Source organism: Castor canadensis, chromosome 15, assembly GCF_047511655.1.
Source record: "Castor canadensis chromosome 15, mCasCan1.hap1v2, whole genome shotgun sequence".
In the NCBI taxonomy this organism is placed as follows: Eukaryota; Metazoa; Chordata; class Mammalia; order Rodentia; family Castoridae; genus Castor; species Castor canadensis.
In genome coordinates, this window is record NC_133400.1 from 48,536,105 (window position 1) to 48,677,610 (window position 141,506).

A 141,506-nucleotide genomic window follows, 5' to 3' on the forward strand; every position below is an offset into this window, starting at 1 on the left:
AGATAGGTGTAAATAACTTAAACAAATACTAGCAAACCAAATGTAGCAGCTTATCAATATGATCATTCACCATGATCACATGGCGTTGATACCTAGGTAGGATTCAAGAATTGTTGAATATATACAAATTAACAAATGTGATATACCATATTAACATAATAAAAGGCAAAAATATGACCACCTCAATAGATGCAGAAAAAAATTTGACAAAATTCAACATCCTTTTATATTAATAAAAAACTATTTAAAATTAGGCATACAAGAAATGTTCCTTATTCCAATAAAAGTCACATATGACAAACCCACAGTTAACATCATACTTACACTAGTCACCTTTCCATCACTGTGACAAAATATCTGAGAAAATCAATTTAAAGAAGAAAAGAGGGCTGGGAATGTGGTACACATCCTAGAGTACCACACCAGCTTGGCAAGTGTGAGGCCCTAGGTTCAAACCAGAGAATTGCTGAAGAAGGAGAAGGAGAAGAAGGAGAAGAGGAGGTCCCAAAGACCCCACTTCTGTACACTGTTACATTGTGAACAAAGTCTTTAACAAATGAAATTTTGGGTGATATTTAAGTACCAAACCATAATAGTAATCAGTGATGAAAAACTGACTTTCCTGAGACCAAAAGCAAGGCAAGAATGATCATTCTCATCACTTCTATTTAACATGGTAGTAGAAATCCTAGCCAAAGCAATGTGAAAAGTAAAATAAATAAAGGCCATCCAAATTGGAAAATGAGGACTGTAAATTGACCTGTTTTCAGTACAATTTATATATGTCAGATATATCAAGAAACCCAAGAGTCCACCAAAAATTGTTAGGACAAATAAGCAACTCAATAAAATTGCAGGCTATAAATCAATAGGTAAAACTCCATGAATATTTGCAATGAACAATCCAAAAAGGGTGATCAAGAAAATGTCACCTAAAATTGCCACAAAAATAAAACAAAAATTTTATTGTGCATAACAATATGTACTGAAAGCCGTTGAATGATAGGGGATAGAAGGGAAAGGGTAAGGGAAAGCACTAGAGGGTTTGAACTGATAAAAGTACAGTATATTCACAGCTGGGGTACAATGGCTCACACCTATAATCCTAGCTACTCAGGAGGTAAAGATCAGGAGGATTGCAGTTTGAAGCCAGCCCAGGCAAATGGTTCTAGAAACTCTATCTTGAGAAATACCCCACCAAACAAAGGCTGGCACAGTGGCTCCAGTGGTAGAGCTCCTGCCTAGAAAGCATGATGCCCTGAGTTAAAAAAAACAGTACTTCCCTCCCCCCCACCAAAAGAAGAAGAATAGGACTGTAAAATTGGTACTTATAAGAGGGGAGAAGGTGAATGGAAGAGATGAAGGTGAGGGAATATGATTGATAGGTTTCATATATTTATATAAAATAGAGCAATGAAACATTTTGCAATTGTTTTAAGTGGGTGAGAGGGAGTTGAGTTGGGGAGATGGTGTCCGCATGACCTAACCCATGTTCAATGTAAGACTATTCAGAATTATCACAATGAATCCCTCTTGTACAATGAATATATGCTAATTAAGATGAAAAAAGACCAATGTTAACTGAAACATTAAAAAAAATGTAGTCATAAATTTAACCAAGGCAATATAATATCTGTATACTGACAACTGTAAAACATTAGTGAAAGTTATCAAGGAAGATGAAAATAAATGGAAATATAATCCATGTTCATAGATTGGAATTAATATTGTTAAAATGCCCATAATACTCCAAGTGATCTTCAGATTCAGTGTAATCCCAAACAATTCTCCAATGGCATTTTTCACAGAAATGGAGAAATAATTCTAAAATTCATATGGAATGACAAAAGACTCTGAATAGCCAAGGTAGTCATGAGAAAGAGGAAAGAAGCTGGAGGCATTACACTAATTGACCTTGAAATCTACCAAAAAGCTATAGTCTTCAAAAGAAACAAAAAGACAAATCAACCCAAGAAATACATTGAACCTAACTTGTTTTTTTTTGTCAGCACTGGTTTTGAACTCAGCACTTCATGGTTGCTAGGCAGTCATCCTTATTGTTTGAGCGACTCCACCAGCCCTTTTTTTGTGATTTTTTTTTAATTCAACATAGGGTCTTGGGAACCATTTGTCCAGGGCTGGCTTTGAACAAGGATCCTCCTGATCTCTGCCTCCTGAGTAGCTAGGTTTACAGGTGTGAGCCACCAGCATCCAGCCCTACTTGATTTTTAACAAAGATTCCAAGAGCTCACACTGGAGAAAAGATATTCTCTTCAAACAGTGATATTGGGAGAACAGGACTTCAACATGCCTAACAATGACCTTGAAACGTTATTGTACACTATATATTAATATCAACTAAAATTAATTCAATACTTAAATATATTCTCTGAAGGTATAAAACTACCATAGAGAGCATAGGGGATAGCTCTATGACATTGTTCTGAATAATTATTTTTTTAATTTCATCCGATAGTTAACACAATAACTAAAGCAAATGTATAAATGAGATCACATCAAACTAAAAAGTGAATGTACAAAAGGCAATCAATGGCATATGAGACAACCTGTAGAACTAGAGAAAATATTTACAAATCATACATTTGCTAATGAGTTTAAACCAGCATATATAAGGTACACTAATAACTCAAGAACAAGAAAACAAATAACCCGATGGAAAAAGAAAGGGTAAAGTACTAGAATAGATATGTTTCACAAGAAGACACAAATGGCCAACAAGTGTATAATAAAATGCTCAATGTTACTAATCACCAGGGAAATGTAAGTCAAAACCACAGTAAGTTAACCACCGAATACCTGCAAAAAATGGCTTTTAGGAATGAGAAAAACATTAGCAAGTGTTGGGTAGAATATGGAGGTACAGGAAACATTGTATGCTGTGAGTGAAACTAATCTAACACACCATCATGGAAAACAGTAGGAATGGTTCTTAAATTTTAAAAATAGAACTCCTATATTTTCTGGCTACCTACTTCCAAGTATATATTAAAAGGATTTTCAATCAGTATTCTCAAGAGATATCCACACTCCTATGTTCAATTCTGCCTTATTCACAATAGGTGAGGTATGGAAGCAACCTAAGCGTGTATCAGTAGACATACAGACGAAGGACATCTCATTATTTGGAACAACATAGATTAACCTGAAGGACATTATGCTAAGTGAAATAGCCAGGTATAGAAAGAGAAATATTGAATGCTCACTTAGAGAAAAAATCTTAAAAGGTGGAATTCATATAAACAGAGAATAGAGTACCAGAGAATGGGGATTTGCCAAAGGGTATAAATTGGCTGGACACAGTGTTTTACATTTAATCCCAGCTACTCAGGAGGCAGAAATCAGGAGGACCATGGTTTGAGGACAGCCTGGGGGAAAAGTAAGACCCTCATCTCAGCAAATAAGCCAGGTATAAAGGCACACATCTGTAATCCCAGCTTCATGGGAGGCATATATAGGAGAATCATGGTTCAAGGCCAGCCCAGTCAAAAAGTGAGAGACTTTATCTGAAAAATAATAAAGAGCTTGGGTGTGACTCAAATGGTAGAGCACCTTCCTAGCAAGCATGAGGCCCTGAGTTCAAACCTTAGTATGACCAAAAAAGGTAAAATTTCAGGAAGAATATATTTTCAATATCAATTGCATAGCACAGTAATTATATTTTGTAATAAGGTGTATTTCAAAATTGTTATGAGAAAAAAATTCACATGTTCTCTTGATAAAAAATAAAAAAATGTGTATTCTGAGACACCTGCACACCCGTGTTCACTGCAGCACTATTCACAAGCCACGCTGTGGAAACAGACATGATGCCCAGCAACCAACGAATGGATCAAGAAAATGTAGTGTTTACACACAATGGAGCATTATTCATCCATGAAGGAGAGTGTAATCTTGTCATTTGCAAGAAAATGGATCAAAGTGGAGATCATTATGTTGAGCAAATTAAGCCAAACTCAGAAAGACAAGGATCATGTTTTCTCTTATATGTGGAATCTAAGAGGGAAAAAGACATGAATGTAGATGGGGGACCATTGAGGAAGAGGGAAGGGATGGAGGGAGGGATAAAAGAGGGAAATGGGGTGAAAATGGTCAAAGTACACTGTATGATTGTATGGAACTATCACATTGAAAATTATTACATTGCACAATTAATATTCACTAGCTTGAAAAAGTATATGAAGTTATGAATATGCTAATTAGCTTTAATTATTTAATTACTGTATTATGAATATATCAAAACATTACATTTTGTTCCTTAAATATAATCAACTATTATTTGTCACTTAAAAATGTAAAAACCCTAAATTTTCTGGGCTCTGTGGCTCATGCTTATAATTCCAACTACTCAGAAGTCAGAATGGTAGGATCATGGTTCAAGACCAGTCTGGGCCAAAAGGTAGTGAGACCCCGTCTCAACTAATAAGGCCAATGTGGTGTATGCTTCTGTAATCCCAGCTACATGGGAGGCATAGGTAGTAGGATTGCAGGCTGAGACTGGCCTTGTGGAAAAAATACAAAAATCCTATCCAAAACATAACTAAAGCAAAAAAGGGTTGGATGTATGGCTCAAGTGGTAGTGTGAGTTAAGTGACCAATCAGGTGTGAATCCCTGAGTTAAAAAAAAAAAAAAAAAACCACCTAAAGTCCTTAATCAGATTGCAAGAAACACAAAGGGAATGTTCTGGCTTATTAAAAGTGTATCTGCCCAGTGGCTTACAAATGTAATCCTAGCTTCTCAGGAGGAAGAGATCAGGAGCATTGCAGTTTGAAGCTAGCCCAGGCAAATAGTTCTTGAGACCCTATCTCTAAGAAACCCATCACAAAAAAGGCTGGTGGAGCAGCCCAGTACCAGGGAAAAAATTGTCCTGAATATGAATTTATCACTTTTTGAAGGGGCTGGTGGTGGTACTGGGATTTGAACTCAGGGCCTCACACTTGCTAGGCAGGCACCCTACTGTAAAGGGAGCAAAGACAGAGATGACTCTGTCATCTTTTGGATGAGAGAGGCACTTTAAAAGCAGACATCTAAAGAGGTGCAGGAAACAACAGATTTCTCACCAAAATAACAAGATGCAGAGGCACAATGTGGGTAGTGGGCCCCAAGGCTAGGACAAGTTGGACAAATTTCCAAGGGAGGATATGGGAATCTTGCAAACTATTTGCCCCAGCTGACTTCAAAACCAATCCTCCTGGACGGCGGCTAGAGGGAGGAAGCAGAAAGCATGCCTCCTAAAGTAAAATGGTGGAGCGATGCTGGAGATACACCTTACAGGAAAAACCACCCAGAACAGGCAAAACTTTGACCCCTACACACCTCCAGCCTGCGCAGAGCATCTCCACTTCACATTAAATGGAGAAACCAGGAGGGCTCCTGCGCAGCCACCAGATGCCAGTGCCCAGATGGCTTGGGAAGACATGGACAACAAGGCAAGCTAAGTGGTATGTGGTACTCCCACAGACAATCCTGGACCAGATCAGCATAGCCCCCTGGACAGACCAACCCCCACCCAGGGAAAAAAGAAAAAAAACTGAATAATAAGCAATAACAACAAAAAAGACACATAGCAAAGAGGGCGGGGCGCCCTGAGCGCCGAAGAAGCGGGGGAGGGGAAATCCCTCACAAGCCAGCTGGAGAAGGCAGGAGTGGTGGTGGCACCCGCCCAGCAACCAGGAGCAGGAAAGCTTGTAAAAGCTACAGTGGGAGGAAAACTCCACAGGAGAGGGGAGGACCCACTTCCCACATGAACTGTAAATAAACACGCAGGCCTGAGAAAGTGGGTGCAGTGTCACCTCCCCCAGTGTGCATGGAAAGGGGAAAGCTTGTAGCAATGGCGGTCGCACCCAGGAGAAATCTAAGTAAACAAAGCCTGAGGGACTAGGTGAGTGTTAAGCTCACTCCTGAGATCTGCATAAATAAAGCCTCCAGCAACAGCAGGCTGACAGCAGCGGACAGGTGAGTCACAGCTGCAGAGAGCCATTCACAGAACAGTCTCAAGACTCCTTTTTTTCTCTCATCCTTTGATAAGAAAATAACTACACCTGCATGCTGAAAAACTTACTGAAACTGTATTGCATTTGAACTTGGGACACTTTGTGTGGGTTTTTTTTGTTTTGTGCTGTTTTGTTCTCTTTTTAGTTTTTTTCCCCTTTGATGAGATGACAATAGAACTACTTCTGAGACACCTTCTCCAGGATTGGAGGCTGAGGGACAAACACCAAAATTATTAAGACTGAAACATTATTGCATTTGAACTTGGAGATTTTTTATATATATATATATTTTTTCATTTATTTATTTTTTATTTTTATTATTATTTTTTATTTTCAACCATCTCTCTGTCTCTCTAATGCCTGTTCAGCTTACTGTTGATTATTACACTTTCTCTCCCTGTTTATATCTTTGAAACTTTTTTGTTGTTTGTTTGTTTTGTTTTTTCTACTTGTTTATTTGTTTTTCCCTTTTTCTTTAACTTCTTTGCTTTCCATCTCCTCTCACCCTTCCATTCTAAATATCACCATTGTTATTATTACAAGCTAGAAAATAATTAATTGCACACAGTACAGGGACAATAACAACACCAAGGGCAACGACGGGAAGACAGATAAAACAGGGAAACCAGTTACCCCATAGCAAAAAATTAGTACAGGAACAAGAGGGGAATGAAGAAAACAGATACTCAGATCCAGACTCCAACAAAATGAAGATAAACTATGCCAAAGAACCCAATGATGCCCACAAGAAAAATCTAAAAGAAGAAATACTACAGGTAATCAATGAGAAATTTATAGAGATGATACTGGATATAGTCAACCAAAAGGTACAGGAGACACTCAAGAAATTCCAAGACAATAAAAATAGAGAATTTGAAAAAGCACAAGAAGAAATAAAAGAAACCATAGAAGCACTGTATAAACACCAAAGTGAAACAAAGAACACGATTAATGAAGAGATAAATGAACTCAGGACAAAAATTGACAACATTAAAGAGGAAAGGACTCAGGATATGGAAAACCTCAGAAAAAAGAATGAAGCAGAATTGCAAAACAAAATGAAAAGCCAATCCAGCAGAATAGAACAAACAGAAGACAGAATCTCAGAAATCAAAGGTGAAATGGTAATTAAAGGAAAACCGAAGGACTATTAGTTAAACAACTCAAGACCTGTGAAAAGAAAATGCAAGAACTCACCGACTCCATCAAAAGACCAAACCTGAGAATCATGGGCATTGAAGAAGGAGAAGAGGTGCAAGCAAAGGGGATGCACAATATATTCAACAAAATAATAACAGAAAATCTAGAGAAATATATTCCCATACAGATGTAAGAGGCCTCCAGAATACCAAACAGACCAGATCAAAATAGATCTACCCCACGGCATATTAAAACAACAAATACAGAGACCCAAGAAAGAATACTGAATGCTGTAAGAGAGAAAAAACAAATAACATACAAAGATAAACCCATCAAAATCACAGCAGACTTCTCAACAGAAACATTAAAATTAAGAAGAGCTTGGGGTGAGATCTTCAGGGCACTGAATGAAAATAACTTCAACCCCAGGATACTCTACCCAGCAGGACTATCATACAAAATAGGTGGAGCAATAAAACTCTTCCATGATAAGCAGAAACTAAAATAATATGTGCCCACAAAGACACCACTACAAAAGATTCTTCAAGGGATTCTGCACACAGAAAGTGAAACACAACTTAACCATGAAAGGGCAGGCAGCACCCAACTACAGGAAAAGAAAAAGCAAGACAGTAGAGAGTAACCTCAACTTAGGTACACACAATCAAACCTTCAAACGACTAAGGCAACTAAATGACAGGAATCACCACATACCTATCAGTACTAATACTTAATGTGAATGGACTTAATTCACCCATCAAAAGGCACCGTTTGACAAAATGGATAAAAAAGGAAGATCCAACAATTTGTTGCTTACGGGAGACCCATTTCACTGACAGAAATAAGCATAGGCTTAGGATGAAAGGCTGGAAGAAGATTTACCAAGCCAATGGTCCCCCAAAACAGGCAGGAGTAGCAATACTTATCTCTGACAAAGTAGACTTCAAACCTACATTGATCAAATGAGATAAAGAAGGACATTCCATATTAATAAAAAGGGAAATAGACCAAAAGGAAATAACAATTATTAACCTGTATGCACCCAATGTCAATGCACCCAATTTCATCAAACATACCCTGAAAGACCTAAAAGCACTTATTAACTCCAACACAGTGGTTGTGGGAGACTTTAACACCCCATTATCATCAATAGATAGGTCATCCAAACAAAAAATCAATGAAGAAATCAAAGACCTAAAATATAAAATAGATCAAGTGGACCTACTTGATGTCTACAGAACATTCCATCCAACCTCTACACAATATACATTCTTCTCTGCAGCCCATGGAACCTTCTCCAAAATAGATCATATCCTGCAAACAAAGCAAGCCTCAGCAAATATAAGAAAATAGAAACTATACCATGCATTCTATCTGATCACAATGCAATAAAACTAGAACTCAACAACAAAAGTAAAGACAAAAAACATGCAAACATTGAAAACTGAATAACTCATTACTTAATGAACAATGGGTCATTGATGAAATTAAAGAGGACATTTAAAAGTTCCTGGAAGTCAATGAAAATGAAAACACAACCTACCGGAACCTATGGGACACAGCAAAGGCAGTCCTGAGAGGAAAGTTTATAGCCATGAGTGCATATATTAAAAAGACTGAAAGATCCCAAATCAATGACCTAATGATACATCTCAAACTCTAGAAAAACAAGAACAAGTGAATCCCAAAACAAGTAGAAGGAGAGAAATAATAAAAAAAAGAGCTGAAATCAATGAAATAGAAACCAAAAAAACCAATCAAAGAGTTAGTGAAACAAAAAGTTGGTTCTTTGAAAAAATAAGCAAGATCAACAGACCCCTGGCAAACCTGACTAAAATGAGGAGAGAAAAAACCCAAATCAGTAGAATCAGGAATGCAAAAGGGGAGATAACAACAAACACCATGGAAGTCCAGGAAATCCTCAGACACTACTTCGAGAACCTATATTCAAATAAATTTGAAAATCTTAAAGAAATGGACAGATTCCTAGATACATATGATCATCCAAAACTGAACCAAAAGGACATTAATCACCTGAATAGATCTATAACACAAAATGAAATTGAAGCAGCAATCAAGACTCTCCCCAAAAAGAAAAGTCCAGGACCTGATGGATTCTCTGCTGAATTCTATCAGACCTTTGAAGAAGAACTGATACCAACCCTCCTTAAACTGTTCCACGAAATAGAAAGGGAAGGAAAACTGCCTAACACATTTTATAAAGCCCATATTACATTTATCCCCAAACCAGGCAAAGACACCTTCAAAAATGAGAACTATAGGCCAATCTCCTTAATGAACATTGGTGCAAAAATCCTCAATAAAATAATGGTAAACCGAATTGAACAACACATAAAAAGATCATTCACCACAACCAAGTAGGCTTCATCCCAGGAATGCAGGGGTGGTTCAACAAATGAAAATCAATAAACATAATAAAACACATTAACAGAAGCAAAGACAAAAACCACTTGATCATCTCAATAGATGCAGAAAAAGCCTTTGTTAAGATCCAACACCATTTCATGATAAAAGCTCTAAGAAAACTAGGAATAGAAGGAAAGTACCTCAACATTATAAAGGCTATACATGACAAATCTACAGCCAGATTTACTTAACGGAGAAAAACTGAAACCATTTCCTTTAAAATCAGGAACTAGACAAGGATGCCCGCTATCTCCACTCCTATTCAACATAGTACTGGAATTCCTAGCCAGAGCAATTAGGCAAGAAGAAGGTTTAAAAGGAATACAAGTAGGTAAAGAAACTGTCAAAATATCCTTATTTGCAGATGACATGATCCTATACCTCAAAGACCCAAATAGTCTACTCAAAAGCTCTTAGATACCATCAATAGCTACAGCAAGGTTGCAGGATATAAAATCAATGTAGAAAAATCAATAGCATTTCTATACACTAATAATGAACAAACTGAGAAAGAATATATGAAAGCAATTCCATTTACAATAGCCTCAAAAAAAATCAAATACCTAGGTGTAAACCTAACAAAGGATGTGAACGACATCCTTTGTTCTACGAGGAAAACTATAAACTTCTGAAGAAAGAGATTGAGGAAGACTATAGAAAGTGGAGAGATCTCCCATTGTCATGGATTGGTAGAATCAACATAGTAAAAATGTTGATACTCCCTAAAGTAATCTACATGTTTAATGCAATTCCTATCAAAATTCCAATGACATTCATTAAAGAGATTGAAAAATCTACCGTTAAATTCATATGGAAACACAGGAGGCCACGAATAGCCAAGGCAATACTCAGTCAAAAGAACAATGCTGGAGGTATCACGATACCTGACTTCAAACTATATTACAAAGCAATAACAATAAAAACAGCATGGTACTGGCACAAAACAGACATGAAGCCCAGTGGAACAGAATAGAGGACCCAGATATGAAGCCACACAACTATAACCAACTTGTCTTTAACAAAGGCGCTAAAATATACAATGGAGAAAAGATAGCCTCTTCAACAAAAACTGCTGGGAAAACTGGTCACAGTCTGCAAAAATCTGAAACTAGATCCGTGTATATCACCCTATAACAATAATGACTCAAAATGGATCAAAGATCTTAATATCCGACCCCAAACTCTAAAGTTGATACAGGAAAGAGTAGGAAATACTCTGGAATTAGTTGGTATAGTAAGAACTTTCTCAATGAAAACCCAGCAGCACAGCAACTAAGAGATAGCGTAGATAAATGGGACTTCATAAAACTAAAAAGCTTCTGCTCATCAAAAGAAATGGTCTCTAAACTGAAGAGAACACCCACAGAGTGGGAGAAAATATTCGCCAGCTACACATCAGACAAAGGACTGATATCCAGAATATATAGGGAACTTAAAAAACTAAATTCTCCCAAAATTAATGAACCAATAAAGAAATGGGCAAGTTAACTAAACAGAAATTTCTCAAAAGAAGAAATTCAAATGGCCAAAAAACACATGAAAAAATGCTCACCATCTCTAGCAATAAAGGTAATGCAAATCAAAACCACACTAAGATTCCTCCTCACCCCTTTTAGAATAGCCATCATTAGCAACACCACGAACAACAGATGTTAGTGAGGGTGCAGGGAAAAAGGAACCCTCTTACACTGTTGGTGGGAATGTAAACTAGTACAACCACTCTGTAAAAAAATTTGGAGGCTTATTAAAAAGCTAAACATTGATCTACTATAAGATCCAGCAATACCACTCCTGGTGATATACCTAAAAGACTGTGACACAGGTTACTCCAGAGGCACTTGTACACCCATGTTTATTGCAGCACTATTCACAATAGCCAAGTATGGAAACAGCCAAGATGCCCCACCACTGACAAATGGATTAAGAAAATGTGGTATCTACACACAATGGAATTTTATGCAGCCATGAAGAAGAGCAAAATGTTATCATTCGCTGGTAAATGGATGGGATTGGAGAACATCACTCTGAGTGAGGTTAGCCTGGCCCAAAAGACCAAAAATCGTATGTTCTCACTCATATGCAGACATTAGATCAAGGGCAAACACAACAAGGGGATTGGACTTTGAGCACATGATAAAAGCAAGAGCTCACAAGGCAGGTATGAAAATAGGTAAGACACCTAAAAAACTAGATAGCATCTGTTGCCCTCAACACAGAGAAACTAAAGCAGATACTTTAAAGCACTGAGGCCAATAGGAGAAGGGGACCAGGAACTAGAGAAAAGGTTATATCAAGAAGAATTAACCTAGAAGGTAATACACATGCACAGGAAATTAATGTGAGTCAACTCCCTGTATAGCTATCCTTATCTCAACTAGCAAAAACCCTTGGTCCCTCCTATTATTGCTTATACTCTCTCTACAACAAACTTAGAGATAGTGGCAAAATAGTTTCTGCCAGGTATCGAGGGGCGGGGGGGGGGGGGAGAAACGGCCCAAACATTTTATGCACATATGAATAAAAAATAAATAAATTTAAAAAAATAAGAACCCCCCCCCAATACTCCTGATCTGCCTAACTGAGTAGCTAGGATTACAGGTGTGAGTCAATGGCACTTGCCCAGTTTCTTTTTAAGTAATGTAAAAATTAAGGGGAAGTTGGGTGCCAGTGGCTCACGCCTATAATCCTAGCCCTATATATCCAGACAATGTGGTAAAGCCTTCAATTATGGTAGTACATTTAGAAGACACAAAAAAATTCATACTGGAGAGAAGCCCTATGAATGTAAACAGTGTGGTAAAGTCTTCTCTATCAATTATGTCTGAAAGCATGAAAGAGTTCATACTAAAGAGAAGCCCTGTTAATGAATAAAATAAAGCCTTCCATTATTATAGTACCCTTTGTAAACCTAAAAGAATGTGCATTACAGAAGAACTCTTTAAATGTGAAAAATGAAAAATGTAAATTTTTCAATGTTCCCCTTTATTTTTAAAGGTATAAAAGGACTGCAGAATTTTGTTGTTGTTGTCATGCAAATGATCAAACTCAGTGCCTTGGATATACTACAAGATTTCTACATCAGAGATATTTTCTCAGCCCATAAAAATGCTTCAAATGTAAAAAATTGTGTTAATATCAGTTAATTGCCCCAATTTCCTTCAAAGATATAAGAACATTCTCTTTGCAAATAAGACCTGAATGTGTGATAGGCACTTCCCATCTTAAACATGAAAATACTCATAGTAGAGAGAAGCCATGAAATGTAAGGAATGTGGGAAAACATTCCATTTTCTAAGTTGTTTTAGAGGTCATAAAAAGATTCACACTGCTGAAAAACATAAGTGCAGAAAAAACATGGTGGAGGCTTTGCATGTTCCAGTTCCCTTCCATCCCATGAAAGAACTTATTGTGGAGAACATGTCAGGAATGTGGGAGAGCATTTGATGTTTTCAAGTTTCCTCCAGAGACATGAAAAGAAAAGCCCTCTGACTTTAAGAAATGTGGTAAAGCTTTCAACTTGGCCAGTAATTTTTGAAAATCATAGACTCATCCTAGATTTATTAATGTAAAAAATGTGGTAAGACCTTCAGTTTTTCCAGTTCTATTCTTCACAAACTTTTTTATGAGTGTACAGAAAGTGGTTATGCCCTCATTTTTCTCATATTGATTGAAAGATACATGATAATGCATACTGGATATTTACATGTGTCTTACATTGACCTTAAGATGTGAAAACAGCATTATTTTGCTTAGTTAAATTTGCCATCATTGGGGCCATGCGGCAGCTCGCACCTGTAATTCTAGCTAGTCAGGAGGCAGAGATCATGAGGATTACAGTTCGAAGCCAGACCCAGGCAAGTAGTTTGTGAGACGCTATCAAAAATACCCAACACAGAAAAGGGTTGGCAGAGAGTGGCTGTAGTGGTAGAATGCCGGCCTAGCAAGTGTAAGGCCCTGAGTTCAAATCCAAGTATCACCAAAAAAAAAATTCTCATGGAGTACAAATCTAAAACATATTAACAAATCCAATTTTCTAGCATGTTATTGAGGTTATTTTCATATATGTTAAATATTTGTGGACACTGGTATGTCATATAGCATAGCATTGTCTTACTACATTGTTAGGGTGTGGATCTAAAATGTACACCAAAGACTATGTGTTAAAGTTTTGGTTGCCAGCTGATGGGGTTTTGGAAATTATTGCATCATGAGGGCTGTGACCTTAAAAATGGATTAATCTCTTTATGGTTAATACTGTGAGTATCTTGAGGTGAAACATAGGAGGTAGGATCTATTAAAAGAGGGAGGTCCTTGGAGGCATTCCCAAGGATTATATCTTGTCTCTAGCTCCTGCCTTCCTGTCTCTGCTTCTTGGCTGCCATGAGGTGAGCAGCTTTCCGTCACTACACCCTTCTGCCATGTTGTACTGCCTCATGACAGTCCTAAAAACATAAAACCAAATGATTATGGACTTGAAAGTATACAGCATGTATTTTGTCACATGCAAAGCTGACAAACAGAAAATTGGTACCCTGAAATAGGGTTGTTGCTGTGCCTATACTTGACCATGTGATTCAGAAGTCTTTGGAACTGATTTACCAGAGGAATTTAGAAAAGTTGGAGATGTATGTTAGAGAAGCCATATAATATTGTAAATGAAGTTTAATGGCTGATTCTGGTGTGAGCTCAGAAGACCAGAATGTTGATAGGAATGCCCAGAGTAAAGACTACTCATGAAGTTGCAGGTGGGAATGAGGACTCTTGTGAATTGGACTAGAAGCTGTTCCTATTAAATTCTGTCAAAGAATTTGTGTAGTTTTTGTGCCTGCACTGAATCTTTTTGGGAGGTTGGGTTTAAAGGTGATGTACTAATTAATCTGGAAGAGAATATTTCTGACTTCATAGTATTGAAGATGTGGTATGGATATTTTCAGCTGCTTTCAGACAAATTTACTGTGAGAATCAGAGGGAAGAGAGTTGAAAAAAACTATGTTTGGCCAGAGAAGATTTCAAAGGAGGTCCTAGGAGTCCAGGGACTGTGTGGTAGGGCTGGAGTCCTGAAGGGGCAATGCATGAAGCTGTGTGAATGAAGTCAAAATGACAACAAATTTTGTTGAGGAAAGTTGTAGGCAATGAGCAGAACCAGTCCAAGAGGGTTGCCTTGTGGCTTGAAGCCAAGAGGTGGGGCTGACCCAGCTCTTTGGGGGCTTATATTATGTTGATACAGGCTCTAGACAGGGAGTTAGGAAACCTGATGGCTAACAGTGCTCATTCTTGAGGCTTCCTGCTTTCTCATTTTGAGGGTCTACTTTTGCTTTGCTTTCACTTTGCTGAGCATTAATAAACCTGCTCCTGCTTAAGTTTCTGTGTTTGTCCTTAAATTTTTTCTGTGATGAGAATAGCAACTTTCTGGCTCCTGATTACCAGTGGCTTGGATGGATCCAGTGACAACCAGTTCAGCAGACACAAGGAGACCACTACTTAGGAGCAGTAGACTTTGTTCTACTGATTATGGTAAAGCTAATATGGAGGGGGAAGGGGGTCCTGCTTTTCAGTTTTACTCTAACTGTGGTCTGTTTTGCAAAATTTGCACCACAGTGAAGATTTACTCTTACTCTCTTCCGTGTCTAGAAAGGCCAAATGATTACCCATTGGTTTACCTTTTGTGCCCTAAATTAACTGCAGGGTTAATGTGAAGACTTCGGGCTCTTTGTGCATTTTCTTTCCTTTCTGCTTTCTTGCTTTTACTAAGATAGTTTTTCTGTCAAGGTTATTTGAAAGTGTAGTTATCTAGTGTATTCCCTAGTGGAATGAACATTCTGGAACTCTTAGATTCATGTAAGACCAAAGGGAGGAAAAATGTGTCAAGGCACCCTTTTGAAAATCCAGTATTCTACATAATATGTGTAGCTATGTGTGAACAGGTGACAAGGTAAAAAAGGAACCAGTAAGTAGGATATGTAAAAAAGGTTATAGAGAAAAGGCACTTTTTGGGGCTAAAGGCATGACTCAAGCAGCAAAGTGCCTGCAGAGCAAGTGTGAAGCCATGAGGCCAAACCCCCCTACCACACACAAAAAAGGCAATTTTGCACACAAAAATGATTTTGTATATAATTATGGTTTTGTTCTAAAAACAAAATATTGTTTCAAAATGAAAATGGACAAATCGGAAACCAGATGGTTAAAAATGTGTTGTAGAAGGATTGTGTAAGGGTTTTTGCTATGATAAATTGATGGAAATGGTAGGCCTAAGAACATTATAAAAGGACATTCTCTAGATGAAAAGGTTTTCCCTAGTTAAAGTAAGGGTTATCTTAGAATAAATGATTGTTCCAAAATGGAGATAGGCAAATAAGGGCAAAACCAAAGGGTAAAAGCATGTCACAGAAGGAATGTGACAGGATTTGTGATGAGATATAATTGATAAAGATCTCAATGCTGTCTTAATAAATTTGTAAAAGGCTCTAAAAATTCCTCTTAAGCCTTAATAAAACTGAACACAAAAAAGCGTGTCATTGATTCCTCTGTAGGTGACTCGCTCTCCTTTATAAAAATGTATCATTACTATTCTTAATAACCATTGCTTTTACATTCACTATGTTTCACATCTTGGTTGAAAAATCTCACATGGGAACACAAGGATGGAGGACTCCGACCGAAATTCCCAGTAACAGTGCCTTCACATACTCCAAATGCAGGACATGGACCTACTGAATTTAATATTTGCCCTGCTGCCTTTGTCTTAGTTTGTTTTAGTCACTTCTTCTGTGTCCCTATTCCTCACTTTTGGAATGTGAATTTTTACCATATGCCTGGCCCCATATTGTATGTTGTAAGTATATAATTTGCCTTTTGAATTTTATGGGGACTCAAACTTAGAGGTTGCCTTGAGTCTCAGAGAAGCCTTTGGACTTGGATTTTTGAGCAGTGTTGTATTGATTTATGACTCTGGGGGATCTTGCAGATGACTGGATACATTTTGCATTGTTAGATGGATATGAGCCTTGGGAGATCAGGGGCAGATTGTTATGTTTTGGATCTCAAATAATAAAGAAAAAGGGAGACTTGGCATTAGTCTCTGAAGAAATTCAAGAGTGCCAAAATAGAAAGGGAAGGAAAATAGGAGTTGTTTGAAAGAAATGGAAATCATTTTCATTATTTAATGGTCTGGGGATGAAGAGGACAGACAACATCCAAACAGAGTGATGAGACCATGATTCCATAACTTACAGCAATCTCAACCTGGGTGAGTTACTTTGTAAAATGGCTGTGATATTCTGCGTGCCCCACAGGACAACTGTGACAATCATGTCAATGTACATGCAGTTCTTAGAACAGTGCTTGGGATATAGTAAGTGCTCTATAGTTCTGTTGAAAGCATCAGTATAGTATGTATTATATTAACTATTAGTATATTATTAAGCCACTATTAAAATGGCCCCCAAAGAGAAAATAAAACAGCAACACCATTTGTACTTGGATATAATCTGATAGGACACCTGGAAAACCCAACAAATACAATCATTCAGCATGGTAGAAGGCTGTTGAATATAAACATTAATGATTGACCATTGTGAAATACTATGTCACAGGCATCAAGATGGGCTATTATGGAAACCGTACAATGGTGAAAAGACAGCCTCTCAACAAATATTGCTGGGAAACCTGGGTCTCTGCAAGTAGAAAGCACACATGGTACATGTCTTTCACCCTGTACAAATATCAACTCAAAGTAGATCATGAACCTTAATATAAGACCTGTAACTTTAAACCAAGTGCAGGAAAAGAAAATTTGGTACATGTACACAATGGAGTTTTATTCAGTCATAAAGAAGGATGAAATTATGTGGTTTGATGGTATATGAATGGAATTGGAGGATCTCATGTTAAGTGAAATAAGCCAAGTCCAAAAAGACAAAGGCCGCATGTTTTCATTCATATGTGGAAGATAGATCCAAAAGATAAATGTGTACCCAAAAACAAACATGATCATACAGACATTTATGTGTAGAACATGTTTGTAACAGTGGAACTTCTCTATGGGACTCAGAGGAGTAGGGAAAGGAAAAGAGAATGATGGTCAACAATATTGAAATGCATTGCATCTCTGCAGGTAGAGGAAATAACAATATGTACTGAATGCTGTTGAATGATGGAAGGTAGGAGGGGAAGAGGTAAGGGAGAGTAATGGAAGGGTAGAACTGACTATAGTTAAGAATAGTCACAGCTGGGATACATCGAGAAACCACTTTAAATATTGACTGTGGAATTAAAAATGAAAGACAAAACTGTAAAATAGGTACACTGCAGGGGGTTACTTGGAAAGATGAGGGTGAATGAATAAGATAAGGGGAGGGAATATGGTTGAGGGACTTCATGTACATATATGAAATAGAATGATGAATCTTGCAATTCAGTGGGGCAGAGAAGGGGTTGGGGGAGATGGTGGAGGTAATGTCATCAATGTACAATGTAAGGCCATTGGGAATTGGCACAATGAGTCCCTCCTATACAATAATACATGCTAATAAAAATGGAGAAAAAAATATGAAAAAGAAAGTCTCTGTTCAGCATCTTCAGGAAGTACCAATGGATCCATTCTGACTAAAGTAGAGGAATTGTGTTTTGGTGCAAGGGGAATTAAGACTGGTGTGTTAGGTGTGAATAAACTGCTGCTTCTCTACAATGAAATCTAAGCTGAATTCAGTAATCAATAATGGGAAATTCCCCCATTCACTCAAAAAATAATATTTTTATTAGGTTCTATCTATCTAGCCCATGCCTACATGGGCTTTAGGACATCTCGGATGTCTCTGTCCATTTTATATAAGACAGTGGGACTTCCTAGCTAAGGTCTGGGTGATACCATGTAAAGCTTAAGGAAGGGACCAAGGATCCTCCATTGAGGGTGGAGTGAACTGCAGGTTAACCAATTCCCCACACCCCTGCCAGCTCCACAGTGGTCTGATCTAGGTGAGCTTTAGGGTTCCAGGCAGAACTTTTGAATGTTTGCCTGGCCTTGGCAACAACCAAAGGAGCCTTGGAGACATGGATGCACCCATGGCTGTATGTCAGCGGTACTTGGGTCTGGTCCTAAAGGAGTTTTGCAGGGTTGTGACAACAGACCCTGAAGAACTGAGATCAAACTCCCTTGATTTTCTATGGGAACTGTCAATATGTGTAACTATTACTGGACTTTTTTCTATTCTATTGCTTTTGTGGAGAAGTTTTCAATTTGTTAGAAGCTAACTTTATGTGAGAAGAGAAAAAAATGCTGGCTCTAAAGCTTTCTAGACTAATTGAAGAAAAATGTATGCTACTTGAAAAATTTAGTCTTGTTCAAAAACAGCATGATGACTTAGTATCATCTTTAAAGAATGGAATGAAATTTTATAGGAATTAATAGTAGAGGATCATTCCCAGTGAGACACAGGGAAGAGCCTTTCCAAAGCAGAAGAAAAGATGATGCATGCAGCTGAAAAGCTGGACCTATAAAAAGGTAGCCAGAGAGCTCCAAGAAAAATTGGAGAGAACCAATCATTATTATCAAGGGCAGATTATTTCCTATGAGAAAAAAAAGCTCATTTTAATTGGTTGGTGGACCAGGCTGCTGAAAAACAAGTATTTTAAGAAAGCTAATGCCAGCAATAGACAAAAATTAATTAAAATGGAGTTGGAATTTGAACTTGTAGAAAAATACCCTTACACATTTGTTATTTTAAATGCAGCATATGACAAAGAACATTTTCCTGAAGGCAAAGGCTTTGCCTGGTTTGGTTCTATTGGATGTGCTTTGTTCCCAGTGAATCCAAGGAGCCAGTGCATAAGAAGAGGGTCTCTTCCTCTGCCGCCTCCAGGAAACACGTCTGGAACTTCTCCAGATTATTCTCCATCAAGGGATTCCTTGATCCACACATCCTCCATTTCCAATAAGCAATGTCTATTCACTGAGGGATTTCCCTGATCATCATCCCCTAAGTTCTGGATGTCCTCCTGAGTTTCCTTCAGGGTTGATATCACCTCCATACGATCCTGCTACTGAAGCTTTAGAATCACAAGAGGAAACACGACAATATTTTGATCTCTTTTCAAAGTATTGTTGACTTCTCTCTCATTTGCAGTTTAAATTACTGCTGTTACTTAGTCATTAGTCTTTACCTTAAATTGATACTTAATAAAATTACAATTCTCAGGATAGTACTTATAAGTAGATGATTTAAACATGAATCTTATTTTATTTCCATTCTATTTTATTTAGACAGTATATTATGTTTTCATTTTATTCTAAAGAAATAAGAGAGAACAGCTTTCATAACCTGGAGAAAGTTATAAACATCCAGTAATGTGCATTTTTAGGTGAGTTATTTTACTCTGTAGACTTTTAAGATTTCTACTTGTTAATGTGAAATAGGCATTTTGTAACTAAGCTCATAGGAATTAGGATTCCTCCAGGAAATAACATTCTGGGTGTGAATATGGACACTCCACGAGCTCTGAGGCAAGAGAAAGATATTTCATCATTTCTAAAACCCATCACACTGCTATGGGCAAGATAGAGACTGACTTTCTTTCTCTAAGTTTTTTTTCCCAAAAGCTGTGAATAAATTCATTTTCCATTTATTTATGTGCTATGTTATTTTTCTCTTAATGGGAGTAAACCAGAGCCAGTCCTTGTGGCCAGAGGTTCCAGCAAGGATTTTATTTGAAAATATGAAAAGTATTTGTTCAGTGAATGAAATGTCTACTATTATCATTTTATTAATGATCATTACACTGTTCTCATTTCTCATGGTAGTGGGTTTGAATTCAGGACCTATACCTTGAGCCACTCCTCTAGCCCTTTTTTTGAAGGATTTTTTTTTTAAGATCAGCTTCTTTGAACTATTTCCTTGGGCTGGCTTCAAACTGTGATCCTCCTGATCTCTGCCTCCTGACTAACTAGAATTACAGGCATAAGCCACTGACACCCAACTATCATTTATCATTCTAATGATCATTTTAAAATATCATTAGTATAATATATTTTATTTATCAATTTTAAATGAAAAGAGAACTTTGAAAGTCATATTTTAAATATCTTATCATCTAAATATTTTGTTGGAAATCTGTTTTTGTTTACTGTGGTGGTTTTATTGGCAGTTCTGGGGTTTGAACTCAGGGCCTTGCATTTGCCAGGCAGGTGCTCCACTGTTGAGGGATTCTTGAACAGAGAGATGGGACACCAAGGCAGTTCTGCAGGAAGCAATGTTTTATTGTGCCAGCACAGACTCAGCAGACTCTGTCCAAAGTCTGAGTCCTGAGAACAAAGGGGACTTGCTTTATATACCCTTGCAAGCAGATTACAGAAGTATCTGGTTACATACTATTTCATTGGTTACTTTATCCTCAGTGCTACATGACGCGTCTTATGTCCAGCTTCCTCAAGTTTCAGTTTCCTGACATACAGCCCCCTTCTCCCTTCTACATTTTTCCCCCTTTTGATGCTTGGACCCACCTAGGGTCAAAGAGCATCATCTTGATTTAAGGGTTTGTACTTCCATAGCATCATTACATAAGCAGCTGTTTTTATTTCTATAGTGGTTTTCATAATAGTGCTGATAGACCATAATGCCAGGGGGACAAGACAGGTAATATTAAATATGCCCCCAAGACAAGAACCATTGCCTCTATCAGGGTCTTGAATCTGCCCAAGAGAGAACCACCCTCCCAACAAGTCATTAGGATTCCACCCTTTCCAAGTCTGGATGGGGACATAGGCAATATTCCTCATTCTGTCTGTGATTTCTTCTATGACCTTTCTTTCATCATCAATCTGCAAGCAGCAGTTGCTTAGGTTAAGTTTTCCACAAACTCCTCCCTTGGAAGCAAGCAGATAGTCCAGAACTAAGCAGTTTTGATAGCAATGCACATTTTAGTGTTTTGTTTTGCCAGCAGATTGAGGGCTCTTGCAGTTTCATTAGTTATAATTTCAACAACAGCCTGTAGCTTGATAATATGGTTTATCATATAGATGGGATTACGGTACCCATAGGACCCATCCTCTGCCCAGGTGGCAGGGCCGTAATAGTGAATTATCTGTTCAGGGGGCCATTTATCATCTTTCCAGTTGCCAATTGCTAGGGCTTGCTGCTCTGTTTAGGCCCCTTATTCTTCATATACTGGGACTTCCAATTGCTACCGTCTGGCTAATGGAAGGAGGAAAAAGAAGGGGTGAATTGTCCCTAGCACACAAGGTCCTGACCAAAATCGGGGTAGTTTAGTGTAGGTGGCCCTTTCACATATCAAATATAGTCCACTTAGGGCCCACCATTCAATGTCTGTGCTGACATCATTCCAGACATGTTGGAAGCGAAAGAAGTTGGACAAGGGGTGAGGATCCCCACCATTAGGTTTTCTGGGCAGTTGCATTATAGAATCCTGGCCCAGACATGTCAGACTTCCAATAGAGGTGTTAAATCATTCTCCCCATTGGGCAAGATAGTTCCTTCCAATAAGTGAAGTTTCTAGAAGCCAAACCCCAGTAACCAGATGGGGGAATCCTGCCCCATTGTAGGGCTCATGTGGAAGGGCCAGTAACAGATTTCTTGTTGAGGCGGAGATGGGAAGTGGGATGCCTTCTGTTTCCTCATAAAAGGAATGAAAACCGTGGTGAGATGAGGCTTTAAGTGGGACCATGACTCTCTTCAAGTACAATATGGTTCCTGGGTCCGTGCCCCACCCATTTATATACATGCCAACCTTGTGGCCAATTTTCCATCTCAATTCTTCAGGGTTAAGAATGGTAAAGTTAATGGGGTTACAGGCTCCTAATTTATACTTGAATGTGGCAACTCCTTTTTCTAGGAGTGCTGCCTTTTCCTTACGCTGCCAGGTGGCCCATGACACACAGCTCCAGGAGGGACAATAAGCCCAATGGTTACCACAATGGGGTGAAGTCTGTTCACACATGTACTTATCATTGAGCCTGTATTCCTGTTCCCATGGCAGACCCCCACACTTGATGACCAGTGAAGGGTTATTTATGGCCACACATGCATCATAATTTACTGACACTGGCAGGTGAAGGTTAGTAATCCAGGTCAGGGTAATTAAAGGCAGCTCTCTTGGGAGTGTCAGATCTCTAACCACTCTTCACTGGTGTAGTACTCGGGTTGAAACAAATGTATTGATCCCCCTGTTGGCATATAGAATAGGTGATCTTATTATGTGCGCAGGTTCCCAAGGCCTTTTCTTGGCAAGAGAAATGAGTGTGGTACAGCAAGTTCCAACTAACTCCCTGACCCGACCGAGTTTTGCATATACACAGGTGACAGCATGAGGGCTCTGAAACCACAAAGGGATACCAGATCAGTAACACCAGATAGTAGCTGTATATTCTATCTCAATAGAAACAGTTCACTTATCCCGCCAAGTGGTCGGTTCCTCAGGTTTCTGCCATGCATAGATTAGTCAGCTTCCAGAGTGACTAAAGCAAGGCTGTCGTCTCACTGCCCAGAGATAGCCAGAGATTTTAGAGGGTCCTGCTGAGGAAGGGCGCAGGCATTTTGGAGGGTGATCTTGCACAGTGAAGCCGGATCAGGGATGCACTCCCACTTGAAGTGGCTCTCACTAGAAGCTGGCTTCCCTCAGCTGTGGCGGATCCAGGGAGCAATCTCTGCTACCTTAACTGCGGTGAGGATAGAAAAAAATAACAACAAAAGGGCCCTTCCAATGGGGGTTTTAATGGCTGGTTGGACATCCAGATGGCATCCCTCTGGTTTGTAAGGGTGCATGGGTGTTGTTAGGCTAACAGGAAGTCTCTGATTTTCGAGAGAGTTGCCCCAAGGGCCTGCATCTGTTGTCTCAAGATGAGGTCACTTATTTGAGGTTCCCTTATATACCCTTGATTAAGGTGGGGTGGACATTCAAAAAGGACTTCAAAGGGTGAAAGTCCTGACAGCTTCGTGGGGCTAGACCTAATCCTTAATAATGCTGTGCATAGTAACTGATCCCATTGCAGATGGGTCTTCTGACATAGTTTTCCCAACTGCAATGTTAGGGTTCTGTTCATACGTTCCACTTTTCTTGAACTTTGGCGGCAGTAAGCCGTATGCAATTTTCAGGTGATTCCTAAGCCCTTAGCCACCAGCTGTACCTACTTGGCCATGGAGGTTGGCCCATTATCTGACCAATAGACACAGGTATTCCAAACCAAGGAACGATCTCCTTTAGCAGATGTCTGGCCATCTCCTGGGCTTTTTCAGTCCATATGGAAAAGACTTCCACACATTCTGAGAAGGTGCAGATGAACACTAATAGATACTTGCATCTTTGGACTTGTGGCATTTCAATGAAGTCCACAATCAGGTTTTCAAGAGGAGTTCCACCAATGCTTTGCACCTGGGACAGTGCTCTCTGTCCTTGCCAAGGATTGTTTTTGGCACATAAACTACATCTTTTGCATACTGTCTGACTTATGTTGGAGAGCTTGGTGATATAAAAGTGCTGGGCCAGGATGGTTTTGAGGGTCATCTGCCCTGAATGGGTTCTTTCATGGAACTGCTTGACAAATGTGGGAGCCAGCAACTCAGGGATGGCAATGTGACCATTGGCAAATTTCAACCATCCACCCAGTAGAAAACTTCCCTTCTCAGTCTTGAACCAAGCCTGTACTTGTGGAGTGTATCATGGGTCCCATTCAGCTAAGGGACATGGGAACCAGGCAGCAGTCAGGGCAGTTGGGGCTGGTCCCCTCATGAGGGTTGCTTGGTTGGCCTGTCAGCTCTCTGGTTTCTCTGAGCAATTTTTTTTGTCCCTGAGCCTTTTTGTTGTCCCCAGCAGTATATAACTGCCACCTGTTTAGGGGCCCATACTGCATCTAGCAGTTTGAGAATTTCCTGCCCATGCTTGATACTTTTTCCTCCCAAGTTAATGAGGGCCCTGTCCTTATTTAGGGCCCCATGGAATGGTTGTGAAGACATATTTAGTGTCATATGGATGTTTACCCACACTCCTGAACCTAGCTGGAGTGCCCAGGTAAAGGTGATGTGTTCGGCCTTTTGTGCAAAAATTCTAGCTGGCAGCAGGCAGGCTTCAATGACTGAGTCCAGAGTTACCACTGCATACCCAGCAGAGTGTGTTGTCCTGGACAAAACTGCTGCCATCTGGGAAGTATTCAACATCTAGATGGCTGATAGGCTGATGGGTTAGATCTGGCCAGATTGAGAAAACCTTATCCATAACCTCTAGGCAGTCATGCTCTGGGAGTCCTGAATCAACAAGCAGTAGGGTGGCTGGGTTTAGAGTTTTAACAATCTCCAGCCAGATTCATAGGTTTTCACATAGCATACTCTGGTATTTGACCATCTGAGAGTTAGTCAGCCAGTAATTTCCCTGGTATTCCATAAAAGTCAGGACAGAGTGGGGAATCCAGACAGTGAGTTCTTGCCCTAGGGTAAACTTGTCTACTTCTGCCATGGGGCAATCAGGGAGATAAAGGAACTCGTGCTTTACTTCATGGCTCCCAAGATTGCATTGTCTAGATATTAAGAAGGGGTGGTGGGCCAGTTCCCCATAGCCCCCATAGTAGTTGCATGTTTCTTTGACTGCTGGGTCACAACTGAATGTTCCACTCACGTATTGACCATGAGATCAGCAGGGTGGCCCCCTATCTTCATTCAGACCATAGTCTCCTGGGAGCCCAGCAGAATGGAGCCTGGTCTGTCTTATTCCTCCTCATAGCCTTCTAGGGCTGTCAGTCCAACGATGTTTTCTTCCCAGGGGCTGACCTCTCTGCAGGCAGGCTGAAATCATCCCTTGACACCTTGGCCTCTGCAGTGACTCCCCTTGCCTCTATTTAGACCAACCTGCTGGGATCCACCTGACTGCTCAACAAGGGCTTTAGCAAGGAGGTCCACTTTCCTTTTCATCTTCTTGTTGGCCTCCTGTTTGCCTCCTGGTCTCAACTGACAAAATCCTTTGTGGCTACCTCCAGAAGCTGGCTAGCATTCATTCCAGTGAATGCCTCCAGTTTCTGCAATTTTCACCTTATGTCCCCTTGGGCCTGGTCAATGAAGGTGGCATTAGTCGTCCACTGGTTTTCAGCAGCTTCCAGTTCAAAAGGGGTATGCAAGCAGAAGGCGTAACACAAACACTCATAAAACTGGCTGGGACTCTTGTCCGGTCCTTGGAGAACTTCTGACATTTTGCTCATGTTCATGGCCTTTCTCCCTTCTTCTTTCATGCCTCCCAATAGTGCCTCCTGATATTGTTGAAGCTGCTGGTAGTCTCAGTATTCGTTAGGGTCCCAGTGGGATTCCTTCTTGGGCAACTGGCCCTGAGCATAGGCTTGGGCATTTGAAGTGCCTGCAGGAGAATGATCTTTCAATCACTTTAGAGACACCAACATTATACAGTGTCATTCTTCAGTATTAAATAGAGTCAGAAAAAGGTGTCGACATTCTGTACAGGTGGGTTTATGAGTCTGGATGATAGACTGCATCAAATGAATTGGAGCCTGAGATTTTTTCCATGAAGGAGAGTGTATGATGTTTCCAGTTTAGGAAGTCTGTGTTGGTAAAGGGCTGGTAGGTGAATGTTCTCTTCTTTGTATTTGACCATGCTGGTAACAATAAACTGGGCCTCAGGCTTCTCTCAGGAGCATCTGTAGAGCTGTGGGAATCTAAGGAAAAAAGGGGTCCTTACTGGGACTGGTTGTATACCCCTGATTGAATGGGGCATACAGGGTGAGAACTGGTGGACTTGGGGGGGACTTAGGATCCATAGGACCTGGGGAAGACAAGAAAGTCAAGGCCTCTGAGGCTTCTGGGCCAGATTTTACAGATGTGTTCATCCCTTGGGCTTACCCATCCGATGCTGAAGGTGAAGGTATGGAACTGAATGTCAGTGGCAGGGTTGGATAAAGAGGCACATAGGGTGGTGGCGTTTCCTTGGGCTTCTTGGCCAGTACAAGAAGTACTGGAAGTTGCGACTACCCTAGCTACTATGATCCTACAGGTTCTCTTCCAGACAGGGTCTTAGCTATACGTGCTGACTGAGAACCACATCCTGCCAGAAATCAATGTAGGGAAACTGACCTGGGAGTCCAGGATTCCCTACAATTACCCTATAAACTTCATTGACTACATCTTTTCTAGTGATCCTTTTGGGGACTACCCTACACCAAAAGTGGGCCAGTCTGATTCACAAAGGGTCCTAGGCTTGCTAAAACTTAACTTGACTCCTTAGTCCCCATTAAAGTTTTTTTTTTGTTTTTCTTTCTTTTTTTTTTTTCCTTTTTAAAGTTTTTAAGCATACACTCCAAGGGGATCATTTTACTCCGATTTTCACCCATTTCCTTCCATTACCAGATGTCAAGACAGAAATGGAGTGGTAGGGGGTTTTGGGAGTAGAGGTAAGGGGTCATTTTCTCCAATGCACAGGGAAGAACAATACATATCCCTTATTGGTGACCTGAATGTGGTTGCCTGGCCAGGAGCTGCACCTACACAGGGTCCTTACTTGCTTCATCTGTCTCCAGCCACTCCTCTTGCAGGCATTTAGGTGTCTCTTAGCTGTAGTAAGTCTGTATAATCCCCAGACCAGAGGCCCTGTTTGGGCTCACCCTGGACCATATAAGTCTGCCATGGATCTGTGGATTGAGACTCACTTTTGCTCCATAGCCAGGCTACATCTCATTCACACACATTCAAATGCAGGTATCCAATGTTTCTGCCCTGCTCACAGTGTCTAGGAGTCACTGTTTCATTTTTGCTCAAAGCTATTCGGGTGACTTTGGGAGGTGACCAGGCTCCCCTTCTGCCACTTAGGGACAGGCCTAATATTTGAACCGGGGTTCTTACCAGTCTGATGGGCAGTGCTCACCTCGCTGGTTCACAATGAAACATCTGGGTTTCATTGTGCATCTGAGGTCCTCACCCTGACTCTCTGGGAGGACAAGTCTATCCCCTGGATCAAACTGTCCATTGGCTCTTTTTAGGATCACTTCTGCCAGCGGTCCAGGGGACAAACCCCAGTGACAGGGAGGTGAATAAAACCCCACCATCTCCAAATCCCAGACAAGAGCCCCCAGAAATGTCGGATTCTCAATCAGAGACAGGATACTGAGGCAGTTTCCGCAGGAAGTAATGTTTTATTGTGCTGGCACAGACTCAGTGAACTCGTGTCCAAAGGCTGAGTCCCAAGAACAAAGGGGACTTGCTTTATATACCTTTGCAAGCAGGTTACAGAAGTATTTTGTTACATGCTATTTCATTGGTTACTTTATCCTCAGTGCTACATGACACTTGTTATATCGTTTCCTTAAGTTTCAGTTTCTTGCCATGCTGCCCCCTCCTCCCTACTACACTACCACTTGAGCCACATTTCCAACCCTTTTTGCTTTAGGTATTTTCTAACAAAGTCTTGCCTTTATGGCCAGGCCAGCCCCATGATCCTCCTATTTATGCTTGCCTGGGATGACTGGTACACTTCATCATGCCCAGCTTTTTTTTTTATTGTTTGAAAGGGGGTCTCAGGAACTTTTTGTCTGGACTGGCCTAGAACCATGATCCTCCTGATCTGCCTCCTGGGTGGACAGGATTACAGGTGTGAGCCACCATGTAATCCTATCTACTAATATCCTATCTACATTTAATAATCCTGTCTACATGTAATCACATTACATGTGAGCTCAAATTTCTTTAATATTAAAACAGATTGAAAGGTCTTGATGACAATATATCTTCTCAAATTTCTTCCTTATTTTAGTTATTTCTAAATTTAGAGAAATAAAAGATTGGCAGAGGACATTTTCATCCTTTACCTCATTTCTATCATACTCCACTTCCGATTGACATAGATCATCTTAAAGCCTGCTCCTATTTTTTGTGTTCTAAAAAGCCCACAACATATTAGGACCTTATTTGAAAAATAAATAAGCAAAAAATAACCAGGGGCATGACTGAAGTGGTAGAGCACCTGCCTAGGTCCCTGAGTTCAAATCCCAGTACTTCAAAAAAAAAAAAAAAAGAGAAATTTGGTCCTAGAAGTAAAGCAATGCTATCTTTTTATCATTTTTTTATTGTTTTTATAAGCATATATTAATAGTATAAAGAGGTTTCACCATGATATTTCCATATGTGCATGTACACTCCTAGATCAAATTCACCCCCTCTGTTATTCTTTCTTTTTTATTTTATTTTTGAATTAGCATACATTAGTGATAAAAGGGGATTTTATTGTGATAATTCCATATATGGATACAGTATACTTTGAACAAATTCACTTCTTCCTTCCTTTATATTTTCATTCCTTCTCTCCTTCCCTTTTTATCAAACAGTGTTTGGTGGGTTTCATTATGCTGTCTTCATGTTTACATATGTAATGTATTTTAAACCTCTTCACCCCTCAGTATCCTTTCCTTAACCCCACCCCACTCCCACTGATCCTCCTTAGACTATCTCTTACATACATTAATGTCTCACTATCATCATTATTATAATCATCATCATTTTAAGTCTAGGTTCTACAATACATAAGAATATGTAATATTTGACTTTTTGAGCTCATTTTATCTCAGCATTATGATCCACCCATTTTCCTATAAATGACATAATTTCATTTTTTATGACTGAGTAATAATCCATAGTATATATATCATATTTTCTTTATCCATTTATCAGTTGTTGGACTCCTCAGCTATTTCCACATTTTGCCTATTGTGAGGAGAGCTGCAATAAACATGAGTATGCAGGTATCTCTCATGTATATTGATTTAAATGGGGGTGATCATAAGGCAAGTCTTTTTTTGTGGAACTGGGGTTTTAACTCAGGGCTTTGGACTTGGTAAGTAGAGAGGCCCTCTACCAATTGAGCATGCCTTCAGCCCAAGGGAGGTCTAGGTTTAGTTTTTAAGGAAATCCATACTGATTTATAAAGTGGGTGTATAAGTTTACATTCCTACCAACAGTGTAGAAGAGTTCTTTTTCCCACCTATTCAACATTTGCTGCTGTTTGTTTTCTTGGTGATAGCTGTTCTGACTAGGGTGAGATGGAATCTCAATGTCATTTTGATTTGCATTTCCTTTATGTGCAGGATGTTGATTATTGCTTCATGTATTTTTGGCCATTTGTATTTCTTCGAGAAGTGGTCAATTCAATATTGTGCTGGGGTCTATCTATGCTTTTATTTGCAATAGTTTTGTTTTATAAAGTTGGGCTGCTGACTTTCAGGGCACATATGGTTATAATTTTTATAACTTCTTATTGGATTTTTCCCTTAATCAGTGTGAATTTATCTTGTCTCTTATGACAAATTTTGGTTTGAAGTCTACTTTACCAGAGGTGAATTTAACTACTCTTGCTTGCTTTTGGGCACCTTTTGCTTTGAATATCTTTTTCCATTCTTTTGCTTTAAGCCTGTATTTGTCTTTGCCAGTGAGGTATATTTCTTATAGGCAACAAATGCTTGTGTCTTAGTTTTTAATCAAATCCACCAATCTGTGTCTTATGATTATGGAATTGGTACCATTAACATTCAGAGGTATTACCGAAACATATATAGTGATTCCTGTCATTTTGTTATTTGTGTACTGTTTAGTTCTTCCCTTTTCCTCATTTGCTTATGTACTCATCTAGTGAGATTTATTCTTTCTCTGTCTTCATGATTGCATGTATCTTCTACTTCTCTATATAGAATTACTCTGTCTTCTGCAGTGCTGATTTAGTGGTTGTGAATTGCTTTAGTTTTTGTTTTTCATTAGAGGACTTTATTTCTCCTTTAATTATGAAGGACATCTTTGCTAAGTTGACAGTCATTGTCTTTTAGGACTTGAAAAAAATCATTCTATGCTTTTCTTGATTTTAATGTTTCTGTTTAGAAATCTGTTATTCTGATTGATTTACTTTTATATGTGACATGGTACATCTCTCTTGCAGATTTCAATTTTCTTTCTCTGTTCTGTATAACTAATGTTTCAAGTGATATGCTTTTGAAATGATTCCTTCCAAGTCTTGTTTGTTTGATGTTCTAAAACCCTCCTCTACCTGGATGACCATCTTTCTCTTAAGACTGGGAAGTTCTCTGCTATTATTTTATTAAATGTGGTTTTGGTATCTTTAACTTGTACCTCTTCTCTTTCTACTATACTCATGATTTGTATGCTAATGATGTCCTTTTCAGACTTTTTACTTTCTTTTTCTTTATTTGAATGTCCAAATACATCTAGTTAGTATTCAAGCCCTAAAATTATGTCTTCTTCATCCAGTCTATTAGCAAGGCTTTCAACTGGGTTGTTTTTCATTTATTTATTTATTTTGGTGGGACTGGGGTTTGAACTCAGGGCTTTGCACTTGCAAATCAGGCTCTCTATTGCATGAACCACACCTTCAGTCCTCAACTGATATGGAAGATCAATGGAACAGAATGGAAGATCAATGGAACAGAATAGAAGACCCAGATATGAATCCAATCCACGCACCTATGCCCACCTGATATTCAACAAAGTCTCCCAGAGCATACAATGGAGAAAAGACAGCTTCTTTAACAAATGTTGCTTGGAAAACTGAATGTCTGCATGCATAAAACTGAAACTAGATCCATGTCTTTCACCCTGTACAAAAATCATTTCAAAATCGATCAAAGATGTTAATATAAGGTCTCAAACTTTGAACCTACTGCAAGAACTAGTAGGGAATATACTGGAACATATAGTCCTAGGCAATAACTTCCTAAATAGAGGTCCAATGGCTCAGCAATTACGAGAAAGCATTGACAAATGGGACTGCATAGAACTAAAAAGCTTCTGCACAGCCAAGGGAAAGGTCACCAAACTGAAGAGAGAGCCCACAGAATGGGAGAAAATGTTTGCCATATAGTCATTGAACAAAGGATTAATAACCAGAATTTACAGGGAGTTAAAAAACTAAACTCCCAAAGAATCAATGACCCTATGAAGAAATAGGCAAAGAAACTTAACAGAGTTTTTTTTCAAAGGAAGAAAACAAATGGCCAAAAGCATTAAGGAATGCTCAACATCCTGGGCCATATAGGAATTGCAAATCAGAACCTGACTAAGATTCTACCTCACTCCTGTTAGAATGGCTATCATCACGAACATAAACAACATTAAATGTCGGTGAAGATGCAGGGAAAAAGAAACCCTCATATCCTTTTGGTGAGAAAACTAGTACAACCTCTATGAAAAGCATTATGGAGGCTCCTCAAAAAACTAAAAGTAGGTCTGCCATATGATCCAGCCATACCACTCCTAGGCATGTACCCAAATGTATATAAGTTATAATAAAGACACTTGCACACCCATGCTTATTGCTGCATTATTCACAATAGCAAGGTATGGAAACAGCCAAGATGCTCTACAGGTGCTGAATGGATTAAGAAAGTGGTATTTATATAAAATGGAATTTTACTCAGCCATAATAAAGAATAAAATTTTATTGTTCTCAGGTCAATGAATGAAACTGGAGAACATCATGTTAAGTCAAGTAAGCTATATTCAGAAAGACAAAGTTGTCATGTTTTCTCTTTCATGTGAAAGATCCAATACAAATACAAGCATTATATGTACATGTAAATACATACAGAACATATTTCCAAAGGTGAGACTGTTAAAGGAGATGAAAGGTAAGGAAAAGAAGGGAAGAATTATGGAAAGTGAATAATAATGAAACATATCTGTGTGGGAAAAGGACATAAGGAAACACACTGAAAACTTAAACAACACAGGTTAGGTGGAGAATGGTGAGGAAGAGCAGTTGAGGGGGGCTAGAATGACTTAAGTACAATATATTTATAGGTAAAATGTCAATGTAAAATCCTCACTGAACAACTAACAGTCACCTAAACAACTAAGTACAGGAACATAAAGGAAGTCATGTTAGGGGATGGCACTAGTGGGAGGGGGCGGGTATGTGAAGAAAGTAAAGAGCATGAATATGGCTGATATACTTTCTGTACAAATATGGATATGGAGCACTGAAGCCCACTGAAGACAGTATAAGAAGGGAAATGGGGTAGGAAGGATAATAATGGAGGGGATAATTCAATTTGTGGTATAATATGTATTTATGGAAATGTCACAACAAAATTCCCTGTATCACTATAATAAACTAACAAAAGTGTTCTTCTTTAATAAGTGAAGGACAGGAAGGTAAAATAGATTCTCCCCAGAGGTAGGTACCAGTAGAAGGGGGAGTGCATAAGGAAAGAGGAAGGAGGGTGAATGTGGTGGATGTATTTTGTATTCACTTATGACCAAAGAGCAATGAAACCTGTTGAACTTGTTCTAAGAATGGGGGTGGAGGAATAAGGGAGAAAGAAAATGGTGTGAATCTAATTAAGATATAGTGTAAGCACTTATGAAAATGTCACAATGTACCCTCTATACAACTATGATATGCTAATAGTAATAAAAATGGCTATTATAAGAATAAAATAAGTGCTCTTGATGTTATAAGGAACTGAAAATTCTGGTTTGGTGTTAGTGGTGATACAAAGTGTTGTAGGTGCTATAAAATCAGTATGGCCCTCCTTCCAAAAACAAAACAGGCCCACTACATGTTCCAGCAATTTTATCAGCATATATTTACAAAAGAATATTATGGCTGTGCACTGGTGACTCACGCCTGCAATCTATGTCTCAGGAGGCGCAGATCAGGAGCATTGTGGTTCAAAGCCAGCCCCAAGCCAATATTTCAGCAGACCCTATCTTGAAAAACCCCATCGCAAAAAGGGCTGGCAGAGTGGCTCAAGTGGTAAGAGCACATTCCTAGCATGTGTGGGTCCATGAGTTCAAACTCCAGTGTCACCCACGAATAAAAAAAAAAATAGGACTCAGACATCTCTACACCCATGTTCACAGCAGCCTTATTCACAGTAACCAAAAGGTTAATGCAGTTCCATACTCACTGATGGATGGAAAGATTAATACAATGTACAATATATCCATCAATATAATATTATTTGTCTGAAGATGGAAAAAATTCTGACATGCTGCAACATTATGTGGATATTATGCTAAGAAAAGCTGGCCAGGAATAAAAAGACAAATACTGGATGACTTTAATAATATAAGAAACTTAGTATAGTTCACGGCAAAAGAAAGTGAAATGGTGGTTGTCCAAAGGGTGAGTTAACCTGGGAATGAGAAGTCATTGTTTAATGGATTCAGTATCTTAGTTTAGGAAGTGGAATGTATTTTGAAGATGGAGGGTGGTGATGGCTTTTCAAGGACTTCAATGCCCCAGAACTGTATCTTTGAAAATAATTGAGATGTTCAATTTTGTTACATGTATATTAACATAACAAAAATTAAAATAAAAAAATGGACTCACATATAAAGCACCAATTGTGCAAATTTTATTTGAGGGGGGAGAACCCATTTATAAAAGCTACAAGAAACATCCAAAGCTAATTTAAAAAGAAATATCCAAAATGTATGTACTGAAAATTTAAAAGACTCCAAGTGATAAAAGCTAGATTTAGATTTTGGGTGATTGTTGCAGCATCTTTTTTTTTTTTTTTTTGTGGATCTAGGGCTTGAACTCAAGGATTTGAACTTGCAAAGCAGGCATTCAACCATTTGATGAATGAAAATAACTATTATGTTGATAGACCAAATTGAGTTAACTGTATGTTTTGACATTAAGGTGAAATAGACTAACAGAACTTTCTTAGTGGTGTGTATTCTATTTACCAAACATTCAAAATGATATCATTATCAGTGTTTAGAAACTGATGCAAACATCATAAAGATAGAGAAAGCATCATGTTACAGGAAATCAAAACTGAGCAAAGCCAGCACTAGAAGTTAAGTTCAAGGGTCAAAATGGATAGAGAAGTCTTAACAAAATAACCTTAGTATAAATGTAAGTTTTTACTTAAAATGAACAGATTGTGCTCACATATAATTTATCTTTGAGATGCAAATAAAGTTGGAGATGAAGCAAGTGAACATTCTCCATGTGAAAACAAACTCCTCTAAACAGATGTCTATATATCTGTCTTTATTATCTGTATCATCAAGCTGTCATCCCATAGGACATATGAGAAAGAATTGTGTTTGCAGTGAATGACAGTATCTGATAAAAGATGGAATTGGAATATATAGTAAAAGATTGTCACATAAGTGGTTTCCAGGGACTTATATATCTCAGGAAAAAAACTTTTTTTGCTTCAAATCTCCCAGATGATTGAAGAGAATATTTTCAAGTTTTGTGATTAGAATTATTGTATGAGACTAAAAAAGTTATGGCCATTAGCATGGAGAGTGGAGGTCTTTTCTTTTTTAAAAAATAATATATTAGGGATATTATTAGAGGACAAGATGGCTGAATTGAAGTGCCTGGTATGTCAATGACACAGGAAAAAATAAAGGTAACAACAAAAAAAAATTCTTTTCCAGGAACGTGATTGAGGGAGATGTTGGGAAATTAACAAGGAAGTGACAGGGACCCTTCTAAATTGATTGAGATTCAGAATGCCACCTAGAGAAAAGAACAAGGCTTTTAGTTTGCAATTTCAACCCAGGCTTTCCATTCAGGGAGAATTCAGCATGGTCAGGAAAAGGTAAGCAGGAGAGAGCTAGCAAACTAACCTATTTCTAAACCACAGCCCTATCTGCAGGAGAATTCCACAGCTCTTACGAACGTTTAAATTTTAACACTGCTCTGCTCCAAGAGAGAATCCACTTTGGACATTTTCCATCTGCCAGAACAGAACTTAAGCTCCTATGACAGCCATTGCTAGCTGCCATCTTGGTGTAGGGGCTAACAATACCCACTCTTATGCCTCCAATATCCTTGTCTCACTGGATGGAAGACAGGTCTCTGAGTGTCCTGCACCTTCAGGAAACATAAGCTGCCATATCCCCAAGCACCAGTCCCTCCCATGCTTGTCTCTAGGAACTAGGGAAGTTCTTCCCAGCCCACAACCTTGTAACTGTAGCTTACGGTACAGAGCTCCGGATTCACCCACACCTGTCCAATGGGAGCTGTGACACCTCCCGGTCCAAGTTCTACAGCTCCAGGAATGTGACTAACAATGGTCCCAACCCTCATCCAGTGGGAACTAAGTAAGGTCTCCTTCCATGCCCTCTGCCTTGGAACTGTAGCTGCTGTTGCAGAAATCTTTGCCATCAGCCCAGCTTGTCCCTGAGTACCAGGAGAAGATCCCATCCACGTCCTGCAACTTCAGGGTATCGTACAAGACTTGTCCACATCAGGGCTTGCTCCAGATCGCATAGGGCTATTCCCATGTATGTCATTCAGCTCCAAGACCACAGATTACAAAGTTATAAATGTGCAGCAACATCTGTGTTCAACCAGTGCTACTGAGGATAGGCCTCCCCTGACATCCTACACCTTAAGGAGTGTGAATAGCAATACAAGTCCAACAATTACCTGCAAGTGTCCCAAAACACCTAGGTCTGTACAACTTGTGGACTCAGATCAGAGTTGCTTGTGCCCAAACTACTGGTTTCCCTTATTCTTATTCACTGGAACCTGGAGAAGTTATCTTCTGGGTCACAAAGCACCACAAAAGTGCCTAAAAGCACTAAAAGCCCCAGCACCAACCTCTTTCACTCCACGAGACCTAGGGAATGTTCCCTTTGTGTTCCAGAACCTAAAGTCCACACTTATGAATGACTTAGATCCCAGCATCACCTGTGCTCATCCTGCAGAATCTAGGGAAGGTCCCATTCCATTCTGTAGCTCCAGAACTGTGACTGCTGGTGCTACAGGGTGAAGCATCTCACTTATCCTGAGTCCTGGGAAAGATGTTCACATCCTGTGTCTTGGAAACCATGCCTTCTGATTTCCCCTCTATATGCCGTTAGGGGCCAGTAAATAGTCCTTTCCACATCCTGCATCATCAGGACTATGGCAGCTGTTGACAAGAGGCTTAGTATCATTAGGGCTCAACTCTATGGAGCTTAAGGACACACACTTGATGCCTACCTCCACTGAAAAGTTGTGTGACTACTTTTATGAACTGCAGTAGTCTACACTATAAAGACATCCATAAACAATGTTGACATTAGAGCTGAAGAAATTATACTTTCCAGCACTCCTATAACCAAAACCAAAGCACCTATCCAACTAACAACCTAAATCCCATCTGAACAAAGAAAACATCATTTCCTGCAAAAGCTTCTTAATATTGCAAGAGTCGAACATTACACCAAATGTGTGGACACAGACATAAGGGTACAAGAATCATGAAAGCAAACATGTCTCCTCGACAGAACAACAAAAATTCTCTAGAAATAGATACTAATGTAAAAGAAACCTATGAAATGTCAATTGGATGTAATATGAAGATGTGTTTGTCCCAAAATGCATTGCACATGTCTTGGGCACAGTAGAATAGTGAAGGGAATTTGCTTCAAAGTTAACTTTGACTCTGAATTTCTTCTGTCACGGCAGAAAGATTACTTGAAAAAGTAAAACAAACCAGTAAAAATGTTCATGATATGGTATGACCAAAGTTAATAATATAGCAAGACAAATTTAGACTGAATAAATGCAAATCATTACAAATTTCATTGTCCTCAGATTATTTTACGCAAGTAGGTGAGAATAAAAACTCTACTTTCAAATGAAGAAAATTTGTGACATGCTTCTAAATTGCTGTTTAACCTCTGTACAGCTAGGGAAGTTCTGATAATTGTGTTGTGGAAGGTTTTTAAGTTGCTATCTGAGGGTAAATGAAATTGCTCTTTATCTGAGCAGCATCAGGGGCTCTTGATTAATATCAAGTGCGATCAACAGAGAGTCATTAGACTTCACCTCATGTGGGTTATATAATTTGGCATTGTGCCTGTTGTCTGCTTTGACTGTGCACAGTCCCAAATTTCAAAGTTGTACCTCCAATGTTCCTGTGTTTTGTACAGAAGCACCCCTCTTACTTCTTTTGCTGTGCACATTCTGTTATGAATACTTACTTTTATCAGGCATTAAGCACTTTTTACAAATTAATGTTTTGGATAAAAAAATAAGTTTTTTTAAATGAATTATGTCTACACTACATATAATAAAATTTATTAAGAAACTCTTTTAATTTCCCCTAATCACATGTACATCTTACAATTGGATGTGATGTGAAAAATAGTATTGATATTATTAATTCAATCTGTTTAATCTTTAATACTCATGTTACTTTATGTGTTGTAGTTAGAAATAATGTTCACAACACATTTTCTTAGAAATGTTTGCTAAGTTTTCTTCAGCATTTCCCTCAAGACCATCTTCTGGTACTGACATGAGCTTTAGGTTTAAGTAGAGGAAAAATTGGGGCAGGAGCAAGAGGAATGCATAATTAAGTAGTACTGGTCAAACAAGTGGTCGAGTTGATTATCATTTCAGGATGGTTAGGTAGGGCCTTGGCACAATAAAGTTATTGTCTAGAGTTGTGTGTAGGGGGGTGTTACTTTCAACTCTTGTCACAGGATGATTATTGATCAGTAGAGTTTGTTGCCAGAACACAAGGTGAGTGTGGGGAAAGACTCAGAAGGAAAAGGTTAAAGAGACAAAAATGGAACCAGAGAGGGACAAAATGGAGGTAGACCAGTGGCTGATACTCTCCTTAACCCTTTGACAAATATTTTCAAACATTGTTGACATAAAATGAGAACTGTGCTTTAAAGGGAATAAGAGATAGGGATGTGGCTCATGTGGTAGAGTGCCTGACTAGGAACTAGGTTCTAATTACCCTGTCTTCCACCAGGGAATAGGGTACATGAACTTTAATAACCACAGAAGATCATAAATTAGTAATTTTACCAAATACATCTGTATTATTTCTTTCCATCCACTAATATTGAGTTTTTCTTGTTCTTGTTTTTCTATGACCTTGAGGTACACCATTTGGTTATTTACTTGAGATTTCTCTGATTTTTTAATGTAAGTACTCAGAGCTATAAACTTCCCTCTTAGAAGTTTATATAACTGCCTCAGTTATATACCATAGGTTCTGGTTTGTTTTTTTAAATTTTCATTTAATTCTGGGAATTTTTACATTTCATCACTGATTTTTTAAGCCACCCAGCCAGCCCCATTTAAGTATTTCTTTATTTAGTCATTGGAGGGTTATGAACTTTTGGAGGTATATATTGCATTATTTTTCATATTTCTTGCGTTTTTGCATTGTGATTTGCACATCAGTGGGTATGGATATCTTGCTTTATTTATTTATTTATCTTTGTTGGAGTCTTACTAGTGGTGAATCCTTCCTTGGGGCTACAATACCAACTATACTCAAAAGAGAGAAAGTAGGCAGGACAAACAACCACATCAATTCAAAAGCACATCAGATATTTAAATATAGTATAAAACAACTGTAAACATTAAGTACTCCCCCAATAAGTTTAGAAAGGAAAGGAACTAGAATACTTATAGGATATACTAGGAATTTAACAATTATTACACCTAGAGGCATTAATAATTATCTACTAAGAGATGGAGGAATGGGAAAAGGAAGCAGGGAAGAGGAGTCAGATAGGAAAGAGAGGAAGAGAATATGAGGCAGAGGTCTAGGAAAAACTAGAATGATGGCCAGGGAGAACAGGGTAAAGTGTGTACAGCAAAAGAGAAAAAAGGAAAATAAAACAAATAAAACAATCAAACTACAACTGCCAGTATATTTATATATGCATATATGTATATGTATATATATACTTACATATACTGGCAGTTGTAGTTGGATTGTATATATCCAACTACATTGGATATATGTACATTGATATACATTGTACATATGTACATTGATATATTGTATATATCCTTTGCTGACCGAAGGAGGAAAGATTTCTATCCAGGTCCCTCTGTGGGAGGCAGCCTTTTGTTTGTTTATTTTTCCTCTCTGAATTTGTAAGAAGTTAGAGTTGTGGAGTTTGTTAGGGGTTGAGCCCTGATCCGCCTTTCCTATTGAGTTGGATTCAGGACCGTGTTTACTTACAAGCAGGCTTGCAAATCAGGGACTGCCCTCTTTCATTTCCTGGTCAATGAGCAGAGAACCCAGGTTAGATGTTTCTGCTTGTATTGGTTTATAGTGGGAGATAAATTCCTGAACAGTTGCTACAGTCTTACAGTCTTTCTGTTCCTCTGGAAATATGCAAAGTAGTCAAGTTCGTGCAGTGTGAAAGGCATGGGACTCTAATTGATCCAGATTGCCTTATCTTCACAATTCTCTGTCTTAGCACAGAAAACTTCCTCTTACCCCAGAGTTCAGTTTGTCTTGTAGTTCCAGCTCTGATGTCACTGCAGGAATCCTCACTTAAAGCTCCATGACTGTTGTTTTGGAGATTTTAGTCTTTAGCTTTGCAGCTAAGTTCCTGTTGACACCACTACCTCTCCCCCAAGTAGATTTTGTTGGTGAAACAGAATCCAAGCCATTCACAGACAGTGGAAGGGGGAGTCTTCAGGATTCAAATATATATCTCTATATATCTATACAGATATATAGAGAGGTTGGACTCCTTCCTTTGTGTCCAATGCTGCATGATACGTACATCTCCTGTCTTAGATTTTTATGTTTTAGAGTGCTGTCTCGTGCACACCTGTGGCTCTTCCAGTGACTTGCCTTTTGGGCCAGTCTTTTGCTTGTATCCCTGCTGATGGGGATTCTCCCTTAAAATGCAATCGTCCATTTTACCTCATTGGATGTGTGTGTATGTGTGTGTGAAATCACTTTCTGTGCGTGAAATCACTTTCTGTGCTGCCTATGGGAGTAGCTTTGTTTCACCCTGAGGTTGATTCCTTCTACTATGTCTTGCACATTTTATAGAACATGAGGAGTATCAAGACACTGAGTGATCATCCCTCATATCTGTCTTCCTAAATGAGCTGATAAAATTCCCTCTGATCAAGGAACTAGGTGGTGTATCTGGGATTTTCCTAATGAGGTCATTGCATGATTTGAGAAATTCTCCCTTACATCTCCAAAAGACTGCTGTTACCAAGTACCAATCCAGTACCTTTACATGCTGGAGGGAATGAATACCTCTTGTCTTTGGCATCTTTATGATCAGGCATGAATTGAGTTACTATCTTAAAAACAGTAGGGTTGAAATAAACAGGAGATGGAAACAAAAGAGCAAATGACAAATTTAGAATTTAATGAAGGAGTGACAAGAGGAAAAAGGCTAAGTATTAGCAAAGAGAGGTTCTGACCAATGTTCAGAAATAATGAAAAAAATGTCCCAATACCAACAATGAATTCAAATATACCAAAGGATAGTCAACTAAAATGAAGGGAGTCTGGGCCCCAAGAAGAGTCCCAGTATCCACCAGAGGAGTTATCAAGGTTGTGGGGCCCCAAGGGCCCATGATGGTACTCTGTACTATCTGAGCAACTCCTCCATGAAAGTGGATTGACTCCATGTTGGGCCCAAAAATGGTAACATAAATTAATAAATCCCTTTTATAGGAAATAAAAAAATTGCTCATTCTGAGCCAAATATGAGTGACCACAGCCTGGGAACCCACATTTAAGCTCTCCTGAATGATGTGTTCTGCTGTTAAAAAGGTTACATTGTGAGGGGAGCAATGACAGAAGTGATTCCATTTTGGATGAGGGAGACATTTTAGAAGAAAACATCTGAAGGGACATGAGAAACAACAGGTTTCTCAAAGAAGTAACAGGCCTCTAACCAAGATAACAGAATGCAGCTCTAAGATGTGGGTGGTGGGCACCAAGACCAGGACAAGCTGACCAGACCGTCTCAAAATGTTCTGTTCACCTGGAAGTGAGGCAGGGAGGGGAGGAGAGGGTGGCATTCCCACACTATTCACAATAGCCAAGAAATGGAAACAATCTAAGTATCCATCAATTCATTATGATGAACACATAAAGAATATGTGGTACATATACACAATGAGATACTATTCAGCCTCTTAAAAATGAAATGACGTGAATGGAACTGGAGATCATTATGTTAAATGAAGTAGGCACAGAGAGACAGATACCATAGGCTCTCATACGTGAAATCTGAAAATGTCAGTCACATGGAAGTTGAGAGTAGAATGGTGGTCCGGAGGCAGGGGAAATGGGAGGACAGGAAAAGTTGATCAATGCATACTAAAGTCTAATTAGATACATGTAAGAATTTCTAGTGTGTCATTTGTGCTAGCTTAGTAGTGTGGACTATATGGAACAATGTACATTTTTAAAAGCTAAAAGAAACGACTGTGGAAGTTTTCACCATAAGGAAATGATAAACGTTTGAGGAGATAAGTATGTTTAACATGATTTAAACATTACACAATGTATACATGTATTAAAATCATGTTATTCCATTAACATGTACAGTTTGTATGTTTCTATATACAATTAAAATAAATTTAAGCTAAAACACACAAAAATTCAGTAACATTTTGGAGTAAATGATTCAATTGAACAGTTCATCAAAAATAATGATTAGAATGTAGAAAACCTCTGCTAAAATGGAAAAACATGAGAGAATTGATAATAATGCTAACCTAAAATGGGAATATTCAAATGACAAGTGAAATTTAAAACATACAAATATCTTTTTTTATTTATTATACTCAACAATTTTAATTACAACAAAGTCATCCATCAAGAATGCCAACTTGGATTTTATTGGTCAATTGTTTTGATTGCCTCTATGTGTAAACCTCACAACAACTATTCAGGGTAGGCTCTTTGTTTTTATTCTACAGTGGAGAACAAAGAAACAACTTTTAATGTTTCATTATTCTTTCTACATACCTGCATATAAGGTACTTCCATCATATTTACCCCTCTATCACTCTTTCCTTTCACTCTCCCTGCTTTTGATTTTCCCTAAAGGTTCCCCTTTTATGTTCATGTCATTAAAAAAAACTTAGCATACATTGATAGTATGAGGGGATTTCATTGTGTTTATTCCATGCATGTTACAGGGTTCCCATGATATTCCTTACTCCCTTCTCTCTATGCCCCTTTTTCAAGCAGGGTTTGGTGGATTTCACTATGCTATCTTTATGTGTGTGTGTGTGTGTGTGTAATATATATATACATATATATATATATATAATATTTCAATCCTCCTCCCTTTAGTATCCTTTCTATTCCTGCTGATCCCTCCCCATACAGTACCCCTTTTACATTCATTTTCCATCATCATCATCATAATCATCATTTTAGGTCTAGATTCCAGAAATGAGCAAAACATGGTATTTTGTTTTTTGAGCTTGGCTTATTTCACTTGACATGTTGATCTCTATTTCCATTCATTTTTCTAAAAATGACATAATTTAATTTTTATGGCTGAATAGTACTCCATGGTATATATTTGCCATGTTTTCTTTGTCCATTCATTGGTTTTTGATTCCGCAGCTTGGCTGTAGGAATAGAGCTGAAACATTGGTATGCAGGTATTTCTTGTATATTGATTTATACTTCTTTGGATATATGCCCAAGAGTAGTATGGCAGGGTCATAAGGTAGGTCTATTTCTTATTCCTAATTAAGACCACCGGGTATGTGATCCTCTTTCTTAATCAGTACTGTCAGATTAGTAAACTGGAAATTATTCCTATAAATCATGGGTCTTCCCCAAGTCACGGACACTGCCTATGTGGATTCACCTTGGTTTATGTTTAATGTGTGATTTTTTTCATCCTCTTATACACAGTTCCTTCATTTGGCCCGAGTCTGTCCCTCCCACACATAGAGTTCTGTCTATAAGTACTTTCTCCTCACTCTCCAATTTAGTATAATATGTCATCAGCTCATATCAGATTGACATTTTTGTTCAACCCAGGGAGTTTTCTTAAGACTTTCATTTGTTTGACCTTTGGTGATGCTCAGGAAAGATCAAGAAAACCCTGAGAACTCAACACTATGTGACACTCTAGCTCTGCACCAACAGGGAATAAAGGTATATACTAAGTTGTAACTTCTAGATGAGTGTTAACAGTTTTGTTCAACACACAGCAGAACTTTTTCGTCTTTCCAAACTTAAACTTTACACACATTAGAAATAAACTTCACATTCCTCGATGTTCCCAGCACTTGGCAATCACCATTCTAATTTTTGTCTCCATGAATGTGGCTGCTCTAAATACCTCATATGAGTGAACTTATAAAGCGTTTGCCCTGATTGGATGGCTTCATTTAGTTTAATGTCTTCAACATTTATTCATGTTGTAGCTATGTCAGCACTTATTTCTTTTTTATAATTGGTTTCCAGATACAAGGGAAAACATGTAATATTTGCCTTTTTGTGTCTGGCTTATTTCAGTTAACAGATGACCTCTTCATCAATCCATTTTCCTACAAATGTCATGATTTCTTTCTTCTTTATGGCAAAACAACTAAGTATATATACCAGATTTTCTTCATTCGTCTATTGATGGGAACCTAGGCTGATTCCATATCTTTGCTATTGTGAATATTGCTACAATAAATATGGGTATGCAGGTACTTTGTTGGGATGTTGATACCCAAGAGTGGTATTGCTGGATCATAGGTATTTCTATTTTTAGTTTTTCAAGGAACCATCATATGTTTTCCATGGTTGATGTACTAATTTACACTGTCACCAACAGTGAAAAAGAGTTATTTTCTGTTTGCATTCTCACCAGCACTTTTTTTTTTTTTGGATGGAATATAGGAGTAGTTTTTGATTTGCATTTCCCTGATGGCTAAAGGTGTTGAGCATTTTATCATGTATTTACTGGATATTTGTATTTCCTCTTTTTTTTTAAATTTTAATTTTTTTTATTATTCATATGTGCATATAATGCTTGGGTCATTTCCCCCCCCTGCCCCCACCCCCTCCCTTACCACCCACTTCACCCCCTCCCTCTCTCTCCCACCCCCTCGGTACCTGGAAGAAACTATTTTGCCCTTATCTCTAATTTTGTTGAAGAGGCAGTATAAGCAATAATAGGAAGGAACAAGGATTTTGCTAGTTGAGATAAGGATAGCTATACAGGGAGTTGACTCACATTAATTTCCTGTGCATGTGTGTTACTTTCTAGGTTAATTCTTCTTGATATAACCTTTTCTCTAGTTCCTGGTCCCCTTCTACTATTGGCCTCAGTTGCTTTTAAGGTATCTGCTTTAGTTACTCTGTGTTGAGGGCAACAAATGCTAGCTAATTTTTTAGGTGTCTTACCTATCTTCACCCCTCCCTTTTGTGCTCTCACTTTTATGATGTGCTCAAAGTCCAATCCCCTTGTTGTGTTTGCCCTTGATCTAATGTCCGCATATGAGGGAGAACATACGATTTTTGGTCTTTTGGGCCAGGCTAACCTCACTCAGAATGATGTTCTCCAATTCCATCCATTTACCAGTGAATGATAACATTTCGTTCTTCTTCATGGCTGCATAAAATTCCATTGTGTATAAATACCACATTTTCTTAATCCATTTGTCAGTGGTGGGGCATCTTGGCTGTTTCCATAACTTAGCTATTGTGAATAGTGCAACAACAAACATGGGTGCAGGTGCCTCTGGAGTAAACTGTGTCACAGTCTTTTGGTATATCCCCAAGAGTGGTATTGCTGGATCAAATGGTAGATCAATGTCTAGGTTTTTAAGTAGCCTCCAAATTTTTTTCCAGAGTGGTTGTACTACTTTACATTCCCACCAACAGTGTAAAAAGGTTCCTTTTTCCCCAATCCTCGCCAACACCTGTTGGTGGTGGTGTTGCTAATGATGGCTATTTTAACAGGGTTGACGTGGAATCTTAGTGTGGTTTTAATTTGCATTTCCTTTATTGCTAGAGATGGTGAGCATTTTTTCATGTGTTTTCTGGCCATTTGAATTTCTTCTTTTGAGAAAGTTCTGTTTAGTTCACTTGCCCATTTCTTTATTGGTTCATTAGTTTTGGGAGAATTTAGTTTTTTAAGTTCCCTATATATTCTGGTTATCAGTCTTTTGTCTGATGTGTAGCTGGCAAATATTTTCTCCCACTCTGTGGGTGTTTTCTTCAGTTTGGAGACCATTTCTTTTGATAAGCAGAAGCTTTTTAGTTTTATGAAGTCCCATTTATCTATGCTAGCTCTTAGTTGCTGTGCTGCTGGGGTTTCGTTGAGAAAGTTCTTACCTATACCTTCTAACTCCAGAGTATTTCTTACTCTTTCCCATATCAACTTCAGAGTTTGTGGTCTGATATTAAGATCCTTGATCCATTTTGAGTTAATATTGGTATAGGGTGATATACATGGATCTAGTTTCAGTTTTTTGCAGACTGCTAACCAGTTTTCCCAGCAGTTTTTGTTGAAGAGGCTGCTTTTTCTCCATTGTATATTTTTAGTGCCTTTGTCAAAGACAAGTCGGTTATAGTTGTGTTGCTTCATATCTGGGTCTTCTATTCTGTTCCACTGGTCTTCATGTCTGTTTTTGTGCCAGTACCATGCTGTTTTTATTGTTATTGCTTTGTAATATAGTTTGAAGTCAGGTATTGTGATACCTCCAGCATTGTTCTTTTGACTGAGTATTGCCTTGGCTATTCATGTACTCTTGTGTTTCCATATAAATTTCACAGTAGATTTTTCAATCTCTTTAATGAATGTCATTGGAATTTTGATGGGAATTTCATTAAAGATGTAGATTACTTTAGGGAGTATCAACATTTTTACTATGTTGATTCTACCAATCCATGAGCATGGGAAATCTCTCTACTTTTTGTAATCTTCCTCAATCTCTTTCTTCAGAAGTTTATAGTTTTCCTTGTAGAGGTCGTTCACATCTTTTCTTAGGTTTACACCTAGGTATTTGATTTTTTTGAGGCTATTGTAAATGGAATTGCTTTCATATATTCTTTTTCAGTTTGTTCATTATTAGTGTATGGAAATGCTAAAGATTTTTCTATGTTGATTTTATATCCTGCTACCTTGCTATAGCTATTGATGATGTCTAGAAGCTTCTGAGTAGAGTTTTTTGGGTCTTTATGGTATAGGATCATGTCATCTGCAAATAGGGATATTTTGACAGTTTCTTTACCTATTTGTATTCCTTTTATTCCTTCTTCTTGCCTAATTGCTCTGGCTAGGAATTCCAGTACTATGTTGAATAGGAGTGGAGATAGCGGGCATCCTTGTCTGGTTCCTGATTTTAGAGGAAATGGTTTTAGTTTTTCTCCATTAAATATGCTGGCTGTAGGTTTGTCATATATAGCTTTTATAATGTTGAGGTACTTTCCTTCTATTCCTAGTTTTCTTAGAGCTTTTATCATGAAATGGTGTTGGATCTTACCAAAGGCTTTTTCTGCATCTATTGAGATGATCAAGTGGTTTTTGTCTTTGCTTCTGTTAATGTGATTTATTATGTTTATTGGTTTTCATATGTTGAACCTCCCCTGCATTCCTGGGATGAAGCCTACTTGGTCATGGTGAATAATCTTCTTGATGTGTTGTTGAATTCGGTTTTTCATTATTTTGTTGAGGATTTTTGCATCAATGTTAATTAAGGAGATTGGCCTATAGTTCTCCTTTTAGGAGGTGACTTTGCCTGGTTTTGGGATAAGTGTAATATTGGCTTTATAAAATGTGTTAGGCAGTTTTCCTTCCCTTTCTATTTCGTGGAACAGTTTAAGGAGGGTTGGTATCAGTTCTTCTTTAAAGGTCTGATAGAATTCAGCAGAGAATCCATCAGGTCCTGGACTTTTCTTTTTGGGGAGAGTCTTGATTGCTGCTTCAATTTCATTTTGTGTTATAGATCTATTCAGGTGATTAATGTCCTTTTGGTTCAGTTTTGGATGATCATATGTATCTAGGAATTTGTCCATTTCTTTAAGATTTTAAATTTATTTGATTATAGGTTCTAAAAGTAGTCTCTGATGATTTCCTGGACTTCCATGGTATTTGTTGTTATCTCCCCTTTTGCATTCCTGATTCTACTGATTTGGGTTTTTTCTCTCCTCATTTTAGTCAGGTTTGCCAGGGGTCTGTTGATCTTGTTTATTTTTTCAAAGAACCAACTTTTTGTTTCATTAATTCTTTGTATGGTTTTTTTGGTTTCTATTTTGTTGATTTTTATTATTTTTCTCCTTTTATTTGTTTTGGGATTTGCTTGTTCTTGTTTTTCTAGGAGTTTGAGATGTATCATTAGGTCATTGATTTGGGATCTTTCAGTCTTTTTAATATATGCACTCATGGCTATAAACTTTCCTCCCAGGACTGCCTTTGCTGTGTCCCATAGGTTCCAGTAGGTTGTGTTTCATTTTCATTGACTTCCAGGAACTTTTAAATTTCCTCTTTGGTTTCATCAATGACCCATTGTTCATTAAGTAATAAGTTATTCATTTTCCAGCTGTTTGTATGTTTTTTGTCTTTACTTTTGTTATTGAGTTCTAGTCTTACTGCATTGTGATCAGATAGGAAGCATGGTATAATTTCTATTTTCTTCTATTTGCTGAGGCTTGTTTTGTGCCCTAGGATATGATCCATTTTGGAGAAGGTTCCATGGGCTGCTGAGAAGAATGTATATTGTGTAGAGGTTGGATGAAATGTTCTGTAGACATCTACTAGGTCCACTTGATCTATTTTATATTTTAGGTCTTGGATTTCTTTATTGATTTTTTGTTTAGATGACCTATCTATTGATGATAATGGGGTGTTAAAGTCTCCCACAACTACTGTGTTGGAGTTAATATATGCTTTTAGGTCTTTCAGGGTATGTGTGATGAAATTGATTGCATTGACATTGGGTGCATATAGGTTGATAATTATTATTTCCTTTTGGTCTATTTCCCCTTTTATATTAGTATGGAATGTCCTTTATCTCATTTGATCAATGTAGGTTTGAAGTCTACTTTGTCAGAGATAAGTATTGCTACTTCTGCCTGTTTTGGGGGGCCATTGGCTTGGTAAATCTTCTTCCAGCCTTTCATCCTAAGCCTATGCTTATTTCTGTCAGTAAGATGGGTCTCCTGTGAGCAACAAATTGTTGGATCTTCCTTTTTAATCCATTTTGTCAAATGGTGCCTTTTGATGGGGGAATTAAGTCCATTAATATTAAGTGTTAGTACTGATAGGTATGTGGTGATTCCTGTCATTTAGTTGTCTTAGTTGTTTGAAGGTTTGATTGTGTGTACCTAAGTTGAGGTTACTCTCTACTGTCTTGCTTTTTCTTTTCCTGTAGTTTGGTGCTGCCTGTCCTTTCATGGTTACGTTGGGTTTCACTTTCTGTGTGCAGAATCCCTTGAAGAATCTTTTGTAGTGGTGGCTTTGTGGTCACATATTGTTTTAGTTTCTGCTTATCATGAAAGACCTTTATTGCTTCATCTATTTTGAATGATAGTTTTGCTGGGTAGAGTATCCTGGGGTTGAAGTTATTTTCATTCAGTGCTTGAAATATCTCACCCCACGCTCTTCTAATGTTTCTGTTGAGAAGTCTGCTGTGATTTTGATGTACCTTTGTATGTTATTGTTTTTTCTCTCTTACAGCCTTCAATATTCTTTTCTAGTTTCTGAACTTGTTCTAATGATGATATGTCATGGGGTTGTTCTATTTTGATCTGGTCTGTTTGGTGTCCTGGAGGCCTCTTGCATCTGTATGGGAATATCTTTCTGTAGATTTGGGAAATTTTCTGTTATTATTTTGTTGAATATATTATGCATTCCCTTTGCTTGCACCTCTTCTCCTTCTTCAATGCCCATGATTCTCACATTTGGTCTTTTGATGGAGTCGGTGAGTTCTTGCATTTTCTTTTCATAGGTCTTGCATTGTTTAATTAATAGTTCTTCAGTTTTTTCTTTAATTACCATTTCATCTTCGAGTTCTGAGATTCTGTCTTCTGTTTGTTCTATTCTGCTGGATTGGTCTTCCATTTTGTTTTGCAGTTCTGTTTCATTCTTTTTTCTGAGGTTTTCCATATCCTGGGTCGTTTCCTCTTTCATGTTGTCTATTTTTGTCCTGAGTTCATTTATCTCTTTATTAATTTTGTTCTTTGTTTCACTTTGGTGTTTATACAGTGCTTCTATGGTTTCCTTTATTTCTTCTTTTGCTTTTTCAAATTCTCTATTTTTGTTGTCTTGGAATTTCTTGAGTGTCTCCTGTACATTTTGGTTGACCATATCCAGTATCATCTCTATAAAATTCTTTGGGTTCTTTGGTATAGTTTATCTTCATTTTGTTGGAGTCCAGGTCTGAATATCTGTTTTCTTCATTTCCCTCTATTTCCTGTACTAATTTTTTGCTGTGGGGAAACTGGTTTCCCTGTTTTTTCTGTCTTCCTGTCATTGCCCTTGGTGTTGTTATTGTCCCTGTACTGTGTGCAATTAAGTATTGTTTGGCTTGTAATAATAGCACTAGTGATATTTAGAATGGAAGGGTGAGAGGGGATGGAAAGCAATGAAGTTAAAGGAAAAGGGAAAAACAAATAGCCAAGTAGAAAAAAAAACAAAACAAAGAAACAAACAAAAAAGTGTCAAAGATATAAACAGGGAGAGACAGTGTACTAATCATCCATAAGCTGAAAAGGCATTAGAGAGACAGAGAGAGGACTGAAAATAAAAAATAAAAGGAATAAAGATAAGAATAAAAATTAAAATAAGTAAATGAAAGAAAAAAGTATATACAAAATAGAAAAAAATAATAAATTAAGAAAGAAAACCTCCAAGTTCAAATGCAATGAAGTTTCAGTCTTAATAATTTTGGTGTTCGTCCCTCAGCCTCCAATCCTGGAGATGGTGCCTCAGATGTTGTTTTGTAGTTGTCTCATCAAAGGGGTAACATAAAATAGATTCAAATGCAATACAGTTTCAGCAAGTTTTTCAGCATGCAGGTGTAGTTCAGTTGTTTTCTCAACAAAGGTAGGGAGAGAGAAAAAAAAGTGTCTGGAAACAGGTCTGTGAATGGCTATCTGCCGCTGTGGCTTGCCTGCCCACTGCTGTCAGCCTGCTGTTGCTGGTGGCATTATTTATGCAGATCTCTGGGGTGAGCTTAGCACTCACCTGGCCCAGCTGGTGAGTTTTGTTTATTCAGAGTTCTCCTGTGCACAAGCCACTGCTACAGGCTTTCTCCTTTCCAAGCACACTGGGGGAGGTGACACTGCACCTGCTTTCTCAGGCCTGCGTGTTTATTTACAGTTCACGTGGGAAGTGGGTCTTCCCCCCTCTTCTGTGGAGTTTTCCTCCCTCTGCCACTCTCACAAGCTTTCCCGCTCTTGATTGCTGGGTGAGCGCCGCCACTCCTGCCCTCTCTGGCCAGGCCCAGCTTGTTTATTTACAGTTCTGGGAGGGAATCCCTTCCCCACCTCTTCCACGCTCAGGGCACCCCACCCTCTTTGCTACATGTCTTTATTGTTCTTATTGCTTATTACTCAGTTTCTCTTTTTTCCCCAGGTGGGGTCGGTCTGTCCAGGGGGCTATGCTGATCTGGCCCAGGGTTTTCTGTGGGAGTACCACATATCGCTTAGCTTACCTTGTCCGCGTTTTCCCAAGCTGTCTGGGCGTGGGTGACTGGCGGCCCATGGGCCCTCCTGGTTTCTCCGTTTAATGTGAAGTGGAGATTTTCTGTGCAGGCTGGAGGTGTGGAGGGGTCAAAGTTTTGCCTCTTCTTGGTGGCCTTGCCTGCAAGGTGTGTCTCCAGTGTCTCTCCAAGATTTCACTTTAGGAGGCATGCTTTCTGCTTCCTTCCTCTAGCTGCCATCTTGGAATCCTGTATTTCTTCTTTTGAGAAGTGTCTGTTTGGGTCTTTTGCCCATTGACTGATTGGAGTGTTTATGTGTGTGTTAACTTTGTGTGTGTGTGTATTGCTGCAGTTTGAATTCAAAGCTTTGTGTTTTGCTAGGCAGGGGCTCCAGCCCCTTTGTGCTTTGCTTATTTTTGAGGTAGAGTTGTGGCTTTTGTCTGGGCCATCTTGGACCATGATCTTCCTGTTTTATGCCTCCTGTCATACCTGCATTGATAGGTGTGTGCTACCATGCCAAGATTTTTCTGTTGAGATGTTGTCTCATGAACTTTTTTGCCTGGGCTTGCCTGCAATTTAGATTCTCCCAATCTCAGCCTCTCATATTGCTGGGCTGATAGGTATTTGCTATTGTATCTGGCTGTGTGTTTAAAAATAACTTTCAGGGGCTGGCAGAGTGGCTGAGGTACATGTGCTTCGCAAGCATGAGGCCCTGAGTTCAAACCCAAGTACCACAAAAAATTAATAACTTATAAACTCATATATGTGTATATATTCATTTATTTATTTTTAGTTTTGTTGGTGGTACTGGGGTTTGAACTCAGGGCTTCACACTTGCAAAGCACATGCTCTACCACTTGAGCCACACCTCTAGTACAAAAACTAACTTTTAAAGTTATTTGTATATTCTAGATATTAATCATCTGGTGAAGGTTTTCTCCCATTCTCAAGGTAGTCTCCTCATGCTTTTGATTTCTTTGTTGGAGAAAGTTTTAAATTTGATGTAATCCATTTGCCAATTCTTTTTATTTCTTGAGTCATTGGAGTCCTACTGAGGAAATCATGTCCTGTGCCAATATGTTGAAGTGTTAACCCTATATTTTATCCTAGTGGTTTCAAAGTTTCAGAACTTGCAATAAGACTTTGATTCTTTGTTTTTTCTTTTGCAGGATGAGAGATTGGGATCTAGTTTTATTCTTCTACATGTGGAAATCCAGTTTTCCCAGCACCATTTGTTGAAAAGGCTGTCTTTTTTGCAAGATTTGCTTTTGGCCTCTTTGTTGAGAATTAGATGGCTGTAAATGCATGGATTTAATTTTGGGTCCTCTATTCTATTCCATTGGTCTATGGGTCTGTTTTTGTGCCAATACTATGATATTTTTGTCATTGTAATCTACAGTATATTTTGAAATAAGGTTTTCTGATGCCTCCAGTTTTGTTCTTTTTGCTTAGGATTGCTTTGCGTATTAAGAATCCTTTGTGCTTCCTCAGGAAATCAAAAAGCTTAACAACAAATATATAAGTAGTTCAAATTTTTAAATGGGCAAATGATCTGAACAGATGCTTTTCAAAAGTAGAAATACAAATACCCAAGGAATGTATGAAGCTGGGTACAGAGGCTCAGGCCTGTAATTCTAGCTACTTGGGAGGCTGAGATCAGGCAGATCACAGTTTTAAGCCAGCCAGGGCAAATAGACCTCATCCTAAAATAACAAGAGCAAAATGGACTAGAGGCAATAGAGCTCTTTCTTTGCAAGCATGAATCCCTGAGTTCATACCCTAGTCCTCCACAAAAAATGTATGAAAAGAATAATATCATGAGCTCTCAGTGAAATGAAAATCAAAACTATTTCATTCTTACCCAGTTAGAATGGCTAATAAAAAAAGAAACAAATACTAGCAAGGATGAGAAGAGAAAGTTATTCCATGCACTATTAATTATAATGTAAATTAGTGTAGCCATTATGGAGAACAGTGTGGACATTCCTCAAAAATGTAAAACTAACTTTACTATGATTCAGCTATCAACTTCTGGGTATATACCCATCTAGAGAAAGAATATCAGCATATTGACATCTGCACACCCATATTTGCTGTGGTACTACTTGTAATAGCTCAGGTATGGAATCAGCCTAGGTAGCTATTGTTTGATGAACAGATGAAGAAAATATGAAATACTGGCTGGACATGGTGGTGTATACTAGCTACTTGAGAGGCAAAAAGCTGGAGGATCATGTTTAAAGGCCAGCCTTGGCAAAAGTTAGCAAGACCCCTATCTCAATAAACTAGCCTGGTATGGTGGTTCATGCCTGAAATACCAGCTACATGGGAGGTGTAGGTAAGAGAATTGTAGTCCAAGGGTAGCCCAGGAAAATGTAGGCCCTGTATTAAAAATAACTAATGCAAAAAATAAATAAATAAAGGGGGCCTTTAAGTGTGGCTCAAGTGGTAGACTGCATGCCTAGCAAGTGTGAGGCCCTGAGTTCAAACCCTAGTACTGCAAAATAAAAAAGAAAGAAAATGTGGAATATATACACAATACAATATTATTTAACCATTAAAAAGTGAGATCCTGTCATGTGCAGAAAAATGGAACTGGGGGACATGATGTTAAATGAAATAAGGCAGACATAGAAAGATAAGGACGATATATTCTCTCATATGAGGAAGCTACAGAAAGTCAATCTCAATGCAGAAAAGTGATAAACAGAGGTTGGGAACAATGTGGGGAGAGAAGGTTGATAAAGGGAGGTTGAATTCGATTAGTGTACACTATATGCCTGAGTGGAAATTACAGTGAATCTCATTAATATATACAATATGTACTAATCAAAAATAAAATAATTATAAATAAAACCAATGAATCTTATATGTGTACATAAAATATTGAACTTTACTCCTACACATGTGTAACTGCCATTCTGAGGTGCTTTGTCATATTAAATAAATGAAAAGAACTTAATAAAAAATTTCTAGGACTGGTGTAGTAGGTCAAGTGGTAGAGCACCTGCTTAGCAAGTGTAAGGCCCTGAGTTCAAACACCAGTACAGAAAAAAAAATTTTTCTACCAAAATGTTGGGAGAATTCAGATGGAATGTTGGCAATGAAAAAAAAAAGCCTACTTATTGTACAAATCTGTAACATAACCCTATGGAAGAGAGTAGGCATGAAAACTTCTAACCTAAGTAACTATGGAAAGCAGTATTTTTTAAGGAATTTTTTTATTGTTGTGCTGGGGGTACATTGTGGCATTCACAAAAGTTCTTACAATATATCAAATATATCATATTTGAATTCACCTCCTCCATCAGTCTTCTTTATCCCCACCTGCCCCATCCCAATCCTGGAGTAGTTTCAACAGGTCTCATTTTTCCATTTACATACATGTGTACACAGTACCTGTCTGCTGAAAGGGCCTAGAATGTCAATGAACACCCCTAGCTCTCAGAAATTTTTCAATAAAGAAACCAGCACTTCTTTGTAAAATGTTTACTTTTGAGGTTAGATAGAAAATATAAGATGATCCTAGAAAGCCCAGTGGCAATAAAAAACATTTAAAAATGCTTAAATAAATAAACAAAGACTGGAGAAGTCAAAAGGAAACAAATTTCAAAGAGCTAAGGGACAATTTTCTCTATATAAGAATTCCCAAAAATAAATGTATATGGATAATGCAAAACATAAAGTAACCACTAGAACCCTGCAGTAGTAACTACTGCTGTCAAGTTTCACTGATAAGTTTAAAAATTGTTGGAAAAACGTGTAGGAGACATGGTATGCATAGCCTCAAGGTATCTTTTTAAAAATATTCATGAGTGTTTTTATTCTTAATTTATTCAAAGATCTATGCCTACTTAAAGCAAGTATTTTAAACACTGTATTTGAAGATTTATAATGTATACAAAGTAAAATTTGTAACAGTAGCCCAAAGGATAGAAGGAGGTAAATGGAGCTATTTTGTAAAGATTTTTATAGCTAACATGTATTAAAATAGTACGACAGTAAGTAGACTGTGATATATTGAAAATGCATACAATAATCCCTGGAGCAATCATGAAGAAAAATTCAGAATCCAAAAATTAGCTTGTAACAGGCATTACTATTAGTTTGACTAAAAAGAATTTGTGAACATGTGGAATGCATTACACTTTTTTCCAAATTTCTCCAATCGTAAGAAATGAAAAATACATTGTTGGGCCTTGGTTTCTAAGCTCAGCCCTCAGCCATTTTCTCCAAATTATTTCAAATCTTTCAAGACATTTAAGAAGCATTATCTCAAAAGTTATTTCTTAATGGTGAAGCGTGGTGGAAGGACATGAACCTCAAAGGAAGCCTGCTTCTACTGGAGAAGTGACACTCTCCAGAACCTCTAAAGCCTGGGGAAGCTGCCTAATTGTGTGTTTAGATCTATTGCCCATTTAAAATCAGATATTTTTCCTTTTATGCTATTGAGTTTAGTTCTTTATACTGTGCTATCAGGGTCTTATTCAGAATATCTTTACCCATTCCAGTGTCCTCAACTGCTTATCCTGTATCTTCTCCTAGTAAATTCAGTTTCAGGTCTTCCATTTAAGTATTCAGTCTATTCTGAGTATATTTTCAATTTTCTGTATGTGGTCATTCAATTTTCCCAGCACCATCGTTCTTTCCCCATGGGTTTATCTGGGAGGATTCTGTTCTGTTCCCCTGGCCCACATGTCTATTTTTATGGCAATTCCATGCTGCTGTTTTGGTTACTAAAGTTTTGTAGTATATTTTGAAGCAGGATAGTATAATTTCTCCTTTGGTGCCTTTGCTTAGATTACTTTGGAATTTCAGATTTTTAAGATTTTAGGATTTTTTTTCTAAATAGTGTGAAGAATATCATTTGTATTGTGATAGGGACATAGATGGCTTGGGTAGTGTGGCATTTTGACAATACTGTTTCTTCCAATCCATGAACATATTATGTCTTTTTTTGTGTTTCGTGTCCTCTTCAATTTTTTTCTTCAGTGTTTTTACAGTTTTCATTGTAGTGATAATTCAGCTACTCTGTCAAATTTATTTCTAAGTATTTTTGTAGCTCTAACAAATAGGATTGTTTTCTTTATTTTTTTCTCAGGTAATTTGCTAGTGTTTTTTTTTTTTTTTGGTGGTGGTGGTACTGGGTTTGAAGTCGGGGATTCATACTTGTCAGGCAGGTGCTCTACCATTTGAGTCACACCACCAGTCCTTTTTGTATTGGGTATTTTTGAGATAGAGTCTTGCGAACTATTTACCAGGGCTGGCTTCAAACCATGATCCTCCTAATCTTTGCTTCCCAAGTAGCTAGATATAGGTGTAAGCCACTAGTGCTCAGCATGAATGGACTTTTTTATTCAGTATATATGAAATGAAATTACATTAAGCCTGAAGAAAGGAGGAAATTTACCACTTGAGGTCAGCTTTCTCTGAAACAAGTATAGATATTTTGTCTTTTTTTTATAAAATAAAATATGCATAACCACTTACATATTTGATCTCCTAGATATGGCCCACACCACCTTGGTGGAATGGTCCATCCTGAGTGGGTACAAAGCTAAGAAGACAAATCATACTAGACTTCAGGAGAAGTTTTGTCGATGTGAAAAAGAAGCTGACTCTGATTTTAAATAAATCTAAGAATTAATGTGAGGGAGAAAATGAACAGGAAGACTTCACTATAATACAGTCTGAGGACTATAAAGCTATTACCACTTTAGACTTTACTGTATTCATGGTAAGTATCTGCAAATAGTTCAGTGAAGCCAAACAAAAGTTAGACAGAGATAGACACATTCAGTCAATCCAGCACTCAACTACAAATAGGCAATTTGCCTATGGGAGTTTGTGCAAAGGAAAACAAAACAAAAAACTTTTTTAAGGTACACTGGTCCAGTATCTCAGGAAGAGGCATTGAGCATGGTTTTCTGTGTTGTCCAGATTGCCTGGACCTTTAGGCTATCTAGACACTCTGTTCACAAGCCATGAGCAGATTCCAAACAGACATGCAGCTCCAGGCCCACATGCGAACAGTACAAGTCTGTGCTAACTTCAGTTACAGGTTACTAGAGACTTGCTCCTTGCTGTGAGTAGAATACTCACTGTATTGGGTGGACATGCAGCATTATCAGCACCACATCTGGTTCATGTGATGAACCTGTGGTTACAGAGCTGGCCAGGAAGTGCAATGTGTAGAGGGAATGTTGGGCAGACAAAAACAACAGCCAACCCAAATAATAATTGAGTATCTTATGATGGGTGTTGTGCATAGCATGTCTATTTCTTACCCAAATTCGTGTGAAAGTCCTAACTCCCAATGAGACAATATTTGGAAACAGAGACTTTAAGGAGGTTTTGAAGGGTAAAATGAGGTAATAGGGCAGGACCACAGTCCTTTATAAGATGATGAGATATCAGAACTTTCTCTCTCTCTCTCCCCAGGGAGCACAGTGGATAAGCCATATGAAGATACAGTAAAAAAGAAGCTGTCAGCAATGTAGGAAGAAACACCTTGCCAGAAATCAGTACAGGTTTGATCCAGAAATTTGGGGGCAAAAAATTCTCTTGTTTACATCATCCACAGAGTGGTATTTTGTTATGGAAAGCTGAGCTTCCACAATTGAGAAGTAAATTACTTAATTCTAGTGTAAGGCAGTGACATTAGATAGAAATTAGGTACTCAACTCCCATCAAATCCAGTCAAGCAATACCAGGGAGAAGTATCAATGAATGGTTCAATCTCAAAAATACTCACTTTCAACAGTTTAAAGGACAGAAAGACCTGATACCATACTATTTCCTAAGGCGAATGTTCTGTTGATATGTCAGCTTAGCAATATATAAAAACATTTCCTAAACACAATGGAATTAAAAAAAATTTTTTTCTAGTGATTGTAGTTATTCAGGATGCAAAGTAGCCATACTAGAAGGAATTTCTCATAAGAAGTAATTCTACATTGTAGTTGCAGTTATGCAATATTTCTGCAGAAAAAAAACTGTTAACAAATTACACCTGAGAAACTCAGTTAAGGTTCCAACTGCTTTAAGAAACAGAAAGCCAAAACTTCCTTGCCTTAAAAAAATAAAAATGGATGATCTACTTATGGCAGATACATCCTGTTGAGACTTCTAGCGAGTTGCACCCTCATGCAGTCCTCTGCCTTGGGAAATGGTGGGTCTGTAACTTAGCTCTAACCAAGAGACTATGACAAGAGTGAAGTGAAGGGATGTCAGCCTGCAATTACATTGTATTTAAGACTGTCACAGCAGACTGTACGAAAATCTCCCCTGCTAGCCTTCAAGAACCAAGCTGCCTATATGCCCTGTAAATGGAGAAGGCAAAGGGACAGGAAACTGGAGGGTCTCCAGTTGACAGCCAATAAAAAATTACGTCCTCACTCACAGGTATGAAGGAAACACTTTGGAAATGAGTTTGGAAGCTGGTATTCCTAAATTGAGCCTCCAGATGAGAATGCAACATAGTTGACACCTTAATTACAGCCTTCTGATGTATTGAACAGAGGAGTCAACTAAGCCATATCAAGTTCTGACACAGTAGTGATCCCTATGTTACTTGGTTTGTGGCTACACATAATCAAACTCTAGTAGAGATAGAAAAAAAGAAACGGAAAATTTCCTCAATGGAACCAATTCTGCCTAAACCCAAATGAGCTCAGAAGCAGTGTTCCCCAGATTGATCTCCAGATGAGAAAGCAGCCTTGCTTCATCTTCATTGAAGCCTTCGGAGATCCTGAGTAGGGAACCCATTGTGTTAGTCGGCTTCCATTGCTGTGAGAAAATACCTGAGAAAGCCTGGCGCCAGTAGCTCATATCTGTAATCCTACCTACTCAGGAGGCAGAGATCAGAAGGATCATGGTTGAAGCCAGTCCAGGCAAATAGTTCTCAAGACCCTATCTCGAAAATAGTCAACACAAAACAGGGCTGGCGGAGTGGCTTATGTTAGAGCTCCTGCCTAGCAAGCATGAAATCCTGAGTTCAAACCTCAGTACCACCATTTAAAAATAAAAAATACCCAAGAAAAAAAAGTTAAAGGAGGAAATGTATATTTTGGCTGTGGTTTCAGTCCATGGTCAGCTGCCTCCCTTTTTCCTGGACATGCTGTGAGGCAAGTACATCATGGCAGAAGAGCTGCTCACTTTATGGGAGCCAGAAGCAAAGAGAGTAAAAGTGAAATAGTCTGGGGACAAGACATACACATCAAAAGCATGTCCCCAGTGACCTGCTTCCTCCAATTATGCCCCATTTCCTAGTCATCCAACTATGGCTCATTAATGGGTTGGTTAATCCATAAAGGTAGCACCCTCATGATACAGTCACCTCTCAACACCACCTCCAGCTGGGGACCAAGCCTTGTAACACGAGTTTTTGGGGGACACTTTTTTGGATTCAAACCATGACAACACCAAAGACTCCTGATCCACAGAAATGGTGAGATAGAAAATGTGCATTGTTTTGGTGGATATTTGTTATGCAATAGAAACCTAATGCTCTATATAAATGTCCCTAAAGAGAACAACTTCTGAGCTGGCTGTTCCCATCACAGTCGTTCAAGAGCATTCTGGTCTTCACACCTGAGGGCTGCAATCTGTAACCGGGGCGCAGGTACACAATGACCAATGTCTTGCTGTACAATATCATTTTCCATGGCTCTCTTTTCCTTTGAGGGGTGTTTTCCAGACATGTTACAGAATCCAGCTAGTTCATCACTGAACAGAACTCTGCTTAAAAAGATCACTAAAGGAAATGTTAGTTGTGACTAATTAAAAGAGCTCAAACTAAAGGCTGAGTGTATAGCTCAGTTACCGTAAAGTGTTTGCCTAGCACGCACAAGGGCCTGAGTTTGATTGTCAGCACCTGGGGAAAAATAAATAAAAACAGGGCTCAAGAGCCCAAGCCAGATAAATCTAGTAACTCTTACCAAGATATGGCTAACATGACGAAAGAAAGACTTTGCCAGGAAGCTGAAGATGGCTCTTGTGCAGCCAAACAAGTCTCTTGTCACCTCCTCATTTATGAGTGTGAAGTGCCACACAATACTCAAAGTGGTTTAGTCATCCAATTTGCTCCTCACTGTGACTCTCTGAGGGAGGTCCTCTTATTACTCCCTGTTTGAGTATGAAGCAACAGAAGTTCAGAGTCTAGAGCCTAAAGGTATATACATAATTGCTGAGGCCAGGATTCAGTATTTCTCCTATTAATGGCAATGTACACACTGTTCACAATCACTGCAGACACAGATTCCCGAGTACACAGCACTTAGTACACACACATGCCTGTGCTGCTGAGGAATATGAGCATTTAAACATGACAAATACCAAAACAGGGAAAATTTTCCTTCCAGGGACTGTTACACTAAACGCTATTGAGTGTTATTGTTCATGCTGGTTAAATTTGGACTTAAGATGTTAACATTGTATACACAATTTCTACACTTCTATGTGCATGTTTCTAAGCAGAACCCACTAGATGGCCTTGTGTAAGACGCAAACTTTAGAAAAAGTTATCATTTCTACTTAAAAGATAGACTGTGAGTAAGAGTCATATACATTATATTCAGTAGGAAAGTAGGGTGAGAAGTGGGCTGAACAATAGTTTAGAATTAACATATGGACAAGCTATAGAGCTCGGAGTAGCATTTAATGTGGAATATCTGAATATAAGTCACAATATGAAAAGTATACATGTTACCTATTCAGTCTCCCTGGGTTCCATTCAGGAAAATTTGTTAAGAAAATTCATATGCACAAAGCCTGCATAACTGAGGGGTGGCTGCTCTGTGCATGCTAGGGGCTGTTATTCTGCATTCCTGGCCTCTACCCACTGCCAGCCAGAAGTACCTACAAACAGCTGTTATGCCAACCAAAGGTATGTCCAGACATAGCCAAATGACCCTTGATAGGCAATATCACCACTCACATTTTACTTGTACATAATCAAATACTTTAAAACTATCCTGATAGTATATTTAATCTAATCGAAAATTTACAACTACTTACATAAATTGATTGCTCTCCTTTTTTATTTTGTCAGTACTGGGGTTTGATCTTAGGGCCTCCTGCTTGCTAGACTGGAGCTGTACCATCCTTCTCCCTTATTACAGATTGTGATATATGAAAATCTAGGCAGTTTTGTTGAAAGCATTATCACACTGAAGTATTAATATTTACTTTATTGTCAGTGTTGAGATGTCCCTGACTAAAAAGGCATTCCCAATTTGTTGCACCGTTTATTCCTTTGATTTCTGTGATTTTTCTCATGAACTGACCTGGAGATAAAGTATAATGGCTCAGGTTTCTCTCCTGTGTGAATTTTCTGACAAACAAGGACAGGGAACTTCTCCCAGGAAGTTGATATAGTGAATTAAAAGCAGTGGGTTGTGTTGTAATGGAAACAGACCACATGAACAATGGCTCAATACAGCATTTATTTCTCACATAAAGTATAAGTGGAGAGTTAGTGGGTAGAAATGAGATGATCTCTGATCTCTTAAATCACAATGACCTTCACTGACATATAGCTTCCAAGGCCATCCTACACTACATTTTTCTAGTATTTCAGTCTCATAGGATCTGTGAAATTAGGGAGAACCACATGAATACTTTTGGTATTTGGCTTGGAAGTAATGTTTATCACTTGAGCCTACACTGTGCTTGACAAAGCTTAATTACATGGTTTTGCCCACAATAAGGAAAGGCTGAGAAATGTGAGCTAAATGTGTGTCCTAAAGAAAACAGAATGGCTTTTGGAGACCATATGGCCAGTCTCTCCATGCAGAATCTCTCTCATGTGAATTTTCTGATGTCTGCTAAGGTGTGATTTTTGGCAAAAGGCTTTCCCACACTCCTGACATTCATAGGGTTTTTCCCTGGTATGAGTTCTGTGATGTTTAGTGAGGGCTGATTTCAAGCAAAATGTTTTTCCACAGTCATTACACTCATGTGGTTTGTCACCAGTGTGAGTTCTCTGGTGTACAGTGAGATCTGACTTATGGCAGAACATTCTCTTGCATTCTTTACACTCATATGGTTTGTCATCAGTGTGAGTTCTCTGATGTGAGGTGAGGTTTGATTTTACACAAAAAGTTTGTCCACATTCACTGCATTCATAGGGTTTCTCCCCAGTGTGAATTCTTGCATGTTTAGTGAGTTCTAATTTCTGGTAGAAGGCTTTTCCACATTCAGTACACTTATAGGATTTTTCCCCTGTGTGAGTGCTTTGGTGCCTCCTGAGGTTTGTCTTCTGGCAAAAGGATTTTCCACATTCACTGCATTCATTGGGTTTTTCCCCTGTGTGAGTTCTGTGATGTATAGTGAGATCTGACTTCATGCAAAATGTTTTTCCACATTCATTACATTCATAGGGCTTTTCTTTGGTGTGAATTCTCTGATGTGCAGTAAGGCCTGACTTCTGACAGAAGGTTTTCTTACATTCATTACATTCATAGGGTTTCTCTCCCTTGTGAGTACTGTGATGTGTAGTAAGGGTTGACCTTTGACAGAAGCTTTTTCCACATTCATAACATTCATAGGATTTCTCCCCTGTGTGGATTCTTTGATGCATCATAAGGCCTGACTTTTGAGAGAATGATTTCTCACATTTATTACATACATAGGGCTTTTCCCCTCTTTGTGTTCTCTGGTGGACCATAAGGACTGATTTCATAAAGAAGGATTTCTTGCATTCACTACAGTTATAGGGTTTAACTCCTGTGTGTATTTTTTGATGTTTAGTGAGGTTAGCTATTTTAGAGAAACTTTTCCCACATACATTACATTCAAAAGTTTTGCTCCCAACCTGAGTTTTCTCTTGGGCAATAAGACCTGACTCACAGGCTCTCTCATGTTCATTGTACCTACAGATTTCCACCTCATTAACCCTCTTATGTGACAATAACATTACCTCTGTGTTGAAGGCTTTCTTTTGTCTACTATACTCAAAATGCTGCTGCCCACTGTGAATCTTGTGATTTCACCTGAGATGCTCACAGTATCTAAGGGCTTTCCCCACTACATTACAGTCTTCAGGTTTCTCTCCAGCACACATTTCTTCAGGCACATTAGGGAAAAGCATGTCTTGATATACATTAAACTCTTTAGGTCTCATTCTCAAATAGTTCCTATTATTTGTAATTAGACTTGAAAACTGTGAGCTCAAATTAAATGTTTTCCCTAATTTGACACTTTCCTCAGCTGATGAGCTGGTGTTGATAGAAACTTGCCACAAGTGTCTACTGTGACTTTCTTGGCTCTTCTTAACTAGTTCATAGACTATCTGGAAATCTGAAACAAGAAAAAAAAATAACCTTATCCATGAACCACACATAAGCATTTTTCATAGAATGTTCAAGCAAAGGTAAAGAAGTTTTTTCCTACCATACTGGCATAAGGTACCTTTTTGTGGGTATGCTTTTTCTTCCTTTTAATATAGTAAATTATTTTAATAGACTTCTAATGTTAAGTTGTGTTTTTAATTTTTTTTCTTTTTAAATTGTGAAGAGTATTTAGTAATTCTATGTACTTACTGCCTAGTTGTAGTTTTTAACTAAAGGCTTATTATCGCCACTTATTGTCATAACTTTCTTTTCTATTTTATTGTTATAACAATGGAAGAAAGCTCATGCTGGTATTTTTTTTTTTCAATGTTATCCTACAAAGATGGGAAGGTTCTTCTGGATCAGTTATTTGCAGGTACAGTGAGGCCATTTGTCTGGAAGGAACATGGCTAGGGACAGTCTTGCTCCTATGTTTGTTTAGTTTTTACATTTCCTTAGGAAATAGCTAGAGGCTTTGGAACATTTTGCCATTAAAAAGAAAAACCTCTTTTTCTCTGTACTGAATAAGGATAGCTTCCCGCAAATTTCTAATCTAACCCAATTTAGAAGAAGCTGTAGACCACTACCCTGGGCAAACTCCCCCAACTGATCTAAAGATTTTGATTCTATATTCCAGACTGTGCCACAACCTCTGAAAAGTATTTTTCTGGCTCCTTGTGAGACCAACAGTCTAACATTCTATTCCCCAATTCCTGATACATACAGCCCTACTTGATAATTCATTGCTTTGGAAGGCTTTTCTCTTGTGTGTTGAACTTTCATTTGTCTCCCAGTTTCATAGAAAATGGCATCTGCTGTACTTTCCTCAATCTCTTAGTTGATTTAGAAAGATTTCCACAAACAAAAAGGAAACTCCACTCCCACAAATTCCACTCCCAAGAAAAATCTGAGGTCTTTAACAAATAACCCTGGTTCACTTTTTTGTGGGACCAAAAATCTCCTGGTTCTCTTCCCAGCCTGAAACTGTCCTTTCCACACTCCTCAGCTTTATGATTTCTGATGTTGTAATATACAAGGTTCACTCCTAGACTTCTTTTCTCATTTTCTTATCAACTATGTACATGATCTCTTTTATAAATATGACCTTAAATAACACCTTTAAGCTACTGATTTCTAAATTTGAATCTCTAATAATGACATTCTTTTTGTTTTGTTTTTTGATGCTCAGGACTGAATCCAGAGCCTCCTGCCTCCCAGGCAAGCACTCTACCACTAAGCTATATTCCCAGTCCCATCTACTCTTAAATCCAGATAGTATATACACCTATGGATTATATGTCAAAATTGGACCAATTCTTCCTAAATTACATCTATGTTTTTCCTCTCTTTCTCACTCTGGTTAAATATTCCTTGTAGTTCTAATACAACTACTTGTTGTAACTACTTGGTTAATTTTGAGTATCGACTTGATTTGACTTAGAAACATCTAGGACATCAGTAAAGCACAGTCCTGTGTGTGTCTGTGAGGGTGTTTCCAAAGAAAATTAACCAAGGGGAGGAAACTGTCACTGAATATGGTTAGCACCATGCCATAGGCTGGGGGCCTGTATGAAATAAAAGGGGAAAAAGGAAAAAGCCAGCTAATATACATTCCTTGTTTATTTATTTATTTATGGTACTAGGGTTTGAACTCAAAAGGAAAAAGCCAGCTTATATAGGCATTCTTTCTTTAATTATTGGTGATACCAGGATTTGAACTCAGGGCTTACTCCTTGAGCCACTCCACCAGGCTTTTTTTGTGATGGGGTTTTTTTTTTGAAATAGGGTTTCGAGAACTATTTGCCCAGGTTGGCTTTGAACCATGATCCTCCTGATCTCTGCCTTCTGAGTAACTAGAATTACAAGCATCCTGGTTAATACAGGCATTTTTTTCCTCTCTGTTCCCTGGCTGTTACAAGGTGAGCTGTTCTGCTCCACCATGCCCTCCTTGCCATGATGAACTGAAACTTCTGAATATACCCAAATAAATCTTTATTACCTAAAGTTATTTTACTCAGGTACCTTGTCACAGTCATGGAAAATCTGTGTAACACACTACTTAACATACATTATTGTTTCTCTTTCATCAGAATGATCATTGGTGCTATTATTTTCATCATTGCTATTATAAATACAATTAAAAAATTGCCAGAAGTTAAAACTTGCATGATAAAAGATGTGCTGAAAGAATAAATTAAGGTATATAAATGTCTGAAAAAACAACCAGCATATGAAAGTGTAGGAAAACAGGGCAAATGAAAAAGGGAACAGCAAAGAAAAAAGTCTAAATGGAAGCTAAGGATTCAATTTGGGATAAATGTAAGAAAATATTCAGCAAAGTAAAAGATGGTGATCTGCAAGTGAGAGCCTCCTTAGAGACTATAAAAATGCACTTTTTTTTTTGTGGGACTGCAATTTGAACTCAAGGTTTCATGCTTGCAAAGTAGATGCTCTATGGCTTGAACCACACCTTCAGTCCACTTTGACTGGTTATTTTGGAGATGGGGTCTTGTGAACTACTTGCTCAGGGTGGCCCTGAACTGTGATCCTCCTGATCTCAGCCTCCAAAGTAGTTAGGATTGCAGACATGAGCCACTGGTGCCCAGCTTAATGTGCATGTTTGGTGTACCAGACTAGACAGGTCATTGTTGCAATGTCTGCTGGGTTTCCCTCTCTGGCCTCCCTGCCCACTATGCACAGACTGACCTGGGAAGTTCTGGTTTGGGGATTTTTTGACCATCCATGGCTCTGCTCCTTGCTCCAACTTGAAAATCACCTCAGGTTTGGTAATGAGATGCCCTGTTAATGAGAAATACTATAGGATTTTGACAAACTGGTAACTTTGAAGAAGGACAACAGCTCAGTTTGAGGAGCTATACAATGAAGGGTCAATTTGAACCTTTTGTTAGAAAGGTGGGATACTTATATTCATGTTCCAGAATCTCATACCTATATAGCATTAAACATTACAAATGGTTCCTTTATTTACCACCAAAGGAAGTATTGCTCCTGGCAGTTATTTTAGGAGTTTTACTCACCCAAGGACACCAAGCTGCTGTAGGTCTCCGGCGTCACATCCCTGTATAGGATCCTTTGAGAACTGTCCAGGTCCTGCCACTCCTCCCAGGTGAAGTCCACAGATACATCCTCAAATGATACCAATTCCTGTAATGGCACATTTCTCTTCAACCCAAGTCATCAGATTTGATCACAAGAACAGGAATTGGGATATTCATTACACACTCTCTCTCTCTCTCTTTTAGCTTGTTCTAATGGAAGAAAGGAAAATCATAGGAGAACAATCCTGCCACTATAATGATTAAAATACTAAAAATACTCTTATAAAGTTTGCCTTATAAATCTAAAACTGAGTCAGATAAGATGATGGAATTCTCCCTAAGAGTATTTGGTCAAAAGTAATGTGCTGTTAAACTTACTTAGAACACTGTTAAATTTATTGATAAGTCTTTGTTTTAAGTATCCCTTTTGATGTTTGCTTTTCCTTTAAATAAGCTAAGATGTTGGGATGGGGTGTGGCCTAGGGCCATTAGACTCCCAAATTGACTACTATTAATCTCTTTTTTGATGCCCTGAGTACCTTCAGTGAAGGGCTATAAGCCAAGAAGTTCAGCAAACACCAAACAAGATAAATGCCAAAAATCTACATCTAGGAATATTATTTTTAAACTACAGAAATAAAAAATTCTGACTAAGTATATACAGAAGGAAAACAAACTACCTACAAAGGAACAAAGATAAACATTACATCCAACATCTCCACAGAAATCATGTAAACAAGGAGAGTTGAACAAAATATTTACAGTCTTTAGAAAAAAGCCCCATGATTCTTCAGAAGTAAAGGGGAAATAAAGACTTTCTAAGACAAATATAAATTGAGAGAATTTGCTGTCAGTAGACTTATAAGAAATGTTAAAATAAATTATTTAATGAGAAGAAAAAGATATGTCAGAAACCTGGATCTACATAAAGAAAGGTAAAAAAATTTTTAATTTTTCTTTTTTAATTCTTTATTTTTGAGGAATTAGAATTATTTAGTTATTATAAAGTAAAGACATTGCCTGTGAAGAGAAGTAGTGTAGCATTATTTGAAGGTAGATTTGAATTGGTTGTAAGTGTATATTGCAAACTCCAGGGCAAATAGTTTAAAAACTATAACTATAAAAAAAGAAGTACATGTGAAGAAAAAAATGAAATATAAAACGTTCAATTAACACTGCAAAAGGCAGAAAAAGAGTGAAGAAAAAAGAACAAAGAGCAAGAACAAATGAATAGAAAGGAGTAAGAAATGTAACAGACATTAATCCAACAATATGAATAATTACTTTCAAAGTCAAAGGTTTAAAATTCACAAGTAAGGGCTGGTGGAGTGGCTCAAGTGGTAGAGCGCCTGCCTAGCAAGTGTGAGGCCCTGAGTTCAAACCCTAGTACCACCAAAAAAAAAGTGGTATTGTATTTAAAATTCACAAGTAAAACACAGAAACTCTTGGAATGGAACAAAACACATGACCCTACTATATGGCATGTACAAGAAATCCACTTTAAATACAATGACACATATGGTTTAAAAGTAAACAGTCAGAGAAATATATACAATGCTAACAGTAAAAGAAAGCACGCATTGCTCCACTTCTGTATTGAATGTTTAATAACTTTACACTGCCTCAGCACCCACTTATAAATGTGGCTTTAATTTTCTCATGCCAGATGCAGGGCTGTTATCCCTTGCTACAGCTTTCAATGTTACTGTCACCTGAATGTAGTCGGTGGCCAGAGATAACAACTTAGAGACATCTCTCGTGGCTAATAGAATGGTCAGCCTCCTTCCCTGCTATTTCCTTTAAAGGCCTCCATTCAGGAGACTCCAAGATAGTGGACTGCTGCCAGACCCCTGATCACCGAGCTCCCACAAACCTGAACCATAACCTTAGGTTCATGGCAGCAAGGCTAGTTGGTCTGGTTAGTTTGCTAAATAAGAGGGTGCCAATAATATACACAGATCATATCTACAAGGGCCAACCTCTAATTAAGCCATTTAAAGTACAAATACACTCCTGGTGTATGGGAGCCACCAGGAACATGCTGTGCTGCTTGTTTGTTTATTCCTGAACCACAGTGGCCTCTAGTCCACAAAAACCACCTGAAGGGCCCCAAGTCTTCCAAGAGCCAGGGGAGTCCCAGTCTATGGAGAAAGAGAACAATTTCTAACCACTGACAGCCCAACCACCAACCTAAGGATCCCTCTGAAACCAGAGGGAGATGCCCATAAACTATTCAGGTGAGCAAGCCGCTTTCACCCTGAAGGCACATACAGCCCAGTTGGCTTGTAAGTTTCTAACTGCATCCTGCCAGCTTATTAAGCTTTGGCCTAATAAACTGCATGAAATCTCCTGCCCTCCCTGGTGAGAGAGGGGCGCTGTAGCTCACAGTGTCTCTATATAAAGAAAGAAAGTATGGGTACCGGGTAGCCAAGCATGAATTCAGCCTGTGGGAAATAATATTTCATTCTACTATCTCTGAGAAGCCCCATAGTGAGCTGAATCTGGCTGCCTTCGCAGAGAAAAGCTTTTGACCAAACAGCCTGAGCTAAAGCTCCCAGACTTACCAGGCAGGGGAAGGTGCTGCCCCTCTCCAAGGATCCTCCTAGCCAAGCAAGCTGAACTAACAGTCCCCCACTCCCACCTCACCAAAGAGGAGCTCATCAAATGTGCCCAGTGGGAGGGCCACTGCTGCTTGCCACATAGTCCAGCATATCCAACCTAAAGTGGGTAAGAACTGAAAGTCTCTGTCTAGATGGACTCCGCTTTGCATGGCCTTGGAGGGGTGACAATCAGAGGGGGCATATGAGAACCGCAGACTAACTCCCTAATACCCTCTGTCTGTAGATAATACTGCCAAGGGGGTTTTGAGGGGTGTTTTGTTTTGTTTTGTTTTGGAAGCACTAGGGTTGGAACTCAGGGCCTCAGGCTTGCTAGGCAGGCACTCTACCACTTGATCCACTCCACCAGCCTCTGCCAAGGGTTTATATATTATGTAAATAACTGTTTGGCACTGAATCTGTGAATTTGTTACTGCTAAGTTATACCTCCAGGTCAGTGAACAGAAATGTTACAACAACCTAGCTAACAATTCAGCTAGCAAAAGCACAGAAGTTAAGTCAAGGTAAAGATAATAGGTGATTAAAGTTCCCATCCAACTAATCAATAATACATGATCAAATCTCAAAATAGAAACATGGGGAATAAAAGAAGGCAGGGAAATATGACTCCTCAAAAGGTTAACAGTCACACAATAGAGGATTTGGTAGACAGTGAAGGGAATGAATCTGCAGTTGCAGACATCAGAAAAATAACAAGAATGTCTAAGGAGCTTAAAGACGACCTACAAAAACAACTCAATGAATCCCAAAAGAAAAAGGGCCAAAAAAAACTCGAGAAGACACAGGAACAACTAAGTGAACTCAAAGAGGATTTCAACAAACATTGAAACGAAATCAAGGAACTTATTTTTTAAAAAAGAGAGAGATAAATAAAATAAAGAAGGTAGTACAAGATGTGAAAGAGGAGCTCAACAATGGTATGGAAAGTCTCAAAAAAAAAAAAAAGAATCAAATAGAAACCCTGGAAATAAAAGGGAGTTTAAGACGGTGGTTAGAGTAAGGAATCAGAATTCCTGAGCTCTGTGACCTTGAGATGTGGGAGCTGCACTTGAGTAATTCTGATTGCTTCTAGCCAAAATAAGAACCACCAACACATTAGGTACACATAAAATTTCAAGGACTGACCCTTAAAACAGTTTTTAGTTGCACCTACAGGCAGGGAAAATCTGGGTGCAGCACAGCCATCAGGGCGTATCTGCCCTGGGGAAAAAAGCCCCTTTGTGGTCTCTCTCTCTTTTTTTGTCTCAATAAGCAGCAGACAGAGTATCAATAAGAATTGAACTCTGTGATATCCTGGACCACTAACCTGTGGAAAGCCTCCCCACTCTCCACTGTGGTGAGAAATGTGGCACACCATTTCTCCCCACCAGCTGGTTCCAAAGATGCTTGCATAAACCTTCAGAACAAACAGGAGAGCAACATGCACCACACATGACTTCCCTACCCACCACCTGGGAACATATTCCAGTGCAGCGCCTGGGCAGATTGAATTCCCACCCCCAACAAAACTGAAGAGCATACAGTGAATTGCAATCTAACACCTACAGCAGAGGTGGGGTGGAACGCTGAGCCTGCTGGGAGAACAGAGTTGGGGCAAGGATCCAAACTCTCAGTGAACAGAGGCAGAAAAATTAACAAAGGCTGAGAGCAGAGATTGGGCAACAAGCCAACCTCCCAGAGGAGCCAAACCAGCACCAAGCAGAGTGAGGTGAGAGCAGTACTCAAACCTAAATTGTCCCATCTTGCTGGGGAAGGAGTCAGACAGTGTTGTAGCTGTAAGGCAATGCAGCTGCCACCTGGTGAAAACAACAACAGCTCTGAACACTTTGCATGAACCGGCAGTGAGTTATTTCAGGCCTTAATTGCAACCTGCCCTGTGGACAGAAGGTACCAAATACTACTCAAAAACCAGTCACCTGGTGAGACCACATCAGAGCTCCCACTTGTAACAGATAGCTCACAAAACCAAAGAAATCAGAAAAAAAGAAAAGAAAAAACCCACCAGCCATCTCCACCCCAAGCTGTCTTACGAAAGGGGCTGTACCCTTCTCCACAAAGCCCAAAATACCAAGTGCCAATACCAGGATTGGACAACAAAAGAATAAGTCCAGAACTTTTACAAAACAGACTGAACTTCTTGTTCTTGCTGTACCTGGTCTTTTCTTTTCTTTTTTGTATTATTAACTTTACTATCACTATTTTCTTTTTTTTTTTCATTTTTCTTTTATTATTCATATGTGCATACAAGGCTTGGTTCATTTCTCCCCCCTGCCCCCACCCCCTCCCTTACCACCCACTTCGCCCCCTCCCTCTCCCCCCCTCAATACCCATCAGAAACTATATTGCCCTTATTTCTAATTTTGTTGTAGAGAGAGTATAAGCAATAATAGGAAGGAACAAGGGTTTTTGCTGGTTGAGATAAGGATAGCTATACAGGGCATTGACTCACATTGATTTCCTGTGCGTGGGTGTTACCGTCTAGGTTAATTCTTTTTCATCTAACCTTTTCTCTAGTACCTGTTCCCCTTTTCCTATTGGCCTCAGTTGCTTTGAGTTATCTGCTTTAGTTTCTCTGCGTTAAGGGCAACAAATGCTAGCTAGTTTTTTAGGTGTCTTACCTATCCTCACACCTCCCTTGTGTGCTCTCGCTTTTATCATGTGCTCATAGTCCAATCCCATTTATCACTATTTTCTTATCCCTATTTTTACTCCCTTCACTTCGCCCCTTTTCTTGCGCTACAATCCATTGTTCTCCCTCCCAACTACTGTCTTTCCCCCTGATTTTGCCTGCCCCTCCTATCTTTCCTCAAACAGTCACCACACTACTGCTCTCTCCTATATACTTACCACCTGCTGACTAGCCTAATGTACCAACTGTACACACCCTCAGCCCCCTGCAATCCCTGACTCAACACCCTCCATTACAACACTGGAAATACACCCTAAAATTCATAAGGGCCACAAAACTCAGCAGCCCACATACCTCTTCCCCTACCTCTCCTTTTCTACTCCCCTCTTTTATTGCCACCTTTACCAATTACCCAAGTTTCTTTCTCTAGACTAATAATTATTACCCACCACTCCCCCCAACTGTGACTGTTTATAGGTATTCTCACCAAGGGGTTTTCTATATAACGAGTAAATAACTGGTCTGGCATTGAACCTGTGAATTTGTTATTGCTAATTTACACCTCCAGGCCAGAAACAGAAACAGAAAAAGCACATTAACCTAGCTAACAGTCAAGTCAGTCACAACACAAAAATTAAATCAAGGAAAGAAAACAGTCAATTAAAATCACCAACTAGCCTATCAAGAACATAGTTGAACAGCAACAAGTGGAGAGATGGGGAGAAGAAGAAGGAATGGAAACCACTGTCCTCAAAAAAATAATTCAATATAGGATTCAGTGGGAAATGAAGAAAATGGATACCCAGATCCTAACAAAACAATGATAAATATCATGGAAAACCTCAGAAAAAAAGAGCCAAACAGAAATCCTGGAAATAAAAAAGTCCCTTTAGTCAAACAAAAACACAGTGGAAAGCCACTTCAGCAGACTACAACAAATGGAAAACAGAACATCAGAGCTCAAAGATAAAATAGAAATTGAAGAAAAAAAAAAACAGAAGAAATCTTAGTCAGATAACTCAAGAGCTGTGAAAGGAATATGCAAAAACTCAGTGACTCCATCAAAAGACCAAACTTGAAAATCATGGACATTGAAGAAGGAGAAAAGGTACAAGGCAAAAGGATATGTAATATACTCAATAAAATGGTAACAGAAAATTTCCCAAATCTTGAGAAAGTTTTGCCCATTCAGGTACAGGAAGCCTCTAGGACACCAAAAAACTTGACCAAACTAGAACCTCTCCACATCATATTATCATTAAAACACCAAGCACAGAGAACAGAAAAAGAATATTGAAACTGTAAGAGAGAAAAAAACAAATAACATATAAAGGTAAACCCATCAAAATAACAGATTTCTCAATGGGGGCTTTAAAAGCAAGAAGGGAATGGAGTGAGGTATATCAGGCACTGAATGAAAATAATTTTAGCCCTAGGATACTCTACACAGCAAACTATCATTTGAAATCGAAGGAGGAATCAGTCTTCCACGATAAACAGACACTAAAATAATATATGACCACCAAGCCACCATTACAGAAGATTCTACAAGGAATTCTGCACACAGAAGATGAAAGCAAACAAAACCACAAAAGGACAGGAAGTATCAAACCACAGGAGAAGAAAAGACAAGTAATCAGAGAGTAGCATTGATTTGGCTGCACACATCAAATCCTTAAAAAACAAGAACAACTAAATGGCAGGAATCACCACATACCTATCAATATTAACACTGAATGTCAAAGGACTGAACTTCCCCAACAAAAGACACTGTCTGGCAAACTGGATTAAAAAGGAAGATCTGAAAATCTATTGTTTACAAGAGCCTCACCTTATTGACAGAAATAAACACTGGCTTAGGTTGAAAGGCTGGAAGAAGATTTTCCAAGCTAATAGCCCCTGAAAACAGGCAGGAGTAGCAATACTATATCAAAGTAGGCTTTAAATTTTCATTGGTCAAACGAGACAAAGAAGTTTGCTTAATACTAACAAAAGGGGCAATAAAACAAAAGGAAATTAACAATTATCAACCTATATGCACCCCATGTTAGTGCACCCAAATTCATCAAACATATACTAAAGGACTTAAAATCACATATAGACCCCAACACAGTGGTAGTGGGAGACATTAACACCCCTTTATCACCAATACAAAAAAATCCAGACCAAAAAATCAACAAAGAAATACTAGACCTAAATGACACCATAGATGAAATGGACCTAACTGATGTCTACAGGATATTCCATCCAGCAACAGCACAATATACATTCTTTGCAGCAGCCCATGGAACTTTCTCCAAAGTAGATCATATCTTAGGGCACAACACAAACTTCAACAAATATAAGAAAATAGAAATAACCCCCTGCATTCTATCTGATCATAATGCAATAAAACTAGAACTCAACAACAAAAGCAACAGCAGAAAATATGCAAACAATGCTCAATAATCAGTTGGTCATAGAGGTTCCTGGAATTTAATGAAAATGAAAACACAATCTATCAGAACCAATGGGACACAGCAAAGGCAGTGGTACAGGAAAGTTTATAGCCATGAGTGCACATATTAAAAGGACAGAAAGATCTCAAGTAAACAACCTAATGCCACATCTTAAACTCAAAGAAAAACATGAACAAGCAAAACCCAAAACAAGCAGGAGAAAAATAATAAAAATAAGAGCTGATATTAATGAAATAGAGACCAAAAAAAAAAAAACATACAAACCATACAAAGAATCAATGAAACAAAAAGCTGGTTCTCTGAAAAAATAAACAAGATTGACAAGTCCCTAGCAAATCTGACTAAAATGAGGATGGAAAAGACCCAAATTAGTAAAATCAGAAATGGAAAAGGGGAGATAACAATAAACACCAAGGAAATCCAGAGAATCATCAGAGACTACTTTGAGAAACTGTATTCTAATAAATTTGAAAATCTTGAAGAAATGGACAAATTTTTAGATACTTATGACCATCCAAAACTGAATCAAGAGGATATTAACCACCTAAACAGATCTATAACATGAAATAAAATTGAAGCAGCAATAGTCTCCCAAAAAAGAAAAGTCCAGGACCTGATGGACTCTGATGAATTTTATCAGACCTTTAAAGAAGAACTAATACCATCACTCCTTAAACTTTTTCATGAAATAGAAAGGGAAGGAACACTGCCTAACACATTTTATGAAGCCAGTATTAAACTCATCCCAAAACCAGACAAGGACACATCCAAAAAGGAGAACTACAGGCCAATCTCTTTAATAACCACTGATGTGAAAATCCAAAATAAAATAATGGTAAACCAAATCCAACAATATATCAGAAAGATCATTCACCATGACCAAGTCAGCTTCATCCCAGGGATGCAAGGATGGTTCGACATACGCAAATCAATAAACATAATACAGCACATTAATAGAAGCAAAGACAAAAATCACTTGGTCATCTCAATAGATGCAGAAAAAGCCTTTGATAAGGTCCAACACCATTTCATGATAAAAGCTCTAACAAAACTAGGAGTAGAAGGAATGTACCTCAACATTAAAAAGGTTATATATGACAAACCTATAGCCAACATCATACTTAATGCAAAAACTGAAATCATTTCCTCTAAAGTCAGGAATGAGACAAGGGTGCCCACTCTCTCCCCTTCTTTTCAACATAGTCCTGGAATTCCTAGCTAGGCAACAATGCAAAAGGAAGAAATAAAAGGAATACAAATAGGTAAAGAAATAGTCAAACTATCCTTATTTGCAGATGACATGATCTTATACCTCTAATACCCAAAAAACTCCACTCAAAAACTCCTAGACACCATGAACAGCTTCAGCAATGTAGCAGATACAAAATCAATTTTCAAAAACCAGTAGGCTTTCTATACAAAAACAATGAACAAATTGAGAAAGAATACAGGAAAACAAATCAATTTACAATAGCCTTAAAAAAACCCCTCAAATACCTAGGAATAAACTTAATAAAGGATGTAAATGACCTCTACAAGGAGAACTACAAACTATTGAAGAACGAGATCAAAGAAGACTACAGAAGGCGGAACGATCTCCCATGGTCATGGATTGGCAGAATCAACGTAGTAAAAATGGCTATACTACTAAAAGCAATCTACATGTTCAAATCAATACTCATCATAACCCCAATGACATTCATCACAGAGACTGAAAAATCTACCCTAAAGTTCATTTGGAATCACAGAAGACTGCCAATAGCCAAGGCAATACTGAGCGAAAAGAGCAATGCTGGAGGTATCACAATACCTGACTTCAAACTACTACAGAGCCATAGCAATAAAAACAGTATGGTACTGGCACAAAAACAGATATGAAGACGAGTGGAACAGAATAGAGGATCTGGATATGAATCCATGCAGCTATGCCCACCTTATTTTTGACAAAGGCACCAAAAATATATGATGGAGAAAAGACAGCCTCTTCAACAAATGTTGCTGGGAAAAGTGGTCATTTGCCTGCAGAAAACTGAATCTAGATCCATGCCTGTCACCCTGTACTTGTATCATCTCAAAGTGGATTAAGGACCTTAATATGAGACCCAAAACTTTGAGGTTAGTACAGGAAAGAGCAGGGAATACACTGGAAGCAATAGGTATAGACAAGGACTTCCTTAGTAGAACTCAAGTGGCCCAGCAACTAAACTAAAAGAAAGGATTAACAAATGGGACTACAAGAACTTAAAAAGCTTCTGCACAACAAAATTGAAGAGAATACCCACAGAATGGGAGAAGATCTTTGCTAGCTGTACATCAGACAAGGGACTGATAAGCAGAATATAGATGGAGCTCAAAAAACTCTCCCAAAATCAATGAACTAATAACAAGGTGGACAACTGGACTAAACAGAACTTTTTCAAAGGAAGAAGTCCAAATGGACATGAAAAAATGTTCACCATCCCCAGCCATACAGGAAAGGCAAATCAAAACCACACTAAAGGGCTGGTGGTGTGGCTCAAGTGGTAGAGCACCTGCCTAGCAATTGCAAGGCCCTGAGTTCAAACCCCAATACCACCAAAACAAACAAACAAAAAAACATAATTTAAAAAAACAAAAACAAAAACAAACCCCCCCCCATACTAAGATTCCACCTCATTCCTGTTGGAATTGCTACCACGAAGACCACCACCAACAACAAATGTTGGTGAGGATATGGGGAAAAAGGAACCTTCATACATTGCTGGTGGGAATGTAAGCTAGTACAACTACTATGGAAAACAATATGGAGGCTTCTTAAAAAACTAAACATAGATCTGCCATATGCTACAGCAATCCCACTCCTACCTGGGGATATACCTGAAGGAATGTGATTCAGATTATTACAAAGATACCTGCACACCAGTGTTTATTGCAACATTATCCACAATAGCCAGCCTATGGAAACAGCCAAAATGCCCCCCTACTGACAAATGGATTAAGAAAATGTGGTATTTATACACAATGGAATTTTATTCATCCACAAAGAATAATGAAAAGTTGTTATTCGCACATAAATGGATTGAACTGGAGAACAACATCTTAAATGAAGTTAGTCAGGCTCAGAAGGCCAAAAATCACATGTTCTCCCTGATATGCAGATTATAGACCCAAAACAACTGCAGTAATATTATTGAACATGGGTCACACACTAAGAGGATACTGCACATGGGAGGAATATGGAAAGGGAAGGAAACCTAAAACTTGAGCATGGTTGTTGTGCTCACTGTAGAGGAGCAAATAAAGTAATCTTAAACTGTCTGAGGCCACTATGGGAAGGGGACTAGGAAGTAGTGAAGAGGTCTGGTAGAGATGACCCAATATGGGTTGTAATTCACATATGCATGGAAACAACACAAGGAATCTCTCTGTATAGCTATCTTTATTGCAAACTAGATAAAACACTGTTTCTCTTATTATCTTTTATGTTTTCTCTTCAACAAAATCAGAGAACAGGTTCTGCCCAGAAAGGGGGGGGGATGTGGCCCAAATAATGTATATACACGTAAGTAAATGTAAAAATGATAAAATAAAATTAATAATAATAAAGAAAAGAAGCCCTGGAAATAAAAAGTTCCTTAAGTCAAAGAAAAAAAAATACAGTTGTAACTCACTCCAGCAGACTGGAACAACTAGAAGAGAGACTCAAGACAAGATAGGTATTAAAGAAGAAACAGAAGAATACTTAGAGAAAAGACTGAAGAGTTGTAAAACGAACATGCAAGAACTCTGCAACTCCATCAAAAGACCAAACCTGTAAATTATGGGCATGTAAGAAGGAACAGAAGTGCAAGACACTTGCACATTTATGGAAACAACTCAGATGACCTATAAACTATGAATGGATTATGAAAATGTGGTATATTTATATACAATGGAGTTTTATTCAGTCGTGAAGAATGAAATTATATAGCTTGAAGGCTTATGGATGGAATTGGAGGGCATCATATTAAGTGAAATAAGCTCAGTTCAGAAATGCAAAGGTCACGTTTTCGCTCATATGTGTATGATAGATCCAAAAGATAAATGTGTACACAAAAACAAACATGAACATATACACATTTATATTCAGAACATGTTTGTAACAGTGGAACTACTCTGGGATTCAGGGGAGGAGGGAAAGGAAAGACAATGATGGTCAACAATATCGAAATGCATTACATCTCCACAGATAGAGGACATAATAATATGTACTGAAAGCAGTGAATAATGGGAGGGAGAGTAAAGGGTTAAGAAAGAGTAACAGGGGGATGAACTGACCAAAGTTAAGTATACTCACAACTGGGATACATTGAGAAACCCCTTTGAACACTGACTTTGAATTAAAAATGAAAGACAAAACTGTAAAATAGATACAGGGCAGGAGTACTTGTGGGAGGAGGGTGAATGAAGGAGAGGGAATATGGTTAGTGAACTTCATGTACATACATAAAATAGAATGATGAAACTTCTTGCAATTGCTTTAAGTAGGGCAGGGAGAGGGACTGGAGGGATCATGGTGGAGGCAATCTAATCAATGTACAATGTAAGGCTACTACTGGGAATTGGCACAATGAATCCCTCCTATACAATAATAATAATTATAATAATAATTATATAATAATAATAATTATACAATAATAAAAATGGAGAAAAAAGAAAATATAAAAAGTAGAATAATGAAAAGGAAAGTCTCTGTTCAGTATTTTCAGGAATTATCAATGGAACCATCTGACTAAAGCAGAGGAATTGTGTTGTGGTACAAGGGAAATTAAGACTGGTGTGTTAGGTGTGAATAGACTGTGCTTGTCTACAATGAAATCTAAATCTGGATTAAATAATAAACAATGGGAACACTCCACCCGACAAAAAAATACAGATTGTTATTTTCCATAGGTTCTACCTATAAGGGTGCCCAGATGAACCCAGCACATCTGGGATGTCTCTGCCCATTTTATATAAGACAGTGGGACCTCCTGGCCAAGGTCTAGCTGATACCATGCAAAGCTTAAGGAAGGGGCCAAGGCTCTTCTCCTATGGGCATGGTGAAATGCATGTTAACCAATCACCCCTCCCACCCCCAGCACTGCAGTGGTCTGCTCCAGTCATGAGTTGAGCAATAGGGTTCCAGGCAGAATTTTTGAGTGTTTGCCTGCCCTGGCAACAGCCAAAGTAGTCTTGGAATCAAGGATGTGCCCAAGGCAGTCTGTCAGCCATACTTGGGGCTGGTCTCAAAGGAGTTTTAGAGGGTTGTGACCACAGACCCTAAAGAACTGAGACCAAAGCCCCAGGATTTTCCATGGCAATTGCTAATATGTGTAAATTTTCTGTTGCTTTTGTGGAGTTTTCAAATGGTTAGAAGCCAACTTTATGTGAGAAGAGAAAAAATGCTGGCTCTAAAGCTTTCTAGGTTAATTGAAGAAAAATGTATGCTACTTGAAAATTTTAGCCTTGTTCAAAAACAGCATGATGACTTAGTATCATCTTTAAAGGATGGAGAGAAATTCTACAGGAAATTAATGGTAGAGCTCATTCCCAGCGAGACACAGGGAAGAACCTTTCCAAAGCAGAAGAAAAGATGATGCATGCAACTGAAGAGCTGGAGACCTATAAAAAGGTAGCCAGAGAGCTCAAAGAAAAAATGGAGAGAACCAATCATTATTATCAAGGGCAGATTATTTCCTCTGAGAAAAAAAAGCTCATTTTAATTGGTTGGTGGCCCAGGCTTCTGAAAAACAAGTATTTTAAGAAAGCTAATGCCAACAATAGACAAAAATTAATTAAAATGGAGTTGGAATTTGAACTTGTAGAAAAATATCCTTACACATTTGTTATTTTAAATGCAGCATACGACAAAGAGCATTTTCCTGAAGGCAAAGCAGTGGGTCCTGGTTTTGTTCCTCCTATCGGATGTCCCTTGTTCCCAGTGGATCCAAGACTGTGTCTTTATGCCCAAAAATGTATTTACTAAATTGTAGACCAATTTTAAAGTAAGATATGTTTTCAAAGTACTTTTTACTTCTCTCTCATTTTTAGTTTAAACTACTTCTGTTATTTAGTCATTATGCTTTATGTCAAATTGAAGCTTAGTAGAATTATAATTCTGAGGATAGTATTTTCTAAATAAATGATTTAAATATGAATTTATTCTATGTAAATAACATACTTTATTTTTATTTTATTCTAGATAGTGTAACTTTTAATTTGATTACTTAACTATAACATAAATAATAATTGGAGTTTTATGCATGTAACCTTGCAGTGGGGCTATTTTAAACTCCAAATGCTGTCTTTCTATGAAAAATGTATTTATGGCAATTGCAGACCAATGTGCAAGTCAGTTCATGCTTAAGTTAAAAAAATTAAAAAAGCCAAAGCTTTTAATAGCAAACAGCTTTCTTTACCTGGAGAAAGTTGTAAACATCCAGAAATGTGCATTGTTAGGTGAGCTATTTTACTTTGTAGACTTAAGATTTCTATTTGTAAATGTGAGAGATTTTGTAACAAGGCTACTAGTAATTAGATTTCCTCCAGTAAATACCATCCTGGAGGTGAAGATGGACACCCCACGAGCTCCAAGGCAGGAGAAAGACTCATCTGGAGAGACAGGAGAGACATCTTGCTATACAAATCCTGGCTTTTGTTTCATCTTTTCTATAACCTGTCATACTGCTATGGGCAAGGTGGAGACAGACTGATTTTCTTTTTTCCAAGTTTTTATCAAAAGCTGTATATAAATCCATTTTCCATTTATCTATGCTCTATGTCATTTTTCTATGTGAGTGAGCATTCAGACCCAGAACCAGGTCTTGTGGCCGGAGGTTCTAGTAAGGATTTCATATGAATTTCATTTGAAAATATGAGACGTATTTGTTCAGTGAATGAAAATGTCTAATATTATAATTTTAATAATGATCATTATAATATTATTTATCATTTTTTTTGGTGGTACTGGAGTTTGAACTCAGGGCCTACACCTTGAGCCACTCAAGGATGAAGGATTTTTTATGAAGGATTTTTTCTAGATAGGGTCAGTCGAACTATTTGCCTGGGCAGACTTCCAACTGCAACCCTCCTCTTCTCTGCCTCCTGACTAGCTAGGATTATAGCTGTGAGCCACCAGTGCCTGGCTATCACTTACTATTCTAATGATCATTTTCAAATATCATTAGTATAAAATATTTTATCAATTTTAAGTAAAAAGAGAATTTCAAAAATCATATTTTAAATATATTATCACCTGAATATTATGTTAGAAATCTATTTTTGTATTTTGTGGGGGATTTTTTGGCAGTAGTGGGGTTTGAACTCAGAGCTTTGCATTTACTGGCAGGTGCTCTACCACTTGAGCCATACCTCTAGCCCTTTTTACTTTAGGTATTTTCTAACAGTCTTGACTTTATGCCCAGGCCAAGCTCAGGGTCCTCCTATTTATGTTTTGGGGGTCTCAGGAACTATTTGCTTGGGCTGGTCTTGAACCATGATCCTCCTGATCTGCCTCCCGAGTAGATTGGATTATAGATGTGAGCCACTATGCTCCGCTCAAATTTCTTAACATTAAAATAAAACAGAGTGAAAGATCTTCATGATAATATATCAAATTTCTTCCTTATTCTAGTTATTTCTAAATTTAGAGCAATATAAAAATGGCAGAGGAAATTTTCATTTCTACCATATTCTTCTTTAGACTGACTTAAGATCAACTTAGAGTCTGCTTCCATTTTTATGTTATAAAAACACTACAATATTGAGACCTCATTTGAAAAATGAATAAGCAAAAAAGGACTAAGGGCATGGCTGAGGTGGTATAGTACCTAGCTAGGGATCTGAGTTCAAATCCCAGTATTGCCAAAAGAAAAGAAATTTGGCCTCAAAAGTAAAGCAATGGCATCTTTTCAGCATTTATTTTTTTATTATTATTTTCATAAGCATATATTGTTTATAAGAAGAGGTTTCACTGTGATATCTCAATTTGTGCATGTAAAGTCCTAGATCAAATTCACCCCTATTTTATTCTTTTTTATTTTTGAATTAGCATACATTAAGTGATAAGAGGGGATTTCATTGTGATAATCCCATATATGCATAAGGTGTACTTTGAACAAGTTCACCCCCTCCATTATATTTTCATTCCCTGTCTTCCCCCCTTTTATCAAACAGTGTTTAGTGGGTTTCATTATGCTGTCTTCATATGTACATATGTAATGTACTTCAATCTTTTTCACCCTGCAGTATCCTTTCCTTTCTTTACCTCTCCCCACTCCTACTCACCCTTCTTAACCATCCCCTACATACATTAATGTCCCATCATCATTTTAAGCCTAGGTTCCACAATGCATGAGAATATGCAATATTTGGCCTTTTGAGCTCACCTTATCTCACTCAGCATTACGATCCACCTATTTTCTTGCAAATGACATAACTTCATTTTTCTTTATGGTGAGTTATAATCCATAGTATATATATATACTATATTTTCTTTACCCATTAATCAGTTGTTGGGCACCTCAGCTATTTCTACAGTTTGGCTATTGTGAGGAGAGATGCAATAAACATGGGTATGCAGGTATCTCTCTTGTATATTGATTTAAGTGGAAGTGATCATAAGGCAAGTCTTTTTTTGTGGTCTGGAGTTTGAATTCTGGGCTTTGTACTTGGTAGGTAGGCACTCTACCACTTGAGCCATCCTCTAGGCCAAGGTAGGTTTAGTTTTAGTTTTTAAGGAATCACCATACTGATTTCCAATCACTATGGAAATGGTGATTTTACATTCCCACCTACATTGTATAAGAGTTCCTTTCTCTACTCATCCTCACCAGCACTTGTTACTGTTTGTTTTCTTGGTGATAGGCATTCTGACAAGGGTGAGATGGAATCTCAATGTCATTTTGATTTGCATTTCCTTTATGTGCAGGATGTTGATTATTTCTTCATGTATTTTTGGCCATTTATATTTCTTTGAAAAGTGGTCAATTCAGTATTGTGCTGGTGTCTATCTATGCTTTTATTTGCAGTTTTGTTTTATAAAATTTCATGTGCTGACTTTCAGGCATATATGGTTATAATGGTTACATCCTCTTAATTAGATTGTTCCCTTAATCATTATGAATCGACCCTCTTTGTGGCTTATGACTAATTTTGGTTTGGAAGTCTGTGTTGCCAGAAGTGAGTTTGGCTGCTCCTGCTTGCTTTGGTGCTCCATTAGCTTGGAATAAGCCTGTATTTGTCTTTGCCAGTGGGATATATTTCTTATAAGCAACAAATGGTTGGGTCTTGGTTTTTAATCCAATCCAGCAATCTGTGATAATTGTAGAATTGAGACGATTAACATTCACAGGTATTACAGAAAGGTATGTAGTGATTCCTGCCATTTTGTAATTTGTGTTGTATTTGATTTTTCCTTACTCCTCATTTGCTTATGTGCTCATATAGTGAGATTTATGCCTTCTCTGTTTTCAAGATTACATTTATCTTCCTCTTCTGGATGTAAGATTACTTTAGTTGTCTTCTGCAGTGCTGATTTAGTGATCATGAATTGCTTAGTTTTTGTTTATCACCAAAGGATTTTATTTCTCCTGTAATTATGATGGACATCTTTGCTAGGATGGCAGTCATTTTCTTTCAGGGCTTGAAATCCATCATTCTATGCCCTCCTCAATTTTAACATTTTTGTTTAGAAATCTGTTATTCTGATGGATTTGTCTATATATGTGACTTGCCATGTTTGTCTTACAGATTTCAATTTTATTTCCTTGTTCTGTATATCTAATGTTTTAACTATAATATGCCTTGAAATTGTTCTTTTTTGGTCTTGTTTGGTGTCCTAAAACCTTATTCTACCTAAATGACCATCTTTTTCTCAAGATTAAGACATTTTCTTCTATTGTTTTACTAAATATGTTTTCTACACCTTTAACTTGCACCTGCTCTCCTTCTTCTATTCTCATGAGTTGTATGTTAATGGTGTCCTAGAGGTCTTACATATGCTTTTCAGACTTCCTTCTTTTTCTTTACTTGAATGTTCTAATACATCTAGATTGTAATCAAGCCCTAAACTCTGTCTTCTTTATCCAGTCTGTTAGAAAGGCTTTCAACTGGGTTGTTATTTATTTATTTTGATGGGACTGGAGTGTGAATTCAGGGCTTTGTATTTGCTTGAGCTACACCTCTAGTCCTCAAATGACAAACCCAATGGAAGATAAGAACCAGATACGGATCCAATCCATGCACCTATGCCCACCTGATATTCAACAAAGCTCCTCAGAACATACAGTGGAGAAAAAGACAGCCTCTTCAACAAATGTTACTTAGAACACTGAGTATCTGCATGCAGAAAACTGAAACGAGATCCATGTCTCTCACCCTGTACAAAAATCAATTCAAAATGGATCAAAGACCTTAATTTAAGGTCTCAAATTTTTAGCCTACTGTAGGAAAGAGTAGGGAATATACTGGAATAGATAGGTGTAAGTAATAATTTCCTAAATACAACTCCAATGGCTTAGCAATTAAGAGAGAGCATTGACAAATGAGACTGCATGGAACTAAAAAAGCTCTGCACACCCAAGGGACAGGTCACCAAACTGAAGAGATAGCCCACAGAATGGTAGAAAATGTTTGCCATATATTCATCGGACAAGGGATTAATAACCAGAATTTACAGGGAGTTAAAAAACTAACCTCCCAAAGAATCAATGATGTAATGAAGAAATAGGGAAAGAAACTGAACAGAGCTTTTATCAAAAGAAGAATCTCATGAAGAAATGCTCAACATCTCTGGCTATAGAGAAAGTGCAAATCAGAACCTGACTAAGATTCCACCTCACTCCTGTTAGAATGGCTATTGTCAAGAACATAAACATCTACAAATGTTGATGAGGAAGTGGGGAAAAAAGAACCCTCATACACTGTTGGTGGGAATGTAAATTAGTACAACCTGTATGGAAAGCAGTATGGAGGCTCCTCAAAGAACTAAAAATAGATCTGCCATATGATCCAGCCATACCACTCCTAGTCATATACCCAAAGTTATCTAAGTCCAATAAAGATACTTGCACAGCCATGCTTATTATAGCATTATTCACAATAGCTAAGCTATGAAAATAGCTCAGATGCCCTATAATTGATGAACAGTGGAATGTTATTCAGCCATAAAGAAGAATGAAATTTTTTCATTGGCAGGTAAATGGATGGAACTAGAGAATATCATGTTAAGTGAAGAAAGCCTGGTTCAGAAAGACAAAGGTCATGTGTTTTTTCTCATAGGTGGATGATAGATACAAATACAAATATTATCATAAATATATATATGTATATATATGTGTGTAGAACATGTTTCCATGTTAGAGGAGACTAATGGAGGAGGAAATGAAGAATGATAAGGAGTGAATGATATTGAAGTACATCACATCTATGCAGAAAGAAGACATAACAAAATACACTGAAAACTGTTGAAAAATAAATGGTAGGGGTACAGGATAAGGAAGAGTAATAAGGGGGTTTGACTGACTGAAGTGCTATATGTGTACAGACAAAATACCAAGGCAAGACAATACTCTTTGTATTTCATACCAAAACAGTGAAGGACAGGAAGGTAATATAGATCTTGTTAAGGGGAGGGTAAGTAGCAAGAGGGGGAGGGTAAACAAAGAGTGCAAAGAGGGTGAATATGGTTGATGTACTTTCTATACATGTGTGAATATGGAACATTGAACTTATCGAAGTCATTTCAAGAAGGGGAATGGGAATAGTGGGAGATTAATGGAGGGGATGAACCAAACTGGGGTATAATATGTGCAAATATGGAAATGTCAAAACAAAACTACCTGTATAACTATAATATACTAGTAAAAACATTTGAAAAATAACAAAGGTTACTTCATGATACTGAAACGTGGAAAAAAAAACCAAGTGTTTAAATCAGTCAAAACATGATCTTTTGAATCTAGTGCTTGCTTGCTTTAAATCCATCAACGAAAACTTCTCATAGGAAACTTGTTTGGTCATGACCTTGAGCCAATAAAGGTAGAACCCAGGATCCATCCTGTCTCCCTGCTTAGGTTCACTGATCTCCTTGTGTGTGTCCTCCAGACATGCTGTGGACTCCCCAGGGTCTGTAAATACTAAAACTCTCAAAACTATCACATTGTAATTGTCATTAACACTATGCTTGCTATTCAAACTCTACTGGCACTGGAAGAGAGTCCTGCAAGTGGATCTCTTGCTATGTACCTTTGTCTGGATTTCTGCCGCTACTGTTAACAGGGACTACCAGGTTAAGATGACAGAGAAACATGAAGAGCTTCATTTCAGACAGAGTAGATTTCAAGGAAAGTTACTAGAGATCAAGAATCGCAGCTGGCCTAGCAACTCAGGAAGCAGAGATCAGGAGGACTGAAGTTTGAAGCCAGCCTGGGCAAATAGATCTCAAGACCCTATCTTGAAAAACCCTTCACAAAAATAGGACTGGTAGAATGGCTCAAGGTGAAGGCCCTGAGTTCAAGCCCCAGTGCTGCAAAAAAAAAAGAAGCCATTACATTGTGACATAGGGGTTAAGTCCCCAAGACAAGGATCTGTAGCTTGACAGCACCTAACAACTGACTGTCAGGCTAAGTGCAGCAAGAATGTATAGAATTACAAAGAGATACTACAGATGGATCCACCATCACAACTGAACACCTCAAAATCCTCTGTCGGAATTGCACATATTCAGCAGGGAGAAAACCAGTGAAGACATAAAGGAATTAAACAACATGATCAACTGGATGGAATATATATCTATAGACTAGTTTATTCAAGAGCAATAGAATATACAAATTTCTCAGGTCCAGAACAAATACCAAGACTGACCACATTCTAGGTCACAAAATAAACTTCAACAAGTTTAAAATAATAGAAACCATAGAATATATGTTCTCTGACCACAGTGGAATCAAACTAGAAATCTGTAGCAGAAAGATAACTGGAAAATCTCCAAAGAGAAGGAAATGGTCAATGAAACAGTCTCGAGAAACTAAAAAAAAAAAAAAGAAAGAAAATGACAAGGTAAGTTATTAAAATCTGTGGGATACACCAAAACAGTGCTTAGAAGGGGGGAATTTATGGCATTGAAATGCATGTATTAAAAAAGAAGGCATAAATTCAATAACCTAAGTTTCTACCTTAGGAAACTAGAAAAAGAAGAGCAAATTAAATTTGGAGTAGTTAGGAGGAAAAGTAAGAATTAGAGCAGAAATAAGTGAAATTAAAATCACAATAGGAAATCAACAAGAAAAAAGCTAGTTCTTTAAATAGACCTATGAAACTGATAAACCTATAGACAAGTTAAGTAGGAAAAAAAGAAAGTGGACAGAAATTACTTATTTAAGAAAAAGAAATTACTCATATCAGAAATGAAAGAGCAAACACTGGACAGATTATCCGCAAATAAATATATAGTAAAGTACTGTGTGCTATTCACAATAGCCAAGTTATGGAAACAACCAAGATGCCCCACTACCGATGAATGGATCAAGAAAATGTGGTATCTATACACAATGGAATTTTACTCAGCCATGAAGAAGAGTGAAATCTTATCATTTGCAGGTAAGTAGATGGAACTGGAGAACATCATCTTGAGCAAGGTTAGCCAGGCTCAGAAGACCAAAACTCATACGTTCTCCCTCATATGCAGACTTTAGATCTAGGGCAAATACAGCAATGTGTTTGGACTTGGGTCACATGACAAGGGGAGAGCACATACAGGAGATATGGGAATAGGTAGAAAACCCCAAACATGAAAGTGTTTGATGTCCCCAACTCCAGAGGAACTAATACAGAAACCTTAAAGCCACAGAGGTTAACATGAGAAGGGGATCATTAACTAGTATAAAGAGCAATTAGAGGTGAATCAACTCAGGTTGTAACGCATTTGTACATGAAAGCAATGCTAGGAATCTCTCTGTATAGCTATACTCAACTCAACTAGCAAAACATGCTTTGTCTTCCTTCTTATGCTTATGTCTTCTCTTCAACAAAATTAGAGATAAGGGCAGAACAGGTTCTGCCTGGAAGCGAGGGGGGAGGGGGGAGAGGGTGGAGCCGGGAGGCAGGGGGGAGAAATGACCCAAACAATGTACGCACATGTGAATAAATGAATAATAATAAAAAAGAAAATCCAGTCCAAAAGGAAAATATTGTGCTTGTACTGATAGTTCTCTCAGTGTATTTGTGCTCATTCATCAAGTTTTTATAATGAGAAATTTTAAACACAGCAAAAGTTCAGAATAACTGTATTTCTACCACTTAGAGTCAATCACTGCTAACATTTTTGGTATTTTTAAAATCAATATATGTTTATACTGACATTTTTTTCTCAGTAATTTTAAAGCAAACTGAAGATGTCATGGTATTTTTACCCTAAGACACCTAGACATTTTTATTTTACTTTTTGTAGTACTGGGGATTGAACCTAGGGCATTGTGCATGCTAGGCAAGTGCTCTACCACTTGAGCTCTGCTTCATGATCCCTTCTTTGTCTTCAATTTTGCTTTTGAGACAAGATCTTCCTGCTACTTTTGCCTGGGCTATACTTCAGCTTGCACTCCTCCTGCCTCTGCTTCCTGAGGAACTGGGATTATAGGTTTACCACACCCACCCCAAACATTTTTACATGTTTATCTTTGAGGGGTACAAGCATTCTCCTATGTAATCACCATAACTGTGTGTGTACATTTTGTATGTATGTGCAGTAAAAGCAAAAAATAAATAAGTAAAGTACTGTGAACTCTTCATACACATATTTGATAACCTAATGAAATAGAAGAACTCTTAAAAGGCATAATTTACCAAAACTTGCACAGGAATACAGATAGCCCTCAATATCCCTGGGTTCAAACAACCCTGGATTGAAAATATTTGGAAAAAAAATGTATCTGTAAAGACATGTATAGACTTTTTTCTCTTGTTTTTATTCCCTAGACAGTACAGTATAACAAATATTTGTATAGCATATACATTGTAATAAGTCCTATAAGTAATGTAGAGATAACAAAGTATTCAGGAGAGTGTACATATGTCACAAACAAATGCTATATAAGGACAAATGCTTATATAAGGAGCATGATCATCCACACATTTTGGTATCCATGGGTGGTCCTGGGCATCCCCCATAGATACTGAGAAAGAACCATATGTAATCCAGTTAGGCCTATTTCTATTATGAGAACCGAATAAAAATCTTCAAAACAGAAAACACTCAGCTTGGATGTGGTCACTGGTGAATTCACCATACATTTACAGAAAATATTGTGCCAATTTCCCATAGTCTTTCTAACAATATGAGGAAAAAAGGCAAGGATTCACCCTCTTACCGCTCAACATCACACTGTAAGTACTAACTAATACAGTAAGGATGAAGGAAATAAAAGGAGCACAGAATGGGAATGAAAATGAAACTCTTTGTTCACAGGTGACATGATTTCAGAAAATCAGAAGGAAAAGAGTTCAGCCCTCTGAGCTCCCTCTTCCCCATACACAGGTTTTTCTTCTCCTTTCCTCTCTGCTCTGCTTTTTTTTGTTGTTAGTGGTAGTAGGGTTTGAACTCAGGGCTTCATGCTTGCTAGGCAAGTGCTCTACCACTTGAGACACTCCACCAAACTGCTGCTCTTCTGCTTAAAAAAAAAACAACAAAGAAAGATAATAAAAAAATGAAGAAAAAAATCAGGCTAACATAATCCCCTTGGAACTATTAAGTTGGAAGATACAAGGTTTCGTATACAGAAATTGTTTTCCTATATGCTACCAATGACTAACTGGAATTTGAAGTGAAAAAAATATTATATTAACACCCAGAAAGAAAATATTTAAATATAAATCTAACAAAGTGTGTACAAAATATGAGGAAAACTGCAAAGCCCTAATGAACAAAATCAAAGAAGAACTAAATAAAAGGAGAGACATTTTTTGTTCATGGATAGGAAAAGTCAAAATTGTCAAGATGTCAGCTTTTTACAACTTGATCTAAAGACCCAACATAAAATCTCAGCAAGCTATTTTGTAGATAATAGCAAACTAAACTGAATTTCAAAATTTCTCTGGAGAGACAAAGGGCACAGAATAGATGATACAATATTGAAGGAGAACAAAGTTGGTAGGCTGATATTACCTGACATCAAGATGTGCTATATACCAACATTCGGACTGGAGGAGTGGCTCAAGTGGTGGAGCGCCTGCCTAGCAAGCACAAGTTCAAGCCCTGAGTTCAAACCCCAATACCACCAAAAAAAAATTGTCAACCTATATTCATTAAGATAAAGAACAAACAGGTCAGTGGAACTGAATACAGAACAGACATATACCCACATAATTAAAATCAACTGATCTTTGACAAAAAGGAAAGGCTACACAACAAAGAAAAGTTATTCTTTTCAACAAATGGTGCTGGGACTAGATATTCATGTGTTTAAAAACAAAAGTGACAAAATTTATACCTAAAAAATTAATGCAAAATTGATCATAGACTGAAAATGTAAAATGTAAAACTATAAAACTCTAGATCAAAAAAACATAGGGAAAGCTGCCAGTGTGACTCAGATGGTAGTGTGCTTGCCTACCAACCATGAGGCCCTGAGCTCAAAATGTAGTGTCACCAAGAAAAATTTTAACATGGGTGCTGGTAGCTCATGCCTGTAATCCTAGCTACTTGGGAGGCTGAGATCAGGAGAACCACAGTTCAAGATCAGACTGGGCAAATAGCTCTTAAGACCTCATCTTTAAAATAACCAGAGGAAAATGGATTTGGAGGTGTGGCTCAAGTAGTACAGAGTCTGCTTTGCAAGTGTAAAGTCCTGAGTTCAAACCCCTGTCTCAGAAAAAAAAATTGGGGAAAAATTTAGATACCTTGGGTAAAGTAATGACTTTCTAGATACAATATCAAATTCAAAAATCTATGAAAGAAATGATTGATAAGCTGAATTTCAATAAAATTTAAAATTCTGCAATGCAAAAAGAATGAGAAAACAAAGCACAGTCTAGGAGAACATATCTGCAAAAGCATATCTGATAAGGCTCTTATACAAAATACATATCTCTTAAAACTCTACGATAAGAAAACAACCTGGGTAAAAATAAACCAAAGACCTTAACAGACACTTCACCAAAGAAAATATAAAGATGCAGAGATCAGGACGATCCAGGTTTGAAGCCAGCCCAGGCAAATAGTTTTGAGACCCTGTCTCAAAAAAACCCTTAAGATAAAAGGGTTGGTTGAATAGCTCAAGGTGTGGGCCCTGAGTTCAAGTCCCAATACTACACACACACACACACACACACACATGAAAATACAGAGATGGCAAGTAAACATATAAAAACATGTTCTGTATCATATGGCATTAGTGAAACACAAATTTAAATAATGATCACACTACATACTCCGTGAAATGCCCAAACTCTGTACAACTGACAACAGCAAATGCTAGTGAGGACATGGAGCAACAGGAACTCTCATTCATTGCTCATGTGAATATAAAATACATAGCCACTTTGAAAGACTCTGGTAATAAGCTGTAAACTAAACATGCCCTTACCATATGATCCAGAAATTGCATTCATTAGTATTTAACCTCAAAAACTGAGAACTACTGCCACCATAAAAAATCTGTAAGGGCTGATGGAGTGGCTCAAGTTGTAGAGTGCCTACCTAGCAAGCGTGAGGTCCTGAGTTCAATCCCCAGTAAGGCCAAAAAACAAACAAAAAAACCCAAACCTATAAATAGATGTTTATAGCAGCTTTATTCAAAATAGTCAAAATTTGCAAGCAATCAAGTTGTTCTTCATCAGGAGAATGGATAAATTGTGATCTACAGACAATGGAATATTATTTGGTGATGGAAAGAAATGAGTTATCAAGGCCTAAAGGGACATGTAAGAGCCTTAAACACACATTGCTAAGTCAGAGAGGCCTGTCTTGAAAAGGCTACTTACTTTATGATTCCAAGTACCTAAGTGTGGAAAAAGGCAAAACTATGGGGACAGTAAAAACATTAAGTGGTTTTAAGGGATAAATACAGAGGATTTTTAGGGCACGGAAAGCACTCTATTACTATAAATTTGTCCAAACTATACATACATATTATGTATTGGTACATAATACCAAGAGTAAATTCTAATGTAAAACATGCTCTTTGGATAACTACCATGTATTGATGTAGCTTTAGTATATTTAATTGTAATAAAAGTATCATTCTGATGAAAGATGTTAACAGCAGGAGCTGTATATGTGTGAATGGTAGGGAGAATATGGGAAATTTATGTTTGTTCCTCTTAATTCTGCTGTGAAATTAAAATTTTTCCAACTAAATAAAATGGTTTTCTTTTAAAAAAGAACCCAAGCATTAAAAAGCTTGTTCTTAATAATAAAAATAAAAGCATTATCAAAAAAATACCTTCCCGAGTTGGGTGTGGTTGGGAATTCCTGTAATTACAGCACTGAGGAAACTGAGACAGGAAGATTGTGAATTTGAGGTCAGTCTGCCAGCCTGGGCTGCTTAGTGAGACCTTTTCTCAAAAAAAAAAAAAGTACAAAAACAAAGAAGTTTCCCATCTGTAATGAAAACTCTCAATAATAGTGGATAAAGAAAATATGACAAACACATGCAATAGAATATCGAGTCTCTTAAAAAGAATGGAAATCCTGACATTTGCAACAACATACTCATACATGAAAACATTCTGCTAAGTGAAATAAGCCAGATGTGGAAGAAGTACTACACATTCCCACTTGCTACTGATTTATGTGCTCCTCCAAAATTCCTGTGTTGAAATCTTATCACCATGGTGACAGAAGGTGTAGCCTTTGAGAGTCAGTTGAGGGTTCCACCTGCCCCTGATTTGGATGAGGGCCTTAATAAAAAGGGCTGGTGGGATTGCATTTACCTTCTTCTGCTGTTCTGCCCCTCATCATGTGCAGACGCAGCAAGAAGGCCCTCATGTAACATCAGATGCCAGTAAACTGTAAAAAATAAATATCTGTTCTTTATAAATATCAAGTCTTGGGCATTTTGTTACAGCACCATACCTGAACTAAGACACCACTGATATCATGAATTTAAAATAGTCACATGTATAAAAACATAAGATAGAATGGTGGTTACCAGAGGCTAACAGAGAGGGAATCAGAGGTCAAAGAGTACAAAGTTTTAATTATGCAATATAATTAGTACTTAGATACTTAAACTACAGAAGAATGCATGTAGTTAAGAATACTGTATTGTATACCTAACATGTATTAGCAGGATATAGCTTATCTTAAATGGACTTATCACAAAAAATAAAAGACAGGGAAGGAGAAAACTTTTGAAGATGATTGTTATGTTTACAGCACTATCTTGGTAATAGTTTCATGGGTGAATACTTATCTCAAAACTCATTATGATGTACACATTGAGTAGGTATAATCTGTAGAATATTAATCATACATTTTCTTAAGTATATAAGTAAAAGTTAATAATGAATAGATACAAGTTTCTTACTCAATATATATTTATTTTATTATTAACCTTTAAGTCTAGCTGGTTGTTCAATACATTATTTTGACTATATTTTCGGAACTAAAATACATATAAATAAATGGAAATTTTTCAACATTTGTGAATGTTGAAGATATTTACAAAATCATGCAATTAAGGCAAAATTGTTTGTGTTTAAATAACCACCTTTAATGGAAATAAAAAGAATTACATTGCATTTAAACAAAAACATAGCTTGGGACAAAAGAAAAGAGAACTGTAACATACCAATACTCATGGACTGGCAAAAGGAGGAGTAGGTATCCTTATCTTCTGCCTCATCTTAGAGGAAATATTTTTAGTTTTCCATGATTGACTATGATGTTAGCTATGGTCTTTTCATATATATCCTTTCATCAAATATCTATTCCTAGTTTGAAAAATGTGTTCATCTAGCTTTGGAATCTAGGATAATGCTGACCTAATAGAGTGAGTTCAGAAGCATTCCCCCTGCCCTTTAATCTTCTAGAATAGATTGAGAAGGATTGCATTTAATTCATGAAATGTTTGATAGAATTTCCCAGTTATTGGACTTGTTGGGTTTTTTTGGGGGGGTAGGGGTGTTACTAGGATTTGAACCCAGGGCTTTGTGCTTGCAAAGTAGGTACTCTACTGCTTGAGCCACACCTTCCAACCATTTTTGTTATTTTGGAGATTGGATCTTGAGAATTATTTGCCTGGGCTGGCCTTGAACCACAATCCTCCAGATCTCAGCCTCCCAAGTTGTTAGAATTACAGGTGTGAGTCACCAGTGCCTGGTTAGGGACATTTTTTAATACTGACTCAACCTATTTACTAGTAATAGGTTCGTTCAGATTTTTAAAAAAATTTCCATGAAATACATGGTAGTTTATGTGTTTCTAGAATTTATTGATTTCTCCTAAGTTATCCAATATTGGGCATATAATTGCTTGTATTTGCTTATCCTTTTTCTGTGGTGTAGATTATAATGTTTATGATTTTATTTATGATTTATGACTCTATGTATATCCATTTATGATTCTAATTTGAGTCTTTGTTAATCTAGCTAAGGATTTGCCAGTTTTATACAATGAAAGCAATAAAACGTTGCTGAAGGAAGTTAAAGAAGATACAAATAAACGGAAAGACAAGCCATGTTGATAGAAGATTTTATTACATTGTCAATACTGCTCAAGCAATCTACAGTTTTAATATAATGTCTATTAAAATCCTAATGACATGTTTTTAAAACTTAGAAAAATCCATCCTAAAATTCATATTGAGTCTCAAGAGACCCCAAAAAGACAAAACAAACTTGAAAGAAAAGAACAAAACTGAAGGTCTCAGAACATATTACAAAGCTGTAATAGCCAAAAAGTGTGGCAGTGACATAAAAATAGAGATATACAGGCTGGCGCATGGCTCAAGTGGTGGAGCGCCTGCCTAGCAAGTGCAAGCCCCTGAGTTCAAACCCCAGTTTAAAATAGCTACATAGACCAAAAGAGAAGAAGAGAAACCCTAGAAATCAACCCTGGCATATATAGTCAAATAATCTCCTACAATAAAGTCAAGACAACTCAATGGGGAAGGGCAGTCTCTTCAACAAATGGTGTTGGGAAAACTGGATATCCACATGCAAAAGACTGAAGTTAGAAAAATTAAAAACCCAAAAGCAAGACTAAAACTATAAAACTCCTAGGGAGGGAAAATAGGAGAAAAGTTTTATGATGGCATATTTGGCAATGATTTCTGAGTATGATATAAGATGCTCAGGCAGCAAACAGAAAATAGGTATATGGACTAGAGGTCTAACAACAGAAAAACCCTTCCGTGCTTCAAAGATTACAATGAAGGGTAAAAAGCAACTATGGAACACAAGAAAGTAGATACAAATAATGTATCTCATAAGAAGTTACCAACCAGAATACACAAAGAATTCCTAAAACCCAACAATAAAATAACCTGATTAGAAACTGGGCAAAAGACTTGAATAAACATTTCTTTAAACATGACAGACAAATGGCCAATAAGCAACATCATTAAAGAAAGGCAAGTCTAAATCACGAGGAAAAAAAAAATCACAGAGATATTGCTTCACACCCAACAGAAAACAACAGACATTGGTTAAATTGAAACCCTTGTGCAACACTGATGAGAATACAAAATGGTGCAGCCATTATGAAAAACAGTACAGAGGCTCTACAGAATTCTACAGAATTATCATATGATCCAGTAAGCCACCATTTATGTCCATTATTCAAAATAATTGACAGCAGGATTTTGAACAGAAATTTGCACATCCATGTTAACAGCCACATTACTCAAACAGCCAAGAGGTGGAAGCAAGCCAAATGCATGAATGAATAGATGAACAAAGCATGATACACACACAAAGGAATATTATTTGGTCTTATAAAGGAAGGAAATCCTGATATTCACTATAGCATACAAACTTGAGGATATTACTCGAAGTGAAATAAACCACTCTCAAAATGACAAAATATTGTATGATCTTATTCACATGGCTTAAATTTTTGGAAACATGAAGTAGAATCCAAGCACTGAGAGAAAAGGAGAAACTTGAGAGTAGATGGTAAATTTTATACTATGTGGTTTTTACTAAAATTAAAAATAATTTCTATAAATTACTTTTAAAAGCCAATAGATTAATCAAGTTGGAATATTTAAAATGTTTGATTAAAACAAAGGAAAGAAGAAACAAAGGACTAAAAATTTTAAAACATGAGAAAAATAGAAAAAAGGTGGCAAGATGGAAGACCCAAATTCAACCTTTTTAGTAATTAGTTTAAATGTAATTGGATTAAATACTCTATTTAAGGCAGAGACTTACAGACTTTACAGATTTGATAGTAAAGCAAGACCCAGCATTATACTATCTTCAGAAGCACATTTTAAATACAAAGTGGCAAACCAGACAGGAAGTAAAAGGACGAAAAAAAATACAATGCAAACACTAATCATAAAAAAAAACCTAAGTGGAGACATTAAACTAGACAAAAAGGACTTTAGGTGGTAATATATATTACCAGAAACAATGACTGCTTTCACAGTAGTAAAATGAACATGTGTGAGGATGATACAACAATTATAAAATTTGTGGCTAAACACAGGACCTCAAAGTGCCTAAAACAAACAACACAACTAAAGCAGGAAACTGATAATGGCACAATTACAGCTGGACAATTAATACTCTCCTCTCGGTAACAGATGAGACAGCCAGATTAAAAATAAGGAAGAATACATGCCTATTTCCTTGACCTAGTTATTAGTTATAAAGCACTATGTAGAGCACTGGCCAAGACAGAGCACACGTTGAGCTCACTGAGCTATAAAACATGTCTTAATTACTGAAATCTTACAAAGCATTATTCCTTTGTAATCAAGATCAAAGCAAAAGTAAATAAGAATCCAACAACAAAAAGATATCCAGAAAAGCTGCAAATACTTGAAATTTATATAATATACTTCAAAATAACCTGTATGAGAAAAAAATATTCACAAGGAAATTGAAATGTATTTAAAACAAAGATAACAATTCTGGACCTAGCAACTAACTCAGTCAAAAGAATATGTGGCAAAAATGGGCACTTGGGCAAGGCTGCAAAATGTCATACAACTTTTGTCTCATACAACACCAGTGTCTCTTGGAATGCTAATTTTGGGGAAGTTTGTTACCATGCAGGTAATCCAACTACCCTGAGATCACCAGGTAGACCACATGGAAAGATCATGAATAGTCATGATCACTGAGAGCCCCCAGTATGCCTCCAGCAATACCCACTGCCATATCCATTGAGTGTGCAGGTCAAATTGAATACCAGGTTCAAAATAAATAAACAAAGCATGTTTCACATTTTGTGTTAGATCTACAACTATGAACAATTATGAACTTAAATTTTCAGTTAATTGTGCTGTCACTTTTTATTCTTAAGCAACTATTAACTACAGTTCTATTTCATGAACTTAGTTTTGACAGATACACATATCCATTTTTCCCAACTCATTTTTAAATGATTATCTGAAACAGAAAAAGAATTAAATGTAATCTTTAAGAGTTTGAAAACATGACAGGTATTCTTGGAACTACAAACATAAAAATGTGTATTAAAAACTGTAGGTAAAATCACTGACATAAACTTATATAAGCAAAGATACAAATTATAAAAATCCATGTCCTATTTTTTCTTTTTCCCTTGTTCAAGTGTCCCACTAACTTCTGCATGCTTTCTCGCTGTGGACTCCTAAGGAGTTATGACACATGCTACCTACCAGAACAGTTCACCAGAAATTGAACATTGTCAACAGCAAACACACCATTCAGGATTTTCCAAGAGTGACATTTCCAATGTAAGCTTTTGAGCACCAACAGCTCCTCCCCTATATTGGTACTACATGAAGACATCAGAAAAGTGAAAGGAAGGAACAAATGTAGCAGGACTTGACACAAGTGAGATTAAACCTGAGAAGAAGAGGAATATGGGAGAAATCCCATTTTAATGGTCGGGTCACTGGCTAAACTGCAGTGATACCACATGTAAAGAAGAGAGAAGGATGTGGTTTTCATTTTGGATGTGTGGAGCTTGAAGTGCACTGTGGATAGATACGCAGAAGCATTCAAGAGGGAGCTGAAGCCAGGCGCCAGTGACTCATGCCTGTAACCCCAGCTACTTAGGAGGCAGAAATCGGAAGGAATGCAGTTCAAAGCCAGCCCAGACAAAAAACCCATCACAAAAAAGGGCTGGTGGAGTGACTCAAGGTAGGCCCTGAGTTCCAGCCCCAGTACAGCAAAAAAAAAAAAAAAAAAAAAAAAAGAGGGAGTTTAACCTATGGTCTAAATGTTGGGGAAGAATGACAAGCCATGTAGAGACAAATTAACCAAGAACTTCAGAGTGAGACAAATGGGAACAGGTAGAATATCTGGATGAGCTATGTTAAAAAGTAAAAGAAATCAGGGAAAAAGAGAAGACTTCGGTGCAGTCAAAATGGAAACTAAGAAGTATTCCCAGGTGAAGACTGTGGGCACAACTTTCAAATATGGCAGAAGATTCTAGTAAGGCAAAGACTTGAGAATAGGCATTCTCAAATTACAAAGACTATAATTTAGGTGACTGTGAGCTTTTGAAGAAATGAATTGGGGCTGGCAAAGTAGCCCAAGTGGAAGAGTGCCTGCCTAGCAAGCATGAGGCCCTGAGTTCAAGCCCAAATACCACCAAAAATAAGAGAACCATACTAAGATACACTGAGTGGGTTACAGTACAAAAGAGCTGAAGGAATGTTTGCCAGAAAATACAGCTTTCAATAGTGTACTGCATAACCTCCATATGTAGATGATCTGAGAGGTATAAATAGATAGCTGCTTAAGGACATGTCTGTGGTCAACTCAACCTTCCAGACCTTCTAGGTTTTATCCATGAATCAAAAATAGCCTTCTGAAAGCTTCAGGAACCACACTGTTTGAGTAACCCTAGAAAGACCTTATTAAGTGAGTTGTAATTTAGCACTATGTTACTGTTTCTGTTGCAGAATGCTGTGTTTGTTTCCAGGTTGGTAATGAGTGACTTGGCACTACATCACCTATGTGACCAATAAAGGTGGTGTTTCTGACCTTGATGCTATAAGTCCTCCTGTCTCATGAGAATTTAGTATGCTCTCTCCTCAAGTTCCATTCAAGTCATGTAAGTAATGTGTTTGCCTTTTTCTCATGGTATCAGAAAGGCCAGAGAAGGCTGATAAAGGTAAGGTGTTAACTTGCATATGTCTGTGTGCCACGAACATTTATGTCAAGCTGAGTTTTACTTATTTCTACTTTTCCATTTTAAATCATGGATCCCCAAAAACCCATAAAGTATAATGAAAAACAAAGTCAGGAGTGAGTAAAAAAACAACTCACCAGAGAGTTACTCATTTTCTGGTACTCCTGGAAACACAAAGAACATTCTGGAAGCTGGAAGAAAAAGTGAATTAAGTAGACTCATGAGAGAACTGGGTATGGCTTGGTCCTACATTCTTCCACTCAAAAGCTCTCTACACATTAGCTGGAAAAGACAAAAAGGAAAAAAAATTATTTTCTGAAAAGAAAGAGTTTCTCTGTGGGAGACTCGCCCTTTATACCCCAATAAGGGGCAAACAAACACTCCACTGAAAACACATCTACAAATATAACACTTGGTAGTGATTAAGCCTTCATTTATTTTAGGGTTAATAAAAGCATATATTACCCATTGACTTATTAACAATTATATTACCTAAAAATATAATTTAATAATTTAAAACAAAGGAAACATATTGTCAATAAAATTAGTATTACAGAAATATACTTGAGCTGTATCAACTATTTCTCTATTAATATGGGGGCTCCATTATGTATATAATGGATATTTTTGGTGGTATACTCTGTAGCAATGATGCTAAGACAGGTCTTTTTTTTTTGGACTGGGATTTGAACTCAGGGCTTTGAGCCACAAAGCAGGCACTCTACAAGTTGAGCCACACCTCCAGCCCAATAGGTCTCTTTTTATTAAAGTCCATGTACGCTATGTTCCAATAATGAAGTATCTTTGCTATTGCCAATAGTGAATCAGTACATGTGATGTGAATATATGTTCAAAAAATATTTCCCCATTGTTGCTTGCCTACTTGGACACAGTCACATTGTGAAGAAACCTAGGGCTAATCTGAGGGGGACACAGAACACAGCTAAAAGTCAGCACGGATCACCAGACACAGGAGTAAACCCATCTTGACACATCTAAGTCCCTAAAATTCACTATTTTTTTTGGCTGCACTGGGGTTTGAACTCAGGGCACCTGCTTGCTAGGCAGGTGCACTTATTGCTTGAGACACTTCACCAGCCCTTTTTTCTTTACAATGTTTTTTTTCAAGATAGGGTCTTGAGAACCTTTGCTTAGGGCTGGCTTAGAACCACAATCTTCCTGATCTCTGCCGCCTGAGTAGATATGGTTACAGGTGTGAGCCGCTGGCACCTAGCTACATTCAGTATGTTTATAATAAAATTATGTGAGGACCAGGTGTGGTGGTACACGTCCGTAATCTCAGCACTTGGGAGGCAGAATGGCAGGAGGATTGTGAGTTTCAGGCCAGCATGGGATATCTCAAAAACCAACAACAGGGACTGGTGGAGTAGCTCAAGTGGTACAGTGCCTGCCTAGCAAGCATGAAGCCCTGAGTTCAAACCACAGTCCACCAAAAAAAAAAAAGAAAAAAAAAATCAATAAACAAAAATAACAACAACAACAAAAACATAGGGGATAAAGCCTTAAGTTACATATCAAATACAATCAACAGAACTTCACACAAGAATATTTAAAACTCACAATGCACATCAACTGGACAGGCTTCAGTGAGGTCATGTCAATCACAAAATGCAATAACTGCATGTCAGAAAACTGTTTTAAGGTTTTTTTTTAACATACAAAATCTGTTTACAAAACATCATAAAATGGGTCTGTTACTTGTAAGTGGGCATTGTACTGTACTTTATTTACATTTTTAAAAATTGAGTAGGATACAGTGGTGAACACCTATAATCTCAGCACACTGGAGGCAGCAGGATCACAAGTTCAAGGCCAACCTGGACTACATAGCCAGACACTATCTCAAAACCAAAAAGGAAGGCTGGAGGTATGGCTCAAGTGGTAGAGAACCTGCCTAGCAAGTATGAGCTCTGAATTCAAACCCTAGCACTGCAAAACAAAATAAAACCCCCAAAATATTGGTTTGGTGTAGAATTGTAGTTTTCCCATTTTACATAATATAAAATAGTTTCTTTTACTTTTCTTGTAAAATGTGAAATTTTCAAGAACAGATTACTTACATTAAGTGGGAAACACTTGCATCATTTACTCTTGGAGGTCACATAAATCACAGAAAGTTTTGGTGATAAAAAATGGTAAGGATGTTGAAGTCTGTGCATTCTAAAGCAATGTCTGTTCTAAGTTAACGTCAGTGTCATAAAAATAATTTCAAAACCAAACAAATACAGCTGGCACCAGTGACTTATGCCTGTCATCCTAGCTATTTAGGAGGCAGAAATCAGGGGGATCATGATTTGAAGTCCACCTTAGGTAAATAGTTCTCAAGACCCTATCTCAAAAATACCCAACACAAAAAAGGGCAGGTGGAGTGGCTCAAGCAGTAGAGCACCTGCCTAACAAGTGTGAGGCTCTGAGTTCTATCTCCAGTACCACCAAACGATAAATAATATAAATAAATAAATAAATGCTTTGACTTGATAGTGGAAAATCAGATATCAACTAAAAAGTCAGGATGACTAACATACAAATCATGTAATCCTGGGCAAGTCATATGTCCACTCCAATATTTTAAATCTTTCATATATGGTACAAATATCTTGGCAAACCATTACTGAACCAACCTGGAAGAACTACCAGAATAGAGGAAGCATCAGCCTATCTCTAGATGCCAAATTTGATGATATGTTAGGTCTGCGACCTAACAATCCCAGAATACTGAAAACATAGGAACGTGTTTAGAGAGCACTGTGGACAGATTCTACCAAATACAACAGGTTATTTCTCCACCCCAGATCATACCTTCAAGTCCCACTCAATGAGTAACATTTCCAAGGCCCTTGCCTACTCTTCTCAGCCTAACTCACTTCTCTTTTCTGAAAACTGGTCCAAAATTTCCAATGTCATCAGTAGCTAAGTATTTGAACAAATCTTATGCACTAATTACTTGGGCCATGGGAAAATAGGATCTTCACCTTTCTGTGATGCTTTTGCTTCTGCTCTGAAGCACTAAACAGACCAGATCATACAGACTTTCTTTCAGGGGGGATTTGTATTCACAGGGCGCTTTCTTTCAAACTTTGTAACAGCTACTTTATTCGAAAGTCAAGGGGACGATCATTCAGTCCTTAAGAGGACTAGCTGTCTCTGGAAACTGAAACCGGGAGTGGTAGGCAGGTTACACAAAGGAGGAGGAACAAGAAACCCCACAAATACAGCTGCTACATACTCAGTCTGCACACACTTCACAAATATTTCTCTGGGAATTTGGGAACATTCACTAGTATTGTTAATACCTTAGATGGGTAAACTGAATGTCACATACGTTACTAACAGGAATCTTTAAGTCAGAGCCAGTATGTGAACTCACACGGCATACCTCCTTGGCTCATTGTCTGCAGAACCAACCCCCACCCACCCCTTGGAAATTTGGGACGAAATTACCCCATTTGCAGAGCTTCGGTAGCCAGCTTTTGTACACCTGGAAGACCACACCTGGCCTTGCAGCAATATATCATCCGAGAAGGCAGTCATGACAGCACAGACCAAGTGGTCCCTTCACCAATAATGAACTTGCGGATGCCACGCCAGTGCCGCCCTCCAGTTCTGGGGCAAGGACTGTCACCAGCATATCAGGTCTCAAAGATCGAGATCCCCTGCGGCTTCTGCTCCCACCCGTCCTGCTCTTCACCAAGTGCCCAAGGCCCTAAAAGCTCCTCGTTCACCGTCCACCAACCTTCTGGAACACATAATCCAATCCCACATTCTGCAAAACAACTCTGAAAAATTCCCGCCTCTGGAGATTACGTAGGCAATATGGCACGTGTGGGCGACGTGGCGCATGCGCAGAAGAAACTTTAAAAACTCTCCCATCCCGAAGTCCTGCGCTGGTGACGTCACTCACAGAGAGCCTACATCTCCCAGCAGACTTTGCCGTGCGGCTTCAGCCAAGAGAGCGAGCTTCCTGTACCCTGATGGGGATGATCGCTTGTGAACCAGAACGTAGTGGGACAGTACTAGCCTACACCCACGTAACAGCGATGTGGAATTTTGCTTCTTTACTTGTTTTGTCAACCGGGGACATTATGGGAATAATGGAGAAATTTAGGGGAGAAGCAGTCGATGATGTTAATAATTAGCTTTAATTTTTAAGTTCAAAGTATTGGGTTGCAGAGCATGCTGCTTTTGTCTTTTAAAGATACAATCTAAAGCATGAAAAACCTTGTCTCTATTTTAAGTTAAGTTTGTTGCGCAGGACATGATAGTGCATGCCTGTAATCCGAGCACTGAGGCAGGAGGATCACAAGTTCAAGACTATCCTGGGCTACACAGTGAGATCCTGACTTGAAAAGGACAAGGGGGTGGCGGAATGGGAGGGAGGTGGCACAATGTATACACATGTAAGTAAATGTAAAAACGATAAAATAAAAGTAGAAAGAAAAAGAATAAAACCATATTTTAAAAAAAGGCAATAAAAACATTTTTAAAAATTTGTTAATAGGAAGTAAGTGTTAATTCTCTTGCACTGCTTTAAATAAATGCTTGTTCTGGCCCACTAATTTAGGTATTTTCAGTGGATTGTATTATTAATTGGGAAATATTTCTCTAGAGTATATACTGGAATAAAATAACAGGGTTGTAGAACGGAAGTGTGGCTCAAAAGATAGAGCCCCTGCTTTGCAAGCTCAAAGTCCTGAGTTCAAACCCCTGTCCCAAAAAGATAAATAACTGGGTCGTAAGATAGATGCACTCCATAATCCTAGTGCCAATTTACAACTCAGTATCTGACAGTTACTTGCCCAGACTCCCAAGTGCCATTCACCCAACCATCTATCTATTTAATCTTTGATTTTTTTTTTTAATTTTTGTGAGATGCATCTGGACTTTGCCTTCTATACCCTAGTTTCTGACACAAATTAGGCAAGGAGTTATACATGGGGGTTTCTTTCTTTCTTTTTTTTTTTTAGAATTTAATTTCTTTTTTTTTCTTTTATTATTCATATGTGCATACAAGGCTTGGGTCATTTCTCCCCCCAGCCCCCACCCCCTCCCTTACCACCCACTCCACCCCCTCCCTCTCCCCCTACCCCCTCAATACCCAGCAGAAACTATTTTGCCCTTATTTCTAATTTTGTTGTAGAGAGAGTATAAGCAATAACAGGAAGGGACAAGGGTTTTTGCTGGTTGAGATAAGGATAGCTATACAGGGTATTGACTCACATTGATTTCCTGTGCTTGGGTGTTACCTTCTAGGTTAATTCTTTTTGATCTAACCTTTTCTCTAGTACCTGTTCCCCTTTTCCTATTGGCCTCAGTTGCATTTAAGGTATCTGCTTTAGTTTCTCTGCGTTAAGGGCAACAAATGCTAGCTAATTTTTTAGGTGTCTTACCTATCCTCACCCCTCCCTTGTGTGCTCTCGCTTTTATCATGTGCTCATAGTCCAATCCCCTTGTTGTGTTTGCCCTTGATCTAATGTCCACATATGAGGGAGAACATACGATTTTTGGTCTTTTGGGGCAGGCTAACCTCACTCAGAATGATGTTCTCCAATTCCATCTACATGGGGGTTTCTTAGAATTCCCACCACCACTACTGATTCTCTTCAAATGAAAATGCTAGGCTTCAAGATATCCAGGCCCATGTGGGCTTGACTATGAGATTTGGGGGATGGGAGGGTGGGGAGGTCCTGAGGTGAAAGGAAGTAAAGTTTGTGGGTGGGAGGTTGCTGTATAACAGATACTTTGGGCCTGTTTTTACTAAAAAAAAAAAAAACCCAAGACACTGAATCCTCACATAGGCCCACAAGTTAACTAAAAGCAAGATAAAAGCTTGTGCATCTGTCTTAAAAACTTTGGGCGAGAATCCTGCTTAACTCTGGATGTATGCATGTTAATCATTCAAGGAGTGTCTGCCTAAAAACTGATAATATTTAACCTGTCTCATTCTCCCAGGCATCTTACTGTCAAAAAAAAAAAAAGGGTGGGGACTGGGCACCTGAAAGTCTCTAGCTATTGTTCTAAATCTGCAGTCATTTTGGATTTTAAAAACAGCAGCACTTTGCAGACAGATCACCCCGTGATGAGAGCACCCCCACCATAAGAAGAAGCACGCATTTTATGGAACTGGATTATTCCCTCAAACAATAAGGACATTTCCAAACCACCTTGCAGGACCAGAACTAAGATAATAATTAACCAGGCCATGCTTTGACTGGGACTGCTGAATTTTGCATACCTCTCTCTTGCCCTTGGCCCAGTTCTTCTTAAGCTCATTTCAGTACCCCCAAAGATGAACTGGAATGCTTACTCTCCCTCTTCCTGTGGCCACTGGCCCCTTGATAATAAATCTCCTTTCTCTGCCCTTCATTATTCATCTCTTTAATTGACATATTAGGGAAAATGTTGGAACCACAGAATTGGGCCTCTGGTCTAGGACTGGTAACCGGGGGTGGAGGTGGGTGTTTGGCTCTTTCCCAAGACTTACTCCTGGTTTTCTTTTTCTGATGTACATTCTATCTTCTTCAAATTTCTGTGTCTTCTCTCACCATAGAATTTCCTCTGAGGGCCTCCTTTCTACAGACCCATGGACCTGAGCCTTAATCTTCCCCAAGTTTTCTTACCCAGAAACTTGGAGTCTTTGGCCTCCCTTCCTCAGAGTCTTGCATCCTAGGTCTCTCTCTCTCTCTCTCTCTCTCTCAAATGCTTGTTTATATGACATCTGGGGATCCTTTAAATATAGGATAATTTAAAGGATTTAAATTTAAACAGGGAAATGCCAGGTCAGGTGTGAATCTGGTATTGCACCCTCTGGGATATGGATCATAATTTCCTTTCCTTGTTGACTTCAGTCTTCTATTTATAAACATGGAGACAAAAGTACAACTATAGCTGTTGTACTATCTTGAGTCCCTTAGCCTTACCCTGAGACCACTGATAATATGAAGGCCATGGATTATACCAGCAAAAGCTTGGTACTTTATTTCTGCTGTACCTCTCCGGTCATGGAACTTGCTCCTCATCAGGGAGGATGGGGCCTCTGACCAACACACTCTTCACTATTGGCTCCCTGTTGCTTTACATTTCTCTGAAGGGGATGTTTCATCCTCCAAAAGCAAGTCAATGTCTTTGTTTTTTCATATTTCTTATGCTTTGACATTGCAATTTGCATATCTTCTATTTTTTTTCTTGAGTCTTCCTACTGTAGAATCTTCTCTTGGTGTTATCATTCTTACTACCACTCTAGGATAGAAAGAAAGCAGAAGTAACAAAAGCATCAGCTTAGAAATATACCAAATATTTAAATGTAGTCCAATACAAATGCAAACATCAACTACACATCTAATAAGATTGGTGAAGAACACATCTAGAATACTTATAGGATATACTAGTAGACTAAATTTTACTATGGATTGAAGTTTTAATGATTATTTAATATAAAGTATCTTCCAGATATGGTGAAACATGCTTAAAATCCCAGATACTTGGATAGAGGAGGCAGGAGGATTGCAAAAGGACAGTCCAGGCAAAGTTAGTGAGACCCTAGAGAAGCTAACTCACAAAGTGGAAATAAAAGAGCTTGGGCATGGCTCAAGAAGCAGAGTGCTTTCCTAACATGCATATGGCTCTAGGTTCAATCCTCAATATTGCTCCCCCAAAAAGCTGAAGGATGGAGAATGGAAAAAAGAGAACAGAGGCAAGATAGCAAAGAGAACAAAATGTGATAGGACACAGGAATAGCAAAAAATAGAATAATGGTGAGAGAGGACATGATAAAATAAGCACTGGCAAAAGACAAAATGGTCAAAGCAATAATTATGTTCCACTCTTTCTGAAGAAAAGGGGATGATGTCCTTGTCCAACTTGTCTTTCAATATGGTTTGGGAGTGAACAGCTTTTTCTAACTCTCTCTCTCTCTCTCTCACCCCTCCAAACCAGTTAGACCAGAAAAGTCTTTTTGTGGGCTTGTTCCTATGTTCCTAATCCTTCCCTCCTTACTGGAATTAATTCCTCAGTGTTTACATAGGAGTTTCTTTCAACTACTGAGCCTGAGGATCTTTGGGTTGGATGCTTCCTAGTACCAAAGGCTCACCATCAATGCTGGTTTAGCATGTGAAATTCCTGAGTCATGTCTGCTATCCACTAAAGTCTCTGAGCTTCTGGAATTGTACAAAGCAGGCGAATTAAAAGGCTCCATTTTCTTGAGTGCCCTAGACTTACCTTTCTGTCTCTTACTACCTGGCTCATATTCACACACAGCTGGTTTCTCTCCTGCTACCAGAATTCAGTGCTACCACCACTGTTTTCAACCCAGGGTCCATAGCTGGGTCCACACTGATTCTCAGGGTGATGGCTTGCTTGTGGAGTAGAGGGAGGAGTCTGCAAGTAAGAAAATATAAAAATGAAGTCTTCTGCGCTCTAGTCAAGAGGTTTGACTAAGACATATCCAAGAATAACTCCCCTGCTCTTTACCAATAGCAAACGGGGAAATGCTAGGGACTCTTTACCAGAATCTGCTCCTGAACAGTATTTGGATCTTCCACCTTAAACTTTTATTTTTGTAGAATGCTAGATGGTATATGCCTGTGGAACTTCCTGAGATTTCTCTTTTGCCTGTAGCTCCCTCACCCCGAGTGGATTCTTCCCATTTCTTATTGTTTTACTCAGTGCCCTATATTAAGGTCTACTGTTCATTTTATAAATGTAAAGTTTTATATTTCTGATTTCCTTCTTGTTTCTGTTTACTGTTTACTGTTGTCCTGCCTTGCTTTGCATAGCCTGGCTTTGAACTATTTGCATAGGCTGGCTTTGAACAATGATCCTCCTGATCTGTACCTCCTGAGTAGCTAGGATTACAGGTGTGAGCCTCTGGCACCTTGCCCATGTTATTATATTTATGACTGGCTAATGGTCCATAAAGTTGATACAGTTTGATTTGCCTGTTTCCTGTTACACAGGATGTTTGCCTTTTTCCAATTGTAAATGTACTAGAGAAATGAACTTAATGTGTGTCTGTGTACTACCTTTTATATTTTTAATTATTTCCTTTTATATGTTGAATTTTTCCTTTACCCTAGGGTAAATATCTAGTACCAAATTAAGTTAGAGGGTAGAAACATTTTTAACGGTAGTTTTACCCAGGCTGCCACACTATTTAGAACAATTATACCAGTGCACAGAGCTATGAGTTGGTTTTTCTCAGCCATCTGCTGTGGGGTTTGTTAGGTTGGAAAGCTTTTCTGTCTCTTACTAGTTCATATTATATTTTTTGAAATTATATACATTTATATATAATATATATAATGTTTTATATATAGTATGCTTTATGCATAAATATATATAATATGCTTTATATATATATGTAATGTTTTATATATATATATGAATGTTTTGGCAACTACTTAAGGTAAACCTCTTTGATATTCTTTCTTTTTTTCTTTTTTGAGATTAGCTGAAGCTCCTTCTAAACTTGTGATGCTCCTGCCTTCCGAGCTATCTATAGTTACCCTACTGTGCAATAGCACACAGGTTTCCACTAACCTCATTGTAACTTAGTTGATCAACCATTGCCCTTCACCTCTTCTCCTTTATTCCTTTCCCCCCAGGCTTTCCAACCTAACAAAGCTCACAGCAGATGGCTGAGAAAAACCAACTCATAGCTCTGTGCACTAGTTCATATTATATTGTCTGAAATTATATACATTTATATCTATAATATATATAATGTTTTATATATAATATGGTTTATACATAAATACATATAATATGCTTTATATATATATGTGTGTGTGTATGTGTATATATAATGTTTTGACAACTACTTAAGCTAAACCTCTTTTGTATTCTATCTTTTTTGAGATTAGCTCAAGCTCCCTCTAAAATTGTGATGGTCCTGCTTTCAGAGTGCTGGGATTACACATTCAGGATTCCATATCCTGGCCTTTTCATTTTCTATTTTTGTAGAAGGGGCAGGTACTTCTGCATAACTGTTAGGTTGGGTGCTGCTTCAAGACAGCAAATAGTTAAGTGGGAGGTTTAGCAACATGTGGTCATAGGCATTTTTTAAACACATTTGGTAAGGTGTGAATTGAATTTTGAAACTGTGAAAACTGATTCAGAGAAAACAGTTAGTAAGCTTAATGATTAGATGTTAGAGTGGTCTATTAATATACTACTAATGTTTTCTGTAGACATTCTAAAACACATACCAAGACCCAAGATTCTTTCAGAGTCTTTGCAGGCATTATTATTATTATTGTTGTTGTTGTTAATCCTGGAGATTGAACTCAGGGCCTCTGCCACTTACTGGAGAAATGCCCCTCTAATCCTTTTCTTTTTATTTATTTTGTTTTTCAGATAGGGTCTCATGCTTTTGCCCATTTTTTTTCCATCTGCCCCCTTTTACCTCTACCTCCTGGGCCCACATGGCCAGTTTTTTTTTTTTTTGAAATAGAGTCTCTCTAATTTTTACCTGGACTGTCTTCATATCTGGGGATGTGGATATGCTTCACCACAGCTATCCTTTTTATGATCTGGAAAAACCAACAAGCTCATGGTATTTTTTCTGAAATCCCTATACTGGTGCTGTCTCACCATGAGTAGTGATCAGTGTTCTTTCAAGTGGCTTTACAGGGCTTCATGATCAGGCTCCTGCCGTCCAGAATGAGGGTAGTGAAATGGGAGAATGACAGATTACACAAGGATTTTGAGAGTGTTGAAGTGAACAGAGAGAAGGCAAAAGCATGCAATGTACTCAGCAATTAAAGGAAATGTGTAAAATGAAGGATTTTGAACTGTTACTGTATAAAAGCAGAAACCAGCAGAAGTGGACTTTTTAGCAGATGTTCTTGCTCTTTGATAAATAAGTCTTGCAAAATGTTGGCATATGTAGATGAGCAGTGAAAATAAAGCTGAAGATCTGTTTAATCTTGTGTAAACTATGGTGCATCCATATTTGGAATCATGGTGTCCAGTTGTTCTCTACACATCTCAAAAAGTACATTGAAATAGAATTATTTCACCTCAAATGGGGATTACCACATGCAAATGTGAAGGAAGAAACTGTAAAGAAACTATTGATAAATTCAAGTTATGTAAAATTAGCAACATTTTGTTACCAGAACAGTATAAACGAGATGGAAAACTAAACAAAGTTTAACTTCTTTAGTATGTGCAAAAATCCAGTAAAAACCAATGTGAGCAAGGTACATGAATCATGTGAAAATAAATAATGTTTACCAAGTTGTTTGAAATCTTGTTACATTTATGATCATTCAAAATGATAGATTCTGAGATCGTGTCTTTGAGTATGATGATAAATGTTTAGGTAGATTAATAGAACCTAGTCTTTTTTATTAAAGACAAGAGAACTATGTCCTTTCATGACTTTGAGTGCCACGGATATCCGAAATTATCAATGTTTTTTTGAAGTAGGTCTGGTTTAGCTTGGAAATTAGGTCAGACTATTCATATATAACTTTCATGAATATTGTATCATTTGCCATTGTGATATTTTTTCATTTTTTTCTTCTGAAAGTTCAAGTGAAGTGGCTTATTTTTCTTTTTTCATAACAGATAAAAATAAATGTTTAAAAGCAAATGTTAAATCACATGGAGAAGGTATACAAGCAGATCCAAATTATGGGTGGGTGGAGCACAAATTCAGTAAATAAGATGGCTTGCATCCATTCCATTTATTCTCTGATTATTAAGTGTTGCCCAATGCTGTATCCTTGGGAAATACTGTATAGGAATTTTCACTTGAATCAATTTTATTGGCTAATGTGTGAGGGCTGTTGAACACATTGGCCACCAGGCACAGGTGGCTATTGAGCCCTTAAAAGGTGGGTGTTACAAATCTAGAACTGCCTAAATCACAAAAACATGCCAGATTTTAAAGATTTGCATTTAAAAAAATTAATAATATTCAAATGAGAAATGATTATATTTTATGTAAATATGTTGATCATCAAATTAATTTTGTTTCTCTCCTTTTTTTAATCTTGAGACAGGGTCTCACTTTTATATCCCAAGCTGTCCTGAACTCAAGATCCTCTTGCCTCGGCCTCCCCAGTGCTGGGATTATAGGTGTATTCCACCACACCTGGCTCAAACTTTCTTTTTTCTATTGTGCTTGAGATCAAGCATAGGGCCTTATGCATGCTAGGTCCTGGGTTGTAAACTCAGGGTTTCGAACTTGCAAAGCAGGTGCTCTACTGCTTGAACGACACCTCCAGCCCATTTTGCTCTTTTTTGTTGTTGTTGTTGGTACTGGGCCTTGAACTCAGGGCCTCAACTTAAGCCACTCCACCACTCATTTTTGTGAGGGTTTTTTTCAAGATAGGGTCTCGGGAACTATTCGTCTAGGCTGGCTTCAAACCACGATCCTCCTGATCTCTGCCTCTTGAGTAGCAAGGATTACCGGCGTGAGCCATCAACACCTACTGCTAGGTTCTATTTTACTCCCTTCCTCTCCTTTCTTTCAGCATGGCTACTAGTGTATACATATGTGTATACATATATAACGTATCTTTCAGGCACTTATTAAATTTGTGTTGGATAATTTTAAGAAAGCACTACTCATTTAGTTTTCACCCTCTTTTTTTCGGTTAGGGGAGTATAAATTAACCTTGATTGTATTTGTTTTAAACTGATAGAGTTGATATGAAAACTACTATAAACCCTTGAAGTTAGGGTATGAATTTTATTCACTTAAAAAAACTACCTTGCCTAACATGGTACCTTATAAATAATGCTTACTAAATTTTCAATGAGTGAATATTTGAATGAATACATCAGAGCAGGATGTGAGGAGTCAATTTGAGGTCTTAAAATTAATAAACAGAATGAATAACTTATAGTAGAAATCAAAAGGTTTATTGATTATCTTTACCCAGGCTTTTGGACCCAAATTGCAAGTGTCTAAATGTAGACGCAAATGTTCAAATGTCAGAAATGGTGTCTAGTGTGACCATTGAAAGATAAAATGAGAGGTTTTTATTTCAGAGTTTTTCTAATGACACTTTCTGCTGTCCTCAAATGGTACTGGGGTTAAACTAGCTACAGTGCAGAGAATGTGTGCTGCGGGTTTTTCTGAGGCAAGGCTTATCTAATGGAAGGTCTTCATTTTCTTCTGGGAAATAAGGACAACTCCTTCTCATGTGCTGTTTCAAGTATAATGTAATAACTTTAATAATGAAGTTTTGCACACAAGGTTTCAAATAAGTGGTGGCTGCTGTTATCAACATCCATTTTATGGGGCTGCAGTTATAAACTATAACTTGTAGTTGAAGGCTATCCTTGCCAACTGTTCTTTAAATAATTTAGTCTTTGAAGCTTGGGGCATAATTCCTTAATTAATTAAGTTTTTTGAAAATGCATAGTAAAATTTTATTTGGGTTTATGACCTTAAGATTTTTTGGATTGGCTAATATTTGAAAAGAATTTAGCAGGATCTTGTGCTTTGGTAGTGATTTAGGTTTGATAATAAGTAAAAATAGTACAGGTTTGACCCACTTATCTTTTCACTTTCTTTCTCTTCCAGCTGTTTCTGGATTGATGCTCATAAATGCTCTCACAACTTGCATTTTCCTTATAAAATTACTTACAAAAGCTATGGTGAGTTCTTTAATATCTGCATCACATCACACACACAGTGGTAAAGGTAACATCATTACGTTTTTTAATAAACTCTCACATTTCATGAAACACTTGTTCAAAATCTTTACATCTGTAACAGCAGCAATTTTGTCCTTATTAGTGTACTTCTTTTTCAGATAAAATTTTTATTTTCATCTAAGTTATTTGAGGTACAGCACATTTTGACTTTATGTCATTGCTGAAAATTTATTCCCTTGCCATATGTATCTATCTGTATACCATTAGGACTTTAAAAATTTTCAAGATAAAATTTAAAAATCTTCTCTACAATAATAGAAAATACTTAAAATATTTTGAAGCTTTTGAGAATAATTACTGTTTGCCTGATTTCTTTGTCTCTGTTTTAAAAATGCCACCATTAGTTGAGATGTATTTAGGCTAATATGGTTTCCCTAAACACAGGCTGTTAAAATACTATGAAAGGAGAGAGTACTAAGTACTACAGAAGACATGGTAAGGACTTTTTTATAAGGGAAGTTATTAGCAAAATATCATTTGATATTCGGGCATTTATATTGCTAATAGCTGTTAATCTTGCTTAACAAGTAATTTCAGTGAAGAAATATAGTTAATGCTTAGGTACTCTAATAATGAACATGGAACATTAAAAATATATGCACTTAGGGCAATCCAGGGAAGGTAATACTTTCTTAGAATTGATTCTGCTTTTGATTATGATTTTAATGAGTAGAACATTGTGTGTAAAGGCCATAAATTAAGTACACTAGAAGTCATTTGTTTTTTGTAAATTATTTATTTACAATTATAGTTATGTAAAAACAGTTTAACTGTTTTATACACTTTTATACACTATTATACTTTTATAATGATTTTATATATCATTTATACAATTTTTCAAGAAGGAATGCCTACTTCTGCATAGTGTGATGATCTAGAAGCCTTAAACAAGAAGGGTTGCCAATCCAGATGACAGAGAAAATCCCAGAGGCTCCAAAAACATAAAGAAAAATAAAAATCTCATCAACAATACCAAGGGAACAGCAGAGAAGCTCCAGCCAGAAGATATTACTCAGATCCAGCCACAGCAGTTGTTTTTGCGATTATGATCAGGTACAGAAATACACTTCCAGCCTCATATTTGAGTGTTTGGCATGACCTTTATGCAAGCTTTTTAATCAGCTTCTATTGAGGGCTCATTTTCACTTGTGTACTGGCAACTCAAAGATGCAGAATAGATTGAATTTTAGAAAGTTTTTGTAGACTTAACAATTTGTAAAACATACCTTGAATAAAATTAAGTGTTGCCTAATGTCAGAAGCAAATTTACTAAAAATCAGAAAGTATTATTGAAACTTGAGTCTCATGAGTTTTTAAAATAATTGTGTCCATCTTCTGCTATAATTTCATAATACAAAAGCCACATTTTTATCTACTTGTTTCCTTTGTGTTAGTTTGGTACTTTTAAGTAATAGTTCTTTAAGTATCTGTGATAGTCCACATAAAGAAATAGGCCTTCTTTCTGTCTTTCTTGCTTCGATCCTTTCTCTCAGGAGAATAGTATGTGCTCCCTGTCAATCTACTCTTCAGCCTGTGCAGTGAGGTGTCCACTTCACACTTGCTCCAGCAGAGTGCCCACAGTCGCCTGGAACCCCAGATCTACAGGATCCTCATCTGGACCACTCATTTCAGTATTTAGCTACCTACATTTATTATTATTGAATTTATAATTTTTTTGTCATATTGGCAGTACTGAGGCTTGAACTCAGGGCCTTTCATTGCTAGGTAGTCACTACCTCTTGAGCCTCCCCAGCTCTTATTTTATTATTTTTAAAACTTTCTGACTCAGATGATGCTTTGAGCTTCTAAAGATGCTTTCAGTTCCCGTGGCATCACTCCTAGTTGTTCTTCTCATTGCTTACCATTGTTCTCCAGTTTACGTTTTGCATCTTGGTTTTCGCCCTTCTTTCTGAAGAAGGTTTTCCTCTCATGTATTTGAAAACTATTTGCTGCAACCACAGACTTTCTTGAACTCAGTACCTGCTTCTCTAGCTGCCTACTAGAAATCCGTAAGAGAAAATGTACACATTAAAAGTAATAATTTTTCATCCAAAGTTCATTTTCCTAAGATTTTTGTTTTGTTATGTTTGTATTTCCTAAGATTTTTGTTTTGTTATGTTTGTTTTGATTTAAAATGCTGGAAATTCAACCCAGGGCCTTGTTTGTGCAGCAGTAATGTACCCTTAAACACATCCTCAGCCAGTATATTTTGTAAGTGAATCACATTTAACATCTCTTTTATCTTTCCTCTTCTCCTTCCTCATTGTTTCAGTTCAGAGTTTCATCATCTCCTTGGGTTTTTTTTCTGTAGCTTCTTAACTAATCTCTTATTTTAAAAAAAGTTTTTGCTGCATTTTCTTAAATAAAAATAAGATTAAGTTATTCACTTGTATATTGCAGTGGTGTATTACACAAAGAACAGATTTCTCCCTTGAAATTTAATATGTGAAATGTCAGTTGTGCCCTATGATGTGCTGAGTCTTGCTTTCCCTGGTCAATTCATGGTGTTTTTTGTATTTGTTTACCTGTCTCATAGTTATCAGTTTGTTAGTGTTTCCAGTACTGTAACAACTACTGGAGATTACCACTTTATAAAGAGAAACGATGTACTCTGACTCACAGTTTTGGATGTTTCAGTCCATGATTACGTGGCTACTTTTGCTTTGGGTTTGTGACAGGTGGCACATCACGGTGGTAGCACTCAGTGGAACACACTATTCACCTCATTCAGGAGATGGGTAGGGAGGAGGCTCTCTCCATCTCTCTCTTCCTCCTCCACCCCACAGTCCTTTCCAGTGACATAAATTCTCCCTCTGGGCACTAAATAGTGTGGCAGCCTGGGTAAAATACCATTAAAAATGTTTATACCCTCTAACTTAATTTGGTACTAGATATTTGCCCTAGGGTAAAGGAAAAATTCAACGTATTAAAGGAAATAATTAAAAATATAAAAGGTAGTACACAGACACACATTAAGTTCAGTACTCTAGTACATTCACAATTGGAAAAAGCAAACATCCTGTGGACCCTGGAGTTCACCAGCCTGGGTTTACCAATTTAAATGGAGGGATTATCAATTGCTACCAAGTTGGTGAATCCCAAAATCAACTCTCTGAATATTAAAAAATGAAGAAGGAAACATTCCTTACAATAAATAACGATATTTTAAAAAATGAGAAATTCCTAACTGGAGGCTGAATTATGTATGGGACATTTATAATGGGGGTGTAGGGGAAGTAAAAGGCTGAAGCAACAGTGGACAATTTATTTAGAAAAAAAATTTTAAATCCTGTCCTTACTTTCCTCCATATTAAAATAATACAAGCCCTTAATACACATCATTCATCCCAAAGCCATGTCAGGAAAAAGGCTGGCATAGGCTTTTGTTCCCCTATGTCTTTCTCCTTCCAAGGCTGATTAAGATCCAGAACAATGCTTTGTCTCAAAGAATATAAAAGTTTATGCCTGACCATGGGAACTGTGGATGGAGCAGTAAAATTAAGATGGAATAACATTTGTTCCATTGCCTGAGGCTCAACATACTTCTTTGAGTAGTGGGTTAAACTGCATCTTCTTGAAAGAAATGTACAAGTGGTAATCCATGGTATCTGTAACTGTGACAACATTTGAAAATAGGGTCTTTTCAGACCCTTAACAATTGATAATAACTGAGTTAAGATGGATTCATATTGGACTAGTGTGTCTCCTAAATCTTATCACTGGTGGTGATGTAGGAAGGACACATAGCAACAGAGGCCTTTTGGACAGGTGCACATGAATGAGGTATTTAAGATAGGGATTTGGCATGGGAACAGACAGAGAAACAGTGAGATAATGTATTTAGAAAAATTTATATTCCGTTCTCACTTTCCCCAATATTAAGCTAATACATGTCTTTGATATTTGGGAGACATGATTGAGATATTCTGCAGAAAACAACAGAAAAGATGAAGGAGAAGTGATAAAGAGAAAAGAAGAGAGAGAATGAAAAACAAAAGTAAAGGATGTGTAGAAAAATTATGTAAATGCCAACAGCCAGATAATTGGAAGTCCAGAGGGAAAAAAATAAAATGGACAGGAGGAAATATTTGAAAACATAATAAATAACCATTTCTCAGAATTAAAGTATAATGGGACACATAGATGGAAAGTGTCCTCAAAATACTAAAAAGGATAAAAATAAACAATACCAATCAGCTAAGTGTAATATAATGAAATTTGAGAACCTCAGAAAAATTGAAAGGGTTTTCAGAAAGAGCTTGTAATCTAGGAAGGTGGAAGAACTGATTTGATTACAGCTTTTCATAATCTTTATTCACATAGGGTTGTATATTTTGCCTAAACTTCATGCCCTGGTGGCTGCAGAAAAAAATGTTGGAAAGAATAAAAGCAATCCAGGAAAGGAATAAAATGCATGCAAAGGCTGCAGTATTCACCATATGTCCTTGAACATGACTAACGTGAGTTGCACATCAATATTGTTGAGCATGAAAAGCTAATACCAAATTTGGAAAATATGAATAATCAGTAATTCTACAGAACATGAGGAGACATAGGTCTGCAGCTATTTGTAATGTCATCAAAATCCAACCTTTGAAATGCAGAGACCATCCAATAAATTTTAAGAGCTTGATAACAGAATTTTAAAACTTAGCAGAAATCGTGGAAAAAGTTCATGACATCCTGCTAGCACATTTGTGTAAAATATACACCAAATAATATAACAGACTCAAGAAATTTAAAAAAATAAAATACATTGAAATTTCATCTTAAGTGAGTTTTCACAAGGTTGTTAAAAGGTAATTATTTCTCAATTATTTTGGACACCATCATTATTTCTAGCAGATAATAATTACTGATATTATTGTGTATTTCCATAATGCAAATATTTCTGCATGTGAGCATTTTTTTAGGATTTTTGCCAGTAGGGGGCTCTGCTGGTAAAGGATCATACACTTGTTTAAGAGAAACTTCACAAAAAAATTTAAACATACACACACACAGGCAGTGATAATGTCTCAAATATGTAAGAAAAACAAACAAAGTTCTCAAAAATAAAACGTTTAAGATACTTCATGCAACTTGTGAACACGTTCTTTAAATTTGACTGTGAGGAAATACAGCAAAGATATCTTTTGGTAACACTGAAATTTTTACTTCACCCAAGAACTATACAACTACATTATTGCTTCAATTAAAGAAGTAGTTGAAAACATGTTTTAACTCATAGTTAAATATGAGTTAGAAAAGAGAATTTGAGGCCAATGTCACTAAAATTCATTTCAAGGAAGAACGCAATGCACTTTTGGGTACTGTTGGTGAAATAGTCAATATATACATTATAAAAATTAGAAATTACTATGGTGTACACACCTGTAATTCCAGCACAGGGGAGGTGGAGGCAGGAGGATTGGGAGTTTGAGGCCAGCTTTGTCTACATAGTTAAATCCTGTCTCAATCCTCCATCACCACAAAAAAAAAAATTAAACTAAAGGCCCCATCACAGATTAAATTGTTTTTCATGATAATTGTGGCTTACTGTTTTAAGTAAAATTGATGTTAAGAAAAATGATTCCAAAACTACAATGAAATGTGTAAAATTAAAATACATCAAAAGTAGGTTGAGGAAACTACATTTCTAAAGAAATTCTATGAAACCATCCAGCTGGAGAGAGGACATGCGTACAAGAGAATGTCATGTGAAGACGGGCAGATGTTGGAGTGATGAGTGTGGAAGCAAAGGACACCAAGGGCTGCCAGCACCCAGCAGGAGCTGGGAGAAGAGTCCACATTCTCCCTAAAGCCTCCAGGAGGGCCAACCCTGCAACTTCAGCCTCCAGAACTGTGAGATAAATTTCTCTTTCAAGCTACCAAGTTTGCCCTACTTTGTTTCTGTAATTTATGAAACGCATACATGTGTGGATGGAAATGACCTAATGGACAACAAAACGTTTCACTATCAGAGGTAAAATTACTGGACTAGTCTTGAGCAAGCAAGCAAGCGTTTTAAAAACAGATGCAGCACCTTGCTTCAGACAGGTACAACAATTTTCTTTATGGTGACAGTGACAGACAGGAGGGCAGAGATTGTGCTACATCAGGAAGCCAGTAAGAAAAAGATACAACACTCACTTGATACGCACTCCACCCGCAAATAGCCTAATAAATGCACCCATGAAGGTTACAAAAGGATAAAAATAATAGTCCCAAGCAATCAGAACTGCCCGGAGAGGAAGTATGATGAGGTATTTTTTGTTAACACCAAGAAAATGGTGAAGGATTTTACTCATTTACTGCACTCATTTCACTTTGGCCCTGGGACGTTATAGCCATGACCTCAGGGCGCTGATGGCGTCTCAGTCTCAGAGCAGCCAGGCTGCAGTTGGCAAACCGGGAAACCGCAGAAACCGCAGAAACCGCAGAAACCGCCAACAGGGCGGGGCTGGAGGTGAAGGTCAAGCAGACCAAGAGAAGCAGGTGTCACAGAATGGAAGAGGTAAAGCAGCAGAGGCTGTGGGGTCTCTGAGAGAAAAACAACGGAAAATGGCTGAGAGGACCCCAGAGGAGAGGTGTGTCCTGAGGCAGTCACGATCATGACTTTACAACGTGCTCTAAAATATAAGCTGTACCAGTTTAATGGTTGTGAGTATTCTGGGGATGAAGGGAGGACGTGGTGTATGTGAGGCAGAAAGTAAACTCCTGGCAATCTAGATCTGATTAATATTTTTGGGTTATAAAGTCTAACGAACCAACAGTGTCATTGACATGTGTTTTGTCCTGAATAAGTGTTTTTTGATGAAAGAATAAACAGCTAAATACATGAATGGTGTCTACTGAGAATTCTTTTAGAAAAAATAGTTTTAGTTTATTGAAAGTAGGTTTCCAAAACTGACTAGCTATAAAGTATTTTTAACAGATTTTCAAGATTCAGAAATTATTATTAATAATTATAGCCAGAAATGGAATAACACGGGTTCACCTGTTATATCACATAGAAACACTTGAGGATAAATGTTACTTTCACAGCATGTGAAAATCACACGTGTGGAGCCAGAATTCATGGGTTTGAATTCTGGGTCTGTCACTGAGCAGCTGTGTGGGCACGGGTAAGTTATCTGGCCTTTTTTGTTTTTTTGGCTTGGTGTCTTCTTTTGTAAAATATAGTATGTTTGTAACCTAACAGAATTATTGTGAGGTTCAAATGAGCTAAGCACATGCACAGTGCTTAGAATAATGCATAGAATTTGCATGGTAGGTTCTGAGAAAGCTAACTCCCATCCTCACTTAAACAGGGCCTCACTGTTTAAGTAATAGCTTCAAAATGGTTTGAGTGTCCATAAAAATGTGTTTTAATTGAACATAACAATAACAACAACAAAAACCCTGGTATTTTTTTTTCTATCAAGTAATGCAAGAAACGATATGTTTTCCCTTTTGCTTTGACTGATAGAAAGTTTGGTTTAAATTGAACTCTTTGTTAGGATATTCTTAGTAATGATTTAGTTTGTCCCCTTTTGTTACTTTTTCTGTTTACAATTCAATCTTCTTATTTAAAACTATTATATTTTAAATTGTTTATAAAGTTTGTAAATAGGATAAATCAATTACAAGTGTAGAGATTTTTACAGGAAAAGATAAGAGTGGCAGATATTCTTCAAATTCACGTATTCAATATTTACTTGGAAGGACTTTATGGGTTAGTTTTTGGACCATAAATAAATCAATAAGAGAACAAGGTATTGTATAAAATAAGCAAAAATAATATTTTATAGAAAAATGCATTACAAAAGACTAAGTAACATATTATAAATACAAGTTAAAAATACAGCATAAAATAAAAGTTAAAACTATAGACTCTTTGGTTAGGTAATGATGTTTACTTTGAAAAAGGAATTAAGAAACACTAGTAATGGTTAAAGTTATCCTTTTGACACAAATCAGTTTTTTTTTCAGAAATATTTGTGCTTCTGCTTCTATAAAAAGATGGATAATTGAGCCTATATGTTTAGCATGTGATATAAATATTAGAGGGACACTTTCAAATTGTATTATTTGTTTTATAGGTCAAAAAGAAACATTCTTTGGAAGACCATGATGACTTAATTCTGTCACGTGAAACAACCTCAGAGAACTGTGAGATTACACAGGCTATGAGGCAACGTTTTAGTTCTATGAGAGCAACTTGGAATGGAGTGTAAAGGTAGGGCTGTTGCATACATATAAGGTTTTTATGTATATTAGAGAAATGGATGCACATTGTTTAGCACTGCACGACATAACATTGATGGGTTATAGTACTGTTCACATCAGATATGAGCTGTATCTTAAAGCAGAATAAGAGAGGGGCCTGGAGATGCAGCTCAGTGGTGAAGCACTTGCCTAGCATATGCTAGAAAGTCCTGGGTTTGCTACTCAGCACTACAAAAACAAACAATAACAACAATACACCTATTTATTCTCAGTCAAAGAGAAATGATCATTCCCACTGCACTTTTTACAGTGTGAGTAGAACTCCCAGGCTTTTTGTGGACTCTGCTTCTCACCCATGCCTTTACCATGATCAGGTCAGTCATCTACCTACATGGTTACTATCATCTCTACCTAGAATCCTGTAGAAACCTTAAAACTGTTTCCCCTGCTACCCCTCCTCCTGGAACCATGATCTACCCTGCAATTCTAATTTCATATCTGATCATACTAACCCTTTGCTAAAACCCCAGCTATCATTTCTCATTGCTATAATCCTGCTTTATCTTGCATCTCTGTGTCCCAGCCTCTGTCTTATGTGTGTTCTTGCAAGAGAGCTTTTTGTTTTTAATAGCTTTAACTGAGACATAACTGATGTACAATAAACTACACATGTATAAAGTGTGCAATTTGGAAAGTTTTGACAATGTGCTAAACACATATTTAACCACTATGATAAAGATGGTTAACAAGTCCACAATTTACAGCATCTCTTCATGCTCCTTTTTTCCCCGTTACTAACAGATTGAAGACTTGTTTTCCAAAGAATGTGCACAATTTTCCATTGCTGTCAACAGTATGCCAGAGTTCCAGTCCCCACTATCTTTACAAACGCATCGCTTTTTAAATAGCCATTCTAATTGGTGTGTGATGTGCACACAAGTATGTTGTGGCATCCACAAAAGTTCTTACAATGTACCCCTCTTCCCTCCATTCCAGGAATTATTTCAAAAGGTGTCATTTTTCCATTTACATGCTCGTGTACACTGTATTTGCACTCTATTCACCCTCCCACATCCTTTCCCCAACTTCTCCCCTATCCCACCACTGGTACCAAAAGTGGATACCATTTCTTATCAGCTATATTTTTGCAAAGACTTTTCCCCAGTTTTTGGATAGAGTCCTTTTTTGAAAGTAAGAGTTGTGAACTCAGAACTTTATGGTTGCTAGTTATACATTGTAGCACTTGAGCTACACCCAAGCCCTTGACTATCTTGTTAATATTATATTTTTTTAATCAATGTTTTTCCCCCCTAGTGCCAGGGATTGAACCTAGGGTATTATGCATGTTAGTTAAGTACACTTCCATTGAGATGCATGCATAACTTTAATTATATCTTATGAAGAGGAGTTTTAAATTTTGATGAAGTCCAATTTAATATTTGTTCAATTATGAATTTTGATTTTTGTGCCATGTCAAGGAAACCTTCACCTAAAACAAGGTCAGGAAGATTTTCTCATAGATATTTAATAGTTTCAGACTATGTATTTAAATCTGTGATGCAGTTTGAGCTCATTTTTATGTATAGTATGAGGTATTGATGTATGGATCCAAGTTCACTTTGTGGAGACAATCCATCTGTTCCAGTACAAAAGGTGGAAAAAAGTGTCCTTTTACTACTGCACTGAACTGCCCTCAAGACTTTGTCAAAAATAACTTCACTATTCATGTGCTGGGTCTCTTTCTGCATTTTCTGACTGAGTTTTCTTTCATTTTACCAGTATTATGATGTTTTCAGTATCATAGATTTATAATATTTCAAATAAACCCCTCATCCATCCTATTTTGTTCTTTTTCAACAGTTATTTTGGGATTCTAAATCCCATAAGTTTTTTGTTTTGTTTTTGTGTTTTCTGTGGTGCTGAGGATTGAACTGGAGGACATGTTCACACTCAAGTGCTCTCCCACTTTGGGAAATCCCCAGACCATCATATGAATTTTAGAATCATATTATCAATTAAAAATAGGAAACTTGGTGGGCCATGAGGAATTAGATTGGGGAGAATTAACCTCTTAATAATGACTTTTTGAACTCCTGAACAAAGAATATACATGTATTTACATACGTTGCATTTAATTTTCTCAACAATACTTTGTACTCTGTAGTATGTTTGGGGTGGTTCTGTGCTATAGAATATTAGACATGATTCTTCCTATCCAACTGCCACCATGTGCCCTTTAGTCATCCTCTCTCCATCCCCCCTGTGCCACACTTCTCTTATGCTATGATAATCAGTATTATGTTCTCTACTTCTATGAGATCTTCCTGCATGAAATCTAGACAGCGGTTTATCACTTCTGTAGATATTCTCAAAGTGTTTGTTTTCTGTGTCTTTGTTTTTTGCTTAATTGATTCTATGTTTGATACTGTTGTATGTTTGGATTGCTGTAAACAAAATACCAAAATCTAGGTAGCTAATAAATGGCCTAATTTTTTCCAAAAGCCTTCAGACCAAGAAGTCCAAAACGAAAGCACAAGAAGATTTGATGTCTGGTTAGGATCTGCTTTCTGGTTGACAGGTGATCAACTTCCTGTTTCCTCATATGGCAGAAGGAATGAATGAGCTCTGTAGGGTCCTTGTTTTTGGCAATCATTATTCATATTTATTGATTATCACATAGTCAAATATTTTCAAAAAATTTCCAATACTACATCTGACAAATATGTCTGATTTTAAGAGCACTGGACTTATTCAAGAGGGATCTAATCTCATTACATAATCACTTTCTAAAGGCCCCACTTTTTAATACTATTAGCTCTGCAATTAGATTTCAGCATATGAATTTTGAGGGAGCACAAACATATAGAGTATAAAAATGTTTATTATTTCTTTGATCTGCTATGTTTGGGTTTAGTTTGCTCTTTTCTGTTTTATTTTTTATTTAAGCTTTGAATTAGCATACAATAATAATACAAGAGGGTTTTATTTTGATAGCTCTGGAGATGTGTGCAGTGTATTTTAAACAAGTTCACCAAGTCCATTATAATCCCATACTCCCTTGTCTCCTCTCACCTCTTTCAAACAGTGTGTGGTAGGTTTGATTATGCTGTCTTCATAGGTCCGTATGTAAAGTACTTCAATCCTCTTCACCCCTTTTTATCTTTTCCACCCTCTGTCTTTCTGCTGATCCCTTCATAGACAGTCTATCTTTTACATTCATGGCACATTATTATTCTCATTATCATCATTTTGTGTCTAGGTTACACAAATGAGCAAAAAGGAATTTGGCTTTCTGAGCTTGCCTTATCTCACTTAGCATGGTTATTTCCAGTTCCATCCAGTATTTCTGCATATTTTTCTTAGTCATCCATTGGTTTTAGGCACCTTGACTGATTTCCCAGTTTGAATATTGTGAACAGAGCTAGAACAGTTAAGAGTATGGAAATATTTCTCTTTTATTTACACTCCTTTGGATATATGCCCTGGAGTGATATGTCCTTGATTATGTTTGTGTGATGTATTACATTTTTTATTGATGTGATGTATGTTGAAACATCCTCGCCTCCATAGAATGAAACATCATGGTGCATGATATTTTTTTTCAAGATATGGAATCTGATCTTTTATGATCTTGTTAAATTTGGTTCAAAAGTATTTTACTGAGAATTTTTACATCTATAGTCATCAATGATACTGGTTTATAATTCATTCAGGTGTTATTTTGTCCTTGTCCTGTTTTGGAGTGAATGTAAGGCTGCATCATAGAATAGTTTGATAGTGTTCTTTCCCTTCCTGTTTCATGGAAAAGTTTGAAGAATATTGGTGTTAGTTTTCCTTCAGATATCTGTAGAATTCTGCATCAAAACAATCAGGTCCAGGGCTTCCTTTGCTTGGAGAATCCTTATTACCGTTTCAATCTTTTTGCTTCATATAGATAAAGTTAAGTCATTGTGTCCTCTTGTTTCAGTTTTTGTAGGGCAAATGCATTTAGAAGGTTATCCATTTCTTTTAGATTTTTCAGTTTATTTAAGTATATATATTGTGAAAGGTTTTTATTTCTCTTTCAATTATGAAGGATAGTTTTGTTGTATACACTTACCTAGGACAACCATTCTTTTCTTTCAGTGCTTTTCAGGGCTTGACATATATAATTTCATGCCCTCCTTGCATTTAGAATTTGTGTTTTCAATATTTTTCTTTGCATGTTAGTGATTTAATTATAACATGTGTGGGTCTATTTCTTTTCTGATTTTGTTTGTTTGGTGTTCTAAAAGCCTCCTTTACCTGGATGACCCTGTTTTCCATTAGATTAGGGAAATTTTCTGTTATGATATTATTGAATAAGTTATCTATGCCCATGATTTGTATCCCTTCTTCTTCTATCCCCATAATCCATAGATTTTGTCTTTTGTTGGTGTCATGGTGGTCTTATATGTTCTAATCATATTTTCTTAGATGTTTTCATTGTGTTTGACTGATTGATCTAATTCCTCTACTTTGTCTTCAGTACCTGATACTCTTATTTTCAACATGGTCCATTATATTAGCCAGACATTTTATGGAGTATTTTATTTGCAGTGCTAAGTTTTTCATTTCCAAGATTTCCATTTGGTATTTTTTTCAGGATTTCTGTATCTTTATTGAATTCCTTCTTCCTATGCTGCATTGTCTCCTTTATTTCATTCATTTGTTGTTTGAATTCTCTTTGAGTTGTTAGTTGTTTATTTATATACTCTGAATTCATTAAGCTGCTTATACATCCTTCTTTAATATCCTTGGTCATTCTTGTCATTCCTTTTTCCAATTCAAGTTCAATGCTCAAAACCCTGAATGAAGTCCCCTACTGCACTCAGGATGAGAAAGGTTAGCTGCAAAATCTATCACAACTTTGAGATTATGGCAGACCCTAATGGTGTGCAGTCACCGTTTCTTTTCCAGTATATTTAGAGGAATATAGGAACAAAGCTGAATCTTAGTAAAAAAAGGTGGTAATAGGGAGGAGATAAGTGGGTTAACAGTAATGAATAATACAAGGTATATGGTTTTATGAGGCAGGAGTGGGTGGTGGGTTAGCTTTCCAATTGGAGTTAATGAAAACGCTAACTTCGATAAAATTTGGTGTCTTGTATTTTCATTGAATAAGTTATCCATTTAAAATGTTTTCTAGTTTTTATTTTTAGGTTTTTGACCTAGGGCTATTTAAATATAATTTAAATTTATTTTTTTTGAGGAAACACAATCTGCATGCTTACTTGATTTTGATTTAATCCCTTTTATTAAGATTAATTGCATGGTGGTAGATTGTGTTCTGTTTTGGTAAGAGGAAAGGTGTTTTTCAAGTGTAATATACACTTAGTGATTTTCTGCTTATATGTCCTACCACTTACTGAATAAGGGATAGTGAAATCTTAGATTATACTTTGATTTTTTTGTACTTTTTGCATTTCTATCAATTTTTGTCTCATGTTGTGAAGCTGTTATTGAATGAGTACACATTAACTATTGTACATTGTCTTGATTAATTGATCCTTTATGACCACAAAATGACCTTGTTTATTGCTGGGGTGGTCTCTGCTAAGATATCAGCTTTATGTTAATGCAGCTAATCCAGCTCAGTGTTCTTACATCAGGTGTTGGCATGACAATGTTTCCCATATTTTTAACTAATCTGCATCTTTACATTGAGTGCATTTATTTTAGGCAGTGAGTAGTTGTATCTTTTTTAATGCAGTCTGCCCACCTGTCTTTCCCTTGAAATTTTAATATCATTTTCATTTCACATGCTTTTTAAGAAAAATTTTAAAAAGAGATTTATTTATTTCATAGACATGGAAGCTACAAATCCAAAGAACATGAACGGGACCCCTGGCTATTTCACATCATGGAGGGAACATGTGCAAGAGGGAGAGATCACATGGTGAGACAGTTGAGAGAGGTTCAAGGGTTGGGCTCACCCTTTTCTAACAATTTGTTTTGATTCTCAGCAGTCGGCCAACAAATAATTCATTTTGCAAGACATGTACAAGTGCTTTCTCAGAGGAGGGCCTCCAGTAACCTCCAACAAATCTCCGCTTCTTAAGGATGCACGCCCTCTCTTTCACACCAGCCTGACAGACAAACTTCTAATAAGTGAACAATTGGGGGACACAATCAAAGTATATTCAAAATACAGCACATAATTACAGGGGTTCTTTATTTTGTTTTTTTTTGTCTAATATGCATACAATGCTTATTCCTAAGCACTAGAGATTTATTGAGTAAAGAAAATAGGTAAAGATTTTGAGGTATCATATTGTGTGTACTTTCTAATTTGAAGAATTGTAATCTTTTTGTTTTGATTCCAGGCAAACTATTTTTTGGAAGTACTTGTGGTTGAACTCACAACCTGGTACTTGCCAGATAGGTGCTCTACCTCTTGAGCCATGACTCTAGCCTATCCAGACAAACCATTTTAGTTTGAAGTAGAATTTTTGTTACCAGAAGCTGTAAAGTCAAACTGATTGGCACAGATCATTGCTTGCCCTTTGACTATTCACTGACCAAGCCTCAGTTTACCTCAATTATAAGATAGGAGTCATCATTCACATGATTTTTGATATGTAGTGACCTTGAACAATGTCAGGGTTGGGATGGGTGATGCTGCAGTTTAGTCAAAAGTCTCTCTGTATTTTTGTGTTCCAAAAACTTGACTGATAATAATTTGCTAATGGCTAGAAGGATTTAGAATAACATAAACTGCTGATTAAGATACATTTATGATTTTGTATATATTATATGTGGTAAAGTTATATAAAATATGTGAGATAAGTTTTTCCTGTGATAGAAAATATATGAGAAATGAACTGTGAGCAGGAAGGTAATTAACACTCCATGGTGTTTTAAGTGAGGATCATCCTAACACTGAGCTCACCACAATGGCAACTGGAAGGTGACTGTGAAATACTACAGTAGTGCAGTTATGTCATTGACATCTTCATGCTTGTTTACAGTCTCTAGACTTTGAAACACTCCACAGACTACTAGGTATTGATGGCTTCTGTTTTACTGAATTATAACATTTTAATATAGCTTTGTATGTGTTTATGATAACAAATGATAAAAGTAGACTTATTTACATTTATCTTAGGCATTTGTGACATACCTTTTTATTAAGGTTTTGACATTTCCAGGCAACATGGTTCATCTACAATTTTTTTTTTTTGGTGGCACTGGAGTTTCAACTCAGAGCCTCACAATTGCTAGGCAGGTGCTCTACCACTTGAGGTACCCTGCCAGCCTTTTTTGGTTGTTGTTTTTGAGATAGGGTCTTGCGAACTATTTGCCAGGGTTGGTTTTGAACTGTGATCCTCCTGTTCTCTGCCTCCTGAGTAACTATGTGAGCCACCAACACCTGGCAATTTTAAAAAAAATTTTCTTGATTCTCCAAAAAACAAAGATATGTGTGTAAATGGACCTTCAAAGTTCAAAGTTCAACTGTAGTTAATTTTGTCTGTTAATCATTCAGTTTGATTTGCATCTGCACAAGTTCAGTCTGTTTTTCAAAATATCTTTCATTTCTCAACTTCTATCTTTTGAATTTCATTTTGGGATATGGTTCAGCTATTTATAAAGAGCTTGATCATTTTTGGTCTTTTTCTTATGATTTTTTAGGTATATCAGAACAGTGGGCAGCTTAGGACTCATTCCCTACTGCTGAGGCAAGTACGTTCTGATTACTCTGTTCACTGTAATGTGAATTATGAGCTTGTCTAGGTTGGCTAATGGGAATGAAATGTCTTTCTGGCACTGTGTGGGCACCAGACACTTTTCAGGTGTTTTCCCCTTCAGTCTCAAGTATTTTTTCTGGGACAGGTGTGTTTTCATTACTTTTCCAAATATTCTGTCAAGATCTTCAGGGTTCTTTCTTTGTATCTGTCCCCCAGGAATTTGTGCTATGATCTCCTTGTTTCAGCACACTCTTAATTTTATCACATCAGCTCTGGGCATCCAGTAGGCTCTGCTTCAATTCCTTCTCTTTGTGTCATGGCCTGAAATCTGGTTCACAGCAGGGAGCTATGCCATGGGAGAGGTGACTTCATTTGTTTCCTGACTTTCAAGGAACATTCATTGCCTAAAGTCCATTGCCTTGAAATTTGTCATTTCATGTATTTTGTCAGGCTTGTTTGGGGGTATTTCAGAAAGTAACATAAATTTGTACCTGTTACTTCATCTTGGCTAGAAGAAGATTACAATAGAGCCTCAGCACATGCTGCAAATTGGCTAGAATTCTCTTTGTTATCCCCTGCATAACTGCTTGAAATTCATCCTTCATTTCTCAGTGCTGCCTTTTCTTCCTCTGAGAAACTTTCCTGAACCTAGTTTAGGTCAAATTCTCTTAGGTGTTCACAGAACTCCATTGTCCTTACAGCACTGATCAACATTTATAATGGTTATTTTATTTGTCTTCCTTCTCCACCATACTTTAAACACAATAGAGATTTAATCTGTTTTAACTATAGAGCTTACTACAATGTGTTACACTGTATGCAATATGTTATAAATGTGTACTTAATCTGTATTTGCTCAATGTAGGAAGGAGTGAATGTGAAAATATATAGTACTGCATATACAAAAAATTTTTCATATATTTTATTTTTGTCTTAGTTTCTCCATAATGCAGATTCTTGTAGTCTTTTGAAAATTTAGGATATAGTTCATTTATATAAAAAATTAATACGACTTAAAAGTTGTCACTGTGATGTACTTATGAGGAAAATTGAAAACATGGAAAATTATCAGTACATTAAAAAAGAAACTTAAGAAACAGAGCATGACAAAATAGAGCAGGAAGAAGAAGTCAGCAATTTGAGGTATGATATCCAAGTTTTAAATAAAGTTTTAGGGCTACACTGCAGGTCAGTGGTAGAGTGTTTGCTTAGCCTGTGTATGTCCTTGGTATTGACCCCCAATGGTGGAAATCAAAATTCAAATTTTGAGCCAGACATGGTGATGCTTGCTTGTAGTCCCATCACTCAGAATTCCCACTGAGGTGTGAGGATTATGAGTTTGAGGCCAACATGGTCTACACAGTGAGGTACTATCTCAAAACAAACAAACAAACAAACAAAACCCTAGCTAATAACAATCTATGTTCAAGTTCAAGGTAGTGATTTCATGCCCTTCATATCTTAATGTGGAGATTTACTTATTATTTCCAGTGCTATGTAGATAGCAGAGATCATAATTTGTTTGTCATTTTGTACTTTTTGAGAACAGTTACTGTTTGCTCCTATGGTCATCAATATATATGAATTTTTCAAGCCATACTTGCTTGTAATGCCAAATAAAAATTCTTAGCATAGAAAATTTGCCCATTCTAGCAATTTTATCAATGTGAGTGTCGTTAAAATATTACTTAATAAGAATTATAATATGTTGTAGTCCTACAGCATGGGTAAGTAAGCTGTTCTGGCAAGTGTTACCTTAGGCTCCTGCTAATTTAGGCAGTGTGGGAAATTAAATTCCTATTGCAACAACTCAGTAAACTCTGCAGTTTCTACCCAAAAGTTCCCAATCTCAGTCTGCAGATGAAAGGGTATGGCTATGTTTCAGTAAATCTTAGCACAGAAACTCAGGATGGACATATTTGTTTTTTTTTTTTTTTTTTTTTCATTTTTCTTTTATTATTCATATGTGCATACAAGGCTTGGTTCATTTCTCCCCCCTGTCCCCACCCCCTCCCTTACCACCCACTCCACCCCCTCCCGCTACCCCCCTCAATACCCAGCAGAAACTATTTTGCCCTTATCTCTAATTTTGTTGTAGAGAGAGTATAAGCAATAATAGGAAGGAACAAGGGGTTTTGCTGGTTGAGATAAGGATAGCTATACAGGGCATTGACTCACATTGATTTCCTGTGCGTGGGTGTTACCTTCTAGGTTAATTCTTTTTGATCTAACCTTTTCTCTAGTTCCTGGTCCCCTTTTCCTATTGGCCTCAGTTGCTTTAAGGTGTCTGCTTTAGTTTCTCTGCATTAAGGGCAACAAATGCTAGCTAGTTTTTTAGGTGTCTTACCTATCCTCACCCCTCCCTTGTGTGCTCTCGCTTTTATCATGTGCTCATAGTCCAATCCCATTGTTGTGTTTGCCCTTGATCTAATGTCCACATATGAGGGAGAACATACGATTTTTGGTCTTTTGGGCCAGGCTAACCTCACTCAGAATGATGTTCTCCAATTAGGATGGACATATTTGTACTGCATTGTTTATAAAGCCTTGTTTTCTCTGTTTTAGTCACAGGGATTATTGGATCTACATGCAAAGACTGGACAACATGCTGTGAAGATTGAAGAACGTGTGAAAAATATAAATACTTGAGTGTCTATAAAGCAAATAAGCATTGTAGATTGAGAATTATGTGTGCCATGAAAATATGTACGTTTATGTGATGCCTGGGAAACACTTCATCTTTACGTTGCTTGAAATGCATAACTTATGCTGAGCTTGGACCTCAGTGGTATAGTGCATGATTTTTATGCCCAAGGCCAAGGGTTCAATCCCAGCAGCACAAAGTAGGCCAATAAAATGAATAAACAGCTGAAAGAAAAGGTGCATATTTTTTCACTTTTTACCTAAATGTTCCCTAGTATGAACAAAACACAGAGAAATGATGCATTTACCAAATCACCTACTTTAAAATTTTTCTGAAATCAAGTAGTTTCAATTATTTGCTCAGAAATTATGTGGTATTTTTAAAATTGGCATGTGAGAATATTTTTAAACATACATTACAGTCTTGAGCTTGAAAAATGAAGTCAAATATTATAATAGATAAAAGCACAGTGAAAATTGAAAGTTTGAAGGAAAATCTGTTATGGGAAAATTTGTTAAATTCTCCCTTTATTGATTGCTGTCAGAGTGAAATATAAGTTTTCTTACTCCAGTTATTAGTATATAGGAATATTTTAGATAGCATAAAAATCTCATAGATAAAATATTTATTGTACTCCTGCTGAAACTACTTGCTACTAGTAGTGTAATTATTTATCAAAATTTACTGACTTCATAAAATTAATGATTTAGGTAGTAATATATTAATAAAAAGTTTCTGATTGTTTAAAAACCATGTTTTTATACAATATTTTTACTTGTTTATTCATCAAAGGACAAGTAGGGTTATTTCCAAATTTTGGTTAGTAAGAATAATGCTGGTCTGGACATTGGTGTACAGCTATGTGTTTAAGTTCTGATAAAAGAATAATCAGAAAATAATTTTTAAAACTGCTCTCAAAGAGTGAAAATGACACCATAGGCTTCCATGTAAAGTCCTTTTGAAGCCCTCTTGTCTTTCTCTTCTTTTATGTCATTTCTGCTTCCATCTACTTTCTTGTCTAGGCTATTCTATGTGTGTTTGTCATATTATTTTTTCCTAAGTGACAGTGACTCACATTTAGTAACAGAATCTGTAAGTTACTGACATCATGCACCCCAAATTCAGTGTTCCAAAGTGACATTGTTATTTTGTTCCTAATCAGCAATTTTGGCAGGAAGCCAGGTTTTTCTATCTCCTCTTGGCCTCACCTTGGTTGACTTGAAGCTAGGGACTAGAATAATTTAAGTCTTGTTCTTTCACATGCCTGGCTGGTGAAGCTGGCATTTGACCAAGACTTTAGCAGTGGCTGTAGCAGGACCTCTGTATAAGGATTCACTGTGGGACTTGAGCTTCTTCATAATATGGTGGCCTGATTCCAAGGGTGGCTTTCCTAGAGAAAGTCATGTGGGATTCCCTAGGGGTTACATTCCCTAACCTGGCCTTAGCAGTCACAGAGAAGGCCCATGATATTCTGTTCACTAGAAACCAGTCATAAAGCCCAGCTCATATTCTGCAGTGGGAATCTCCCAGGAGCAATATCAAGGAATACATGGACATGTTTTAAACAACCCCACTAAATAGTCATTGTACCTAAAGGAAAGTAGTTCTTCCCAACTCAGTACTACTGAAATTCAACCAAATTTTTCTTTTTTTCCCCCCATTTTTATTAGCATGTATTAGTTGAACACTGTTTCATGCAACATTTCCATTTTGCATATAATGTACCCTGATTGAATTTATCCTATCATTTCTACTCATCCCCACCCCTATTTCTTAAAATAATTTTAGCAGATTTCATCATTCTATTCTTCTTTTGAGGTACTGGAGTTTGAATACAGGGCCTACAACTTGAGCCACTCCATCAGCCCTTTTCTGTGATGGCTGTTTTTGAGATCGGGTGTGGCAAAATATTTGCCAGGGCTGGCTTTGAACAGTGATCCCCCGTTCTCTGCTTCCTGAGTATCTAGGATTACAGATTTGAGCCACAATTGCTCAGCTTATCATTTGTATTTTTATACATGTGTAAAAAGTACTTTGACCATGTTTACTTTTATTGCACCCTCTCCTTTAACATCTCTCCTACTCATACCCACCTTAAAATAGAACCTGGTTTACATTCCTGTGTTTTATTTTTAAGGGGTAGATTCTGCCCCTAAGTATATGAGATACAACATGTAATATTTGTTTTTCTCAGTCTGGCTTATTTCATTTATCATTATGACCTCTAGTTTCCATTCATTTTCCTATAAAGAACATAATTTGTTCTTCTTCATGATTGAAAACTATGCCATTGTGTAAATAAACCACACACACTTTATCCATTCTTTGGATGATGGGAACCTAGGCTTATTCTATTGTTTGGATATTGTGAGTAGGGCTGTGTTAAACATTAGTGTACAGGTATCTCTACTGCATGTTGACTTGCCTTCCTTTGGATATAGGCACAAGAGTGTTAAAGTAGATCATTTGGTAGTTCCTTCTTTATTTTCTTGATCAAGATCCATACAGTTTTCCGTAGTTGCTAGACTAATTTATGTTCCCACCAACAATGTAAAAAGTGCTTCCTTTCCTCCACATCTTCACCAACATTTGTTGTTTCTGTTATAGTCTTTCTAACTAGGGTGAGATTGAATGTCAGTGATTCAAAAGTGGTTTATAGTTAAAGATATCAATTTCTTTATAAAGATATTAAACATTTCTTTATGTATTTGCTAGTCATTTTTACTTGTTCTTTTGAAAACGGTTTAATTCATTTGCCCATTTATTAATTGAATAATATTCATTCTTTTGGTGTTTAATTTTTCAGCTCTTTATATATTTTGGCTTTTTATCTTTTATCTGATGATTCACTGGCAAAGAGTTTCTTACATTCTTTTGGTTTTGCTTTGATTCTTGTTGGTTTCCATTGCTATGCATAGCTCTTTAATCTGTTGCAATCTCATCTTTCAATTCTTGATCTTATTTTCTGTGCAATTCACCATTTTACTTATAAAAGAATTACATATGCTTAAATCTTCTGTTTTGTTCTACTTGTTTCAAAGTTTCTCCTCACATATTAGGATTGTCAGTCCATTGGGAATTTATTTTTATACTAGGTGAATGGAAATTAGCTTCAGTCTTCTAAATGTGGAAATCCTTTGTCAAAACTACAGAAATAAGATCAAGTATAAGCTATAATAACTACCTTAAGCCAAAATAGATTTTGTAGTACAAACTACTACCAGCAACAAAAAAGGTCATTTTGCAATTGTGAAAGGATCAATTAATCAGATATACAACCCTGAATTTTTATGTACCCAGTAACAGCATCAAAATCCAAAGTAGAAACTGATAGAGGTGCAAATAGTAGAAAAATCACAATCATAGTCTGAGATTTCACTACCCCTTACTCAATAAGTGTTAGAATATATAGGTAAAGGATCAACAAGATTGTATTAGACTTGAACAACACCATTCCTTTTACCAAAATAGAACACAATCTACCACCATAAAATAAATCTTAATAAGAAGTATTAAGTCAAAACCATTTAACCATGCAGAGTCTGTTTCTAGATCAAAAAGCAATTGAACTAGAATAATCAATTTAAAAAAAATCTCTGGAATATACATGAATATTTGGAAGCAAAGTAACACATATGTACAAAGCTTTATGTCAAAAAGATAAAAAAGAAAGTAGAAAGCATTTTGAACTGAACAAAAATAAAAATACAATACACCATAATTTGAGATGCAATATGAGGTCATTTATCTGAGGTTTCTTTGCTTCTTTTATTAGTATGAAATGACCTTCTTTGTCTCCTCTGATGGATTTAGATTTGTAGTCTAAATTATCCAATATAAGAACAGTTACTCCTGCCTGTCTTTGGGGCCTTCATCTTGGTAAATCTTTCCCTATCCTTTCACCCTAGTCCAATGTTTGTTTCTCCGTATAAGGTGAATTTCTTGTAAACAACAAATTATTGGGTCTTCCTTTTAAACTCAGTTTGTCAATTGATGTCTTTTGATGAAGGAATTGAGGCCATTCAGTGTTAATATTGAGAGGGATGTGATGATTCCTGTCTTTTAGTCCTTTTTGTTGTGTAAGAGTTTGTGTGTGTGGAACTAAGTCTGTGCTACTCTCTCATTACTTGTCTGCTGTTGAGAGTAATAATTCCTTTTCTTTCATGACAGTTCATTTTCATTTTCAGTGTGTAGTTTTCCTCTGAGAAACTCTGGAGTGCTGGTTTAGTGGTCATATGTTGTTTTCTTTCTGTTTATCATGGACGGTTTTATTTCTCTTTTCATTTCCAATTATAGCTTTTCTAGGTAGGGTATCCTAGGATTGAAATAGTTTCCTTTCATTGCTTAAAATACCTTACTCTATGCCCTTCTTTCTTTTAAGGTTTCTGTTGAGAAATCTGTTATTTTGATGGGTTTACTTTTATATGTTATTTGATTTTTTCTCTTCCACCTTCAATATTATGTCTTTGTTTTCTGTTTTAATTGTTTTACCTGACATATGCTGTGGAGAGGTTCTGCTTTGGTCATGTCTGTTTGGTGTCCTAGAGATTTCCTACACCTGGAATGGGATCTCCTTCTTGAGTTTTGGTAAGTTTTCTGCTATTGTTTTGTTAAATATTTAAGTTTTCTGTGCCTTTGGCCTGTATTTACTCTCCTCTATTAATGTCCATGCTTCACAGGTTTGGCCTTTGATGGATTTGTGGAGTTTTTGCATATTCCTTTTGCAACTCTATTCCATATTTTTCTTTATCGTTTAACATCTATTTTGTCTCTGAGCTCTGAAGTTCTGTTTTCCACTTATTTCAGTTTGCTGGAGTGGCTTTCAACAGCATTTTTTATTTGACTGAAGGAGCTTTTTGTTTCCAGAATTTCTGTTTGTTTTTTTTTAACTTTGAGATTTTCTATATCTTTGTTAAGCTCCACTTTCACTGTCTTCATTTCACTTCATTTTTGTTTCAGTGTTTGTTGAACTCCTCTTTGAGTTCATTTAATTGTTTCTGTATCTTCTAATTTTTTAATACATGTTGTCTTGGGATTCATTGAGTTATTTTCATATGTCCTCTTTAAGCTTGTTAAAAATTCTTATCATCATTCTTCTGACCTCTGTATTCATCCCCTTCACTATCCACCAAATCCTCTATATTCAGATTGTTAACCTTTTGAGGTGTCATATTCCCCTGCCTCCTTTTATTCCATATATTTCTATCTTGAGATTTGCTCATGTGTTGTTGATTGGGGCCTTTAATCCCCTCATCTCCCATTTGACTTAGTTTCTAGTCTTGGGCTAGCTTAGTTGTTAGCTGAGCTGCTGTAACATTTCTGTTCACAAACCTGGAGGATTTACTGAGCAATTAGAAATTCATGGATTCAATTATGAATCAGTAATATACATTATATGTAAATTCCTTGGCAGTATTATCTAAAAACAATGGAATTGGGCAAATACAGTTATCTACATAGAGTTGAAAACTTAAATAATGAAATTGATTATAGAAGAGGAGACATGGATGATGGAGTCAGGGGAAGAAAAGGTGTGAGGTGTGTATGCTACAGGGTAACAAGTCCATAATGTGTGTAAAGGAAAATTCAGTTATTCTGTAGGAGGATGCTCTTGTCATGGATTGCAGAAGAACAGGAAGGATGAGGAGCAATGTCTCCAGTTGTTATAATAAACTACTTTGTGAGTGGTTAGTATGGAGTGACAGGGCAAAGGGGGAGAAAAGGGGGAGAAGAGAGCATGATAAAGATAGGAAAGGAAGAAAAAAGCATAAAATTTAAAAAAAGGGGGAATGAGAGAAGAAACTGGGACAAAAGAGGGATAAGCAAATTATAATTTCAGCAAGTGGAAATAGGAGATAAAAAAAATTAAAAATATAATTACTGTCCAAATTTCTTTATTGTTGTGTTGTAGAGTATGCTTCCTTTGAGATCAGTGAGTGCACTGGATGTTTTCTTCTGATTTCTAATACAGGTACTGTCCCTTCTGATAAAGTCTTGCTCAGGGTCCTTGCTGGGCTTGGTGACAATTGATGGTGCTCTGCTCCACCAGACACGTTGGGGTATAATTGTGTACTTTATTGTGGTCCTAGGAGAAGATGATGTGTAATCACAGGCTGGCCCCTCCCACCCAGAGGTGAAGCCTAGGAATTGAAGTTAGCCATTTAGTTGAATACTCTTCTCTGGGAAGGCTGTTAGTTTCAGCTTGCTATCAGTTTCTCCAAGATGTTTGAATTAATTCTTTTTTCCCCAGTCTACACAGGCTGAGTCACCCCTCCCCACCCAGGCTGGATCAGACCAGCACTTTAAAAGGATGATCCGAAGCTGTAGTACCCCTCCCAAACCAGGCAGGCTTGTTGGTTTCCTTCCATTAATTAGACAAACAGCTTTGCCCTGGAAGCTTGCAATCAATACCCTCAAACTGCATTGGAATATGTGCTTTCTTCCAGAGCAGATGGTTTTGCACCCTCACCTGAATGGGTTGTAGCATTGCAGGTCAGTGGCCTGGGTCACAGGCAGGTGGCATTCAGAGGTTCTATGTCCATGAATCTTGGTGGGTCTAGGACTGCCCAGGAACTTTTAGAACTTGTTCTGCAGTTCCCTACATTGAGTTTTTGCTCTTTGTACAATGACAGGAGAAGAGCCAAAAGCAAAAAAGAAAAAAAAACCCAGAAACACACAAAAATGGAGAAACAGCTACTGGTGTTCCAGTGTGACAGCAGCCACAGCACCTGGGCTTTTGGTCTGTTTCATGCTATTAAAAGGTAGTTAAAGTTAATCATTGTCCATTGGATTGTCTATGTATTGGTGATATCTTATGTGGTAGAGAAGCCAGATTCTTCAGCCCTCACTCCCATGAATTCAAAGTTTTCTCTCATAGTTGTGAGAACTCAGAGTTTTGGGGTCTGCCAGCTATCCTTCATATTGGTGTCCCTTGTTTTGTTATTTGAATAGCGTTTGGCATTTATGCTTTGGCTGGTCTGAACTATGATTGTCCCATTTATGCTTCCCACATAGCTGGTATGATAAGTTTATACTACCACACTCACCTTTTTATTAGTTGAGATGGGGTTTCTTTCTTTTTTGGTGGGATGGGGTCTGAAATCAAGGCTTCAAACTTGCAGAGCAGGCACTCTTCTGCTTGAGCTACACCTCCACTTAAAGATGGGGTTCTTTTCAACTTTATGCCTAGGCTGGCCTTGAATCACCATCCTCCTAATCTCCACCTCCCAAAAAACTAACATTATAGGCATGAGCCACCACCCCCAGCTTCAAGTATTGTTGAAATGAATGTTGTCTCATTATCTTCAAAATGAATTATGTGGATGGGCTAAACACTATGGTGATAGCTGAGATAAATAATGAAAAGTTGACCACTATGTTCTCAGGACCAAGATTCTCTCCAAGGCATTTGGTGGAAGAAGCAGAAAATATCAATGCAAACACACTCTTTCATTGAGCAAATATTTATTGAGAGACTATCTTGGTCTTGACTCTGCTGTATGTCAACCCATGGGCCTACAACAATGAAAGAGAAAAACTCAGTTTCTATTGTTTGCAGGCTTTCACAGATAAGGGCTTAGAGACATCAGAAGGAAAGTCATGGTTGAAAGAAGAGCAAGATTCTCAGGGGGATGCTAGATGAGCTCTATATACTCTGACACTTGAAGAGCCTAGCTTGAATACTGCTAGAAAAAAGAATGTTCTGAAAGCAGAAATGAAAGTTTTGTATTATTAAAATATTTGCTGAGAACCAATTGAGAATGTCAAGTGATAGAATTTGAAAAGTAAATACTCAGGAAGTAAAAGATGTGTGAGGAACTGGTCCAAAGATAAGAAAATATAGCAAATGCACTGGAGTCATTTACTTGGTGCATTTTTATCACTAACAAATTATGTTCCTTTTCATTTGGAGTTAGAATAATCTGATGAACCTGTTTTTAAAGATGAAGGCTGCATAAAACCAGTAACACTGAGAAGAATCTGGAGCTGTACTTATAGCTTATTCAAAGATTGGTATCATCTGTCACCAGGAAAAAATGATGCGTTTGGAAAATAAGGTAGTATGCATTCTGGAAAGAGCTTTAACATGTATCTATTGTTACAATTAAATATTCTGCTATGCATGGTGGTATATGTTTACATTCCTGCACTTGAGAGGCTGAGGTAGGAGGATTGTAAGATCATGGCCAGCCTTTACTGCATAAGAAGACCCTGTCTCAAAAGTTTAAAAAACTTAAAAATTGATGCTTAAATGAGGAATAAGTTTTACAAGTACATGAGGAAGATGTTCTATGTTAAAAATATTTTCTTTTTCTGTTATCTGCTAAATACCTGGAGGTAGCAGAATCTATTTCCAGATTATTCAAGGCCTTTGTTTTTGGTAAGAGAATATTCTCAATTCACAAATTTAAAAAAGAATTAAGTGACATAAGAGACTTTAGTGTTATTTGAATAGCACAATCTTAGTGATGGATTTTGTCACTTTATATTGGGTTCACATATTAATTATTAAAAAATTCTGGAATATGACAAGACACTGAAACTATTAGTGATGAATGAAAACTTTTCTGCCACTTAATTTCTACTCTGGGAAGAATGTTCTATTCAGTAATTCAAGAAATATGTATTGATTATGTATTATGAGCCATACACTATTGAAACAACTGGAAACTTACCAGTGAACAATGAAGGGAACAAAATGCCCCTCTCCAAGAAAAAAGAAAATAGTAGTAGGAGGAGGACAAGGAATAAGAAGAAAGAAGAAAAAGAAGAAGAAAGAGGAGGAGGAGAAGGACGAGGAGGAGAAGGAAGAGGAGGAGGAAGAGGAAGGATGAATTGAAGGAACTCTGCACCCTCAAGGATCTTATATTTTAATGATGTGAGAGCTAGAAGTAAATTATAAAACATATGATAAAGAAGTCAGTTATGTGGTGTATCAGAAGGTTTGAAGTTCTACAGAAGAAATAGGCTATGGTGAAGGGAATCAGACTGAGGAAAGGGAGAACAGAGTGGTGATTGTATATTCAAAATACATGGTCAAAGAAACTGTGATAATACAAGATTTGAACTAAGACTTGAAGGAGGTAAAAACAGCACTTCATGCAGGGAACAGCAAGTGGGCTCAGTATGACTGGAGTGGAGTGACTGAAAGGACGCAAGGAATAGATCATGAGTGCAGCAGTCAGTGAACCTGTACAGCCTGTTTTTTCCTCATTTTTATTAGAATATATTAGTTGCACAGTGGCAATTTATTGTGTCAATTCCAAATAACCTCACATTGAACATTGTTTACATCATCCTCACCATCTCCTCCTGTGACTCCCCCAACCTGCTCCACCTAAAGCAATTGCAAGCTGTTTCATCATTCTCTTTTGTATACATATATGAAGCTGATCAACCATATTTTCTCACCTTCATCTCCTCTATTTAACCTCTCCCTCCCACATATACCCCCCACACTGTACTTATTTTACTATCCTGTTTTTCATTATTAATTCCAATGTCAATATTCAAAGGATTTATAGCATTACTTGACAAAAATGAAAACAGGAGATCACAAATATAGAAAGCAAAAGAGCCAGGAAAATCATGAATAGAGCAATGAAAGGACACTCATGTTGCCCTGGTGCTTGAGTGGTGAAAGAATGGTGATTTATGTTTCAAGCCATTTTCAGGGTGGGCCTCAAGTTGCTGCAGTTCACTTGGCTAGAACACAAGTTATCAGTTGCCCCCAGGATGACTGAGCTCTTGCCACTACTGTGGTAGATCCTCCCATACATTGTATTCACAGTTCTCATCTTTTATCATAGATAATCAAACATGTTGAATTTTGTCCTGGGTGTCTAAAATGACTTTGTCATTTTACCTATCCATGATTCTTCTTAGCAACCTATATAATCTCCACTCTTTTGATCATCTACTCCCAGATCATATTCCTTCC

At 37.4% G+C, this 141,506-nt stretch overlaps 1 protein-coding gene and 1 long non-coding RNA gene across 2 annotated transcripts; both read right to left on the reverse strand.

The window, feature by feature from the left end:
* Window positions 1-61,444: 61,444 nt before the first annotated feature.
* On the reverse strand, window positions 61,445-63,209 carry LOC141410412 (uncharacterized). Its single transcript, XM_074056127.1, has one exon. The coding sequence runs from the start codon at window positions 62,858-62,860 to the stop codon at window positions 61,673-61,675; it is 1,188 nt and encodes a 395-aa protein (XP_073912228.1). The 5' UTR covers window positions 62,861-63,209; the 3' UTR covers window positions 61,445-61,672.
* A 2,772-nt stretch (window positions 63,210-65,981) lies between these two features.
* On the reverse strand, window positions 65,982-99,683 carry LOC109677071 (uncharacterized). Its single transcript, XR_012442009.1, has 3 exons — window positions 99,472-99,683; window positions 66,314-66,440; window positions 65,982-66,074 (listed from the first exon to the last, which is right to left on the reverse strand). It is a non-coding gene; the product is annotated as an uncharacterized lncRNA (long non-coding RNA).
* Between the last annotated feature and the right edge of the window lie 41,823 nt (window positions 99,684-141,506).

Bases quoted from the DNA above. Each gene is read 5' to 3' on its own strand.
- LOC141410412 (XM_074056127.1), bottom strand. From the start codon at position 62,860: ATGTTATTGTCACATAAGAGGGTTAATGAGGTGGAAATCTGTAGGTAC.